The 144,179-nt window shown below is 42.5% G+C and overlaps 3 protein-coding genes across 7 annotated transcripts; 2 read left to right on the forward strand and 1 right to left on the reverse strand.

The window, feature by feature from the left end:
• Positions 1-22,933: 22,933 nt before the first annotated feature.
• On the reverse strand, positions 22,934-79,833 carry PTDSS1 (phosphatidylserine synthase 1). Of its 2 annotated transcripts, none has more exons than XM_045004456.1 (13): positions 79,448-79,833; positions 71,241-71,332; positions 64,401-64,445; positions 57,233-57,357; positions 53,770-53,928; positions 49,582-49,733; positions 47,240-47,381; positions 45,048-45,160; positions 42,892-42,957; positions 29,009-29,108; positions 28,572-28,640; positions 27,939-28,008; positions 22,934-26,362 (listed from the first exon to the last, which is right to left on the reverse strand). In XM_045004456.1, exons 1-13 carry the CDS (start codon positions 79,624-79,626, stop codon positions 26,253-26,255), a joined length of 1,422 nt encoding a protein of 473 aa, XP_044860391.1. In that variant the 5' UTR covers positions 79,627-79,833; the 3' UTR covers positions 22,934-26,252. The 2 variants fall into 2 exon arrangements, with proteins under 2 accessions (XP_044860391.1, XP_044860392.1); XM_045004457.1 differs by having other exon boundaries at positions 79,543-79,610.
• MTERF3 (mitochondrial transcription termination factor 3) lies at positions 79,555-103,475 on the forward strand. 4 transcript variants are annotated; one of them, XM_045004462.1, is made up of 8 exons: positions 79,555-79,575; positions 81,380-81,731; positions 85,681-85,833; positions 87,260-87,449; positions 93,325-93,472; positions 94,472-94,543; positions 97,038-97,199; positions 103,228-103,475. In XM_045004462.1, the coding sequence occupies exons 2-8, from the start codon at positions 81,401-81,403 to the stop codon at positions 103,420-103,422; spliced, it is 1,251 nt and encodes a 416-aa protein (XP_044860397.1). In that variant the 5' UTR covers positions 79,555-79,575; positions 81,380-81,400; the 3' UTR covers positions 103,423-103,475. The 4 variants fall into 4 exon arrangements, with proteins under 4 accessions (XP_044860397.1, XP_044860396.1, XP_044860393.1 ...); XM_045004461.1 differs by having other exon boundaries at positions 79,558-79,575; positions 81,377-81,731; XM_045004458.1 differs by lacking the exon at positions 79,555-79,575 and adding an exon at positions 79,836-79,988.
• Positions 103,476-108,467: 4,992 nt separating this feature from the next.
• On the forward strand, positions 108,468-126,510 carry LOC123365055 (cytochrome b-c1 complex subunit 7). The gene is made up of 4 exons (XM_045007680.1): positions 108,468-108,554; positions 117,278-117,349; positions 119,518-119,684; positions 126,275-126,510. Exons 1-4 carry the CDS (start codon positions 108,536-108,538, stop codon positions 126,350-126,352), a joined length of 336 nt encoding a protein of 111 aa, XP_044863615.1. The 5' UTR covers positions 108,468-108,535; the 3' UTR covers positions 126,353-126,510.
• Positions 126,511-144,179: the final 17,669 nt, after the last annotated feature.

Here is a 144,179-nt window from a genome sequence, read left to right on the forward strand (position 1 = left end):
GCAGATAAGTGTCTGGCCCTCGCTGGTCGTGTCCCTGTCACAAAGTGGCCCCGCTCCCCACAGTCCCTGCAAAGACCATTCTGCTGCCAATACTTCTTCTGATCCATGAGGATTCTTCACATCACATTGGTCTGTGTAGGCTACAGCTCTGGGGATAGCTTGAGGGGATGGCTGGAATGAAACAGGACCAGGCTGGAATTGAGAGTACAACCTCTTCTTTTCTTGTTGTCGTTTAAACAAACGACTGCCAATCTGGAGACATAGTGTGATATACGAGTCCAAACTAGTGGGAGGTTCAACCTGTGCCAATTCATCTTTCATGTTGTTGATCAGACCCAGCTGAAATGGTAAAGCCATGCTGCCTTGTTCCACACTGTGGATGACCAGTCGCTGAAAATGGGCAGCATGGGCTGAGACAGGCTGACAGCCTTGCTGGAGAAACTGCAGGGTGGCTTTGGCGGTACATTTGGATCATCAGATATTACAGAGAAGGCCTGGATGAACTCGTCAAAGTTATTGAGAATTGGGTGACCCATTCCAGGAGCGGTGAGGCCCAGTTCAGGGCTTCACTGGTTAATTTACTGATAATAAGCCCCACTTTGGTCTGACTATTGGGATACATCACAGGACTTATCAGGAGTGAAAGGTGACACTGGCTAAGAAAACAAAAGAACTCCTGGTGATGCCCATCAGATCTTTCCAGCAGTGGAACCTTTGGGCCAGCTTCTAAAGGTACCATGGCTGCTCTACTGGGATTACCAGGGCAAAGGGAGGGATTCTCCAGATGCAACTTGATCCTGAAGGCAGTGGACCAAATCTGTCATCTCAGTGATGGATATTCCAAGGGTCTCCATCTCAGCTCCTGGAGCAAGGCACAAAAGAAGGCAGTCTGCTCAAACTGTCAGAAACTGAGAAGTGGATTGTCAGGACTAATGGTTGAAGCAGCTGTGGTCAGGCCATGGACCACAGCCAAGGGTCAGAGCAGGAATCAAGAACCAAGAGCAGGGTTGGAACAGAGCAGAAGGAAGGCAGGCAAGCAGAGGCTGGGGCTGGGGCTGGAAAGGAGCAGGAGCAGTTGGGCAGAACCATCAAGCGGCAGGAAATACTCCCAGTAAGGTAGCAACCTTGAGCAGACTTCAGTGGCTATGCTCATTGGTGGCCCTGGGATCACCTCAGTGGCTATATTGCTGGCCCTGGGATCACCTCATTCACTTGTGGGTTGGCTGATCCCTGGCAGATTGACATGAAGCCCTCAGGTAATCAGGCTCAGGGATGACTCATCAGGCTCAGGCTGAAGGAATGACTCATTAGACTCAGCAGCACTCATGAGGCTCATAGATCATCCTTCAGGCTCATTGCAGAAGGTGCTTTAAAGTTTGCTACAGCAGTCAAATGATAATTATTATTAGATATTAACCTGTGATGCATTTTGCTTAGATAATCATTGCTCAGAGCATAAAAACAAAGAGGTCATTTTATCCCTGAACTCAGGTATTCCCTAGCCCTTTTCATGTATATTTTCTGGGATATTTGCTCACTTATTTTAATTTCAAAAGAGGAACCCAATGGACCAAACAGCTTCAAAATCAACATTTTTTCTGTGTGAAAGTCTCCTAATTCATCTTGCGGGAAGCTGCTGCTATTGCCAGCTTTTGTGCTTATCTCCATAGGATTCCCTCCGCCCTCCCCCCAACCACCCTCCGGTTGTATTTAGTTAAACACAATCATGGAATTAAGTGCAGTGTTTTCAAGGTGCGTCAGATCATGTCATTTGGTGGCTAGATCTCAAAGGTAGGTGTGCTCAGTTCCACCAATACCTGGAAAATTAAAACCACCAGCTTCCAGTTTATTGGGAGTGATTAACTCCACTGGGTAAAGATTTTTTGGTAGTGAGGGAAATAGGAAAAAGAAAAAATGGCAAGAGCGAAAAAATGGGGAGGTTGTAATTCAAAATTTAGAGAATATAGGATCAGGTGAGGTCTTGTTGTAGTATGCAGTCCAAGGGGTGAATATTGATACCCTCATGAAGTCCCATTGAAGTCAGTAGGATTCGGTGCTGGTGCCTGGGCCCACCCGTTGGGATTTGCAGGATCTCTGCCTGATGTAAGAACAGTTGGAATGAAATGTTTACTAGGATGGAACGGGGAGTGTGATCAAGAAGTGAGAGGCTAGTCTTGGGAGATTTTATCTTTTAATAGCCCAATTTTTTTAGGCTGAGCAATTTCCTGTGGTCTATAATATATTTCCAGACAGGAAACACAAATTCTCTGCTGTACTACCCTCAGTAACTGCCACCAGAAAGGGGGAAAACATCAGCAACTTCTGCTCACTTCAACCTTCCAAAACAATCAAGCTCCATGCAAATCAAATATGCCTCTTAGTCAAAGCTCTCTGTGTGTCTACTGAGCTATAAAATCACTTTCTGTGGTTAGAATAAATATATCTTGTACATTGGTTTCAGTCCAGGATCTGTGGAGAGGTGCCCACATCAAAACAGTATCACCATTTTACACACATTTCATTTAACCCTCTTCTTGATACCTTCCAAGCCATTCTCTAGCCAGGAGAAGGAAGGCATTAGGAAGGCTCTGATTTTGGTAATCAGTATTATGAAGGGCATAGTGAGAAACGACTAATGCCCTCCTCTTAGATCAACTTTAGATTTGTCAGTATAGCTACATCGGTCAGGAGCAAGAAAAGATCCACATCTCTGCCTGGCCCTTCCTATGTACTTCCCATTTTAAAAGTAAAACGAAAAGAAATTTTGAAACAAAAGTTGTTTTGAACTGAAAAATGCTAACCCTGATTAAACGCCTGACTGAAGAAGGCTCAAGGGCCGAGTTAAAACAGAGAAAAGAAAACCACAGAAATAAAGGCATGTAAACCTAGGATAATATGGGTAACGCGGTGCACAGTAAGAAACTTGGCTTCACTTTCAGTTTGCATTAACTGTTATTAAATGTCAATGGAGCCATTATGGAAATATGTGTGAACCACATGAAATACTTATAATGAAAGCTGGTGCAGTAGGTTCAAAATGGGCTCTTAATGAATGGACACCTGTGTGTGACTGAAAATGCTTGTACTGCTCTCCAGGCTTCGTCGGCTTTGTACCCTGTAACATACCAACTGGTTTGGAATGGATCAGATTGGAAAGTAATTTGGAAAACTCTTAGCACACTAAACATACAATTTCCATAGTGATTGCTCAGGCACTTTTTGAGGGCGAGGAATTTTAAAACACAAATCTGTAGTAATGTTTTATTTAAGCACTTAAAAAAAACAACCAGATAGTCCTACTTTCTTGGTGAACAAAATTAAAAGTCCCAGTTTTAACCACATACGAGGCTAGGCAATTGAAGGCATTCGTATTGCAGATGGTGCATGAAATAAATATGAAGCAAATATTAAAACGCCACAAGTGGAGGTAGTTTAGCTTTAGCGGAGCCTTTTTTACAGCCTATGTTACCTTCATGTTATATAACAAACGAGAGGCTCCCCTCACATATGGTAGTGACAGGATCAGGACACATTACCAGATATACACATTTCAGGCTGCTAGCAGACAGGAAGGGTGACTAAGTGGTTAGAGCACTAGACTGCGACTCAGGGGACCTTGGCTCGATTTATTGTTCCACCACACACTTTTCATGGGCCAGTCACTTAGCCCTTCTGTGCCTCAAGTCCCCATCTGTAAAATGGGGATAATAGCACTGCCCTGCCTCATTGAAGTGTTGTGAAGATAAATACATTGAAGACTGTGAAAGGCTCAGTTATTATGGCAATGGGGATCATAACAGTACAGCAGATAAAGTAACTGTCCCTTTAAGTCATGGGTAGGCCAATGTAACTACAAAAGGGCAGAAAGTGGGTTAAAATGTAAAGCTGACTTTGGTTAACCTGTGAAACATTAGAAGAGGAAGAATTCAATTGCATTAATTCATTCTTCCAGCTTCACATTTTGAAGTAGAGGATCTTAAACAAAGTAGCTTCATGAGGCCTAAAAGAATAGAACACAATCACTCCCTATTTCATAACCTCCACTCCTATTTCTTCTATCTCTAGATAGCAAACACTGTCTATCTGCTCTTCTTTGATGATGTAGGCAAGACCATTATTGCCCAGCTACCGTTTGTGATAACAAAGAGTTTGTACTGGCTCTGCCTTCTGACCTGGCGTAGGGCTGGAGATCAGTAAGTACATGAACCTGCTAAAATCCCAAGGGCAACGTTACCGGGGGAAATATTGATAAGCATGTGGCCTTTATCTGGTGACAGTCCACTGTGTTGAGTGCTGTTGTGTACTGTTCCCTTGTTTCCAGGTAACATGAGTTCAATTCTCTGTAAAATGCCTTCTCTTGATTACCCCACTTGTTTGTCATGTGTTCAACAAGAAAAATAGAACCAAGGTTCCTTTTTAACTCTCAGTAACACGGGGCCAAGTGAAAATGTAAAATGTTTCTCAAGGGTAAAATCTGTGTGGGCAGATTCAAAGGGATTAATGGAATTTAGGGATTATGGTACTGAGTTTTGGAATCATTCTTTTATTCACATATGGGTATTTCAATATAATAAATACCCATTTTCTTGTATCCCCCACCCCAACAGTTTGTATCCATGAATGAAAATTACAAAAGTCCTTCCAAGTAATGATATTGAATAGCAGTTAGGAGCATTAACCCATTGGTGTGAGTGGTTCCACCTGTAAAGGATCCCAATGTATAATAATAATATAATATATATTCCTGTACAGTGCTTTACATCAGCAGATCTCAAAGTGCTTTACAAAGGAGGTCAGCATCATTCTGCCCATTTCACAAATGAGAAAACTGAGGCACAGAGGCACTATGACCTGTCTAAGCAGAGCAGTGGAAGAACCAGGAATGGAACCCAGCTCTTTTGAGCTCCACACCAGCGGTCGCTCCACTAGGCACCACCTCCCCAATGCCATTGGGATGTAAAATTAATTAGACACATGAAGATGAAAAAGTATAAACTAAGAAAACCTTGTGCCAGCTCCTCAGCTGGTATAAATTGGTGTCATTCCATTAATCTGTTGTTGAAAATGGTCAGGGGGTTGAGATTTGATGAAAAACCAAACCATTTCAACAAAAATTTTGAGAACAACAAAATCATTTTCCAAATCACTCTAGTCCTGATTCCTTGCACCTGGTGTAGTTATTTACTGCTGTAAAACAAAACCATCCCTGAGAGTCAGGCCCTGGGGGGTTTAATCTGGTACCTTTCATGAGCACTAGATTTAAGGAATTTTAAAGAGAGAAAAATACACTGTCTCCCTGGGTCATAATTTGCTGCCCTGGAATTTTATTGGGTGGCCCTCTGTGTCCATCTTATCCAACAGAGCTAGGAGGGGATCATCAGTTTTTATAATCAATGGCCAGCTCCACACTTACGCTTCTCCTTTCTAGAGAATGGTATGGAATATATTATTTACAAGGAGAGTATTTGAAAGGATAATACAAAACCTTGCCAGTCAGATGCCACTGTGTATTACAGAAGCAGCTGCAGAAGAGAAAAGCTGCGACAACGATTAGGTTTTGCCATTGACAACTGAACAGCTAATCACTGAAACTAAAACCAAATGAAGTGAATGAAGGTCTGTAGAGGAGTTTCAAATGTTCTTGGTAAGTACACCTACTGGAATTGCAGTCTCTCTATACCCACAAGAAACAATAACCATAATCAAATGCCAAGAAGACTAAACATTCCATTCACACTCCCCCCTGCCACACCCTGACATTTTCCCTGCATGAGCACAGATCCTCTGGCCAGACTCCTAAAGTATCTGTTTTCCTACTGTCATGTATTTCTCTGCCCGCTACAAAGCCAAATTGTGATCTCACTTACACTCCCTGCAATCCAACTGACTGCAGTGGGATGAGTGGGGTGTAACTCATGTAGAATTTGGACATTAATATCCATCCTTCATTTATTTTTGATTTTGAAAAAGTTCTAAATTGCCATTGTCTCAAACTTCTTCTCTTCTTGGCTTCTCTTGTTTTTGAAGCTTTTTTCTTCATCATAGTCTCATTTTCCTGAGAATACATTTGATACCTTCTTCAAGCCCTGCTGGATACCTGATCCATAGTCAAAAGCAATCAGAAATAACACTGGCAAACAGTCAAACCAGTGGGCATTGTAACTGCTTTGATAATACTCAACCAAAGTTTGTAAAAGGGCTTAACCAAAAGGTCAATGAAAGAATCTGTGCATATTGCAAATCCAGTAATCAGGATAAACTTAGTTTGTTTAAACTTAGGCAAGAGCCAATGTAAACTCTCTACAGAAATTGGCCGTATTTCTGAGGCGAGCAGCCTGGCAATAAAGAATAGAAATATGTACATGGTACCTGTTGCGGTAAGAAAACGTAACCTCTGGGTATTGATCTGAGGTGATTCTTGCTTCTGCATGAATATATGCCTGCAAGTGAATGTATTTGTTTTAGAAAGTTAACTAAATATATATAGGAACTGGGATGAAAGAGTCATCTGGACTACATTAGGCCAATCTGTGATACAAGCAAGGAGAACATGCACCATTTGAGCCAATCATGCAGAATTGAAATAAAAGAAAATGAGAATAATTGGGAGAAGTTTATAATGTGTGTCACTAAGAATGACCCCAGAATACTGCGTATTGGGAGAGCTTCTCCAGCATATAAACTAGGCATAACGTTAATTGAATCTACTTTCTTTTTTAATCAGTCAGTGGGAGTTATTGGTGCTCAGCACTTTTTATGATCACAACCAGGCCCGCTGATGGGGAGGGGGGGCCAAAGGGGGCAATTGCCCAGGGGTCCGGGCCATTTAAAAGGGCCTTGGAGCCCACAGTCGCTGCCGCGGTAGCAGTGGTGACAGTGACTGGGAGCCCCAGGCCCTTTTAAATCAGCCAGGTGGGCAGCAGGGTTCCTAGGTGTGTGTGACCGCTCCAGGCCCTGCGCTTTGGGGGCCCCACAGGCTGGTGTGACTAGTGATAGGTTGGTCCCAGAATGGACGGATTTGTCACTTCCACCCTGGGTCCTGCACTCCCCTAGGGACGACCCTGGTCCTGGGGCCTGGAATTGCTGTCAGCGGGCCTGATCACAACCTTAAGAAGAGGCATATAAACAAATCTGTTCCCTTTTACATCATAATAATGAGTTCAAAATACCACCATCTCTAGTATGAAACTTGTGCTTCTACGACAATTCAGAATTTATCTAGGTTGATAATATATCTAGGGCCCTGTATATTTTGCAAATCCATGTTTGTAGAATATGTCTTCTACTGCAGAATTGTGCTCCACAATCTATGGTTTTGTTGCAAAGGAATCATGTTTCTAGCCCCCATGGTTGCAAAGTAATCTTGAAAGGGTGTACTGTGGGCTTTCCTATCTGGGAAAATTGACCAGAATAGCTATTCTAGAATAGCTACATGTTGGACACTCTAGTCCAGAATAACAGTGATTTTTTTCCCAAAATAATTACTCCACTATGGAGGTGTACTAATCATTCTGGAATAAAGTGATTTTATTTCAGAACAGAGTCCACACGGGGAGCAATTGTGCAATAGCTTATTTCACAATAACTGTTCTGGTCAATTTCCTCGTGTGGACAAGTCCCATGTGTAAATGGGTGCAGTGATTGCTGAGTCTGCAGCCACTGCTTCAGCGGGGAGAATGGCCCCTTTCATCCCAATGGAATGTTAGCTCTGAAATCTAAAGGTGACAATTTAAATATTAATAAACTCCTACACTGCCGCCCCTGCTTCCCCAGGTGCCAAAGGCTCCAGCTTCCCTGAGCAGCACTAGGAGGCAGTCATGTGTTGTCAATACTGACACATCAGTTACTGAAAATATGGGGACAAGGTAAAATAAACTGGAGTTAACAACCCAATAACCAACAGAGGGGCTGCTTCACTCCATTTCCATTGTTAATTCAGATATCCATTCTTTGAGATTGATAAAGAAGCTGCCAGAGAATTTCCTGAGCACTGTGGAAAAGGGGGATCACTGCAGAGTATGCAAGGCCTTGATTAAAGCTAACCACAAAGGTGGCTAGACAGTCAGGTGAGAAAGGAAAGCAGAGACCATTTTAGCTATTTTTAATCCTTAAAGGAAAAGGAAGAGATTTAATCTTATCACCCTGAATCATATAACTCATTAGGTTACTATGTAAAGCCTTGTCATGGGATTTTCAGAAGCACCTAAGAGAGTTAGGTGTCCAACTCCCTTTGGCTTTCCAGTTGGGTGTCTGGCTCCTTGAAGCACTTTTGAAAATGTCACCCTTGATTCTGAGCACAAGCCACTGTCATTGATTCCATGACCCCCACGATTAGGTCCTAAAGCTCTAAAGCAGTAGATGAGAAAAATCCCTGTAATCACATTGTTCACCCTAGAGATATGGCTATTGTTTGAGCCTGGGGTGTGCTAAGCTGTCTGTGACAATTTAAGAACATACTCCTAGACTGAGGGCAGGTGTACACTACAGAGTTAGGTTGGTTTAACTGCATCACTCAGGGCTGTGAAAAATTTCCCACACTGTGCAATGTAATTAAGCCAACCTGAGCCTCAGCGTAGATACTGTTAGGTCAATGGACCAATTTTTCCATTGACCCAAATACTGCCTCTCAGAGAGGTGGATTTACTACAGCAACAGAAGAACCCCTTCCTTTGCTGTAGTACGTCTACACTACAGTGCTACCATGGCATAGCTGGAGTGCTTGGGCTGTGCCGCTGTAGCGTTTCTAGTGTAGACATATCCTAAGGAGCAGCTGCATATGGAGGAAAGAAAGATCTCTGCTGTATCCAAGCAAATAATGTTTCCACATCCCAGTTGATCACTGCCAACTTCTTGAATAGCTTTTCCATTGGTCTAGCTTGTTTCTTAGCTTAGACTCTGTAGAGTCATTGTGGAGAGTTCTCTGAAAACATCTGCTCAGACTGCAGCTTTGGTCAAAAAGCTAACAGAAAGTTAGGAACCATTAGGAAAGGAATAGACAATAAGACAGGAAATATCATAATGCCACTATATAAATCTATGGTATGTCCACACCTTGAATACCATGTGCAGTTCTGGTCACCCCGTCTCAAAAAACAAAAACAAAAACAAAAACATTGGAAATGGAAAAAGTAGAGTAGGGCTATGAAAATGATTAGGGGCATGGAAAAGCATCCATATGCGGAGTGATTAAAAAGACTGGGACTGTTCAGCTTGGAAAAGGGACGACTCAGAGGGATATGATAGAAGGTTTTGTCTACACTACCACTTTTGTTGGTAAAACTTTTGTCAGTCAGGGATGTGAAAAAACACCCCTTGACCCACATAAGTTTCACTGGCAAAAGTGCTGGTGTGGACAGGGCTATCTCAGTAGAAAAGATTCTCCTGCTTACGTAATGCCTCTTATTGGGGGTGGTTTAATTATGCCAGCAGGAGAGTTCTCTCCTGCTGGCAAAGAGCAGCTACATGGGAGACCATACAGAGGTCTGTAGTGTAGATATAGCCGAAGTCTTTAAAATCATGAATAGTGTGGAGAAAGTGAGTAAGGAAGTTTCACATAACACTACAACTGGGAGTCATCCAATTAAATTAATGGAAGGCAGGGTTAAAATAAAGAAAAGGAAGTACTTCTTCACACAACACACAATCAACCTGTGGAACTCATTGGCAGGGGATGTTGTAAAGGCCACTAATATAACTGGGTTCAAAAAATAATTAGATAAGTTCATGGAGGATAGGTCCATCAGTAGCTATTAGCCAAGCTGGTCAGGGACACAAGTCCATGCTCTGGGTTTCCCTAAGCTTCTGACTACCAGAAGGTGGGACTGGATGACAGGGGATGGATCACTTGCTAATTGCCCTGTTCTATTCATTCCCTCTGAAGCAACTGGAACCAATCACTGTCAGAAGAGAGGCTACTGGACTGGATGGGCCATTGGTCTGACTCAGTACAGCCATTTTACTGTTCTTATGATTAAACCCCTGTATTTAACCCAATCAGATGTGGAATCGGTAGCTTGTAAAATCAGCTGTTTTCTCATGGGGAAGAGCAGGTTGAATAATATTCTTTGCAAATATTATTCATCACAATATTTGTGAATAAATTATTTGCCAGTTTTTAATATTCATGAATATCAACACATTTTATGACATTTCACCATAAAATAATCATCTACAATGTTTTTCCATTAGTTAAAGATGCTGAAATCAGTCTCTATGATCAGTGTTATTCAGGTCACTTGACTGTTCTTACACAATATGGAAGATGATTCCAGAAAATGGGGATGTAGTGTGGAGTCTCCATATTAAAAATAACTAGACCCCTATGAATTTTAAAAAAATAAATGTTTGGGTTTTGTTTTTGTGAATTTCATTGTAGTTTGTTTGATCCCTTCTGGTGGGGGTTGAGTTCTGCCCCCAAGGGCTGGGCGGCCCTGTGCTGCGGGCAGGAGAATGAGCCCACCTTGCCCAATCAGGAGGGGAATTCCCAGTGGCACAGGGCCTGGACAGTGACTCTCTATCCACACTCATACTGCAGCAGGAGCTCTGTCCCATGGGGTTGAGCCCAGATCCCAGCTCAGAATGTTGCAACATAGTGCGTGGGGTCACAAATACTACTTAGGTTTGGCCCAGCCACCCTTCAGTCATGAAAAAGAGGGGTGTTGCTGGGCCCAACCTCAGCAATGTTGTGGTCCTGTGTGCCAGGGTGCAATGGCCATAGAAGGGAGCTGGTCCCAGCCCTGCAGGCAGGTGCTGTGGAGTGATCACATTTTATTTTGTTTTGATCAATGGCTTTCATTTTATTTTGAGTATTCTGGTATTTGTGAGTTTTCATAGATTTTGGCAACAACTGCAGCAAATTCTAGGATTTTTATAACAATTCAGCTGTTATATAGGAAACCCAAACATGTCAGCAACACCACACAACAGAGCAGAGATGGGGTACCCCTTTGGAGTGGCTGCTAGGTGGATAGAAGTGCTTCAAGCCAGCGATGCATAGCTCTAGTCTGACGTATTAGTGAGTAATCAAAACCATGTGTAAGCAGAGACTGAATGAGCTCTCCCCTGACATCTGGTGATGAGCTGTGGAAGAGGACTTCAGGAGCTGATCTCATTTGCATGGACACACCCACCCTGCCTAGGTGCTCAGCATGATGGGATTGCTTGCCCTATGGTCACTTTTGGCTTGTGTTGGATTCCCAGTCTCCTTGTTATTGGGGCAGGAGTAATAAAGTGTTGTTATCCTTGTTGTGTGAATCCAGGGCAGCAGAACTGTACTTGGCAGTTCCCAATTGAGGGACTCACCCTCAACTAAATGGCCCTCACTATGCAGGGGACATGGGTTCCAAAGCCCAGTGAGTTAAGAGAGGGTGGGCATTTTGTAAGGGTCCTGGACAGAAGCTGAGCTGGTCTCTCTCTATGTAATAGAGCTAATTTAGACCCAATTGAGAGTTTTTGTTATATGCTGAAATCACTGATACTCAGGTCTAAGTATTGGACCTGCTGTGGGACAGTGTCTTTGATGCAAGAGACTGCCTGATGTGCACCATTAGTGAGGCTCTCCCACTAACAGCTGAAATCACTGAGAGCTATGTTAAGGGAGCAGCCCCTGAAAACATCTTGGAGCTGGTGGAGAAGTATGGCCAATAGGGTGGCTGGAAGAGAGTGCCAGAGCATAACCCCCCAGAGACGGGTGGTGAGTAATTGCTCGAGCAATGGAGCGAGTCAGGTGCCTCCTTACCCCCCTTCCACCCAGGGTAGGATGACCAGATGTCCTGATTTTATAGGGACAGTCCCAATATTTGGGGCTTTTTCTTATATAGACTCCTACCACCCCCCACCCCCGTCCTGATTTTTCACACTTGCTATCTGGTTACCCTAACCCAGGGTGGGAGGTGAACTCTGCAGCTGCACCTCTGAACTCTGGAGCGGGGTGCAGAGAAGGGACGGGCACGTTAAAGGGACTCTTGGGTTGCTGGACTTAAGAACCTGAAGGGGAAAGCACACTGCCCAACCTACTTGGGGGTGAGTCTTTTGCTCATGGTTTATGTTTATAAATCCTGTTTGGGGTGTTTTCCTGAATTAATGCTGCATTATTTCCATCCTTTTATTAAAGGCTTTTGCTACACTCAGACTCTGTGCGTGTGAGCGGGGAAGCATTGGCTCTTAGAGGTGCCTGGGGGTGGTGTGTAATTGTCCCAGGTCACTGGGTGGGGGCTCGAGCCAGTTTTGTGTTGTATTATTGAAAAGGAACCCCTAGATCGGGGTCCCCAACGTGGTGCCCGTGGGCGCCGTGGTGCCCACCGGGGCATCTAAGTGCATCTGCGTACTGGCTGGCGGACAAGCATCCGCTGAAATGCCGCCAACAAGCTGCGTCATCCAGAGGTGTCGCCGCCGAAATGCCGGCGATTTTCGGCGGCAACACCTCTGGATGACGCTACTTGTTGGCGGCATTTTGGCAGCAATGCTTATTGACGTTGCTGCTTGTCAGAATTTCGGCGGATGCTCGTCCGCTGCCACCGTCCTCCGTGGCTCATCGTCTGGCGCCCACCAGATGAAAAAGGTTGGGGACCACTGCCCTAGATCCTGAAGCCGGCCCTTGTTGCTGCCAACTCTGACTGGCAGAAGGATTACACGTTAGTGCTATGCCAGTATATCACTTACGTATGGCACCATAGGTGATAATCTACTTTTTCTATGCCTACAGAATCTCTGATTATTACATATACGTGAGGATTGTGTATTGAATGGAAGTGGAAAGATGGAGTTATGTTCAGAATGAATTACCTCTCTACTGCTTTTGTATAGTATAGGCCAAATCTGAGGTTATCACTACATATGGTACTATGGGAGGGTTCTGGGTTCTTTTGCAACTACCACATGATAACACAGTCAGTGGAGAAGAGGAAGAGATTTGGGATACAATTTTTTTTAACTGCATAGTGAAGCAATTTATGCTAGTCTTTTTTCAGGGATTTAACGATTGCTAGTGTGTGCTGCTTAGGCTAGAAAAGGGTTAAACCATTGCACTAGAAAGCAGAGGACTTTATCATAGCTAAGTAGGATTAATTCTGGCATAATCCCTGTACAAAAGCTCCAGTGCACACAAATAAAACAAGGATTGGCCCAATGATAGTATTCTCACCTCTAATTCTAGAACAATAACCATATTAACTAATTAAAATGTTCACCTTAAAGGTGTCTAACGAAGACTGGTGGAAGATGTATGATTAGCTACAGTGAGGTGCTAAGTTGTTTTTACTTTAGTTATTTTATTTGCACCCTGGGTGGGATCCTCTAGAATTTTTATATTTGAAAATATTTTGTTGCTGTCAGTCATTGCAGGGGGCTGGGAGTGGGGCAAAGTGGGCAAGGAAGAAAAAATGGGATCCCTTTTTATTGAGTGAACATACAGTATAGTTTATAACAGGATTTCAGGCAAGAACAGGGCCTTCTGAAAACACTGGCAGGTTTTTCCTTTTATGAGGATTTTAATTTTCTCAAGAGGGTGAGTGAACTTTGTAGACCCATTCTCTAAGAATAGCATCGCTTTTATTGGGTAGAGGCTAGAAGCCCATTGTGCTAGGCACTGTATGGCTATGTAACAAAGACAATCCCCGTTCTGGAGTGCTTACACTCAAAGTACAAAAGGAGAGGCAGCAGGTGGATAAAACAGTTGGGGGAGCATTAGGCCACATTGAGGTAATTTACAATCAATGTATCCCTCCCTATAAGCTTCTCTGGGACATACACAAATCTAAGGTTTAGAGTGTGGCAGCTGCAGGGGACTCAACATCCTCAAAAATAAATTCTTTGTTGCTTTGGCTTTCCTGGGGGAACAGCGGTCAGGGCCACTGATGAGTCCTCCACGGTATGGAAAGTACGTGCAGGAACTGATTTTTATTTGCCTTCTCCATTGCTGACTGTTTGCACACCCCAAATTAGGGGCAGGGACAGAGTAATAGCACCCCAGGTAATCCCTTCGGCAGCCCCTACAAAGGGAATGCCACCTTCATTGTAAGACTCTTGTGTATCATTTAATGAAGAATTGATGTCTTCATTGCTCTTAGATTTAGATAAGAATCTACTGAAATCCAGTTCCGCCTGATCACAAAATAATCAAACTTCTTTTTGATTGTCTCTTTGTTAGAAAAAAAAAATACACAGTCCTATTCAGCCCTGGTGTTAGGTCACTGCAGTTAATTGAATTAAACCAAGGATGATGTGACCCATTAAGTTTAAACTTAATTTACTCTAACACCAAGGCTTCTTAGGTTAATCATGATTCATTTATACATTTTATTTTGATTTAAATAACAATCTAAAAAATGCCTCCATGGGAGATCCAGGCACCCTGATGCTTACTTGATATTACAGCATAATATGCCTGGCAGCATTAAAACTAACATTCAAGAGGAATGAAAAAAAAAAAATCAGCTCAGCCAGGCATCTGCTGTAGAAAAAACTCCAACCATTCCCACTTTTTCCCTGCGAAAATGCCTTCACCCCACTACAAAAATCCAATCAATTAGATGGCTTTCAGTGTGTGGCCAGAAAGCCATTTCAGACCAAGGCAGAGCAAGTATCAGAGCCCGGGTGCATTCAAAGAATTTCTGCTATCAGCTCCCCTCTCTTGTAGAATGAGGTGCTTCAGCAGTATGTGGCACAGTATATGGCACATTCAGTAGCACAGTCTTACATGTTTTCCTCTAAAGCAGGAGATCTCAAACTGTGTCTTAATGAAGACAGCTTGTCTTGTGGAACCCACACCTTCCCATTCACCTTCTTCAACCCAGTCATAATTCATATTAAATAGCGCTTAGAGTTGAAGGCCAGAAGGGACCATCACATAATCTAGTCCAGGGGTCGGCAACCTACGGCACACGTGCCGAAGGTGACACACGAGCCGATTTTTCATGGGACGTGGGGTAGGCTGAGCTGCTCAGCCTGCCGCCGCTCTGGGGTTTCTGCTGCTGGCCCCTTGCCAGCCGGGGTCCCGCCTGGTCCCACTCAGCACCCGCTGCCGGCCTGGGGGAAAGAATCCCAGGCTGGCAGCGGGCTGAGACCCCAGCTGGCAAGGATCCAGCAGCCGAAACCCCAGAGCGGGGGCGGGCTGAGCTGCTCAGCCCGCCGCCGCTCTGGGGTTTCCACCACCGGCTCCTGCCAGCCAGGGTCCTGTTTCCGGTCCCACTCAGCGCCAGCTGCTGTCCTGGGGGATGGAACCCGGCTGGCAGCAGGCTGAGACCCCAGCTGGCAAGGAGCTGGTGGTGGAAACCCCAGAGCGGTGGTGGTCAGCCCACCGCTGCTCTGGGGTTCCCGCTGCTGACCCCTTGCCAGCGGGGGTCCCCCCTGCCGCAGCCCCACTCAGCACCCACTGCTGGCCTGGAGGAAGGAACCCCAGGCTGGCAGCGCGCTGAGACGCCAGCTGGCAAGGAGCTGGTGGTGGAAACCCCAGAGCAGTGGTGCTCAGCCCACCGCCGCTCCGGGGTTCTGGCTGCTGGCCCCTTGCCAGCTGGGGTCCCGCCGCAGCCCCACTCACCTTGCTTCCAGTTGGAGTTCCAGCGCAGGCCCCTTGCCAGACAGGGTCCAGGTTTCCAGCCCTGCTCAGCCCTACCAGCCGCCAGCTCCACTCACCTCAGCTGCCGATCTGGGGTTCCAGCCGCTGACCTTCTGCCAGCCGGTTAACAACTTATCACTCAGAAGCCTGTGTACAGCTTAAAGTATCTAAATAGGTGCCACCAGACATTGGAAAACTCAGCAAGGAAAAGCAAGGGCAAGGATCACACTAAACTAATAAGATCTGCATTTTAATTTAATTTTAAATTAAGCTTCTGAAACATTTTGAAAACCTTGTTTACTTTACATATAACAGTAGTTTGGTTATATATTATAGACTTATCGAGAGACCTTCTAAAAAACGTTCAAATGTATTACGGGCACGCGAAGCCTTAAATTAGAGTGTATACATGAAGACTCGGCACACCACTGCTGAAAGGTTACCGACCCCTGATCTAGTCTGATGTCCTATGTATCACAGGCCATTACATATTACTCAGATACCCCTATACTGAGTACAAAGACTTTAGTTAGACCAAAGCATTTCAGTTCTCAGGACACTAAACTGTGCCACAGGTAGAGAACAAGAGGGACCTAAGGTGCCACACCAATGTCTGAGGCCCCTGCAATGGCAGGGAGTTGACAGAGGAGATACACCCAAATGATCCCAGCAGATAAACCACAGCAGTGCTTCAGAGAACATAAGAATGGCCACACTGGTCCAAACCACTGGTCCACCTAGCCTAGCATCCTGTCTTCTGACAGTGGCTGGTACCAGATGCTTCAGAGGGAATGAACATAACAGGGCAATTTATCAAGTGATCCACCCCATCATCCAGTCCCAGCTTCTGACAGTGAAAGGGGGAAAAATTGAAGAATTTTTATGAGGTCATGGAAGGGAAAAAAATAATCTCAAACTTTTTGACCTTGTTGAGAGTCATTTGGTTTTTCTTTCCCTCAATTAACCTAGCTGTACTGTTGGGTAAATGGAAGACACCAGGAAAAATCGTATGTTGCACATGAGGTCAGATCAGCTGATTGATTTTAAAAAAATACAAAGACAAGAAACATGAAGGGTCTTAAATTATTTGTATTTATGATGCGGGCAGGACTGTGGCCAGACTGCAGATAGATGCATAGTTTCCTGTAAACAGATACTAGAAGAAAATGTGTACCCATGCATACAAAGCCAAACATAATTCTGCAAAGATGCGTCTCTGCAACCCTATGGAGTTAGTTGTAAATGGGGAATAATTTATGCCATTTTAAAAACGCAATGGCCAGAATCCAGCATGTCCTCAGCTTTGAGGTCTCAGGTTACAATGGCTGCTAAGGAGTGGCAAAATCAGTTCCAGTGCTCCACATTATTTGTGGGACTGTATTTACCAAGTTAATAGTTGCTTTGGGAGTGCTGTCGTAACATGGGCCAAGGAGTCATGGTACCACAGCCAAAAAACCCAACAACAAAAACAAACCACAACCCCCCAAAAACATGATGGCAGTGACTGTCTTTTTGTTCTGTTTGCACAGAGCCTAGCACAATGAGGTCCTGGTCTGTGACTAAGGCTCCTAGGTGCTATGGTAATATGAAATGGAAAAAAAAACTGGCCGGAAGGGAATATCAGGCTCTGCTGAGATTGGAATCCAAGCTGCAGGAAAGAGACATAGGAGAAGTGTGTTGGGGCTTTGCTGGCTCACCTAAGCAGGGTGTCTTCTCTCAGAAAGGCTCTTTGAAGTTAGGGTGGGGAATGAAGTCAGAGGGTCAAGCAGGTAAAAGTCACAGAGCTAGCAGAGATCACCAGGCAGGTCGAAAGCAAGAGCAAGGTTCCTAGCAGGGAGGAAGCTGCAGTCAGGCAAGAGACAAATGGGAGCAGGGTGATTGTGGCTCTGCCAAACTGGTGACAAATGGAAGTTCCAGATGACAGGAGCCTTGAATTAACTCAGACCCCACGAATTGAGGGTCTGAGCATTTCTGCAGAGGTTGTGCCTGAGAGTGAAGTTCTATTATTGTCTCACTGTTTCCTTTGTCCCCTCCCCCAAAGTGTCTGTATCCAGCTGTCATGTCTTGTCTTATGCTCAGATGGTAAGCTCTTTAGGGCAGGGACAGTTTTTTTGTTCTGGGTTTGTGCAGTGCCTCGCACAATGGGCCCTGACTAAGACGTGTAGGCCCTACAGTAATACAAATAATAATAAATACAAATGAAAAGTTTGCAGGATAGGAAGTCTATTATTGCAGGCATCTAAGTAAGCAGCAAGGATCTCAGGAGACTGAAAAAACAGTGTGTAAAAAAACAGTTCCAAAGTACTATTTTTCCAGGTATTTCGGATTCATAGTGGATATTACACATAAGAAGAGAGAAGATTTCTATATGAAGCAGATTCAGACTCAAAAGCATTGTAAGAATCCTACCACCGCACTCCAGCTGACGTTGATTCTGTAGCACTGATTTACAGTGAGTAGCCTTTAGAAAGATTGAGCTGTGAAAAACTCAAGAATGCGGATACAATCTTCACATCCTTGTGGTCTGATTGCTTAGAATCAAGGGAAGGCCAAGCATCCCAGTTCCATGGTTTCTCTCATTAAAGCAGTTAGAACTCCTACACTTATTCAGAGCCACAAATTCTGATATGCTTTACAAGAATGAAAAAGCACAAATCACTCTGAAAAGGCAAGAAGACAGGACTAACCATGTTCTAGCTAGAAGAAAGGGTGCTTAAAATGGAGTCTGACATTCTCCTTCCCTCCTCACATCTAAGCTGACCAGGTACCTTTATAAAAGTACTAATCATTAAGTGCACATAGAAGCTTATTGACAGAACCCTGCAAAATACAGAGAATATAGTGAGAATTGAGAATATAATGTGGTGAGCACCTCTCCCTCCTTTCTTTGTCATACTGTGAGCTGTTTTTGTTTTAGTATTAAACAGTATTGGACAGTACTCTTTTGTTTACTTTAAAAGGGATACAAAACAAATCCCAAGATGGCCGTGTGATTAAAGCTTGGGACATGGGGGCCTTGGATTCTATTCCGGTCTCTGCTTCCAGCTTCCTTTCCTCCCTTAGTCCTACTTTTTAGTCTAGAACATGAGATTACTCACCAACATTGCAGGGATTCTTGTGAGGCCTAATTCATTTGTTTTGGGGCAAAATGCTTCAAGATCCTCAGATGGAAGGTGGGGAGAGAAGTGCACTTTATTGCATTAGAAAGCAATTTCATTATTCACAATGGCATTGCCTGGAAAAGCAACAGGACTATACATTTAATTGCATAGTGTTTTGTAGGATCACATTTTGATGCATGTACTACGTGAAGTATGGGGTCTTATACACGTTTAAAAAGTGGAATACCAAGACCGATGGGGTATTTGGGGGCAACTGAAACTGGCTGCAGAGCATAATCTCTAAGAGACATACAAAGATGGAGTAAAACAGAGGAAAAGCATTGTGTTGTGGTTGCACACATTCCTCACCCTCCAATCTCCTCCTCACATGCCCCCAAAATAGATCATCTGTGCCAGTCACGCTCAACCTTTCAAGACTACTGTACCCCTTTCAGCAGTCTGATTTGTTTTGCCTACCCCAAAGTTCCATATCACTTAAAAACTACTTGCTTACAAAATCAGACAAAGAGAAAATTATCAGAGCACACTGTTACTGAAAAATTGTTTACTTTCTCATTTTTACCATATGATTATAAAATAAATCAACTGGAATATAAATATTGTACATTTCAGTGTATAGCCTATAGAGCAGTATAAACAAGTAATTGTCTGTATGAAATTTTAGTTTGTACTTCCTTTGCTAGTGCTTTTAATGTAGCCTGTTGTAACACTAGGCAAATATCTAGACAAGTTGATGTACCCTCTAGAAGACCAGTGTAGCCCCAAGGGATGTGTACCCTTGGTTGAGAACCACTGATTTGTTCAACTGCAAAGCTACCAGCATCATTTTTTGGTCACAACTGCAGTATTTCTATTGCGCCTCAGCTTTTTCCAATCCATTTCCCGGCTACTCTTTAAACTTATTCTAAATGTGGTCAAATGGAATGCGCTGATCCTAGGAAACTTGTGATCCAAATGTGGCAAAACAAGCTGACATGCAGAACTAAATATATACATATAAAAACATGTAATGGCAACATTGTGTGCTTTGGGACACCTACTGTTCTTCCAGCACATGTAGAGAAAAGAAACCACATCATCTTGACTAATTTAATAAAAGGTATATCAAGTTTGGCAGAGTACATTTTTGGTTAACAAAAATATCAGTTAGTTCTTTTACTGTACTGTTTCTCCTCCATGCAGGGCTCTGTGAGAATAAGTGCTAAACGTCAGGTTAAACAAAAAAGCAACACTGTACATTACCCTCTGTGATGTCGGGACAGTGAGGTTCTGTGTTTCCTTTTCTCAGAACCATGGGCTGTTGATTCTTCAGTCAACTTATGAAGCACATGACCATCTATCAATCAGAACTGAAATGGATTACTTGCCTCAATACTAACTCCTACAAAGCAGCTGTCATTGATAATGACAACCCATGTTGAGGTCTCCATTATAAATAGCATTTTCAAAATCTTTAACACTTCTTGGCTTTTACCAGAAAAAAAAAATTATGATTTAGTAGCGTGAGAAGATCTAATATTTGCCACGGCGTAGTGACTTCTCACCAACCCCAGAGCACATAATATAGGAAGAAACAATATTTTGTATTTAGTAGTCTCAGGTTCCCCAACAAGACCAGAGATGCGAGAATAAGAGAGTATCAGAGGGGTAGCCGTGTTAGTCTGGATCTGTAAAAAGTGACAGAGTCCTGTGGCACCTTATAGACTAACAGAAGTATTGGAGCATGAGCTTTCGTGGGTGAATACCCACTTCATCAGACAAAGTGGGTATTCACCTATGAAAGCTTATGCTCCAATACTTCTGTTAGTCAAAAAGGTGCCACAGGACACTCTGTTGCTTTTTAGAGAATAAGAGAGTGGGTTTCAAGCAAGCAAGCTTGCAGACTCATTACCACAACCGGAGACACTGGCTCTTGTGAAAGAGCACAAGGCATTGTTGTGGCATGGCACACTACAGACAGCATTTGAGTTTTTCTCAGCAAAATTGAACAGCCTTTTCAAACAGCAGTCATTCTCCTAGCTCCACATCCCACCCAACGAGTGTTGGTATTGGGAGGAAAGCCAGAAGGGACCCGCCCACAGATCCCCTCCCAAAGGACTGTTGGAGAGATCTGTACTCCCTTCCAACAGGAAAGCTATTTGGACAACAAACTGGTAGTTGTGGCTGTGTGCTGGAAACTCAGTAGAAGACTCTCTCCAAAGACTATTTTTAAGCTGTCAAGGTGAAAGCTACCATTTAACGTTTTAATTAAAACGCTTCCAAAACCTATTCATTTGTGTGTGTTTTGCTTTGGTTATTTTTTAGTAAGTATAACATTCTTTGATAACAGTAATAGTTTGTAGGTTTGTGTGTACAGTACATGTAATTGAAGTCAATGGGAGCTGTAGATTCCTCTGAAACATCAGGCTGGAATGAATGAAGTTAGCCTCCCAAAATTATAAAGCAACTTTTGAAAATTCAGGCCTTATTTTGTATTTGTAATAAGGCATCACCTAGAGGTCACACCCAAGACTGGTGCCTTCTTATGCCAGGCACCATACATACCCACAGAAGGGAGACTGTTAATGCCCTGATGAGACAACAATTCAAGCTGCTTTCAAGCATTTTGGTGAAAATATACACTTGGGATATTTAGATGAAATGATGCAGATTTTGTCAATGTGCATTTTAAAAACAAGTCACCAAGCACTTAAAACTTCCCCCCGTCTGATGTAATATCTGTTTATCTAAAGCTCATGCTGTGAAGTCCATAAAAGTACTGTGGGTTTAAAAAACAAACAGAATACCCGTACAAAATAAGTCATCAGGACCTTTCACTTCTATCTGCAACCTTAAAAGTATGAAAAAATACTAAAATTAAATCCATATGTACACTGCAGTATAGTCTGGTGCTTGCATTATTGCTGATTATAGGAACTCAGTGTTTATAATTTGCATTCTTTCCCAGGCTTTTCCTTTATTTTTTTGAAGTGAAAAGCTGAGGTTTATGCTCTTGCCAGGTCATAAATCAGACTCTAGAACAGAGCAGGAGCTTTAAAGACTGCCCCTTTGTATGAAGTGTCATGTTCCTAAGCTTGAGGAGAACAGGCCTGCAGATTGACAATGGAAACACTAGGATAAGATCCACAGTGGAGAGACAACAGAAACCTATGGCAAAGGGATCTTGAAACACTTTATAAGTCCATACAACTAACGCAGAGTTCAACATGGAACCACATTGTACTTAAAGTATGAGGAAATTCAGGATTTATTACACAAATTCTACTGAGGATGAATCCAGTTATCAGTAATGAACCAACATATGAAGAACAGTGAAAATATCAGTGCAACCATGTAAACAAAAAAGAGCTGAGCTCACTACAGCACACTGCTTTCAAGAAGGGAATGGAAGAATCAACTTAAAAATAAAAGTTTCCCCTCCAGTTTCCACTGAATGTGCCTGTAAAATATAGAATCAGTCTTCAGTACAAGCTGTGAAAGTGGAGAGGATAAGCCAAAATGTCCATTGCTCCAGAGGTTATTCAATAAGGACCAAATCCTCAGGCCACGGTTTTGCAGACAATGAGTATCAGCATTATGAGTATGTCTTTCAGAAAGCTTCTCATGATAGAACACAGACCTCAATTTGTGCCTGCAGTGTCTAGACACTGTGCTGCCTGGTGTTTTTAGCATATTTCAATAGCAAATAAAAACCACATTTAACACTCCGTTTTTGTACAGTATAAGAATAGTGCTGCTGTAGCAACTACATCGGCTGTGAAAACTAAGCCTAAATATTCCTATTATCCAAATGTTGCTATTGTACTTCACGGATGGAGGCATGAGCTTAAACCCACCTGCTAGTAACCTGTGTCTTCCTGTTCCTCTATAAGAAACCTTTCTGTTCCCCTTAGACGGTCTGCAATCAAAGTCACTTTGTGACAACTCACTTCCATTTTCTATGTGGTCTGCAATAATAAAGTAACATATCCAAAATGCAAAACGAATAGCTAGGTTTACTAGAACAGAAGTATTCTGCCTGCTAGAAACCTGAGAAGTAGTGTCAGAAACAAGAGAAAGCTGTGATAATACTGATGTATTTTAAAAGTCTGCTCTCCTCTCAAGTAGCAGATTGCAGTGAGACCCCAGAGTGTTATAGCCTCAGTTCTGTGATGGAAGTGGATGAATGCATCAGGCTGCAATTAGTAGTATAAAAATTAACAGCTTCTAACAAATGATCACCTGCTGTGCCCTGTTGTATATAGATGACAAACACATATTGTTGACATGGGTTGTTTTACTGAGTTACTGCAAAATACGATACTTCGCAATCAGTACAGAGCAATTCTATTAAAAACAATGTTAAACACATGGTAATTGGTGTGTCATCTTGTGATAATGTAGTAAATACCAAGGCTTTAATAGATGAAACAGCAAACTATTTTCTTCACAGCCGAGTAACAAAAGAACAACAGAAATCAAGCTCCTCCCTGTATTTTATTAGATACTGTGTTTGATTTACACAGCTCTCCATCCAGCTTTAATACTGGCAGCTGGTAGTGAGGTTCACTTTTGGTGGTTCATTGTATACCCTCCCAGCATTCCCCATCCTGAAAACTGTCTATTGCTATTAAATCCACTCAGTGTTGTAAAGTGTTGCCACTATCCTCTGCTTATGCCATGCTGGACTGAATTAGCCCCCCTTCAATGACTGACATTAAGTAACGTCTCTGGAGGGCAAATTCAGTCCATTCAATGGCAGGGAATAGCTTGTTTTAAAACTGGAGGACAGAATAATAGGAGAGAGAAGAGAATAAAAGGAAGGTAAGATGAGAAGACCTGGAAGGACAAAGAATGGGTAAAAAAGGGACAGTGCATTTGTAACAGTAACAATGACTATTCAAGCAGCAGAATTCTTGATACAAGGAAATTAGTTAATGGAACAGCTCAAGTTATTCATCATTCTCACTGGCCATTGCACATGAACTGTATGTGGAGTACAGCGATAAGGGGGGAAATGATAATTACTTCAGATTTACAGCAGTGATCAAAAGCACCATCCTATTTGTGCCAATGCAAGGCCCATTGCCATGGAAAATGGAGTGGAAATAGCACTTGTCAGCCAGCGGATGAATTGTCAGAACACTTGTCAATCGCAGCCAGGATTGCTGGTGGAGTGAAGAAAGTGCCATTTTTCAAACTGTCTAAAAGATTCTACTTAATTTCCCCTGCCTCCCCCACTCTCCCTTTAATTTTCAAAAAAGTAAAAACAAAAAAACACCAGGGGAAACACATGAAAGATGTTTTTTCTGGACATTCCTTTTCCATAGGCATTATGAGTTGAAGGTCCTGACCTATGTTTTACTGGTCTGACCTGTGCTAGTATAACAGAATTCAGAAGTCAGAACCTTCAACAGATGAACCTTCAACTTTCTTCATATTTCCTTTTTAAAATTGTTAGGGTCCAATTCCCAAATGTGAGTACCAATTCTGCTCTTGCAAAACATTTGCATATACCCACTGTGTGTGGGAAATGGATAACTTTATACATAAGCCCCAGTTTTGAAAAACCGTGCCCTTTAAAATAAAAATTATACATCTGAAATACAAAATGTAAATATGATGTTAAACTTCAACTTCTTGCTTTGGTATTGAATCAATAGGAAAAACAATTCACAATGCCATCCTCAGTCTTGCAGTGACTGAATTATAAACAAGTGAAATATAAAAGTAACAAATTTGAATAGCCAAAGAAACTTGCAAATACATTCAACAATAAGCAGCATACTAAAAACAAATGGAGATGCCACAGACCACAGCACTGGCAATATAAATGAAAACAGAATATTTGTAGAAAAATCCAAAAAAGTCTTCCAGACCTTTTTTCCTGTAAAATTCAACATAGTTGCAGAAAAATGATACAGCAGCTTTCAATACAAGTTAGTTCTTAAGTTGTACATTTGTGTTGGACTGCAGAAAATTCAAAGGGCTTCCAATGAGTTAGGCAGCAGCATAATAAGTGCATTCAAAATTTTGATAATCTGTCGTCATGGAATACACACAGAATGATTTTCCTATTTACAGTGTCATACGCTTGTATGATAAAACCTTTACAGCATTTTACAGTACATAACCTGTGGCAAATCATAGTAGCATTTATCAGAAATGAAATCTTAATTATTACAAGGACTAGTGACTCATGGATGTTATGTATTTGTCTTCACCTGTCTGCTTTGCTGAGCTCTCTAGGTTATAGGCCCCACAACCCAGTTGGCACCAAAAAAAAATCTGATAACTTAGTACAGGAACTGACTGATCTCGCAGGTTTACTTAAAGAATAATCGTTATGCTAGCTGCAGTTTGAGGGAATCACCCACTTTGAGATCATAATTAGTATGGATGTTTCAAATATGTGGTTTTTTGCTGTTTGCTATTTGATAGCATGTTAGGAAATAGGAAAACACTGTATAAACACAACAATATTGTGTGACCCCTTCTACTCGCAGCAACACAGTGAGTCTTTACGAATGATTGTAAACTTACAAAAAGTGAGCTACAGTACTTCGTGAAGAAGCTGCCTTGTCACCAGACTGGGCAGTACCAAAAGCCTTCAAGCTGCCTTTAACGTGAATCTTATTTAAAACTTGAGGCAAAGCAAAAGGCAAGTATTTTACAAAGTATGACACAACTGAAAGAGTAATACCCACTAGTACTGTACACAACACTACGTGCAGCTAATGGCAGCAAATCCACAGCAGTAAATGGGGCGTGGGGGAGTAAAGTGAACAATACTACATCTGCCCTCGCTACTGTGTAACAAGTTTCATATAGGCATTGGAATTAGGCTTTAACAAATGGGATAGGGAACAGAATCAGAAACGAGGAAACATTTGAAATTAACTCTGCAACCTTTATAAGAAACCTGGACACATTCCCCAGTTGGTAAAATCTTGCCACCGAGTGGAGAGAGTGTCATTAAATAAAAATGAGCAATTGGATAGAAATATGGAATTTAAAAAAAAAATACTTAAAATAAAAGGAACCATTAGTATGGAAAAGTTTAGTTATCTGATTGAGAATGAAGGGCAGAGCTGCTTTTAATCAAAGATTGTGTATGTTTCAAAACAAAGAAACTAATCAAAACAAAGACACAAAAACAGCCAACCAATCCCATGGCGTTCCCCTCCCCCAAATCAAACAAAACCCCCCAAAACATCTGGTCATCATCCATTAACCTTTGGGTTAATGTTCTCAACTAACAAAGATATTAAAAAGGCAAATCGTGATACCTGAACATACACCTTCACATACCTGCCAGGAGCAAACTATTTTTCCTTTCAACATACTACTACTTGTTTCTGAATGCCAAGTGCTGAAGAAATTAGATTTAAGTCAGTGAATGGCACATGGCAACAGACAATGATCTGCAATACACTGATGGCTACATTTTAAAAGGTATTAGACCCTTCAGTTGCTGCAAACATTTCCCCCCATCTTCCACCTGTTTTCTTATTAACCTTCTAATAGGGAATTCAGAACCAGGTCCAGTTTTCCTTCTCATGTCTAGGCACACTCTGGAACATCTTTAGAGACTGATCTTATTTCTTGCCAATTCCATTGGTTACTTTTGTTTTGGAATGACGATTCCTTCTTCTAGATGAATGGCTCTCGATGTTGCCTGAATGTTTTGGTGGACTATCTTCAGTACCTACAAAGAAATCAAAATACATTTAAGATTTGGAGCTGACTATTGAAAGCAATTCTTCATCGTTTTATTTTTAAGGTTTTCTAGATATGTAACGTTTAAACTACTGTAATTATTGCAGGCTGAAACTATTTGTTTGATACTAGCACTCCATCTAGTGGCCAAATTAAAACATTTATTCTGTCAGCTTCTGCAAGAAAACTTCTCTCCAAGAAACTTCAAAAATTTAACAAATTAAAATGTGATGCTCAAGTGTCCCTCATTTAAACTGATGTCACTCATTTTAATCCACATTCAAGTTTGCCATCTCCCTCATACTGTTGACAATTATTTACATTAGAAATTAAGAACCATGAAACTGAGGTTGAAGAGAATTATGAATGAATCCCCACATCACCAAGCTTCCTGCATGAATAATTGTTTAGTAGCTCTCATTTTGCATCTTTGCCACACACATTGGGCCTGTGCAGGTGGCGAGGTCTGATGATGATTAATATACACTGGCATTAACCTCTTGCACACTTTAGCAGAAAATTTGCCATTGAGCAGATAACTCTGATGAAGTCAGGGGACACTGTTAATGTTTTTAGACCAGCAATTAGATTATTTTCTTTTTCTATGCTTGAAAAATCTATTTTAATGTATGTATTTTTAAAAGAAATCAATCTAATATGCTTCTTTAAATAACAAACCAAAAAGAAATCAATACAGGCAACCTAGGAAATCTGTGCATGCAACTGAAGAAAAACATGTGTAAGTACTTCAAATGTCAGGACTCTAGAAAGTTACAGTGAAAAGAAAATATTGTTTTAATGATGTAAATACACCTGGAATGTAACCTCTGAATGGTAGTTTCCAGATGCTAATCTTGTCCTTTTTCCATAGGAAGGTCCTCACTAAAGTGTGAGAAGGAGAAAACACGCTGCCTACTTGACTTTCATTGCAATAAAAAGTGGCTGGCTGACTGTCTGTGTGAACCCTGCTGAACTACATTAAGTTTGTTAATTAACTGATATACTTTGATCTAGTTCTCTTTGAAACAAAACGGACATCAGTAGGGTCCACATGGACAGCTAGTCTGTGGCAGGCTAGTGCAGGGTAGATTCGCACCCCAACTTGCCATGAACTAAATGTTCATGTAGTCAAGCCATTAGTAAGCGTCCGTAGGAACATAAGCTCCTGGGCATATTCCTGCCTGCTCACTAACAAGCAGGCATAAAAGCGCATCTTACATTGTTCACTTGAAGCCATACAGGGGATGTTCAGTGAGAAAACCTGCCCAACAAGGTCGTGAAATTTTCCAATCTCAAACATTCACTGTCAGGAAGGAATGGAACAGCAACAGGCGGAGGAGCCATTTGTTCCATTAAAAATTAAATCACATTCTAACGAATGGAAAGAAAATCAGTGGGAAAAAATAAAAGTGGCTTTGCAGCTTATTTCTATATGCACTTGAATTGCAAGGGTCAGAAAGTAGATCAAATAACCTATACTGTAGGTTTCTCAAGATACATTTGTTAGGACTGAGCTGTATTCCCACTGATACGACACTCAAAATGTGCATGCAAAGCAGCAGTACCTTTAGTGAATTTAGAATGAAGCCATGAGGCATCTGGGCTGTATGGGCTGTCCTCGCTTTCCGACAAGGTCTATAAAGACAAGGAAGACACACGTCATTGGAAGGCTGAGTCAATCTCCACTTCTCCTTTCCACTACATTTTCGGTTAGGACTTATAGCATTAAAGCTGCAGTAAGAATTCTGACAAAAATGCTAATGGAAGTAAAGGTCTTTCCCATTCTCATTCTCAAGCACAAATAGCTGATACAAAAACAGGACTGTAAAATGGCAATAAAGCAACAGCTCCGAGGTGGTCTGTCCTTTAACAAAGCTTTTCTCAATATTTTTCATATTCTTCTTGTCTTTTCACGTAGACAGTGGAGACGTTAGTTATTTATTATTCCAGCCTTTGATAAAGGTTTAGCCCTATTTTGTACAGCTAGGATTACAGTGCTCCTTGAAGACTACAACACACTTTGGGCCCACTCCAAAGCCAACTGACTTCAATGGAAGTGTTTCCAACTCACTTCAAAGGACTCTGGATCACACCCTTGATTCCTAGGTCAGAATTCTCTTTACAAGAACGTATAACAATGTGGCTGTGTTGCAGTTTAATTTTGGCTTATAATAAAAATTGAGTCCCCACCAAAGTACCTTTTCTCGGTGGCCAGAGTAATCCGCATACCAAACCATTCCATATAAACACAGGAAAGTCGTAACAGCCTACAAAAGGGTGGAAAAAACAACAAAAATGTTTACAGAATTTTGGGCCAAGATTTCTACTGGTTTAATTGCAGAGAGTCAATGCAGCTACTCCATTTGAGAGAGTTTGGCCCTTTGTTTCTGAGAATATTAGTAAATCCAATTTGTTTATTAAAGAAAGAGTATTTACAAATTCATTGCACCATTAACAATTTTCAGAGTATTAGGGCTCACATCTGCAACTCTTACTGGGTTAAGAAGTCCTTACTTACTGAATTCAGCAGGAGTTCTTGTATATGTACACACTACTCAGGTACATAAGGTTTGCAGGATGGAGGCCTCAAGGCATTGCTGGGCACTGTGTTCCATGAGCGAGAAGTCTCACTTACCACACAAAGAAGCCAAAACACAACATACAATATTTGTGTTTTGGAGAAGAGCTCTTGACCAAACTTTATGCACACAAAAGCTTCAAGGAAACCAATGACTCTGTGGGTAGAGAAAGAAAAAAGGTGAGGTTATAAACACTGATGAGGTAAAGAGTCTGGACTCTGTCCACTCTAAATAAGCAGTAGCTTTAGCCGGATTTCTGATGAGTACGCCATTCTTTTGCAGCAGTGTTAGTGTAGAGAACATGAAGAATGCTAGGCTGACAGCTCTCAGGGCTGAAATTCTCTGATTATCCATGATATGGGCACAAAGGGTTCAATGACAGTGAAAGCTTCCTCACACTCTCTGCTCATGCGCCTCCGTCTTCACCTGGAGGGATAAGATGATCATTCCATTTCTATGTCCACTCAACCCACAGTTTCTCTGTTGAGACAGTCAACAATGAGGCAACCATACTGTGGACACCTGTCTACTTCATGCTGGACTGAACCACCAACTCATTTCATGCAGGTCAAACAGCCATTAGATGGTAGCTAATTTACCACCCTAGAATGGTTTCAGCTGGGGAGCCAGAGGTGAAAAGCCATTCTCAATCCCCTGAGCCACCATTCATTCTGGGTGAGTCCCCAGGCTGCTACTCCAGTAGTCAGGTTTCATAGACATGTGAAGGTTCTGGTGCCTCCCTCAAATTCTCCACCCAGCGGTAAGATGGGAAGAATAGAAGGAGGGTAGCAAGAAGAAGGGGTAGACCTGCCTATTATCAGACAGCCAGTTCCCTCTCCTAGCTAATATGCACTGGGACATGAGTAGTGGCCACACAAAGCTGAGACTATGCCTTCCTGGCAGAAGGAGAGATTCCAGAATTTTGGCCCCAAGTACACATGAAAGACACTAAAAATGAAGGTCCAGATCCTCAGTAAATCAGTGCAGTTCCACTGCCGTCAAGAGAGCTGCACTCATTTACATCACATGATTTGGTCCTACCAGTCTGAAAACACAGAGAAACAACCTTAATTTTATAAACTTGAAGAGACTGGTTCTTACATTTATGGTACAACTGACGTATCTGACAACATCCCAGGAAACAAAGCTTCCATACTTGCTATGTAGCAGGTGACACAATATCACTGACATACATGACTAATTCATGGATCAGGCCATAGGTGAGAGAAGATAGGGCAGCTCAGACAGCAGCAAGCAAAGTAAATTTGCAGACAGAAAACACAGCTTCAAAAAAGGTAGGTTTTTCTGGTTTGTTCTTTACTGGAAGATACCATGTTGGTGAATATGAAAATTGTAGGACAACAATGCAACATTTAATTTTGCACCTTGGAGTGCAATTAGTCTTTTGATGACTCCTATAAAAATTTGCATATATAATTTGCAGCTGATTACACATGTAAAATATTGTTTGATTCAAGTGATACTGAACATTGTACATTTATAAACACAAATCCAATTTAGGCACAGCAATAAACCCAAATACTTTGCTATTAGACAAAGGGTCAAGTACTGATTGCATCAGACATTATTAAACATCCTTTTAAAAGGCTGCAGAAACAAGGGCTTTTTCAGATGCCATTCTTATACCCAAAAATATTCTTCACAAAGGCTGTCAATTTAAAATAGGTCCCCAGTTATCAAAGACATCTATTTTAGTCAGTTTATAATTAAATCTTCAAAAGCTCACGGGAACTTGGTGAGAGACTACCATAAGGAGTATATACAATTTGTAGCTCTTGAGACAGCTGAATAGGCACTGGTACCTTAGAATGTCTTATTAACTTGTTGAAACTGAGGTTCTCTCAGAACAATACAAATAAGTTCTCTCTTCAGAAGTGTGTCCAGAAAGAACTATGAAAAATTAAATGAGACTGATTGGCTTACAATAACTAAGGACTAGAAAGACTACAAAGAGATGTTATCAGAATATCTGTGAGGTGTTGGTTGGGGGTGAGGGGAGATTTTGTATGATGTCACAACAGTACGAGTGTGTGCATGAGGGGAGGAGGGAGGGAGGAGAGTTTATAGATGCCTAAGCAACTACTGATTTACTGGTCTTCCTAAAGAAACCAACAGAGATGAGAAGGAGTCTAAAGGAGTCTCAGGTTCTCATACAGTGGAGATTCCTAAAGCAGAGGATATGAAAAAGAAAGGACTCTCTGTTCTGGTCACCTACCTCAATCTCCATTGGTTGCAGCTGTTTGAGATGCTGTTTGCTCAGCAGAACAAGCACATCTATCCCCTCCTCAAACCTCCTTGAAGAGGATATCAAACACCGTGCTTAATGCAAATCTTTCAGTAATCATGACCTTGAATCACCCTCATTCATCTAAAACTGATGCTTTAGAAAAGAGGGTAGATAATGTTGAAGATTTCACAAGAGATTGGATGCATAACCGGAGCGAAGTATGAAGTCCATTAGTGGAGTCCTTATCAATTCATTGTTAAATAGAATTCTATGAAGAATAATTGTGAGAACATCAGAGTTACCAGAAAAAGTTGAAGGACCTGGTGCACATGAAGCACTTACATTCCATAGCGATAATACTTTTTAGCATTAGAAAGCATTGGGTTAGAAGTTTGAAACGCTCTTCTGTGTTCTCAAGTTTTTCAGAACACATTTTAAATAACGCATGGGACCCTTCATCTGACTCATCCCATCTTTCAAAAACCCGTATTAAGCAAAAATTGGGAAGCAACAAATAAGAAAAGGAGCATGAAGGTAATCTGGAATCATAAAGACACCTAAAATTATGACAAAATATACAATATTCATGATCTTGCAAAGTCTATTCAGATGCACAGTAAATCTTTGACTTGTCAATCAGGATATTTTCTCTTCAGGCAGAAGGGCATTAGTTCTTTTTCTTGTCAAAACTTTCTGCAGTTGATCAGGGAGAGAAACACATTTTTCATTTATTCAATTGAGAAAAATAATTTGATTGGGCTAAGTAGGGCAATGAACGTGGTAAAAACTATACAGAACGAAAAGAGAACTTCTGAAGATTCCCTTTCAGATTCTGTTCTTCCTGAACTTCACTCAGGTTTTGTTTAAATATGTTATCTGCATTATCCCCCTTATTTTAGTGAAATTTCTATATGCTTTCAAATGATAATTTACATTTTTTTTCTCTTTTAAGGATGACTTTTTTCTGACTGCCCAAGGTGATTAGGTTTTTTTTTAAAAATTTATTATGAAGCTTTTTCAAGGAGAGATGAGGCTGTTAAATTCAGTTAGTGGTAAAGAGACCGTTTCTGCTCCTCCTAATTCTGAATTTTCAGATGTATAAGCACAAAAACACAAACTTCCTAAAATGTGTCCCTTTTTGGCAAAACTTTTTTTTTTTTTTTTTATGATTTGTATTATCTGACTACAGTCTAAACACTTCCATAGTAATTTATTTATTTATTAGACAGCTCTCTTCTTACCTAGGAAACTTCAATTTAAATTTTCTTTAAAAAACATTTTCTTGCTGCTTGTCAGTCACCCTATTATCTTTTTACAAACCAGATATCAATGACTGAGACTATTGCATTCCCTTCCATGCACACAGCTTCTTTATACATTTTGATTTATAAAACATACCCAACATGACATTCGAGATGTACACACAGTGCAGTCTTTAAAAACCCCATACAAAACAAAAGTCAAGTTTCACCTAATCTGAATCTACTCACCCTTACTCAGCCCCGAAAAAAGCCTAGAATAAAGAAACAGGGTTTGCAACATGCTGTGAAGGTCAAAACTTGTGTTAGACCAAAAGAGTCTGGGGAATTTCCACTGTGACCTTCATCTTCCCAGCCCCCAGCTGATTATTTCTAGAGCTTGTCATCTTGAGCCTGTCATCACAACCTCTGGGTTAAAAACCAAGAGGAGAGGATCCTTCTGAGATACACAGAATACAAAACAATAAAGAGAGTTTTGTAGATCAATGCCAACACCCTGACTTGCATGAAATGGAAGCCAGTAGAGTCTCTGCAGCACAGGTGTCATGTGCTTCCTGCAGGAAGTACTGGTAAATAGGTGAGGAGCTGCATTCAATACCAGCTGAAATTAGCCAATTTGTCTTCATAATTCTGTCAAGGCAACATTACCCTCTTGTAATTTCATAATCTGCCCTAAAATGGTAATGAAAGAACTAGACTTTCCATGCTGAGCTAGATAACACAACTGCACTGAAGTGTGTTAACATGGGTTTTGAGGCAATAATGAACAGTCTAGCAAACTATGAACTGTAGGGTGCATATTTTGATTCATGTACGAAGACCAGACTATAACAGACACTGTGTCCACTCTTCTCCCAAGAAAGAACAATGAAAGGAATCCACCAATACCACTCCTCAGTTGGCGAGAAGGGCCATTGAGCCACTGAGCATGTTTGGTTTTCTCCCTCTGATAGGGGAATGTCTGCACTGGTCCCATAAAGCTTCAAATCTCCAACAGTCCATGGAGATGGATACGTTTTACATCAAGAATGTAAACAGACATTTACTTAATTAAAATGATACAGTAAAACTACACAGAGAAAGGATAGCAAATAGGATACTGTACTTCTTACTTTTTCATCTTTTGTCAGCAGTACATAAAAACACTAGACATTTTCCTATAAGAAGCATGCAGAAGCTGTTCTAGCAGTGGTTGAAACTAAATTTTAAAGGCAACTCCCCTTCAAAATAATTGTTTTTAAAAAATCAAATGACCACAGAGAACAAAAAACAGACCCCCATCTGCATCAGGTAAATCAATTTTGTGGACAAAAGAAACTATTAGACATTTAAGAAGGACCAGAAGATAAACTGTGGCTCTCTTGAAGTCACTGGTAAACTGTCCTCCACTTCAGTGGGACCAGAATTTCACCCCTGGTCTCTACCTAAAAGCAATTATTCAAGTCTTACTGGTCCAAATACTTTGATTCTTTTAATAAAGTATTGCTCTAATTGACTATATCCTGCTAAATTCTTCTACTTCACTAAATGAAATAGTGATGCCAAGCAGACTACTGTTCACATTCGTTCTCCAAGAGGCACAACATTACCAACTACTCCATAACAGTAAGGAGTTTCTTGGCACCTTTCCCTTGGGTCTGAAATGTACAAGTACACTGATGATCCATTAGTGTGTGCACATTCATGCCACTTCTTGATCCATTCTTTAAGAAGAGAAACCTAATCCATCTTGTGAAAGATTAAACAGCTTTCTCTGCACAGAAGAAAGTCAGTCTATCTTTTAAGACTCAATGACATATAGCTAAAACCTTCCTATCTTGTTTGGCCACATTTGTTCACATGTAGGACCAGGGGCGGCTCTAGGAATTGTGCCGCCCCAAGCAGGGCGGCACGCCGCGGGGGGCACTCTGGCGGTCACCGGTCCCACAGCTCCGGTGGACCTTCCGCAGGCACGCCTTCAGGAGGTCCACCGGAGCCGCGGGACCAGCGGACCCTCCGCAGGCACGCCTGTGGGAGGTCCACCGGAGCCACCTGCCGCCCTCCCGCGGCACGCCGCCCTAAGCATGCGCTTTGCGTGCTGGGGTCTGGAGCCAGCCCTGTGTAGGACCCATTCAAGAAAAAGAAAACTTGAACTTGTACATTTAGCATCAAGAAGCTCTATCCCTCAAACCTGCAGCCAAAAGCTCAGAACCTACATTAAAGCCTGCACTGCTCTTAAGCACCCTTAAGAAGATATATGAATATAATAAAAAGGTTCCTTCACTGAACACATAATAGCTCTTCAGTGAAGACTTTCGCTTAATGTTCTCACCAACTTTCAGGTACTAGAAATTCATTGCTTAAAAGGGATGTTCATTTGTTCAGATTCTTGATTAACATCTTTATTTTACTAGTGCTTGTTATATAAAATATCCTCATATAGTTGAAAGTCTGACCCACCCTCTATGATCTAGCTATATTAGGATTTTATATAATTTACAGGATTGCCAACCACAAGCATACCAATTTTTTATATAAATAAGATTAAAAGAAATCAAACAGCTTTTAGGTTGTTTTTTTTTAATTTACTTTCTTGTGATTGAGCCTCTAGAGTTCACATTTTCCAGCTCTGTTCCACATTCATGAGGGTTATAAACTTCCTTTTAAATGAAAACTAAGATTCTTACTTAGTCACATGATCCTAGGAGCTGAGGCCATCAGAGAAGCACCAAATACCTTATGACTTTGACAAAATCACAAGAGTTGGCACCAATATTAGATGTATATATTTGTGTTACCTAAGCACTGCACAAAATTAAGGAACATAAAAGCCTAGAACAAAATGGTGTTTTAGTAAGCAAAAGTATCCAAGTTCAAAGGAACTGACAGATGAGTGCGTGACTTATTCAGCTCTCTAGAACAGCAGCTCTTGACCAGGGGTCTGGAGCCCCCCTGAGGGGGCCATCAGAGATTTCAGGGGGTCCACCAAAATAAACCAGAGAGGAGCCAGTATTAGACTCGCTGGGGCCAATGGCAGAAAGCCGAAGCCTGAGCCCCACCACCCTTGGCTAAAGCCGAAGCCTGAGGCATGGGGCCCTGGGCAACTGCCCCGTGTGTTACCCCCAAACGTCGGCCCTGGCTTTTAATCTACTGGATATGCAGAAAAACAGTTGTGGCACAGGTGGGCCATGGATTTTTTTTAATAGCATGTTGGGAAGGCCTCAGAAAGAATAAGATTGAGGACCCCGATCTAGAATATCTTAAATTGCAGTGTGAAATATGCTGAATACTGTATTTTGATTTTCTTTTATAATTTCTTCCAGTGTTTTGTACTGTGCTAAACAATGTAGTGCTCAAATAAATAGGAAGTGACACTCATTTGGGGAATCTTCTGAAGTTTCAGAGTTTGATACAGGATTATAAATTACTATCTGGAAATTCCATTCCAAATCAGTACTCTAGAAACTGTAACACTTTCTACTCTGCTGCTTACTATTATGTTGGATCTGTACATCCTGGCACTCATTACATTCCACAGTCAGATCTATATTTGGTCTTCTAGAGATTAAGCTGATGTCATGGTACATAAAAATATTAGGGCTGTCGAGTAATCGCCGTTACTCACGCAATTAACTCAAAAAAATTAACTGCGATTAAAAAAATTAATCGCAATTAATCACACTGTTAATAGAATACCAACTGAAATTTATTAAATATTTTTGGATTTTTTTCTACATTTTTAAATATATTAATTTCTATTACAACACAGAATACAAAGTGTACACTGTTCACTTTATTATTTTTGGTTGCAAATATTTGCACTGTAAAAGTGATAAAAGAAATGGTATTTTTCAATTCACCTCATACAAGTACTGTATTGCAATCTCTTTATCGTGAAAGTGTAACTTACAAATGTAGATTTTTTTTGTTACATAATAGCACTCAATAACAAAACAATGTAAAAATTTAGAGCCTACAAGTCCACTCAGTCCCACTTCTTGTTCAGCCAATTGCTAAGACAAACAAGTTTGTTTACATTTACGGGAGATATTGCTTCTTATTTACGTCACCTGAAAGTGAGCAGGCATTTGCATGGCACTTTTGAAGACAGCATTGCAAGGTATTTACACGCCAGACATGATAAACATTCATATGCCCCTTCATACTTTAGCCACCATTCCAGAGGACATGCTTCCATGCTGATGATGCTCATTAAAAAAAATAATGCATTAATTAAATTTGTGACTGACCTCCTTGGGGGAGAATTGTATGTCTCCTGTTCTATTTTACCTGCATTCTGCCATGTATTTCATATTATAGCAGAACACTTTCACAGCAGATTTGACAAAACGCAAAGAAGGTACCAATGTGAGATTTCTAAGGATAGCTACAGCACTCGACCCAAGGTTTAAGAATCTGAAGTGCCTTCCAAAATCTGAGAGGGATGAGGTGTGGCGAATGCTTTCAGATGTCTTAAACGAGCAATACTCTAATGCAGAACCCGAACCACCAAAAAAGAAAATCAACCTTCTGCCGGTGGCATCTGACTCAGATGATTAAAATGAACATGTGACAGTCCACTCTGTTTTGGATTGTTATCGAGCAGAACCTGTCATCAGCATGGATGCATGTCCTCTGGAATGGTGGCTGAAGCATGAAGGGACATAGGAACCTTTAGCGCATCTGGCACATAAATACCTTGCGATGCCAGCTACAACAGTGCCATACGAATGCCTGTTCTCACTTTCAGGTGACATTGTAAACTAGATGTGGGCAGCATTATTTCCTGCAAATTATAATCAAACTTGTTTGTCTGAGCGATTGGCTGAAGTAGGACTCACTGGACCTGTAGGTTCTACATTTGTAAGTTCAACTTTCATTATAAAGTACTTGTATTAGGTGAATTGAAATATACTATTTCTTTTGTTTTTTACAGTGCAAATATTTGTAATAAAAAATAAAGTGAGCACTGTACACTTTGTATTCTGTGTTGTAATTGAAATCAATATATTTAAAAATGTAGAAAACATCCAAAAATATTTAAATAAATTGTATTCTATTACTGTTTAACAGTGCGATCAATCTAATCGCTTGACAGCCCTAAAAAATACCATTAATCTTGCTAACTGCCAGCTCCATAAATGAAATGGCTACACAGCACATCAGCCTGTATGCCATTCCAAAAGCAGACAACTGAATCTGAATGTTCACTGGTTGTTATAATGGAATCTCTTGAGATTCAGGAAATGGGCATGAAATGGATGTCCCTTAAAACCTCAGTGCCAACTGATTCCCCTAGGTTGGTTAATTTGCCAAAAGCAAGAAGCAGGAGTAAAAGCGTACCTCAGCATGTATCAGCCCTGATGGGACAATATCTACACGAGCAAGCCTTGCTTACATGAACAGCACTGATGTCTGCAACTTCAAGAGGACAGAATGTTCCTTTCAAAAAAAGCACAGATGTTTTAAGACAGATTTGTTCCCTTCACCTTCTATAATGTTTCTATGATCGAGTGAGAAAACAGGAAGCCCTTAAAGGCTTTCTGCAGACTGTAATCCTCTCCCAGCTTTAGAGGACAGGTTTCTATGATTTTTGCCAGCTGTGCTGCTACATTGTCAGGGGCCAGACTCCTACAATATGGATCTTACCCAGGCAGTTACAGACATTTTGCTTTCCAGAATTGTCCATTTTAAAACAATCCTTTCCATAACTCAAAAATTAAAATAAGAAAGGGGAAAAAAAGCAGGATAAGACTCTAAAGAGATACAACTTTAAAAAAAATGTTTTTTCTACTTAACGTCTTTCATTGCCATTACTTGCATTACTTTTAACATGTTAAACTTCAACTACTGTAGAAAAGAACATTTGAGATAACCCCATTGTCTAAAGATGTGGCATATACAAGTGAGGAAACAGTAAATAAAAAAATAAGGAAATGTTAGTATTAAAGGTGTTGCCCTACTACTCCAAGATCGATGGGAAAAAAACAGTTACCTACCTGAACAATAACTGTCGTTTTGCAAAACGTGGGTACAGACATATATTCCACTTGGTGTGCGTGTGCCCACTGCCAGAGCCGGCTCTAGACCCCAGCGCGCCAAGCGCGCACGTGGGGCGGCATTTTGCCGGCAGGGCGGCAGGCGGCTGACCTTCCGCAGTCATGCCTGCGGGAGGTCCACCAGAGCCGCGGGAGCAGCGGAACCTCTGCAGACACGTCTGCAAGAGGACACCAGGAGCCGCGGGACCGGCGCCCGGCAGCGCGCCCCCCGCGGCATGCCGCCCTGCTTGGGGCGGCCAAATTCTTAGAGCCGCCCCTGCCCACTGCACTGAAATTGGAGAATTTTGCTTTACATTGCCCATTGGGGTGGTGCTTGTGCCCTCTGGCCCCATAGCCCCTCCCATAGCTATTTAAAGGCAGCGCTGCCTCAACCCCCCTCCGTTGCACTGAACATCAATAGTTGAGACTTCAGTGCAGAGGGGACAGAGACTGGGTTGTGGAATACACATCTGCACCCACATCTAGAAGAACAATAACTGAAGAACAGATAGGTGACTTTTTTTTCTTCTTCAACTGTTTGAAAAGGTGTATTCTACTCATGTGACTCATAAGCAGTAAAGGATGGAGGTGGGGCTCAGAATCTGCTTAAACAATGACAGCAGAAATGCTCTTCCAAAGTTTGGTTCTGATCTAGATGCCCCACTTTAGACAAGAACTTAGGGTGTGGCCTCAAGGCCACCTTGTTTTTGAAAAACTTAATATAGGGATAGTCCACCATTAAGGCCTACAAGCTCAATAAATCTCACAGAAGTTAGGACAATAAAAAAAAGCTGTCTTTTGGCAAAGAAGAGACAGAGAGCAAGTGGCTAGGACCTCGAATAGAGGACCCTAATGGCAGTGTGCTGAGATCGCACCAGGTAGATCCTCAATGAGCTGAGAGAGACCTGAGGACTTAAGATGCAACAGGTAATCCAAAATGTCTTGAATACATGCTAGCACTGGCTAAATTCCCTGAATCAAAGACCAAATCAAAAAATGCTTCCACCTCACCAAACAGATATACCTAGTAGAAAGTTTTCTACTATTAAACAGAACTCACTGTACTGCTTGCAAACATTCTTCTTCTTTCTAGTCTAACCATGCAGCATCCACACCATTAGATGCAGACTACTGGATGCCATACCTGGCCGTGGCATTGCACTGACAGGTCAGGAATGAGGGGAAGAGAGCTAGGAGGTCAAACAGATGGACTGTGAAGGTCGGAAAACCAATGTTGTCTTGGCCAAGCTGGTGCAATGAGTATCACCTTGGCATGATCCAACTTCAGTTTGAGAAGCACCTGAGGAATGAGTGAGCTTGGGGGGAAAGCATACATCAGGGCCGATCTCCAATTCAAATGGAAGGTGTCAGCTAATGAGCCCAAACTGAGACCCGTGTGCATGCAAAATATCAACTACATTTTTTGTTGTCTTTCGTTGCAAACAAGTCGATCATTGGAATGCCCCAGTCTTTGAAAATGGACCTCAGAATACTGTCCTTCAGAGCCACTCATGACTTTGGAAGAAACTCCAGCTGAGTTGATCAGCCAGCCAATTCTGAGCACCTGGTAACTGTGCAGCTGTGGCTATGTCTTCCTTGATGCAAAAGTGCCAAAACTATTGCTTCCTGACAAAGTTGGTTGGAGTGGGCTCCTCCCTGCTTGTTACATTATTGTAACTATATGAACCACTACCCTGATCTGATACCAAAAGGATCGACACGCACCGTAAATGGCTCGAAACTCCAGGACCTTGATATGAAAGGATGCTTCCTGTTCCGACCACAAACCCTGAATTATCAATATTCCTAGATGTGCTCTCCAACCTATTATGGAGGCATCAGTGAGTACAGTCCTGGTCAGTGGAGAACAAGCAAAGGGTATACCCTAGCATGTTATTGATCTGTTCTGTCCACCACTGTAAAGAGTCCAGGCATTTGGAGAAGTCTGTCCAATGACTGACAACTCGGGTGATAGACCAACTTCAACCATGATTGAAGAGAACAAGATGCAATCTTGCATTCTGGACTAGGTAAATGCATATGGCCTAGTAACTTCAGATACACATGGATTGTGGTTGAAGACTGAGATTGGAAGTCCTGACATAGGCATCAAATGGCCTAGAATTGCTCATGCGAGAGATAGGTCCTTGAACTCAGAGCCTAGGATGGCAATAATTAACTTGATTTTCTGTTTTGCTCTGACTTTTTTTTTTTTTTTGACAGTCTTCTGATTTTGTTCAAAATCAATGCTAGTCAATCAAAGAGATTGAGTGTAATTGAGGACTGATTCTTCAGATCTGCCCCTCATTAACCAATCATCTAGGTATGGGAAGAGATGAGTTCCCCTCCTCCTGAGATAGACTGCTATCACTGACATGCATTTGGTAAATATGGATGGGGCTGATGTCAAGGCAAATCGGAGAACTGTATACTATTAATGATGACCTGCAACTAGGAATCTCAGAAACTTCCTGTGGCTTGGGAAAATCAGCAAATGGGAACAGGCATCTTGGAGACTAAAAGCAGCAAACCACTCATTGTGATTCCAGCCACGGGAAGAAGGAACAGATAGAAATTGGATGGTATAACCCAACTGCACAGTGCTTAGAATCCACTTGTCTGAGGTTACTGAATCCCAAGCTCTATGGAAGTGGGACAGCATGTCCCCAAAGGGAGGGGAAATAGACTTGACTGGTGACTGGTTTGTTGCCCTTGAAGGGGGGTGTCAAATTGGCTGCTTGCCATTAGTTGATGGACTATGGGCTGGCTGGCTGGCTGAAGATGGAAAAAAAGAGGGCCTTCTCCTGTGCAACATGTGTCTCCTCTTGGAGAAGTCCTGTTGTCTTGCAGAATTAGCAGGCTGCCTGAAATACGGCTGGGAGTACTATTGGAACTGTTGTTGTTGTTGTAGATCCCCATAATGATGCCTTAACTGTTGAGGTATAAACCCCAAAGGATCATAAAGTGGCCCTGGAGTCCTTAAGAGAATGTAACGTCTCGTCAGTCTTTTCAGAAAACAAAGACATAGCCACATCTGTAGCCAAGAAGCTCTCCTCATGGTTACAGTTGAGGCCATAATCCTAGATGAGGTGTCCTCCATATTGAGTGCTGATTGCAGTGATGTCTTAGACACTAGTGGGCTCTCTGCCAGAAAAACCTTAAACTCTTCCACAGCATCCTCAGGCAACTCGTCTATAAATCTGGACATTGTGTCCCAATTCACAAAGTCGTATTTAGATAAAAGCACCTGCTGATTAGCAATGTGCATACGTAAGGAAGACATAGAATAAATTTCTCCCGCATTTAATCCAATCTCTTGGCCTCTTTTAGATATTCACTTACTTCTGCCCTTCCACATTCTCTCATTAGTGGCAGTCACTGCAAGCGAATTAGGAAGTGGATGCAAGTAGAAACACTCAAATCCTTGCACAGGGCCTGGACTAATGTGGCCCTTGGTGTTGAAAACAGGATCAGTTCTGTTATTTTTAAGCATCTGTTGAAGCACTTTACTAGAGAGTTCCCTTGTGATCCAAAAGAAGGCTTCCTGCAGTGTCAAAGAACCTTTTTAGTGGAAAGCTCTATAATCCGGCAGGGGGAGTCCACTAGCCCAGACTGGAAGTTCTGGTTAGCAAAAAGGTCTGTACCATCTCTAACTTCTATGATATGAAGAGGATTTTGTAATTTAAAATTTTATTAAGCCACTGTTCCAGAAGCCAAGTAACTAATAAATGAAGACTAATACAAATGAGCTTGACTGGATTTTTATATTGATCTAAAAATAAAATCTGCTATATGCCATCTAGCTGTGGAGAATGGTGAAATAATTTACAAAGTGTGCTTAATAAAAATTTGTATAGTGCCCAGCACCATGGGATCCTGCTCCATGACCTGGGCTCCTAGGTGCTACTACAATGAAAAGTTATTATGTATTAAGAGCCTAAAATTCAACTCTCGTAAAGCCAATAATCACTGAAAACAGAAGGAGTTGCGCCCTCATATCTGAAGGCAGAATTTAGCCCTACTTAATTATGCTTCACAATATCCCTGCTAGGCAAGCACTTTGCACAGTTAAAATGGATGCATCAGAGGTAAGCTATTTGCTAAGCCACCAAACGCACCACCAACTAAGTGGGGAACAGAATGCAGATGCCCTAACTAATATTTCTTTCTTTAACCAGCTGCACCTATAACTCTCCCTTCCCTTCTCCATCCTTTCCACCCCACAAATCTAAGATTTTCTTCCCCGATAGGCTTCTCCCAAGGATCCTTTTCTGTGCATGTCTTTTAGATTGAAAGCAATTTGGGGCAAGGACTGGCTTCATATCATACCTGGCACCACACTGCCAACACTTAAAACAACAAAAACAGAACACAGCCCCGTGTTTGTAAAATTTCCAACAGTCAAGAACACTTACCCGAAAACCCAGCACTGAGTTCCTACCCTTTTGCACTGTGTGTCTGTGAGGTAGGCGTAATATTGCCTGGAAACAGAAACAACAAATGAAAATTCTTTAATGAAGCACAAAGCTTCTGAAATACATTTACACTTTTAAAAAATGATTAACATTAATACTCCCTATATCAAAAGTGGAGCACTTGGGGCTTATATCATGCGTTAAGTTGAATAATGATGAAAGCCTACTGGATGGCTTCAGTTTTAGTAGGACTAATCATCAGATGGGGGAAAAAAATCAACCAGAGGCTAACAAGTCTTGGAAGAGCGAATTTGATTGAAAAAATTATCTATGCTCTAAACTTTGAAGTTATTTTTCATTTTAAGTTATTCTAGTTCCTGAGTGTGCATGTACGGCTTGGGAGGTAAAGTGTGTCAGTAGAGGGTTAGTCTTGGGGAAAAAACATAGTTTAAGGAAACCAAGGATCTGTTTAAAAATTAGATTCATCATTTTAAAATATGCCTCTTTTCTGTTTTGACATTACTCTGAAAGGCCCCCATTCTGACATTGCATCTAAGTGGGAATGGAACATAGTTTACATGACTATACTGACAGTTCTGGTGACTGTTATCCTCCATTCACAGAACACACACAGCACAGGCAGCAGCACAATGCAAGGTTTTTCATAATCTGCCAACCTGCATCAGCATTGACTTGGAGAGATCACTGCTAGGGGTGGGGGATAATTCAGTTTCCAAGCCATTCAATTCATGTTTTTTCTACAGAGACTGCCAATAAAGAATATTACTTGTGACAGTGATTGTATTTTGAGGGTAACAGATTAACGGCTAATTAATGTGAATGGAAGGTAGAGCAATACTTGTGATATGATTATTAGGGACAATGCCATTTGCCAGCATAGTGGGACACATGATAGCTGAATTGTCTTCTTTTTATCCTTTCACAAATACAGAGGAAATTAAATTCAAAAGTCTTATGTTGCTGTAACGTCAGGGTTAAGAATTTAAACAGAGGAAGCATAACGGGGAAGAATGGTCCAGTGGTTCGGGGTGCTAAGCTGCGACTCTGGAGACCTAGATTCAATTCCCTGCTTTGCTACAGGTTTCCTGTGTGACTTTGGGCAAGTCACTTATCATATGCTCCAGCCCAAGCAGGAACGTCTACACTGCTATTTTTAACCCACTTGCAGGAGCCCCACAAGACCAAGTCAGGTGACCCGGGCTCTGAGACTCGATGCCATGGGCTTTTTTTTTTTTTTCTGGGCAGTGTAGACATACCCTTTGTTTCTCTGTGCTTCTGTTCCCCATCAGTAAAAGGAGGATAATAGCACTTCCCTACTCACAAGACTGTTATGAGGATAAATACACTAAAGACCGTTAGGCGCTCAGATACTATGGTAATGGGGTCCATATAAGTACCTAAGAGAGACAGAACACACAATATTGAAAAGTTACAGTTCCTACGCAAACAATTTGCACATACATATTAAAATATATATTTACCAGAACCCCACCCAAAAAACAACCTCAAGTACAATATATGCTTCAATAGGTGGAATCTTGACTTTTCAATTTGGATGTAAACAGAAACTGGTTGCTACATAAAATTACTTCATGAAATAGTTTTGTGAGGTGACTATGGATTGATTAGTTCTCAAATCCCAATCACGGTTCATATTTTGTAGTTTCACTAATTATTCAAAACAAGGAACTATCACCTTTCCTTATAAATACATTGTGGTATATTCCATACTCAAGCATAAATAGGTAGCTGGAGGCAGGTATTATGGAAAGACCCACAGGTGTAAATTCCCTAACCTGCATGCTGTCATGATCATATGGCTCTTGTCAACAAAAGACCCTTACATGAAATTATGGGTGGCTGTATATGGAGTTAATCCACCCAACACAGGCAACAGCTGTGCAATCAGAAGAGAGAATGATGGATACCATTAGTAGCATACACCCAGACTGCTGAATTTTATCCTTAGTCTTATACCTAGTACTGCAAAAATAATGATAATTTTGCCCTTTTTGAAGACTTAAACGCATTATTTCATTTCACACACTATACTTATTTATAAAGCCTGTACACCTTTTCTTGTGTTCCTAAGGGTCAGAACTACTGTACAATTAGAAAAAAATAAAATAAGTTACCTTACAGTGGGTGCTGTGATAATTCCAATGAAGAGAATTCTACCCCAGCTTAAAGGGTGACTTGCTTGGAATACAAAGATATGTTTCAAAAAGAATGTGTTCAACTCAGTCAGCTGGAAATAAAAAAGTCAGTTAATAAGGTTCTATTTTACAGGACAGACACATACACATGTAACCCCTTCTCAGAGACTGATGCAGAAAATGTTAGGATTAATATAATAATTAAAATACACAAGAGGGAATTATTTATGGTTTACTGCAGCTCAGTAACTAGCTCTTCTGCTTGGATTAAGAACTAAAAGCTCTTAAAATATCATCTTCAGAATAGGCAAAGTTGTATACCAAGTCAACAAACCAAAAAATAAAAATTAATAAAAACAACACCACCACTCCCCCCCCAAAAAACAAACGAAACAGTGCGGAACTACTTTGTATACTTCAGATAACCCATCAAGGTTTCAGTTAATAGTTTGCAGAGTTCCATTTTGGAATAACAGTGTAATTCTTGAACTAGTGCTAGGACACAAATTTAGAAAGAAGAGAAAGTGTTCAAGTCTGTAAAATTCAGAGCTCACTGGACTCTTTACAAACCAAATCCAGATGAGTTTCTTTTTAAAAGAGTTCTCCATTTATATCTGTTTAGTTTAAAAAGTTGTTTTTTTTAATTAAATCCCTTAAAAAGATCCAAAGTTAGTATAAATTATGGGCAAGTGGCTGAAATATGCTCACACATGTTCACAATTTAGTGCTAGTATATTTACGCGCTCACCCCAACAAAACCACAAATGATCAAACTAGTTCATCACTTTAAAAAAAAAAAACAGCTAAAATTGAATATGAAAATCTGGAATTGGAGGTGGCAGCTCCAAACAGCTGTAATAAACCACCTGCTCCCTTGAAACAGGTACTCGGGTTTAATTATACTGAAATTTTTAACCCCTTAAGAATTCTCACAGTAGAAAATCAAGTGAGGATGTGACTGCTCAATGTGATCATTTTTTATTTTAGATAGTGGGTCCTACACTGTATTGTACTGAAGTATTTTTGGAGTAAGAACTGTAGGACTGGTGTCCCAGTGGGCCTCATCTCAAAACAAGACATCTCTCACAAAGGAAGTCTATTCCAATTAGAAAAATTGTAAGTAAGTAAATTGCATGCTATCTTGGGGGTGAATTTTCTACGATGCTAGAATGATAATATTCAAACATCTCTGTGGACATTGCAGAAATTAGCCTAATTTTTATGGGGAAAGAATTTCTTCTACCTCCCTCCCCTCCCCTCCCTTTACATTCACTGCATTAGTTCTCTTCTTTTTGCATTAACGTAAAAGCCTTTGGCGGCAGCAATATGACTGAGGCCAGACACCAATGCCTGTAAGTAGTTTGCAGTCGCTCAGTAATGCAGGGCTCTCTTGCTGTATCTCCTTCTGATCAAGAATGGTTTAAATTAAACCAGTGGTTCCTGAGCTTTTAGGGCAAATGTCCCAGTTTAACAGAGTTGTATGAGGTAGTGCCTGCCAACTCAGGCAGATTACAGACCGCACAACTGAATGAGAGGCAGATAGCAGTAGCACATAAGTGCCCAGAAAACAGGGTCATCACTAAAGGCTATGTCATTAAGGGCTATTATGGGCTTCACTTAAGCAAAACTGCCACTTGTATTAAATGTTGCCTGACTGAACACAGATTAAGGGCAATGGGATTAGAGTCCTAAGAAAGAGAGCATATCCCTGAGTACCATCACAAATGCTGTAAAGTATTTCAGCAAGTGCCTAATTTTAGGCACATGAGTAATCCCATTAAAGTCATATGCACTTAAAGTTAGGCATATGTTGAAGAACATTGGTGAACTGGAGACTGATTTCTGAATATCATACTGGTAGATGCACCATCAGCTGGGAAAAACCTACCCATCTGTTTCTTCAGTTCTTATAACTATCCATTGCATACAGTAACCCCCTAGCCAGTATATCAATCTGCAACCATTTGTTTCTTTCACAGATACTGTAATTTCACTCCTAAACTGTAGTCCACATGCACTGGATAGTGTCCAGAATAGTTGGTGGTATCAGTTCATTTAATTATACATTTCAATGATGGACTAAGATAAGAATATAATATCTTCTAACCAAACTCAGCCAGTAAGTAAACTGAGCTGAGACTAGTTTTGATTTCACAAAAGTTATTTCTTACCTGCCAGATGATCATGAAAAGGTATATTCCAGCCACTCTTTGAAATGAAGACTTGGGGTCAAACCAGCGAACATAGGTCCAGCTAGCTGGAGTGAACTGTAATACAGCTCTTTTGATTTTCCCTGTGGTGGTATGAATGTCCCTGAAAGAAAAGAATGGCTGCAGTAAAGACAAGGAAAAGATAAGGCGGGAGGGGGAGGGAGAGTGATACTGTATTTTAGTATTTCTATAACAAATCATGATGCAGCGCTCTTTCCCATACATCTGTACTTAAGGGCAATGTGTTGTGTGTTACATTAAGAGGCAGAATTTATTGAGTATTTTGGTGAAGAGGCAAACAGCTATTATGAGAAATAGCCTTCTTATAGCAGAGCTATATACAGACTTCAGTCAGTAGTAAAAAAGCAAAAACTAGAAAACAATGAAGTCAAACTCCCAGTGCTATCTAAAGTACAGTTATTCAATTTGGGTTTCAAAGCATTTTTTTCTTCCCCTGAAGGAAAAAGGTCCAAAAGGAATGGTGTTCTGCAAATCTCCCACAGAATCCTGAAGAGAGATTCCCTCATTATCTCCCTATTTTACAGCTTCACTGTCCTTACCAATGAGGTGTAGATGGTGATTCCCTTCTATAGATCATCAACACCACTCCTTAAAGGATCCATCAGATTTCATTATTTAGAAATATGGGATTCCTATTCCACTGGTCTGAGTGTGTTGCTATTGCAGGATTCCCAATCCATGCTAGCTTGGTATTGGACCCAACTTGGGTGTCCCACATGGCCATGTACAACACTGTATGTAAGCCATAAGCGTACCTCTGCTTCATAAATCCCTCCCCCCCCATATCTTGGAAGGAAGGGGAGTCTCTGTCAGATGGGCTGCATTTTGTTTTTAACATCTTTGTTACTTGAATGGTTAACAAAACAAATGGAAGGAAAGCTGTTGGTGGAACCTTCCAACTCTCCTCTCCTGCAGCTGAGGGTTGGGAAAGCAACAAATTAGATTTCAGCCTGTTGTGATGTCACTATCCCACTCTAGGTCTGTGCTCCTCCAGGGGAAACAGGGAAATAGAGACTGAAATTTCTGGTATTTGTTTTTTTAAGTGCAAGTTTGGTTTGTTTATTTCTTTTAATCTTCGAACCCACCTTTACATAACAGAAAAGAGCAGTAAGGGACACAAGCAAAACCATTTTTCTCCTTGCAGTTCACCTTTGTAAAATCACCAACAAAGAAATTAAAAATACTAGGAATTCACATGAGCCTTTTAAAAGATTATGACAACGACCACCACCACACCACCCTAAAATAAAAAGCTAGTGGTGAAGACAGTTCCCTCAATGGATATACTATTTGTCTTACTCTTAATCTGCACTGCACTCTCCCACAGACGTGGAACACCAACTCTATGATGCTCCTTGTGTCCCTGCTGGATTGCGAGGCAGGAAATCCTGAATTTAGACCAAAACCCAGGTCTCCCTCAGCTTAGCAAACGGTATGTCCAGTTAAGGAAGGTAATGTGGTTTAGTGTATAGGATATGAGACTGGGAGGCAGGAGATCTGGGCTCTCTTCCTAGCTCTGTCCCTAACTTCCTGTGAGTGACCTTGGACAAGTCACTTATCCTCTTTCAGTTTCAGTTTTGCCATCTGTAAAAGATGGATAATACTGCTTTGCCATCTCAGTAAAACTGTGGATGAAACTAAATCTTTGAGTTGGATGGATGAAACATACCATAGGCCAGATTCTGCCACTCTTATTCACACTGACTACTACCTTATACTACAAGTGCTTTCACTGATATCAATGGAACCACCTGTGGAGTAAGGTACTACACAACATACGTTTATCAGAATGTGGTCTTACATATGTTAGGTACTGATAGTATTATTGCTGGGTTACCACACTAGAGCATAACAGCCTGATCCCAAACCTACTATTAAAAGGATTTAACAAGTCAAACAGTTCAGATGTACGTGTGTATTTGCTTCCTTTCCCTTCAAACAATGCTTTGCTGCCATGAATTAAAAGATTAAAAATGCAAATATCATTTCCTTCTACCATTTTGTATTCTATTTGGCCTCAACTTTCACCTTTAAGACTAAGCAAAATTCTTAAAAATTCAATTATAATCAGGAACACAATTCACACAAAAGGATTAACACAAGATGATGCCCCAACATTATTAATCTCTTATATAGCACTGTAAATATACACTGATCATACTCCATTTCTATAGCATATGCATTTTACATACATAAAGACATTTCATGAGGAGCTAATAATTCAGAATTTTACACTGCAATATTTTAAACATGAAGCTTATTGGCTTTTACTTTAGACCTACTTGAAACTTGCCCAGTGATAGGTCCTCATCTCCAAGAAACGACAAACTATCATGCCCAACCAGATGCCACCCCCGTTACATAGCAGGATGTCCAAAATGACTTGATCCCACCAGCATTCAGCAAAATTAGGCAGAAGATGCATGAAGAACAGCTACAGAATACAGCAAAAAAAAATTCTGGGTGAGGAACAACATAGAATTCCTACGAAGATTTTCAACTTTCTTTTCTTCTCTCTCTCTTTTTTTTTTTTTTTAAAGCAACTGTTGAACAAACAAAAACTGTCATATTTTATGAGCCTGCTTAAAAGTCCGTGGAAGTCAATGGGCATCTTTCCACTGATTCTAGTGGACTTTGGATGAGGGTCCTACAAAGGCTTCAGAGGTTTCCCTCCTCTCACCTTTTCCCTCTAGTGCTGTACTATCTACAGGAATCAAGTGCAGAGTTTTGGCCCCCTCAGATATAATTCAACGTTATAACACAGAACTCTTGCAGAACAACTGCATTTCTTTCAGAGAAAGGAGGGTGGTTTTTTGCTTGTCTAAAATCGGAAAATCTTATTTGTTATTTAGTGTTAAATTGTCTGTTCTCTGAACAGTCAATAACCTGGAATCAGCAGAATGTGTTTACTTTTTAATCATCAGCATCAATATTGAAGCACGTTGGAATGCATGATTTTTAAGACTTTAACTGAACACAATTCAGGGACTTAAGTCTTTTTTGTTAATGATTTTGAGAGGAATTTACTGGCAACCTGCATGATGCAATTTTTCTATTCATAGATAGATACAGCATAGAGAGTGGCAGTACAAGCTTTGCCATGCTGAGCTACCAAACTGTCTCATCCTTGACCTGGAGGGGCCTAGGAACAAACAGCAGGATATTTCATTCTCCATGTGCTTTCAATCCCTTGCATTTCTGCTAACTGCCAATCGAGATAGTGCTGTGATGGTGCTATTAAAAAAAGACTAAGGGTTGGTCTACCTATCGCTTAAGTCAGGGGTGTGAAAACGACAACCCCCTGAGTGATGTAAGTTACACTGACTTAAGGCGCTGTCCACATCATGGTATGACATTACTTCTGCCTCTTGCAGAGGTAGAGTAATTATGCCAATAGGAGAGCGCTCTCCTGACGGCACAGTGTGTCTTCACGAGACACGCTACAGCAGTGCAGCTGCATCGGTGCAGTTGTGCTGATGTAGCGCAGTAGTGTAGACATGTCCCAGGACCAGCTACTTATTTCACATAGGGCAGAACAGACAGTAATGACTTTCAGTCCTCAACAGCTAGATTCAAATGAGCAATATAGGGGTAAAAGAGGTGTTACAATCTCCCAATATTTCCAGTTTCCTACGAACTTCCTTTGGAGAGTGTAACATCATTCATTTCTAAAGCTCACTGTCTTGCTCCTGTATGACTCATGTTCATGTCATGAACAGCATATGGCATTAGTCCAGCAATAAGATATACTCTCTGCCCTTCAAGAAGAAGTAACTTTATAATCTTCATTCATAGAGTGAGTAAGGCAGCATAGTGGGACTGAGACATTTTAAGTAAAACACAAACCTGATTCATTCAGGGCTAGCAATGGACTGCTCAGCTTAAGTGAAAACAAGTTTTGATCTTCATTACAGATTATCTCCCCAAACCCCAAAGGCTCGAAATTGGATAACATTTAGCAATTCATCAGAAAAGGGGATATGTGCATGTTGAGCACTCCCTGTGATATGTTCAAGGAAGTGACAAGCAAAACAGATATTCCTCATAGTATTCCATATTTTCTTTCATTAAACGCTAACAAAAGTAAAAGGAATTGGCTTGCGTAGTCTCTTGCGCGCTACCAGAATTTCACATTAAAACATTTTTCATTGCCAGAAGCATGCAGAAAAAATGTTATGTCAGATATGTGAGGGAGGGGCAAGGATTGTCTCATGCACAGAGCAAGAAAGGATGCTGGTCACTGTAAAGCGAGATACGGTGCTCTATCCTGACAGTGATACCTTTCCTCCAGGGTAACTGCAGAAACAGAACTGTTTAAACATCTTTATTTTCCCTGCACTAAAGCTGTGGGCCAGTTTTAACATGAAAAGGAAGAACTTTAAATTATTCTCCAGAAGCAAAGATGTACATGACTTATATTCTAACAGTGGTTTCAAATCAATCACCTTACTTTGTAAAGTTTTTGTATAAATCTGGTGTGAAATGGGCATGATAGCAATTTCTTATATTATATTTTAACTCTCTTACAGTATTTAATTATCTTATCTAATGCATTATTTTTTCCCAAAGACACTGCAGATTATAGCTGAGGAGGCTGAGTGTAAACAGAGTAACAATATTTGCATAAATACCAATATATGGTGGTGGTGATGCTGAGCATGGAGCATCAAAGGTATGTTTGAATTCCAACTTTAAAAAGATAGTATTCAGCATGTGTGAGTGTCCAGTTTCAGTATGGGGATTTAGCCAGCTGACAGCTGTCAATGTTAACAGGAGATGCACAACAACTAAATCCCTATCCAACTCCCCTGATAACTACTGTAGGTTTCTAATGACTCTTCTGAAATAGTTAAAGCCCTAAAAATCCATTTGAGTGGCAGCATCCTACCTATATGGTAAACTTTCCCCTAAAGATATTGTCTATTCCAATATTCTACCCTTCACTAGCAGGGAATATCAATCATATGGGGTCAAGTTGTGGTGGGGGGTGGCTTTGTGATAATCAATAGGGAATGATACAAGTCATACATTTCCTACTTTGAGCAGGGGGTTGGACTAGATGACCTCCTGAGGTCCCTTCCAACCCTGAGATTCTATGATTCTATTATTTTAATTTGTGACTGAGTCAGGATTTCAACCTGTTCTCTGAAGGTGAAGGCCAGTGCATTAGCTCACTGTGCCACCTAGTGCCTTCATGAATTGGAATTCACTTTTAATTTTAAGCAATACAGTTCTAAGAGGGGCCTGGAAGAGATAGAATCCATGAATACCTAAGAATAACAGCACACATCAGTAGGAGGCCAATATTTTCAAACTGAGGGGGACTCACATTAGGTTTCTAAATCTATATTTAGTTTCTAAAACATAAGTCAGTTGATTTTCTGAAGGCTCAAGCACCATCAAACGCCAATGAAATCAATGAGATCTGCTGCTTTAAAAATTAGGCCTACTAAATTGGGTGCCCTAAAGATGGATTTAATAACCTAAATTTAGATGCCAAAGTCTCAAAATTTTGTCCGAAGTCTTTTTGGCTTGTAAGAACTAGAGCCTTCCTGGTCTGAATTGCTTAATAACTGAAAGCAAGTTTCAGAGAGTCTGTCTCATTGCAGCTTCTAGAACATCAGCTTCCCCATAACTGGCATCCTTCATACCCTGATCATTCAGGTATTACAAAACTAAATTCAACTTTACAGAAATGTGGCCTCAGGAGTTTAGGTAGGTTACATTCTACTGATCAAATTATAGGTTAAATAAGATAAAAGTTGGATAAAATTAAGTTATTTAGGATAACGAGTATTCAACTTAATTATCACAACACATCTAAGAACAGGCTACTGCACAGACTGCAGTCCCTACTGGCCAATTCAACATAGATGTCAGCAATTATCAAGCACAAAGCGGGCTTGAGAATGAGCGTCAGCTGCAGAAGTGAGTAATGTGTGCGGGGGCCCACGTGTAGAGAGAACTGCTTTACCGTCATAGCACAGAAATCAGTCAGTAATCCTTACAGTTCTACGACAGGGTCTTACGATAACAGTTCAAAACACTACTGAAGGCTGGCGTCATGTTATGTAGAATACTGTTACATATGGGGGGAAAGTAGGGCTGAGCACGGCAGGGCTAGTCTAACCTAAGGCTTTGTCTACACTAGGGAATTGCTCCCACTTGGCAACTGGTGCCCAGCAATTCATGCTGATCCCTTAGTGTGGACGGGGCAAGCTAGGGTTTGCGCTGATTGAGTTAGTCAGAGTTTACTACTAACTATTCTCACTTTCTAATTTTATTTAGTGTAACCTATTTGGTCTTCACATTTCTTCCTGAAATGATTATAGCATATGCTTTTTGTAATTTACTTTGTACGTATACTTGTATTTAGCTAGTGCTGAAATAAAATTGCCAGTCCTCTTTCCTGTATGCTATGATTAATATATAGTACCATCAGCCTGCTCATGATTAACATGTTAACCTACCTCAGTGAGCTCCCAGGTGATGCTAATAGTCCAACATAGCCCATAGCTGCGGACCAACAAGGCCTTCATTGCCCAGCCCCAGAAATGCCCAAAAGCAAATATGTCAAAATGGCTGAGGATTCTCTCCCAGGTGATAACATGGCAGTTCACAGCATATTCCTGTTAACAAATCAACAGAAACCTCAGTTAGGATTTACATCTGGAAGCACCAGAACAGAAGGACAATTTTAACTCAGCATAAACTGAAAAGCTGAAATTAAAGATATTTTGGATTTTGAAATCCACGTTACTATTCCCACCAACATTAGAAACGCCCTCTTCCGCCTCCTCCTAGCCCTGGCAATTAGGTTAGAAAGGGTCACTGGGAAACTGAATGGTGAACACTTGAAAACAGAAGGAATTTTGCTCCTTCTGGTGTGCATCTCTATCATTTTTGACTTGTTTAAGCAGGTGCTGATTGTTATCATTGCTGGTAATTGTGGGGCAAATTCTGTCCTCAGTGCATAGCCTCAGGTACGTACACTGTAGGTTGGTTTTTGTGCATGGTGTGGATTGGGGGCAGAATGTCCCTCTTGGGCCTCAGAGCTATACAGAATGGAGTCTGTACCCTGCTCCCTGCCTGGATAGAACTGCACCAATGCTGCTGCGATCAGGACCTCACATACCTGTCTCATATGAAGACAGGACTTAACACTATATACAAGTTTATATTTTGCCACCTCCTTTTTTTTAAAATTAACCAAACAGCTGTAAGCAAAAATCATGTAGCGCTCTTCCATACGCCATAAATCTGAGATGAGGTAGAACAGGGACAGATAGAAGAAATCTAAAGAAATAGCTATGTGAAATAATAGTGCTCCTCATCCCTCAGTGCTCTTCCTCAATTTGTAGCCAGTAAAGCTGCAGTAATGAAGAATAGGATAATACTGATGTCATCATGGTGCAAATGAATCTGAAAGGGGTAGAGATAGTCTCTGCAGTCTTTGGGGTGAATGCTGCACGTGTGACTGAAGGATGAAACAACAGTAAGGAGAAAAAAATATGGAAAATACACATATAAACCCCCAAGCAAACAGGTCATGGGAAAAAAATGTTATATACAAGTGATCAAGGTTCTCTTGCTTTAATGCTGTCCTTGAAGGTCTGGTTTTCAAGAAACTCAACAGTGGTACATCCTCAGTACAATGCTTGGAGCAGTTCCACAGACAAGTTGCAGCTCCAACTCCCACTGACTTCAGTGGAGCCAGGATTTCACCCAAGCTCTCCCCACACAGGGATTGTAAGCGCTGCTCGCTGCAAGTGCCCTCACATGGGCAGCAGGTATAATAGGCCAGGGGAGGCTAAGCCTCTGCTAACCCTGGCTGTTGCATCACGACACTCCGCCCCATGGCCCCACACTCACTCCCCCTCTTCTCTGAAGCTACAGCGGTTCAGCTCCAACCAGCGGCCCAGGAGGTCAGGCTGGGGCTCAGGCTGGCCAGCGGCCCAGTGATCAGGGTGGCCTGCAGCAGCCAGAGCAGCTGGGTTTGGGCCACCCAGAAGCCCGGGACTCTTCCAGCCATGGGGGAGTGGTGTGTGGCTCAGGACTCCAGCAGATGAGGCCTTATGCATAGGGCCTGGGCGGGGTGAGAAGGGGCACGGAAGCCCCGGGCCAGGGCTAGAGCAGTTGTGTGTGAGTGTGTGTGGGGGGGGGGGATGGGGGGGGGATGCTGAAGCCCCGAGCCCAGGTTTAAGTGGCTGGGGGGTGGGGGCAGAAGCAGGGGAGATCAGATTTCATGGACGGTGACATATTTTTCACACCTATGAAATTGGTAGGGCCCTACTTATGCAGAAGGGATGGGGCAGGGGGCTAGCCTCCCCAAAGCTGGGGGTTCATGCGCCAACCATGGTCACAGGTAAAAGCCACTCTAAGAGGGTGGCTGAAAGGCAGGTTATTGCCCTGTCTCCTCTTCTCGCAGGCTAGCGGAGTTGATCGGGCACAGAGAGAAGTGAAAGTATCATCCGCTGTAAGGGTGGCAAAGCTGCAGCTGCAGTGCACGTGCCCAGGGAGATCCCTCCAGAGGAGTTAGGAGCCCTGGAAGGAAGCCTATTGCAATGTAGTCCGCTCTGCACCCTGTCCAGTGCAGAATACGCCTTAAAAGCCACAATCTGGCCCTACATTTTAAAAACCATTACACCAGAATTAAAAAAAAGTCTGTTCCTAGCAAGTCTCCTAGCTGTAAGGTTTATATTTATTACTACTACAGTGTAATACCAAAGATAGGATAGCATGAGAAAGCTCAGGTCAAGAGCCTATGAAATTACAGAATTTTAATCTAATTATTTAGGTTATTGACTACTGCCACATTACAATAATTTAGGGTGCTTTTTTTTTTTTTTGGTAAAATGTAAAAGTCATCTTATTGACAGGCACAGTATTTTGAGCACCAGAGAGAGAGACTCGTTTTGCCACCAATGCAAACAAAAGCATCAGAATATCTACTTAGTTCTTTAATTTTTGACCACAGATGGGCATACATCCTACAGCATGCCCTAGACTCTTCCCAGGCCTGACCACAGAAGACCTGCGCAGTATGAACTTTATGGGTTTTGGGGAGAAGGACAAGGAGGGAGAATACAGTTGCTTTATGCTTTGTTATTTCTTTTCCTGCATACACATATGCAGAAAACAGGGTCCAAATTCAAGCCATAAAGCTATAAAGTTAAATTAAGTTCATCTCCCAATTTGTAGAATGACCCACATGCATATGCAGTTTTTAAACTATGTACTCTGTTTTATTTCTTGAACAAAAACAAAGTGTATTGTTTGCCTGAAGGAGATTGTAAGTTCCTATATAGGGCAGGGTGCTGCAAGTCTGTATATTGTAGACACAATGATAATACTCAAATAAAAAGCATAAGACTTGCAGCAAAGATTCCCCAGAAAGAAATCTAATTATACCTGGAGCTGCAAGTACAGCTCTGACACCCTAGCAGTGGGTGCCACTTGCACTTTCCTTTGTGTCAAGAGGAGACAGGGCCATAACTCTGGAATTAGTTTGTCCACAAATAAGTCATCTATTATTGCTATTTGTAAGTGATATGAGAGAGATTAAGTCTGTGCAAAAGCACAAAAGGAACAAAGTTCCATTGCTTAGTACTGTCAGGAAAAAACCCATATTCCCCATTATATTTGGTCTGATAGCAATGATAGCCCTCCTATTCTGACTTGACTCCAAGCTGCTCAGGTATGATCCAGATACTACAATGATGGATATCCTTCAGATATCTAGCATCACTTCCATGATTAATATAACCCAGAACCTCAACACAAATATTTCTAATATGCCCAGTAGATCAGTTTTTACTAATTTGAATCAGAAAGAATAAAAAAAAAATTTTTTTACTGGTTAATTGAAATGCAGAGATCTGACAGATAATACAAAATAGCTGTAACTTGCATGAGGATGCTAAGTATACATACCATGATGTCTGCTTCTCTGGTGGCATAACGAAGATTAGGATCTAGCCAATACATCACTGCTTTGACCTGCTCCAAGTTAAGGAAGAGCACAAACACCAGAAACAGGAAATAGAGAACGCTGAGACCTGTTGGAGGTAGAATCATATTCACATGGACTGTTTATTGAGGAAATTCCATGGGCCAAATAGTCAAAAGTTGGTTCGGAAGTGGTGCCCCAAAGCCTGCTTACAGTGGTTAACTGCACACAGAAATGCCAATTTGCACAAACGCGGGTTTTGTTCAGACAATAGCTGCATACAAACATTTTGCAAACACACACCATGTGGCAATCTTTGAAAAAACAAACAAACAAAAAAAAAAACCCCCCCGCCATTGCCATTGCCTATTGCATATTCTATTACGTAGACATGACTGAGCAAAAGGAACCAAAACAAGTCACATCCAAAGAGCAATTTAAACACAGAATTTAAGCAGGAGCACAGGGGAAGCTCTGAAAAAAAGAGACATTGGGACTCCGGGACTGGGCTTTTCCTGTCCCGATTTCATTCTCTCCTGGCCTCACTAACATAGCCTTCTAAACCAATAATTACATATTCAGGGACAGACACACCTGCTTTGAGCTGCTCTGGAAATGCAAATTTAGCTCCAATTTTAGCTTTCCTGGTTAGTAGCTGCTTTGATGTGCTGGAGATTGTCATTAAAAGTTTAATTCTAAAAAAAGGAAAACTAAGGAAATTCAAAAACACAAAACTACGTTAAGATGGAGTTAAGACTGAGCATACATATCAGTAATTTAAGGGTAAACACACTTTCATTACAGGGATATTTTAATGCTTGATTTTGGGCATAATTACAATTCCAGGAAATTCAATTAAGGTTACACTTCAGAGAAATCTAAACATGTCAATGCAAGAAATGCACAGTTTAGACACTCAAATAACCTTAATTCTGTCCACTAGCAATACCATGAGGGGAAAAAATACGGAAAAAACCCATATTTGTCTTTAAAATCAGTTTAATTAGGACAAACACTAATAAGTCTTAATAATAATGAGGTTATTGCATGATGTCACTATATATTAAGGGCCAAATCCTGTCCAGAGATATGCAGAGAGAATATGAGGGCTAGAGGACTGTGCAGAGAGCTTCCCTCCCCCAGGGGATCTGTACAACATCGAGGATGGATGGATGGATACCTATCTAGCTACTAGACGAGGTGTGGCCTACTGATTAGGAGTTGTGGTGAAATATGCACTTCCCAACTGTGCGTGAGACACTGTTTTGGAGTTGCAGTTAGGTGCACCCCTCAGAGCCATCCTGCTCTGCATTTACTGAATAGCTGTGGCTGACTAGTCATGCCAAGGGAAGCAGAATCACACTAGAGCAGGATTTTTCTCTAATTACGCAGGCACACTCTCTCTCTAATACTACAATAGAAGTTCTGGGTGTGTCAACCTTGAGACCATCCTTTAAATTTACAATTATTGTAACCCAAGACTGTACAGCAGAAGCCAGGTTATTCAAGCTTCTCAGTTAGCTGAATGCTCAAACTTGTTATAGCTAATCAGCAGTGACTCTTTAATGTCAACAGATGAGTCATCAGCTACTTTAAGAGGCTAGATATTTTTAGCTACATAAAAAATCCCAGCAGAGGCATCTTCAATATCTTTTTGAACAGATCTATTCTTCATATCAGACTCAATTCTATACAAATATTTTCAAAATCTGCTTTATGCCCCATGAACCTCCAAATATTTTGAGGGGAATTTTGCACGTTTTTGCCACGTATTTCAGATAGTTTTAAGAAATAGAATTTCACTGAGTAATTCCTGCAGTGGAGGGAATTTTTCTGCCCTGCAATGTAAGTGAACACTGTGCTGATCAATTTATGTACTCTGGTTAAAAGTTTTGCAATTAGATACCACATTTAGATACCACACTGAGGGTCAAAAATACCTACATAGATAAAATTATGCTGGCACACATGGCTCAATGGGACCCAAGTTGCTCCCCAATAATGTAAGTGTGAAACATGAGTGACTGTAGCATGGATTCAACTGCACTCCCAGAAATGATAAAACCCAGGGTGCAAACCCAGGCAAACATACCCTTCTCTTGGCCTAGTGCACAGGGGAGGGCTGTTGGGTTTGAGAGCAAGCCTGCCCTGCATCTACCTCACAGTGGCAGCTCCTGTCCACGGGTTTCGGCCCGACTGCCTGCTACAGGCATTGCAGCTGGTGTACAGAGTCGCAGCGCCACTCAGTTCTGTCCTGGCTGCAGATGCTGCAACACCCATGCACCACGTCACAACGTCAATCGATCGAATTTGGTCCAGCAGCCTCTCTGTCACAATGGAGGGGCAGCCAGGGCAACCCCAAGTGATGCTGCGACCCCATGCACAGGTTGCAATGACTGGAACAGAGAGCGGGGCCCAGCCCCATGGGACAGGAGCCACCCCTGTGGGTGAGCCCAGGGCAGGCCTGCTCTTTAGCCACTTCCCCGCACCCCCCAGGACAGGATTAGGGTTGTGGTGCCAGGGTGGTCAGTGCTCCCTTGGCAGGTCAGCATAGTGCACCCATTGAATCGGGAAGCTACAACCGCCCCTGATGTGAAAACAGCAGGAAATTCGTAGTCCACCACAATGGACTTGCTTCTTGCTTGCTTATATATACCTGCCCCTGGAAATTTCCACTACTTGCATCCGAAGAAGTGGGTATTCACCCACGAAACCTCATGCTGCAAAACGTCTGTTAGTCTATAAGGTGCCACAGGATTCTTTGCTGCTTTTACAGAACCAGACTAACACGGCTACCCCTCTGATACTTGACACAATGGATTGTGAACTTCACATTCTACATAAGTAATATGTCACATTTATGTAATTAATGGAAAACAGTTTTAAAGATTATGATGAGGCAGCAGTTCACTTCCAACATTGTATTATCCAGTTGTCTTATTTTTGTAATCTTGTAACTAAATGGGCAACTTTCAAAAGACATGTAACACTTTTGCTACATGTATTACAAGGAAGATTCCCTGTTCTGATTTTTTGTGCTTATTTCTCAGCAAATTAAGATACTTTTAGGAGTAAAATGTTTAATAAAATCACATTTGAAAACTGCTTTTCTTGAAACATGAAAACATTTCTCTCTCTCTAAGCCTCCATGCTTCCAGAATGAATGTGCAGTGCCTGGGAGAGATCTTAAATGCATCAGCCCCCTCAACAAATGATTCATAAATCTGCAAAGATTTTAAATTCGGGGCTTCTTTCAGTGTATATTAATAAAAACCTATTCTCAATTTTTCTGCTTCACTGGAGTTGATCATTTTAAGCAAAACTTGAAGCTCTAATTGTAAGACATTTTGGAATACTACAGGTCATCCCTCTATCTGTAGAAACAAAGCAGCGTCCCTCCACAGTCAGGTTAGAGTACAGGAGCAGTGTCTAATTAAAATATTTGTCAATGAATTAATGAAAAAAATATACAAAACATCTTAGGAATAAAACAATTACAGAGACGGCAATTTTCTTAGGGAGGTTATTTAATAACTTGAAAATGTAATCTAACTCGATCTCCCAGGCTCCTGGCTCCACAGCAGTCCCAGAGAGCCTCCATGGATTTCAAGCTCCTGGATCCCCTGACAGGGAGATCTATGAAAAGAGGCAGGGAAGTTTTGGAGTGAGTTGTAAGAAGCAATGTAAGAGGCTTCTAGGTTCAGCACATGTGATATCAAGATGGCCATCAATGGAACAGTGGTGGTGACTTGCAATGGATGTACCATGTTTTCGTTCCTGTTTGAAATCCCTTCTGTCTTCATGTGCATGAAGTGCAGGTTAGTGGCTGTGCTGAAGGAAAAGATTCTTGCATTGGAGGAGCAAGTAGAGACGTTACTGAGAATCAGAAAAGCTGAGAACTTCCTAGAGAGCCAGGTTCAGGAAACAGCAGTACCCCAGATTCAAGGAAGAATGGAGCTGGCCACAAATGAATCAGAGAGAGAGGAAGTCAGAGAGGAGGCTTGGCAGTTTGTAACCACTATAGGCAAGAGGTCACAGTGGCATTCTACATGGCTGGAGACAGATGAGGATGGGCAGGCTGTGGCCACCAAAGAGAAGAGGACTGTCAGGAATTCCATACATCCAGAAATTTCAAATCAATACCAGATGCTCAATGTGGAAACTTTGGAAGACACCTTTCAAGATCCAGGAGATCCAAGGGAAGGGAGACATGTAAGGGACACACGTGTGGATAGCCTAACATGTAAGAAAATCAAGTTTGCAAGCAAAGAATTCTCCTATCATCCAAGGAAGAAAGACGATCCTTGTTGGAGATTTAATCCTCAGAAGAATTGAAAGAACATTCTGCAAGGGACAAACAGACAACAGGATAGTGTGCTGCCTTCCCAGAGCCAAGACTGAATAGGCTTCTGAAGTTGACAGGTGAGGAGACATTGGTGATGGTTCAGATCGGCACTAATGGAACTGCATTGCAGGATATTTCACAGATATTAGATGACTTCAGGGAACTCAGAAATGCGCTGAAGAAGAAGAATGTCCAAGCAATCTTCTCTGAGATTCTTCTTGTTCCACGAGCTACATAATCCTGCGGCACTTCAGTTTGAGTGATATATGTGGGAGATCTCATGCTGCCAATACTAAAACATTTTGGAATTTCTAAACATTATGGATGACAATTTTCTACACAAAAAGTGTTGCAGCCAACATGGGGGAATTCTTTATTAAACCGTGTCCTAACAGATAACGGGAAACTGATGACAGAAGTAGAAATTAACAGTAGCTTAGGTACAAGTGATCATGACTCGATCAAATCTATAGTGTTCAAGCAGAATAAAGTCCAGACCAGTAATATTGGTGCTTTAATAGGGCCAATTTCACAAAACTAAAAACAATTATGAGCCACATCAGATGGGAGGAAGAATTTAATCAGAAAAGAGTGACTCATAATTGGGATTCATTTAAGAACACCTTACTAGATGCCCAAAAAACTGTAGACCCACAGCTGAGGAAGAAGGCCGTACTGGTTAAAAAAAATGACCTGGTTTAGAGGGGAAGTGAAGGCAGCTATAAATATATAACAAATGGAAGAAGGGGAAGCTGATAGTAATTAATATAAATCAGAAGTTAGGAACTGTAGAAAATTGATAAGGGAAGCAAAGGGGCGCAGGGAGAAATATATGGCCAGTACACTTAAGGACAACAATGATTTTTTAAAATGTATCAGGAATAAAAAGAATCTTGACAATAATATTCACACACTACTAGATAGAAGTGGTAGACTTATCAATAGTAATACAAAAAGGCAGAAGTGTTCAATAAATATTTCTGCTGTGTATTTGGGGAAAACAGATGATATACTCTCATCATATGGTGAGAACACTCTTTCCATTCTACTAGTACCTCTGGAGGATGTTAAACAGAAGCAATAAAAGTTAGATATTTTAAAATCAGCAGGTTCAGATAACTTGCATCCAAGAGTTTTAAAAGAGCTGCTGAGTTGTTCGCTGGACCATTAATGTTGATTTTCAGTAAGTCTTGAAGCACTGGAGAAGTTACAAAAGACTGGAAGAAAGCTAAGGTTGTGCCAATTTTTAAAAAGGGTAAATGGGATGATTCACATAATTATAGGCCTGTCAGCCTGCCTTCGATCCTTTCAAGATAATGGAGCGGCTGATATGGGACTCAATTAATAAAGAATTAAAGGAGGGTAATGTAATTAATGTTTATGGAAAACAGATCCTATTAAACAAACTTGGTATTTTTTTGTGAGCTTACAAGTTCGGTTGATAAAAGTAATAGTGTTGACATACTATACTTAAGACTTCTCTAAGGCTTTTGATTTGGTACCATGCAACATTTTGATTAAGAAACTAGAAAGATATAAAATTAACATGGCACACATTACATGGATTAAAAACTTGCTAATGATAGATCTCAAAGCATAACTGTAAATGCGGAATTGTCATTGAGCAGGTCTGTTTCCATCATGGTGCTGCAGGGACTGGTTCTTCGCCCTAAGGTATTTATCATTTTTATAAATCACCTGGAAGAAAACCTAAAATCATCACTGACAAAGATGGCAGATGACACAAAAATAGGGGGGAATGGTAAACAATGAAGAGGATAGGTCACTGATTCAGAATGATCTGGATTGCCTGAATAACTGGACCAAGCAAACAATATGCATTTTAATTCAGCTAAATGTAATTGTGTACATTTGGAACAAAGAATGTAGGCCATACTTACAGGATGGGGGACTCTATCTAGGTAAGCAGTGACTAAAAAAAGATTTGAGGGTCATGGTAGACAATGAACTGAACATGAGCTCCCAGTGTGATGCTGTGGCCAAGACAACTAATGTGATCCTGGGATGCATAAGCAGAGTAATCTTGAATAGGAGCAGAGAGGTTATTTGACCTCCGTATTTTGCATCGGTTCAACCACTGCTGGAATACTGTGTCCAGTTCTGGTGCCCATAATTCCAGAAGGATGTTGATCAATTGGAGAGGGTTCAGAGAAGAGCCATGAGTATGAGTAAAGAATTAGAAAACATGCCTTATAATGAGAGACTCAAGGAGTTCAATCTCTTCAGATTATGGTTAAGGGGTAACTTGATTACAGTGTGTACATACCTATGTGGGGAACAAATATTTAGTAATGGGCCCTTCAATCTAGCAAAGAAAGGCATAACATGATCCAGCGGCTGGAAGCTGAAGTTAGACAAATCCAGACAGGAAACAAGGGGTAAATTTCTAACAATGAGGATAATTAACCATTGCAACAATTTACCAAGGGCCATGGTGGATTTGCCATCACTGACAATTTGGATATTAGATGTTTTTCTAAAAGATATGCTCTAGGAATTATTCTGGGAAAGTTCTATAGCGTGTGTTATACAGGAATCTCAGACTAGATGTTCACAATGTAAGGCCCTGGAATATACGAACCCTGGCAGGGCAGAGCTCTCCGGGAGCTGCAGATCATACAAGCACTGGATCTATGAGCCCATGGCAGACAGCATGGCAGGGCCCATAAATGTGATTTGGTGCAAGGTAATTGAACCCTATTGGTTTTCTTGAAAAATCTCAGGTTCAACCGACCAGCATTTTCTGACGAAACTAGAAAAGATAAAAATAAAAATTTAAAACTTACCAAAAACCATCCGCCATATCGCTGGATGTGGGCGAGTAAAAGGCCCTGTGGAGAGAAAGGTTTGTTGGATGACAGTGAATTTATTACAAAGAGTAAAACTACAGCATGTTATTAAGACTTGGTTCCGGGGGATAGCAGCAAAAGTTAACATGCAAAGATCAGTTTTCCTTCAAGCTTTACAATGTACTTGAAGGTTTTGCCTAGAGAGCCTCTGCTGTATTTAAATAAAACAAGTTCATTAGTAATTGATTCTAGGATTTGAAGGTTTTTTGATCATTACTGGGATATGGAAGAAATATGCAACTACTTTTCATTGGCATTCTTTCCCCGGCAGCAAGAAGATGGCATGTATTTTGGATGCATGTATGCTGAGGTGCCAGCTGTTGGTATTTCTAACAGGCTGATCTTGATCTGTTTTCTAGATTACATCTGTTTTGTGTTTTTTTTACAGTTGCAGGCACGTTTCATTTTGGGAATGAAAAAGTTATCAAGTACAAGTTTCTGCAGGTTAGCAATGAAACTGGGGGCACTGACTCCCAAAAACATTATCAGGCAGGCCACCTAAAACTTCTAACGGACTTAATATCAGATATCACAAAGAATATCAGGCGTCTTACACATAGAGATTGGATTTGTGTGAAAAAATCAGCTCTTCTGTCTACAAAATTGATACCTTTAAAGACACCATTAAGATCAAACACAAATCCTGATTAAACACATAGCTCAAAAGGGCTTAACTTCAAGATATTTTCTCAAGAGCCTGGATTCCTGAGGATGTGTCCCCTCTTATTACGGCTTCTGTTTTAGATTTATTTATTTTGCCAGAGATTAGAATGACTTCCTTTATTAAATTAAAACGCCAAACTAGTGCAAAAAGAGAAGTGGAGGTAAGGGCCATCTTTGTCTGGTAGAGCTGAAAAGTTTCTAAATATAATCCATTCTTCTAGACTGCAGGAAGAGGCTGAAAACATAGATCTTTAATACACATTATGAATCGCTCTTTGAATCCCATATGCAAATAGCTATGCCTATTTCACCCTGCAAGGGTTTTTTTCTAAATTCATTATTAAACGACAGTCACATGCAGATCTGACATGCATCCGACGAAGTGGGTATTCACCCACGAAAGCTCATGCTCCTAAACATCTATTAGTCTATAAGGTGCCACAGGACTCTTTGCTGCTTTTACAGATCCAGACTAACACGGCTTCCCCTCTGATACTTGACACCATGCAGATCTTGTGGTTTGGGTGATTACATTATGCAACCTCCTTCGCATATCCAAATTTGTTCTTCCCTATAGTTAATCGGTTTGGTCTGTGTGATATACATAATTCATTTATGGGGGTAGGGAGATTAGTGATTACCTTGATGAGATTTTATAGAATGTAGCTATGAGACAGGCACACTGAGTTAAACCCTTGCCTTTTTTTGTCAACAGCATGATAGTGGTTGATGTTAATTTGGAGGAAGTTATTTTGAAATTATGATTTGTGTGAGTAATCCCTGAATTTGTAAGGAGTTATTTATTTGCTCCACAAAGATTTTGGAAAAAAATCTACCCAAAACTAATTATGAGCCATGAATCCGAGTTTTCAAAGAGATTTAATAAAGTTAACAGTCATTTAATCTCCACCTTCCTAGCATCCTGATCTTTCTGTTATCTAAGCATACTTAAAAATACTTCGTTCCATCCATAATTTTTCAATAAATACATTAAGACTATAACTCCCATCAGGAAACTCACATCAACAACTTTTTTTTTTTTTAAGTGCTAGTTCAAAAATTATTATTATGGGGAAGTTCTATGGGATGTATTATACAGGAGGTCAGACCAGATGCTCACAGTGGTCTCTTTTCACCTTGGAATTTATGAAGCTGGATTTTGGCTGGCTTTTACATCTGATGAGAGGAGACATGATCTCTAATTTATCCCCTCTGCCCCCTCAGATACTCTTGTGTGATCCTTCAAGATTAAAGAATCATTTGCTGTTGAAGACAGAGCTGATCACCAGGAGTTCACACAAGCTCTCTTTTGTGCCAGAACAGCCTCATCTAGAATGCACTAATTCATATTGTGCCAATGTGCACTCCAAAATAAAACTTTCATGGCAATTTTGATATGGGTATTCAGTAAACCAGGAATTCAGTTTCTTGCACATAAGACTCAATCATAAGACAAAGCTCTAGCGTGTCCTTTTAAAATGTTCTTATTTAAAGTTGCAAATCTGTCCCGATTGAAACTATTGCTGAACAGAGGCAGCATGGGAATATCTGAAATGGGGGGAAGCAAAACTGACCAACAAATGTATGGTTATAGCTAGTCTACAGCAGCAAACAAAGATCACAATATATGTAACTCAAAACAGGATACTTCTCCCGAAGGGTCTCCAGTGTAACCAAAGCGTTATTCTTTTCAACTCCCATCATTAGTAGAACACGGCAATACAAATATTTTGATTTACTTCACAACCACACTCACAATCATTGAAAAATTCTTTCAAGTTTCATTTTCTTAGAGGGTGGAGATGAAGTAGAGCAACTCTACTGTTGTACATCCGTAACAATAAAGGTTAGATTTAGGTTCTAGTCCTGGCTCTGCCACTAGCCTTTTACATGACCTTCAGCAAGTCACTCTCCCTCTCGGAGAGGAGCGTAGCTAGGGGGAGAGCAGGGGGAGTGGCCGCTCCCCCACTGACCATATTCTCCAAAAGTGGCGCCTTAGGCGCCGACTCCCTGGGTGCTCCGGGGCTGGAGCACCCACGGGGAAAAATTGGTGGGTGCTGAGCACCAACCAGCAGCCCAGCTCCCCGGTCCCTGCCCAGTTCACCTCCGCCTCCTCTCCTGAGCACGCTGCCACATTCCGCTTCTCCCCCTGGCTCCCAGCACTTGCTGCACGAAATAGCTGATTCACGGCAAGCCTGGGAGGGAGGGGGGAGGAGGGGGAATGTAGCACGCTGGGGAAGAGGCAGGGCCAGGGCGGGGATTTGGGGAGGGGTCCAATAGGGGCAGGGAGGGGGCAGGGCCAGGGTGGGGCAGGTGGAAACAAAACACAGGGATCTGGTAGGAAAGAACAGAGATTTTTTCCAAACCAAAGCTACAAGAAACTAACAAACAAAAAAACACAATGAAAAATGTGGTCTCCACCCCTGCAAGTGCTTTAGAAGCATCATATCAAGTTGCATACCACATTTCCAAAAATAAAAAGCCTTACACAACTGGGGAAAAACTGGTTCTCTCAGCTGCAACTGACATTTGCAGGACGATGCTTGGTGACAGTGCAGCAGAGAAGTTAAAAATGATCCGGGTGTCAGACAAACCACCAAATCTCTGTTAGCCACCAAATCTCTGACATGTCAGAAAATATCAAGACACAGCTGATCTCTTGATTGCAGTCCGGTTTATTTGCAATCAGGTTAGAAGAAACATACCCCATACCCCAGTCAAAAGCTCATGATTTATATTAGTGTCTTTGGATTTTCAAGGTGTTCAGCAAGGGGATTTGTGTTCACTCCTTCATTTCAGGCCCAATCCAACATTCTCCGTGCACTCAGAACTCCCATACATTTCAACAGGAGTCTTGGTTCCACAAAAAATACAGGATCAGGCCCATGATTTTCTTCTCAAGATGGAAGCCAAGAGAATTTGATTTTCTCATATTATTACAAACTGAGAAAAATTCTTAAAACTAGCAGAGGCAGCTAAAAAGTACAACATAAAAATATCCTGAGACTCCATATAGTCTGGACACTGAAATGCAGAAATATGACTTGACATGCAAAACAACCACAAGTGGCAAATGACTTTTGGATTATATCTCATCTGATCCCTTCTTGTTCCACTCATTCAGGTCACCTTTATGGAAGGGGGCCTATACGGTCTGGAAAAAACCCTTCTGGTATTAGGAAGGTAGCTCCTGGAGGCTCCAGCTATATGAGGGCCCATTATGCTAGTAAGAGACAGTCCCCTCACTCCAAACAGACAGAGGATGGAGTATTATCCCCATTTTATAGACAGGGAACTGAGGCCCAGAGAAATTAAGTGACTCATCCAAGGTTCCCCCAGGGACACTGTGGCAGAGGCAGGAACTGACCCTACATCTCCCAAGACCCAGTCTGTTGCCTTATCTAGAAGCCCATCCCCTAAGCTGAAGATGCCCCCTAAAAAATGGGAAATGCTCCAGAGCTCATGTCTGCACCCCATGCTTTCCAAGATGGCAGCTGAGTTTTCTCTAGCAGCAGCAGGATTGGCTGCTTTAAATGCTATATTTACAATACACCCCCCTCCCCCGCTGCAGAGACTGTACCCTGGACCTGTAGCCCCACAAGTACTAACCCCCTTGAGCCAAGGGAACTACCTCATTGGCTGTGAGTAAGTGGAACCAGCCACTAGGGGGCACTGCACTCCCGCAGCCTACCCAATGGTTACACCCATAGATGAGTGAATCTGATTCCCTCCCCCTTCACTAAAAATACATCGAGGATCAGCCCCCTCCCCCACGCCAGCACAGAAGATGGCCTGGTCCCCACTGAATCCCTCTCACATATCATGCAGTCCCCCTGCATATCTGGGTTCGTGGGGTACTCCCCAGCATCCCTCACCACAAGTTCTTTTATGTACAATGTAGGCTCCAGCAATAAAACCCAAACACCTAATCCGAGCTCTCAGGCATCTCTTTTGCCTCTCTGCACCAAGCCTTCAGCCACTTGGAATTGCTCACTGCCTTCCTGAATCGGTTTGTAGTTGATATTCTGCGCATGTCACTGGTAATACCTTTGTCTGATCTTTTGAAGACATTTTGCTGCAGAAAATGGAACTTGGGGGGTTGTTGGTTTTTTTTGTTTTTTCTTTTTTTGACTGAATGGTGCACTGGAGAGAGGTGATGGATTGATGGCTCCGGTACCTAGAGTCACCTCTGGTTCCTGTAGAACAGGAGAGCAGCAGGGCCAGCCAGCCAGCCCCTACCCATGATTCCCCAGTGATAGGCTTCTGTAGATAAATCTCTGATAATTTTCATCTGACTTTACATTGTGCCTCTTCATATAACCTTGTAGTGGGTCTACCCACGTATGACCTCTACGTATCAAAGCCTCATATAGAAACCTTGTACTGATGAGCCTTGGTATATGAAAACTCTGTATCAAAGCCTCATGTAGAAACTTTGCATTGCGCTTGGTATAATGTTATAACCCTCAAGGATAGAATAAGATAGAAGAAAAATGTCTCTTTGCTAAGAATAGACTAAGATTTCCCCCCACCCCTTAATTGCCCTGTTGAATGAATGAGGAAGGTGTGAAAGGCAAGCACCTCCAGACAACTGCAACAGTTGGAGAGGAGATGGAAGTCAGACCCAAAGACAATAAAACTTGTCAAGTGGGCTCAAGTACTTGTAAAACAATGTCATTCTTGTGTTTTTATTTTAAGTACAAAATTAATATGTATAACGAATTTAAAAGTATGTAATTAGTAATTTGATATGTTGGGTGGTGCCTTTTTTATGTGCTCGCTCCCCCTGATGTTAGAACCTGGCTACGCCACTGTTCTCGGAGCCTCAGTTTTCCCATCTATAAAGTGTGGATAATGATCCTGACCTCCCCTTTGCAAAGCACTTTGAGATTTACTGATGTAAAGCACTGTAGAAGAGCCAGGTATTATTATTTATTATTATTAAGAGATTTAATCCCCAAATATGCTGAAAAAGCTGACATTTCCATTTTCAAGGGACTATGGCTCTCTAGCAAGACCATGCAAAAGATAAATAACCTGTATTTTGTTGGTATTTCAGCTCAATGCTATTACAACTAATTTATACAGTTGCTTAATTTAATGCAATGTAAAGACAGTGAATAAAATCGATCTAAATCTAAAAAAAGAACAGTTGCTAACCTTTTGTAACTGTTGTTCTTCGAGATGTGTTGCTCATGCCCATTCCATGTTAGGTGAGCGTGTTCGCCACATGCATCGGTGCCGGAATTTTTTCCTCAGTGGTATCTGTAGGGGACTACGTCTGGTGCCCTCTGGAGTGACGCACATATGCGCCGATATAAGGAGCCGCCCTCCACCATCCCTCAGTTCCTTCTTGCCGGAACTCCGAAAGTGGGGAAGGAGGGTCCAAATAGAAAGCTATGGTGTGCCTGACATCTAGAGTATGAAGGCGTCTCTCCTCATTGATCTTGTGAAGTTTCAGATAGAACACGGGAAGGAAGATATCCTGGTTGATTAGAGGAGCGTGCAAAGTATAATGTCTCTCTCTCTCTTGGTCCAGAGCTTGAATCCCTTACAAATGCGGCACTTTTTGTGGACATGGGACTCACCCAGATACTTCAAGCAGCTTAGGGGTGGATCACTAATTAGCATGGGCTCCTTAAAGTGATCACATGACTTACAGCCCGGGGAACAAGGCATGCCCCATCCCTGGTCTAACTCCCACAGGGGACTATTCGCTAAGGTCTACTAGCTATTAAGAACTGTAATCTAACTACTAACTAACAACTATTTACACAAAAGTTCAAAGAACCCTGAATAGAAACCACTTGCTAGAACAAGGGGAGCGTTCCAGCACCGACATTGGCAATAAGAAGGAACTGGGCTGGGGTAGGAGGTTTATACTGGAGCATATGCGCGCCACACCAGAGGGCAACAGAACCGGTCCCCAATGGATACCACTGAGGAAAAACTTCCGGCACTGGTGCATGTGGTGAGCACACTCACCTAACATGGAATGGACATGAGCAATCACTTGAAGAAGCAGCAAGCAATCCTTTCCATCTCAGAAAGTAAATGGCAACAAGTGAAAAGAAATATGCATGTGAAATAAAGGTAAAGCATCAATATACTTACCATTTGGAAAAGCTAGAACACTAATGATTAGAAAGAAGAAAACCACAGAGAGGATACCCTTCCAAATATTATCTTCTGGAACAGAATCATTCCTGAAAAGACAGACATCAAGTTAGTAACATGACTTTTTTGAGGACAATGACAAAAGGCATTCTAGATATCAGGTTAATGAAATACATTTGGAAATAAGCATTGAAAATCAGTGGTGGTTCACAACCAATAAGAGTTGCTAACTTAGTAATGGTTTCACTTGACACCCTTGCACATCCATTTATACAAGAACAAAGCTAAACATAAAATCAATATACACATGCCAGGAGCACAGCTTCTAGCCATTGTCAGAACTGACTGCAAAGTTAAAATAATAAGACTTAAATAATTCCTCTTCTTTTGGAGAAAGGTTGTTGTTATATTATAGCCAAATGATAGACGTAAGCATCCAGTGTGAATATCTTGACAGGAAATCCTGGCAAGCCTGATTTAGCTGTTTTTCCTTCGCAGATAGCTAAGATTACCATCTAGTTTACATGGGAGATCCAGCCATTTCAGAATAGATCTGGCTTTTGCAAACAAGTTCTCTCTTCTTCAGTCCGTTCTAGGCAGGGGCGGCTCTATGTATTTTGCCGCCCCAAGCACAACAGTCGGGCAGCCTTTGGTGGCATGCCTGCGGGAGGTCTGCCGGTTCTGCGCCTTCGGCATACCTGACGCCGAATTGCTGCCGAAGTCGCAGGAATGGCGGACCTCCCACAGGCGTGCTGCCAAAGGCTGCCTGATTGCCGCCCTCACAGGGACTGGCAGGCTGCCCCCCTGCGGCTTGCCACCCCAGGCACGCGCTTGGTGCGCTGGTGCCTGGAGCCGCTCCTGGTTCTAGGAGCCTTAAATAACAACATCAGTAAGTGTAACTATTAAATTATTAAAAGCAGCAAAGAGTCCTGTGGCACCTTATAGACTAACAGACGTATTGGAGCATGAGCTTTCGTGGGTGAATACCTACTTCGTCGGATGCATGTCATGTCGGATGTTAGTCTATAAGGATGCCCCAGGACTCTTTGCTGCTTTTACAGATCCAGACTAGCATGACTACCCTGCTGTTACAGTAATTATTAGTAACTCAAATACAAGCATAGTTGATATAGCACATCTTTATTACTATTAAGATTAAAATCTTATTGCTTATAACTAAATATTTTAATATACTCATCATGAGCTTATCTAGATACCAATATACAATGCACACTAATATATTCCATTATTTCTTCCTTCCCTTTTAGCGTCAAATTTTCTTTCCAGTTTTACAATGGACTAAGCTGTGCATGGTGAAGTAAGGGTATCTTATTTCAGGATGGTTCAAAAATGAATCTGCAGCAGCAGAATTTGCCCCACAATAATTGCCAGGATGGGATCATTGAGGAAATAGTGCAAAGTCTAACATACAGTACTAACATTTAGCCTCAGATGCATGATTATAAATGTGGGCTGAGCCGCCCCTGGTGGGGGTGTGGAGCCCAGGGTGGAAGTGACGGATTCGTCTCTTCTGGGACCGACTGTGCCAGCCAATTGCACCAGCTTGATGGGCCCCCCAAAGCACGGGGCCTGAAGCAGTCGCCCCAATTCGCCCTACCCAAGGGGCGGCTCTGAATGTGTAACATATAATTTTCCCCTCTTCCAAAGTGCTGCATAATCTCCTATTTAGATTGTAAGCTCTTTGGGACAGGAACAACTTTTTTTGTTTTGTGTTTCTACAGCCCTTAGCATATTAGAGTCCTGATCTATAACAACAGCTCCTAAGTACTATGGTAATACAAATAAAGAATAATAATATATTACACCACAACAGAGTGCCATGGCAGCCTTTCCTACCCGTGAAACTTCTAAGCCCTGGATAGGTCAGGTCTGCCATGGGAAGGCTGCTGCCATGTGAAGCTCCCATACGGCACATGAATAGGGACCTACCAAATTCATGACTGTGAAAAACACGTCTCAGACTGTGAAATCAGATATCCCCCATGAAATCTAGCTAATGGAGGGGCAGGGCTGGGGGCGCCCCAGCTGGGGGCTCCTACTGCTCACCAGGCTCCAGCTGCTGGGGTGGGGTGGGACAGGACTTCCACTTCCCCTGCATAGCTGCTCAGGGGGAGATCAGACGCATCTCTCGGTACCTCCCCTGACTGCAGGAAGCTCATGGCTGCTACCAGCTCTGACGACTCCCAGCAGCACAGGGGAGATCAGACCCACCTCTACCTCCGGGAATCTCCCCCAGCTGCAGGAAGCTCCACAGCTGCTGCCTTCAGAGCCCAGAACTGAGGGTGGGAATCCCACGACCCTCTACATCAGCTTTGCAACCCCCCCCACACCGCCCTTTTGGCTCAGGAACCATGTGGTAACACCGCCCTGAAATTTCAGATGTAAACAAAAATGTGAAATTGACCAATTTAAAAACCCTCTGGCCCTGAAATTGACCAAAATGGACCATGAATTTGGCAAGGTCCTACATATGAGTAAAGCTCACCAACAGAAGTGGAGAGCTTTACTCATATTTAATAAAAGATATTTCCTCACCCACCTCTAAAGCACCTCATGGCAGTGACCCTTCTCTAATCTTCCCCCTGTTCCATCCAGATTTACTAGTGTCAGTTTCCTGCTTGTAGTGCCACCCATGCATATCTTTAGAGTCATTCCATGACTAGCTAAAAAACAAGAACTCTGCCCTAGCACTGGGCTCCCTGTGCTCCTCCAGGAGTTCTGCTCAGAGCTGCTCCCGTCTTCTCCAGCCGACCCCCAGATTCACAATGGCTCCACATACAGAGGTGGTATTCCTCTGCTACAAATTCACATAGCAGTGAACTTTCATTATTTTCACTTAGTAATGCCTGGTAGAATGTTTTCCATAAAAATGAAAGCCACTGAATGATTTAATAATCAAGTAAAATTGCTGCATAATTCAATGCAACCTAGCCACATACGTTAGAGAAGGGTGGACTAAGTCACTTAAGTTAAGCCTAAGGTGGCAGCAAATATATTTGGCTTTGTACAGATCAAGATTTCTGAGCCTTACAGAGCATTTTTTTTTTTTTGGTCACTACATGAACAGATCAGATTCTCTCCCCCCGTCCCCACCCCAAGACCCTGACGATTGTGTTAATCTTTAACATCTTTCTCTCTGTACATCTTCTTTACTTACTGCCTACTAGATAGTCAAAGCCTTAATTAAGAAAGCCAAAAGTTACTGCTTTAGTTAGTTCATTTGGGGATTAATACAGTGACACTTTTTAAAAGGATGTTTATCCTGTCCTCTTGCCAGAGGCAGGTAAGAAAAAATGTAAGTCATAGCTTAGTTACTGCTTCTAAGCTAGAAGATAGACTACAGTGTTTGTTTGGAAGATGTGTTGCTGGGAATCCCGAGAGGAAGGTGTAGGCCCAGGGAAACAAAATGACTGTCACAACAAACCATAATTAAGAAAATGTACTCGAGGGGCTGAGCCAAAAAAATAAAAATTCTGCACACAATATTTTAAAATTCTGAACATTTTATTTTCAATAAATAAATGTGGAGGTTCCAGCATGGTAGTGAGGAGCACAGGCCACTGGCTGCATGGAGGTGGGAGATCACCCTAAAGCCCCCCCATCCCAGCAGGGACTCGGCAGTTGCACTGTGTCAGGGTTGGGAAGAAGGGCCAGGCCTGCCCAGAAACACCCTGTGACCCTGCCCTTTTGTGCCAGGCACACCAGGTTTGGGCAGGCAGGCTCAGCCCAGCAGGATCCAAGTGTGAAGGGCCTTAGTGTGGGGGGACAGGGTTCTGTGTGGGGCAATGTGGGTGTGGGGGCACCTGGATGAACAGGGGCTCACTGCGGGGGGTTATGGGTGCAGGGGCAATGGGACTCTGCAGGGGGGTCCAGGTGAAGGTGGTTGGGGCTCAGCGGGGAGGGGGGGGGGTGTCCAGGTGTTGAGGGAGTGGGGCTTGGTCGGTGAGGGTCCAGGTCCAGCTGGCTGGGGCTCAGTGGGGTGGGGGTCTGGGTGCAGCTGTAACCCCACACAAAATCAAATCCGAAGCCAAGAGGTAGGATGGCCCAGCCATGTTGGTTTAATCAGCACGGTTCCAGTTTTTTGATGGGATGGGAATGCACAGTCCTGCATTCTATTCCTGCTTTAATAAAACACAGCCTGTCACCTCCATTAAATGCTGCTGTGTGGACTTCACAAAGGAGTGCCCCCCCCCAGCTACCCCTCAGTTGCCATTTGCCCCCTTGTTGATTGCCTCTCAGCTAAAAGAAAGCCAGACCCTCCTCCCCAGAGGAGAAAAGGGAAACCGTGGGGCACAGTCAATAGGAATCCGAGCCATAGCAACAGATTTGGAGGTGGGAAGCCAGAGACCAGCTTATCCAATAGGAAAAACAAGGCAGGTGCAGCAGTTGCCCTGAATATTTAGGTGACAGATACATTAGAAAAGCCTAAAATAGGCACCTTAGGCAATTAAACACACATTCAAATTGACTTTGTTGGCTTCTCCACATGGAAGCAACCCCTCTCTGAAGTCTAGCTCCACACCAGTCTGCCAACTTCAGGACTGTGACCTCTGTCTCCTGAGATCCTAATGAAGAACCACTACCAGGTTCCCAAAACTAAGGATGGATCTGGCTGCTGCATCCAACAGAAGATCTTTTCCCAGGTTCACCTGAGATCCTTACACTTCTGGCATAGAAGGAACTCAGGACGAGACAAGAAAGAGGCTTTCCGGGGCTGAGTTAGCCCATCCTGGTCTGATGTTCCTTAAAAATAAACTTGTACTAATAATTACACTACTAAGTGTATAAGACAACATGCCTGAATTTTGGGTTACCTGCCTGCATTGCACATGTGAATCTGTCACGGGTGGGTAGTAAGTGACTGCAGAAGGAAAGCAGTGCTGAGTCATTTATGTTTAGGTCTAGGAAAACTGGGACTCTCAGAAGGGATATTCCAAAGGGGCGGAGGAGTGATTGGGACTGGATGGCCCAAGCATGGGAAATGAGAACATGGTGGGTAGAGGCTCAAACACCATGATGAGGAGAACAGGGAAGACAGACAGTGGGGAATGTAACTGGAAACACATGACAAAATACTCTTTTCTTCTCTACGCCTATTCAAACAACTAGCCAGGTGTTGGGTATTGCCCCAGCAATGGAAGAAGAGCTGGCGTGTTCGTATTACTCAGATTGAGGAAGTTTTCATGGCAGTTGGTAGTGACAAGTGAGGAGAAAATGAAGGAAAACATAATGAGAGCTGTCATCCCCCACCCTTTGAGAAAAAAGAGAGAGAGAGAAACAAGGAGAGATGAAGAGATGTCAACAGGCAGTTGAAATGAACTGGAAATTAAAGGGAGCAGAAGAAAAAAAAGTGGGGGGGGGAGACAGACAAAAGAGGAAGATACCAGAGCTAGGAAAAAAGTGACAGCAGAGAAAGAAAAAAAAAGAAAAAGAAAACTAACAAGTCTATCCAAAAGCAAGTATCTGAGCACCTAGTTAATGTTCTGTGTCTTGAGGACCGTAGATCTGAACTCCAGCCCAACCCACCTTTATTTGGTAAAACATAAGGACTAGCCAGGGGTTGGCAACCTTCCAGAAGTGCTGTGCCGAGTCTTCATTTATTCACTCTAATTTAAGGTTTCGCGTGCCAGTAATGCTTTTAATGTTTTTAGGTCTCTTTCGATAAGTCTCTAATATATAACTAAACAATTGTTGTATGTAAAGTAAATAAGGTTTTTAAAATGTTTAAGAAGCTTCATTTTAAATTAAATTAAAATGAAGAGCCCCCCGGACCGGTGGCCAGGACCCAGGCAGTGAGAGTGCCACTGAAAATCAGCTCACGTGCCTCCTTTGGCACACGTGCCATAGGTTGCCTACCCTGGACTAGGCATTTCTTTTTTTCCCCCTGGGTGAATCATCAATCCCAAGGACCCAGTCTTCCAAGATACGCTCAGCATCTCACAGCATTGTGCCCTAATAGAATAACCAGTTGGCTTTGTCCAGGGATAAATGGTTTTAGGCACTAATACAGAACTATTTATGCAACAGAATACGGAGATACAGGGTCATAGCTAAGATTTAAAAAAGGGGTCTCTGGGCCATCCTACCCAAGTTACAAATGACAGTAAATGTTGATACTTGATGAGGACAAGGGATGCACTTTATCAGATGTATCTTGTTAAGTGCCACGCAGGTAGTAATAGGAAAGGGATGCATTTTGTTGGGAGTTTCTAATTAGATTTTTGATTTTCCTCTCTCACAAACACACATTTCCTCTCACACACACAAACAAACCCTTCCCAGTTTTACAAGATATATTGTTACCTTTGTAATTTAACGATTAGCTACATTTATATTCTCAAAATCAAAGCTATCAAATTACATTTTTTTTATTTTATCAGCCCTGAGAAAAGTAGTGACTCTCTCCTCTGTAATTCTCTGTTGCTGTTCAATCAGTAATAAAAAAAAGTCTAGTTGTAATCTGTGACCATATACATATAATGTCACTATGATCAACAAGTAAACAGTAAACATGAGTTCAAATCCTGCAAGGCTTACTTTGGCAAACCACCCACTGAAATTAGTTTGTTTTGACTAAGGACTGCAGGGTTGCATCTATAATGAAGAGAATTCACAAACTCCTGCTCAGGAAATACAGGTTTCTAGCAATCACCAAGCCAAAGGAGAATCACGAATACATGAGCAAGAGTGTGACCCTATTCAGGAGAAGACATTGGAGCATAGGTATATGCACATATATACTGGCCCCATTTCTGCATGGACCTCTGCATGAGTGGACCGCTACTGATTACAAATAAGACCCCAATCCTGCAAACATTTATGCATATGCTTAGCTTTACTTCTGTGAACAGGCCCAGTGACTTCAGTGGGACTACTCACAGAAGTAATGTTAGCACCTGAAGAAGTGTTTGCAGGATCAGGGCTTAAGCCATCACATTACCAGCGGTGTCTCTGTAGAAGAAAAAATTTACAAAAAATGACTGCATAAAACAATAGTGTTCAATAAGCAAAAGATGTGATGCTATAAAAGAAATGGTGTAGTTGATAACTTTTTTATTTAATAAAAATAAGTCTCAGATAACTGCTTGAGAACTATGTTCACTTCAACGAAGTGGTTTACAAAAACATGGTAGGAAACTAAACAACACTGAAAAAAATCACAGCATTAGACTTTACGGTACTGAGAGCAAGCTTTGTCATTTATTTGTTTAAAAAAAAAAGATATGAATCATTTCTAGTACCTGATACTCTATATGTTGCTAGAGATATAATACTTTTTAAGACACACTGTAATTTGGATTAAGCTCATTGAAAAATGCCAAAACAAAGTCTAACTTGATACTACCACTAGACCAAATTTTGATGCCACAGCTATGGTTTGATAAGATCTGTTACAGCTCACTCTCACTAATCTTGAAGAAATTTACCAGTGAGTATGGTAATGAAACAAAGAAACCCACCCTCCCTCCACTGTACACTACCTTCTCCATCTAGAAATAGGAAAAAGAAACGTACAACAGACTTCTGTCAGCACTGTCTTCTGTCACGATAAAAGGGACTAGTATCACTAACACAAGAGATGCCTTGTCTTTATCTACAATATCAGCACTTAAAATAATCTGAATTTGAGATGTTGACACAAAATATGTATCCAGTAATGAAGATTTCAGGTACATAACCAAACATACAGCAAACCCAAATGATTGTACTTCAGATTTACCCTGTGCATAAAAAACACCAGGCAAAGTGAATGAATGCCAGTTTGAATAAAGCCATAGTATGACAGTCTAGGATGCATTCTCCTGCTGCAGTCGGGTGCTTTCCAAACACAAAAAAATGCCTTCTCTTTATGGGTATTTTTAGGAGTCCAGGACATAAGTAATACTTGGCAGGGATGCCTTGACAGCATCCAGAGAGAGCGGGGGGCAAATCTAGCAGAGGTGCAGAACCCCAGTCGCACTGTGGCCATGTTCAAAATAATAGCTCGAATTTTTTTTTTTTAAAAGAAAACCTGGCGCATGGTCAAGACCAACCCATCCCGGTGTGACTGTCCCCCAGCTGGGCTGCGCCTCCGCAAGTCACTGAACTACTGGCCTGCCGCCTAGCCTGGCAACCTTCACGCCTAGCTAAGTAACCTTCCCTGGCTCTCCCCCGCCCCCCAGGCCCTCCCGCGCCCCGCGCACCGGGTGAAGGCGAAGGCCATGAGGCTGAGGATGGTGAAGCTCAGCAGGGTGATGGTGTGGGGCCGGTAGAAGAACTCCAGGGTGATGTCCTCCACCTGCTGCTCGTTGATCATGCGGAAGTGCAGCCGGTAGTTCACATCGTCCTTGCTCAGGGTCCGGCTCCCCACGCAGGACGCCATGTCCCCGCGCGGCGCCGCCCGGCCCGGCCCGGCCGCCTACTGCGCTCACGCTGCCGCTGGGGAGGCCGCCCGCGGGAGGGAGGGAGAGAGAAGCGCTCCTCGGCCCGGGGGCCTGGGCGCGCGCGGGACCAAACGGGCGCTGGGACCAGGCCCCGCCGAGGCGGGGGGGTTGGGGCGGAGAATTACTGCGCGGGGGGAGGGAGCGGTCGGACCGTGCGGGGACAGGGAAGAGAGTCTCCACCCCCACCCGCCGGCAGATGGTCTCGCCCGGCAGGAAGCGCCTCTGCAGCACGTGGGGGGAGGGGGCGGCGCGACAGGAGCGGTCAGTGGCGCGGCGTAAGGCCTCGCCGCCGCCGCCTCAGGTGAGACCCTCCCCGCCGTGTTCACCCGCCTGGGCCCCGCGGCCGGAGCTGGGCCGGTTCCCTCAGCCAGGCGCTTTGCGGCCCCAGGGCTTCTCCCAGCGGGGCCGCCTCACAGCCCCGCTTCCGTCCCCGCACCGCAGGGCCTGTGTCTGGGGGGCGAGCCGAGCCGCGGCACGGGCCGCGCCTCCCGCCAGCCCAGCACCTCGGAGGGACAGGCTCAGAGCCGGGCTCCGGGCACGGACGCGGCAGGGAGGGCAGAGGCAGCGCCCCAGGCACGGTCTGAGCCTCCCTGCGCCCCCAGCCAGCCCCACGCACCGAGTGTCCCTGCGCCCCCCAGGCCTAGGATGTCTTGGGTTTTAATTACTTGTATGAGGCCTGTTGTCTCACCTAAAAACAGTGACAAATATTTGTTAGGGGCTTTGTGATCTAACGGGTGCACGTGATTCTGTAATACAAGAAACTGAATTGATTGATTCCTGTGCATGACACCTTACTTTGACGGGGGTTATGTTAGAGTCCGACCCTCCTGCTGTTTTCAGACCACTTTAAGCGCTGCATTATTCATAGGTCTGCTGGGTGCTCCAGCTTCATGTGTCCCGGGGGAGCTGAGTGTCCTTGGCGGGGTCCTAGCTCCGGGATCAGTCTCAGAGCAGGAGCACATAGTAGTGTGTCTGCCCTGCCACTTACCTTGGTATAACTTATGTCACTCAGGCATGTGAATGAGGCACCCCTCTGAGTGACATAAGTCACACCACTTAAGCACTGGTGTGGACTGGCCTACCTTGGCGAGGGAGCTTCTCCCCTTGACATAGCTGCGTTGGGGGTGTACTGCTGTAAGCTCTCTACTGTAGCCATTGCCTAAGAGAGCAATGTACCTGTTGGGCTAGGGGGAGCTGCCTTGTCTTTCAAGATACAGTATTCATTGCATGCTCATAACCAGACTAAATGTGTTATTGTTATAATTAATTTATGTGTATTAGCATAACACCTAGGATATTTAGTTGTGGAACAGGACCTCCCTGTTCTATGTGCTTGTACAAACAGAACCAAAGGACAGTCTAGCAGTGCCTCATCAAGAGACTTGATTCTGTGGTGCCCCGATTCTCTTTTTTTCCATAAAGAGATTATTGAGAATTAACACTTACTGCAAACCATTTCAGTTTGAGATTTTTAAATAATTTTTATTGTGTTCAATTATGCTATAAAATACATATCACATTTGTAAACTTACAAGGCAGCTGAATGACATTAGATAGCACAGACCTACTTCTGCTTTAATTTTGACAAAGCTGCTTCCTAAACTTTTGACCTAATTTGTTTGAACGGTGAGATGCATTGCTTTATTCCTGACAATTTTCCCCCTATAATTAAGTGCTGCTTTTCCTTAGCAGGGAACTGTATTTATGTAGAAGATGGCTTTTTGGGCTCGGCAGATAAGCGTATGGTGCTCATCAGTGAAAATAAGTAATGTTGCTAATTCTATTCAGCAACTCAGAAAAACTCACAGAACGTGGATGCAGTTACATGAGCTTTCAGTTCTATCTTCGCTGTGCACTGATAATCCGTTTCTTCAGCGTGGATTGAAGACCTACCAATCTGTATCTCTGGGGAGCCGTTTACAGTCCACCAACTCAAGTAATCGACAAATTGTTTCTTCAGAAAATAACTTACTTTCTCCAGTAAACCACTGCCAGCAGCAAACAGAAGTAATACCCAGCTCAGATACAGAAACATTATATGAAGGTAAGAAACTTTAAGAACTTTAATTTAACTTAAACTTTAAGTCTACCATGTCCCATCAGTTTGGTGTTGTTGGCTCTTAGTCTCCAAGCATTCTTGTCCAGTATATCTAACAAGCTGCCAACAATTTTCATGTCCTCCTTCAGCATCTCAAACCATCTTTTTCTAGGTATTCCTCATGTCCCATAGCTACTAGTTCATATACTCTCTAGCCAGCATATCCCATGTCTCATCTCACATGACTCATTCATCTCAGTTGATACTTCCTCTGCTTTTCTGTGATGAGGGCTTATGCCATTTTATTGTGTAGCCTATCTTACCTAGCATCTACCTAAGCCAGTGGTTCCCAAACTGGAGTTTGCACAATGTTAGAGGGGGGTTGCCAGAAAAATTTCCTTAATGACAGCCAGAGGATCCGGGGCATGGGAGGCAGCAGGTGGGACCCGGTTGTGGAGCAGACAACCTGAGCCCTATGGAATGCTGAGCGGGCAGCTGAGCCCCAGTCAGCGGAGGTGCCGGCAGCCTGAGCCCCATGCAGCACAGGGCTGACAGCCCGAGCCCCGGCCAGCGGAAGGGCCGGCAGCCTGAATCCACGACAGTTGGGGCCGGCAGCCCAAGCCCCATGGAGCACGGTGCTGGGCAGTTGAGGCTGGCAGCCCGAGCCCCAGCAGTCAGCGTGGGCCAGCAGCCTGAGCCCCATGGTGGGCAGGGCGGCAGCTGGGGCCCCAGGCGTGCAGGTGGCAGCTTGGACCCCTGTCCTTGGCAGATGGGGAAGTTGGGTGTCATGAAGGGCAGAGTCAGCAGGGGCCATGCTGTACATGGGGGGTGGTCCCTCACAGGGCACCCCCCTAGGGATGGCCCTGGTGGCAGAAGAAAAGAGGTTTGCACACCAAACCAGCTGGAACCACGTTGTAGTCAGTGTAACAGGGTTAAGGTGTCTCAGTAATTCGATACTAGGTCATTTTCTCTGGAGTGCTGTTTTGCTTCATTGAGATGTGAGTGAATCTTCTCATTTTCTTGTTTGTTGGTTGTTAGTATCACACTGAGGAGATTTAAACTTAAATTCCTGGAAATATTAATTTTTAGGAGGGGGTTCACGAGATTTCACATTTTAGTGAAAGGGGTTCATGGATTGTTAAAATTTGGGAACCACTGACCTAAGCATTCTCATTTTGGCAGCATGGTATAGGAACTTCTGTTGTTCTGTACTGAAAATCCTGCTTTAAACTTTACTTTTGGCTGTTAACTCATTCAATCCTGCTCATGCTGGCATATTCGGACAGCCTTTACAAGTTTCACTCAGTTTGAACCCCAGTATTAATATAGGGTTTCTGTAATATGAGACAAGTATTTGATCCAGAAACCATATTGATTGCTTTTAAATCTAGTCAGAAGTTTAGTCTGCTTATCAGAATATCAGATTGGTGGTATGGAGATATGAATTATTTTCTCCATTGTGCCACAAACTCATTGTGTGACCTTGGGCAAGCCACTGAACCACTCTGCCCTCACCTGTAAATAAAGATAATAAAAAACAACCTCTGAAAAGGGCTTTTAATATGTATGGAGAAAAATTGCTATGGAAGTACTAAGTATGAGAATTATACTTCATTCTTACAATAGCATTTACCTGCAACTGTGAAATAAGGTATAAAGGGTTAAAACAATCTCTAATATCACTCATAACAATGTATGTTAAATGATTAGTGTGTTAAAACAGTAGTTTAAACACACTAATCATTTAAACTGTTTTAGGTACTGCTTATAGGCCTTTCTTCCACACAGCAGACAGGTGGGCTATGAGCATAGTACCAGGAGCCAGGAAACTGAGTTTTAGTCTGGTTCTGGCAAAGACTCCTTTTTGTGTCCTTTGGCAAATCATTTTCTCCTTTTGCAAATGGGGACTACTAGAAAAAGTGATTTTCCTAAACTGTGTTGACTTGTCTGGCCTAAACTTGCAGCTAACCCCGTGAATAACTGGGAAGGATTGGGTCCTCTGTGACTGTAGTGCAAAGTGGGTGTAAATCTGATTTAAATGAGTCGGCTTTCACCCAGAGTGTATCAGAATAGAGATTCTGCAGTCAGAGGTGCAAATAGGTAGAAGAGTAGCAAGCTGTTTAGTGATATGTATTCTCACACATGTATTCTTGAGCAACATGCACCTTTTCTAGCACAGACCAGGACTGTGTTTTTAGACATTAATTAAGCCCTACAACCCCTCTGTGAGGTACTCCAACTTCCATGGAGTTTTGTCTGTTTATGCCAGGGCTGAATTGGTCCCAGAAATGCAGACAGGTATATTAGGATGAAATGGAGAAAAGAGAAACTTCTGCTGGAAAATCATCTAAAACTCTGTAACAGTGAGAGCTCTGTACAGACTGTGGAATAGAGGCGCTAGAGGCCATGTCTCTATTTTTAGGGCATTTAAAACTAGACTCTACAAAGTATGGTAAAATATGAGGAACAATTCTGCAGTTACAGTGGCAGATGGATGATATAACTTGTAACTCTACCTTTTGTTCTGTCTAGCCACACTGGCTATGCACACTGGCTGGATGTTTATGCTAAAACTATCAGTACTGAAAAATTGAAGTGTTGACATATAGAACCTTGTTAGAGGGACACCATCCACTTCATAGCTACCAAATGGATTTTTTTTTTAAGAGACAGTTTCAGGGACTCCACGGTCTAGAATGTCCATGCCAGTTTTGTAGTTTTTCAGTTTTATTTTCTTTAAAAACTAACAAAAAAGTTGTTTCTCCCTTATTGTTGTGTGGAAGACCCACACAACTGAAGAAACTTTGAAACAGTATGTGAGAAATGCTGACAAGTGTACAAAATGGAAAAAGAGAAAAGTGTTTTTCTAACTCGTTTCAAGACAGACGTCAAACTACTGTAATAATAAAGGTAATAATTGGAGATATACCAATCTCCTAGAACTGGAAGGGACCTTGAAAGGTCATCTAGTCCAGCCCCTGCCTTCACTAGCAGGACCAATTTTTTTCCCCAGATCCCTAAGTGGCCTCCTCAAGGATTGAACTCACAACCCTGGGTTTAACAGGCCAATGCTCAAACCACTGAGCTATCCCTCCCCCCCGAGGGACAAGGTAACAAGAGTAGGTTTAAAAAAAATCAGACAGAAGTGAGAAGAAGGATTGTCTTGTGGTTAAGGCACTAGACTGGGAATCAGGATGTATAGGTTCAGTTCCCAACTCTGCTATAGACTTTGTGTGCAATCTTGGGTAAGTCACTATTTCTGTACCTAAATTCCTAATCTGTTAAACAGAGATAACAGTAGTTCTCTACCTTACAGGGCTGTTGCAAAGAGATGTGCTAATATTCTCCAGGCCTTTATAAATTTAAATGTCTCAACTGATGTGGCTTTTACAACTTCCCTTGTGCGACTACTACATAATTCAATAGATCTCACTATTAGGAAGCTTTTTGGTGATATTGCTACAGCAGCATCAATCCAAGGACCTTAAGATACATTCCAACTATTAATTGTGCTTCACTGGCTAGGGGTCTGATATTATCCATATTTGATGGAGAACTGAAGCAAAGATTGAGTGACTTGCCCATGTTGCACTGTAAAGTCCTGCTAACACTTACACACATGCTTAGTTTTAAGCACATGATATTACCACTTGGATGCTTAAAGTTAAGCATGCGAAAAAACTTTTGCGGGATTAGCAGGAAGTCCTGGCTGAGCTAGGGAAAGAATCGGTCCTTTGAGTTCATCACATTACAGCTAATTGTGTTTCCTGTTGCCTGGTAATCATAGTTGTCTCACAGAAGAAATACCCGAAACAAGTGAAAGCAACAACACTAGTAAAATCATATTTTGAAGATACTTTAATTTCTAGTTCTTGAGACAGACTGGGAAGGTACTGGAAATTCTAACAGTTTGTCAAGAAAATCTATTAATATTTCTCTTATTAATGGCTTCTAGTTTGGGAAGATACACCACCTTCGTCTGCTTTGGAGGAGATCTCTGAAGAAGAAGCTGTGCAGATTGTAGCTGAGCCACCCCTTCCCCTTGGTTCTTTCACACTTAGAGATTATGTTGATCGTTCAGAAACTCTGAGCAAATTAGTGCTTTTGGGTAAGTATAATGACGTTTAGGCAGATTATTTGTGCTTGGTGTGTTGAGTATTCTTTAGTTTATATTTTGATTTTACTGACTTAGCAGTAAACTTGCAAATCATAATTTTATAGGTGTAGGAATGCACAATCCAAGGTAGAGGGAAGAGATGCAGGACAAATGAACGCATAGAGGCTGTTCATGTGGGTTACCAGCAATGTATGTTAGTTTGGGACAGAATTTGATCTAGCACAAACTAGGAGCACTGAGAGGGCATCACCTTCAGCTCCTGGGGGTAGGGAACACCTTGCTGTACTCTAGCAGCCTCCATCCCTCTGGGCTCACTGAAGAAATGTTAACTGGCTGTGGAGAAGCTGCAACTTTTTCCTCCTTGGTAGGAAGGAAAGTTACCATCATGCAGGGCTCTAGAAGTGAGAAAAATTAAGAGGCAGGGCAGGAGAAATGGGGAAAATCCTGGCTCTCAAAAAGACCTCAAATTGAAAAAGATGCCTGAAGTCAAGGTGATCTCATCCCTCCCTTCCCTATCAACCTTCTTTAAGTGCAAGAAATGCATAGAATACAAAAATGACTTGTGGGAGGGGAGATCCAAAGAGATTTGGGACTTGTCTACACTATATCAGACAGTTGTAGATTTTAGTCCTCACTAATGTGCCGTGGGCTAATGGTCTGTGTAGGCCCTGCTGCCATGCACTAAAATTTCTCTAGTGTGTATTAACGTAGTACTGTTTTAAATGGGACTACATCAGAGTGCACTAGGGAACTTTTAGTGTGTGGCAGCAGGGTCCATATAGACCAGTTAGTGCATGACACGGTAGCACAGACATAAAGTTACACCCTTTAGTGTGGAATAAAGCCCAGAGAAAAAAGTGAATTTCTGGATTGTTGGGGCTGAGAGGGTTTTGTATTAGAATTGCCTTTTGCTAACAGTCTAATAATGAGAGCTATTTAGGTTGGTAACCAAAGACACTTTGCAATACATTTTTCCCCTCATTTACTGTGCCCATATAAGAAAGAGTTGGGAGATCCCCACCTGCACATACCTCTGGGCAAACAAAATGAGATCCCTGCACATTGCACAGTTCAGAATATGGTGAGAAATGCATCTTACTGTGCTTAACTTTTCTGATTGCAATACTGAAACCTGCTGTCTTTTTCTTCAAAAAATAAACTATCTCAATTTTGCTACCAAAATTTGCATTAGAAAGAATTTAGAGCTTGTTTTATCTGGGTTCTCTTCTGAATATACAAGCTATTCTGACCATAATCTCTTGAGCAATCAAAATATTTTGTCTATATGCACAAAAGTTGTATTCAAGACTTCATACATGCAGTGCCGCATGTACTTATGTTTCTTATGAATCTCTTCCTCGTAATTCGTTTAACTAAGCATTCAACTAACGTAGTGTCTGTGATTTATTTGCTGTAGGAGTTGATTTGTCCAAAGTAGAAAAACGTCCACATGCAGGCCAACTCCTACTGAGACTGGATTTTGAAAAAGATATAAGAAAAAGACTTTTGTTTCTTAAGGATGTGGGTGTAGAAGATAATCAGCTGGGGCCGTTCCTGACCCAAAATCCATACATTCTTGCTGTAGACATGGAGGCACTAGAGACAAGGTAGGTCTTTCATGAAACAAGACCAAGATCCATTAATCCTATGCCTACTAACTATAATCACATAAATCCAATCCCTTCTACCTTGATTTACCCATCTATAAAATAGGTAAAATATTACAGTGGGATTTTGTTAGGTCTAACATGTAAATGCTTTAAAATCTCAAATGTGGGGCTGGTGCTTGGCGTACAGGGCCCTAAGTAAAAATCCACACAAAATGCCTCCCTCCTCATCTAAAGTCACCCAATTTCTGTGCACCTGTGTTACAAACCTGTTGGTTGTCCCATGCCTTTCTGTGCCCCCACCATTCCCATCTCAAATTTCCTTCTGCCTCCCAACCTGTTTGGGGATCTACACCTACTGATGTCTGCCACCTTTACATGAACCAGGAAATAAGGCAGCAAGGAAGTGCAGCTTTCTAAACAGGGAGCAGAGAGATGCAGTTATAACTGGGGTTGTGCAGCAGGCTGCTGTTGCCAGAGTCAGTCCAGACTATGGAGGGTAATCGGGATTATGGGGGCGAGGTGCGGGGCCCCTGGGAGTTGGAATCCTACAGTCTCATAGATCTAAGTCTGCCACTACTCAGAAAGAAGAACAGGAGTACTTGTGGTACCTTAGAGACTAACAAATTTATTTGAGCATAAGCTTTCGTGGGCTACAGCCCACTTCATCAGATGCATAGAATGGAACATAACAAAAATTCAAAAACATTTATTAGACTGGGAACCCTACAATTATTACATTTAGGTAGGTGGGAACGTGTGTTTGAAATTACTCTGAGAATGAGAAACTGTAGTTGAGTCACAACAAAATTCTTCTACCTGGCTATTTTGTGGGAGTGAGTCTGACTAGCAGAGGACAGAAAACAAATGAAGAAGCTGGAAAGGTTTGGGCTACTCGCATCCTTTTCCAGGAGCCTGATTTCTATGTCCTGCCTACCTGCTAAGATGGCTTACTCAATTCTCTAGACTGATATAGCTAAACCTAGCAGAATTGCAGTTTACAAGCTGCCCCTGGCCAGAGCCGGGTTGGGGAGAGCCATGCTGGCAGCCCTGCGGAGCCTGGGTCCCTCCACCTGCCCTGGCGGAGGGCTCAAGCAGCCCCCAGCCCATGTCTGTGTCCCCCAGGTGCCCTGGCCAGGGCAGGTGGAGGGACCCAGGCTCCCCACAGTGCAATTCTCCCTGACCTGGCTCCAGCTGGGGTGGGGGCGGCTTGGAGCCGCAGCCTGGCCACAGTAGGAGCTGGGCTGGCTGCTGTGGGGAGCCACGGTGGACCCTTCACCTACCTGGGGTTGAGGGGAGGGCTGAGAGCAGCCCCTGGCTGTGTTCCCGCCCGGCTGAGGGGAGGTGGAGGGTCCGTGACTCCGACATGCCTCTCCCCGACCTGGCTCCAGCATGGGGGTGCCTTGGAGCCTCAGCCCAGCCACGGTAAGTAGAGCCCTGCAAATCTGCTGATAACTGCAGATAATTTTTGCAGCTTGTGGCTCGGCTGCGGATACACATCTTTTGTATCCACGCAGGGTTCTATTAATAGTCCTGCACATTTGCATGACAATGGCCCTGGTGGTGGATTTCTCAGCTCCAAACTGATTCCCGAGTGACCAGTAGCAATCTGATGTTTCAAGTTTCACAGTGCGATTGGATCGCCACTCACTTCACTGTCAATGCAGCTCTCATTTTGGTCTTGCTACACTGGAGGGCTTGGGCAAGGTCAGCACACAGATCCAGGAATGTGGCCTTGCACATCTGAAAGTTCTGCAGCCACTGCTTATTATCCTATGCCTTAATTACAATGTGATTCAACCAGACAGCATTTGTTTCTCAGGTCCAGAAGCTGTGTGCCACCTTCTGCAGCTGCTCAGTGAACACCATCAACAACCTTGAATTGGTTCTCGCTTTGTCCCACAGCAATCTGTCCTCCAAGAAATCATCATGTTCCCTGCTGATTCAGCTCTTCTTGCAGCTCTGCAAATACTGGAGTATTATGTGTCCTGTGTTTGCAATGCTCATGACAAGAGTGCAGAACTGTGTAGGCTCCATGCTTCTGTTAGTGATGGTGGACAGTGAGGAGGGCCTCACACGTCTGTGGAATTTTGAAAAAAGGCATGAAAATTATTATATAGATCTCTGGTTCTCAACCAGGGGTCCAGGGCCCAATGGGGGGCCGTGAGCACGTTTCAGGGGGGCCGCCAAGCAGGGCCATTGTTAGACTTTCTGGGGCCCAGGGCAGAAAGCCGAAGCCCCATCACATTGGACTGAAACCCGCATGGGCTCTGAGTCCCACCACCCGGGGCTGAAGCTGAAGCCTGAGCAATGTATTTTTGCTGGGGCCCCTGTGGTGTGGAGCTCCAGGCAATTGCCCTGCTTGCTACCCCCTAATGCTGGCCCTGACTTTTATATGCAGAAAACCAGTTTTTGTGGCACAGGTGGGCCATGGATTTTTTTATAGCATGTTGGTGGGGGCCTCAGAAAGAAAAAGGTTGAGAACGCCTGATATAGCTGACATTGTGGAATGGAGACAGTTTCCCACTGGGAAGTTGACCTCTTGCTCCCATATATTCTTACACAACTCATTTGTGCCTCATTATGTGTTGCCAAACTTTCCCAAAAGACAGTGTGCTGGACAGTGTTGGGTTGCACGCTGGGATACCCACCCATGTGCACCGCACTGCATCAATACAAGTACTCCTGGTGAGCACGCACAGTGCAGATGCAAGGAGCTAAGTATGCACATGCACAAGCGACATACTAAGTGCTTCGGCTTTATGCTGATGTAACTTGCCTCAACCAAAGTTTATAGCGTAAACATGGCCTTACTTTTCTTTACCCAATTTATGCAGTTTGTTTACTGTGGTGAGGCAGTTACAGTTGGATGCTGAAATAACTAGTTAGTTTCACTTTCTGGCCAAGTTCACCACCCCAGTGCTAAGTTTGTGCAAGTACTGCTGTAGAATGGGCTTTTTTTTTTTTAATTTAGAAAATTTCCCAGGTTTTTTTTAATTGGTCTAGGAATCAACTTTTTACAAAACCTAACTTGGTTTTGCCTATGCCTGCCTGGATTCTGCACATAGCATTTCTAGTCTAAATGCTAGAATTCAGGAATTTCTCTATTGGATAGACAGATTTGCTAACAGACCCGTATCTACTGCACTCTTGCTAGCTGTCACAAGATTAATACCCTTTTTCCCATGGAGCAGCAATATGTCTATACAGAAAAGACACCTATATCACATTCAATATGAAACTAGTATTTACAGGTAGAGCTGTGCTGCATTATGTTTACTTTGAAGGGTCTGCAGCTGCTTCTAATTTTCTCAAGATACTCACTTTAGGATGATAAAGTCAACCTAGCTCATCTGTGAAGTCAAACTTTCATTTTGGTGAATGTCCTGTAATGCCATTTGGCTTGCAAAGTTTAAAAAAAAAAAAAGTACACTCCAATTCATTTTGAATATACTTAACATTTGATTTGAGTGAGTTTATCTTTTATTTGGCATTCATAAATGCTTGCATAGCACTTTAAAAATAAGTTTTTAGTGCAGAGGATATAGCAGGCTGTATGTTGAATTAATATGTAATGTATCCTTTGAATTAAAGAAACTATCACCTGTGCCTAAACACTTAAATACAGATGGACACAATATTGGTTACATCACTCTCTGGAATGTTTTATTGTTATGGATCCCATGTTGCCAGGAAACAAAACAAAAGTTTCAATAGATTTGGCATTTATGACTTGAGATAAACACTGTAACAGTAAAAACATTCCATAATTCATAACAATTCTGACAGTTGCAAATCAGTGTCTGTAATGCAGCTGCATCGGATATGTTTATTTTGAAAGACTGTTAATGGCGACTTGAATCTTTAGCATGCTTTATACAACTGCTGATCTGACAGGGTTGCCAACTCTGACAGGATTATCATGAGTCTTGTTCGTGTCTGTCTTAAAAGTCCCAGCTCTTAGTGTCAGGTGACCACATGCAAATGTCAGCTGTACTTTTTAAATTTGTTTTTAAAGTAAGTTTCTGGCTCTCATGGTTTTGAAGAAAAGCTTGAAACCTAATGACTCACCAAAGAGAAAGCAAAGAAAAAGAACTCCACAATCCTTTGACTTACTTTGTGAAATTTTAAAAACCACTGTGTTTTTTAGAATTTTTGGGATTGGCAATTCCGAGTATATGATATATCTAAACCGGTCTTGAACAATCCATTCATTAGGGGTAAATAGGAGCCTTCTTCTGAAAATGGGAGACCTCTGCCATTAGTTTCTGCAGAATTCTAGGTTTTATTGCAAGGAATAGAGTATCTAGCAAATTTGAGTGGAAGAAGTGCAGCAGAGTAAAATTGTGACAGGAAAATCGTTTCTTTTCAGAACCCTATTGGCAACAAACTGACAGGAATTAGGTCAATTTCACTTTGTTGCTTGGGTTGGGACCCCCAAGGTCACAACACTCTGAAATTTCAGATGTAAACATCTGAAACTGTGAAATTGACTAATTTTAAAATTGACCGAAATGGACTGTGAATTTTGTAGGGTCCTACATATAGTATTTTAAATAGAATTCCATTTTCACTAACTTCAGCAGATGTATAGGAAATAAACCTCTCTTAAACATAAAAATGTTACTCATAGACTTTAAGGTCAGAAGGTACCATCACGATAATTTAATCTGACCTCCTGCACATTGCAGGCCACAGAACATTACCCACCCACTCCTATAATAGACCCCCTAACCTCTGAGTTACTGAAGTTTTCAAATAATGATTTAAAGACTTCAAGTTTCAGAGAATCCACCATTTACACTAGTTTAAACCTGCAAGTGACCTGTATCCCATGCTGCAGAGGAAGGTGACACCACTTCCCCTCCCCTCCCCAGTCAGATTGGCAATGCTGCAGAAGAAGGAGAAAGCCCCCTCCCCCATGATCTTTGCCAATCTGACCTGAGGGAAAATTCCTTCCCAACCCCAGATATGGCGATCAGTTAGCCCTTTCAGAGCATGTGGGCAAGACCCCCAGCAAGACAGCTGGCAAAGAATTATCTGTAGTAACTCAGAGCCCTCCCCATCTAGTGTCCCATCACCAGATGATGGAGATATTTGCTGCTAGCAGTTGCAGGTCAGCTGTGTGCCATTGTATGTAGGCAGTCTCATCATACCATCCCCTCCATAAATGTATCAAGCTCAGTCTTGAAGCCAGTTAGGTTATTTGACCCCACTGCTCCCCTTGAAAGGCTGTTGATCAACTGTTTCTGTGTCCTGGCAACCAGATATTTTATAACTAAATCTTGGGGCCAATGACCAAAAGTAGAGATCTATTATAACAAAAATAACTTCTACAGATCTAAAAATGTTTAATCTACTTTTTTGTGGAAGGTTTCTCCATACATGGCATTGTATGGTATTTCTACTTCCATGATATTGGCATAATAGGACTGTGCAAGGGAGGATGGTATTGAGGCCCTTCTTAAGTTTGACCAAAGCAATGAAAATGTATTTCATTAAAATAAGCAGAAGGCAATGTATATTGTCATAGCCACATGCCCTGATGTTTATTAGGGTGCTTTTAATCTGTGAGACAGGCTGGTAGTTAAGCAGATAACTATTTTAACCTGTATTTTAAGTACAGCCGGAAAGAATTAAAATCTGTCTTCAGTATTGACATTTTGCTCTCATATTTTGCTTATAGTTAATTGGAAGGTATGGTATTTTGCTTTTATGATAACAGCAGACTTTTCCCCCCTAATTATTTCTGGCAGGGTTGTATGTTAATATTAAAACATCTGTCTGTTTGCAAGATATCACTGAGGAATTTGAGCAACTAGATGAATAAATGGAAGCAATAAATGTTCATTACTGATTGTTTGCTCTTTCCTAGAGTGGCTTACCTAAAATCAAAAAAATTTGGTAAGGAAGCGGTTGCACGGATGGTCTCGAGAGCTCCGTTTTTACTGTCTTTTTCAGTGGAAAGATTGGATAATAGGTTGGGTTTCTTCCAAAAAGAACTTGGACTAAGTGTGCAAAAGGTAAATAATATACCCCTACATACTTATGTATTTTGTTAGTGAAAGTAGGCTAGACTTGAAATATAGGTGCTCATAGATAACCTCAAAATACTTAGTGTACGTGCAAGGTTATTGATTGTCACTCTCACGCTGTTGCTGAAGACATGACTTTAACTCCCCCAGGCAGGTAGCTTGAATCTTTAACACCAAGAATCCCAAAATACTGCCTCTGAAGGCAGTACATCTGTGAACAGTGTCAAATGTGTATACAGCTTTATCATCTGATGCAGCATCAGAGGATTGATCCTACTGCTAAAACTATAAATAAAACAACTGACTTCATCTTTTTTTAAAATTCTGCAGTATAACGAGGGCCTTAAGTACATCATATAGTATACAAATACCATACCAGCATAATCTCCTAACAATGTGTTTAGCCCAGAAACCTATTGGATGTACTCTGCATGGTTGCACAGGAGACCAGATTAGATGCTTGGTTCCTTGCTTTATGGTCTTCAAGGCATTAGCAGTCTGTTCAGTCTTCTGAAGCATGTAGGAGTTGAGTTAATTACTTCATTCACCAGCTACTCCTTAATTATCAGCCTCCAAAGGGTGTCCTCTGCTCTTTGGCTAGAAAGATAACTGTCAAAGGATATGGAGTTCAAAATGCCTTTGTCTGTAGGCCTGTTTTAATCTCATCTTCCTGCTGTTTCACCATACCTTTCAATCCCATCCTTTTCCGAATGGTAAAATTTGACTCCAGCTATTTATTAGTACCTTTTCCTCTTCCCCCCCCCCCCCCCCTTTCTCTTCAGACTCTCTAATCCTGGTACTAGAGATATAATGAATTTTCAAATGAAAGAATTAATTTCCTCAGACTAGAATTGAAATTCAGGAGCATGTGTGTGTAAAAATCCAACAAAACATTTGTGAATTTAAAATATGTATCTGATTTACATGGATGGATTTCTAATAGTTGTGGTTTCAATAACAATAATCTTTCCCATTTTTAAATTATAGACCCGGGATTTAGTAGTTCGTCTTCCAAGGCTACTGACAGGCAGTCTTGAGCCTATAAAAGAAAATTGGCAGGTAAACTTAAAAACCATCTAATAAGTCAATATATCATATAGCTATGCTAGTTAAAAATACAGACTTAAAATTCCTTCAATGTAAATTCCACGCAGGAGGTAATGTATTTATATGAACATCTAAAATAACTTTAAGGATCTTTCTGGTAAAACTGTTTTGGTCTTTAACATTCAGGTTTCAGAGCACATGTGCAATAGCACTTTGTTTTAGTTTTTTAAAATTTTGGATTTAGAGGATTCTCGGGGCATAATTTACTCAGTTAAAAGTCCTGTTGACATCAACGGATATCATTTTCTGAGTAAACAGTGAAAGATTAGGCCGCTATCTTTTCTTAACCCAAGCTGGCAAAAAATATAGTAATTATGCCTGAGGATTTAGGAACAAGAAATATGCAGCTGATTATCTCCTCTTGGTAGGAAGTTGAGCTGCCAAAAAGTGTATTTGACACCTATTATCTGATAGCAGATGGTCATGATTAACAATTGTTGGATAAATAACTTGCAATTCCGTAAGGACTTCTTTCCCCTTTGAAAATGTAAGTTGTATATTGCTTTAATTATTGTGCTGTCACACCAGCTAGGCCAACAGCATGATGTGTAGTAACTCAATTTGAGAAATCATATTACCATATAATCCATAAATGAATAAAAATCTATTGTTTTCCGATAAAATAGCTGCTCTGAAACTCCTGACTATTGGAAATCTGCCAATCAGGAAGGGGTGTGGTGAGGGAGGAGGTTTGGAAAGGAGCAGATTGTTTCAATTAATAGCACTTTCTTTTTAATGAACTTTGAATCCCCAATCTGTGCAAGTAATGTCACAATGAATGTTTTTGAAAAGCCCAAGTTTGTGTCTGTCTGTCTAATGAAGTACATAGTGTTGCTGTCCTCAGCTTTGTGGATGGGAAGAAACAGTTCTGATTAGTCACTAATTAAATCTAGTAATACTGTGGAGATAAGTCCCCTGAAGGCTAGATAATTCAGGGACTGCAAGTGAGATGGTCTTTAATCTTGCAGACTTGATTACAGTCTATAAGTACCTGTATGTGGAGTAAATATTTAATAATGGGCTTTTCAGTCTAACAGAGAGATGTATAACATAATCCAGTGGCTGGAAGCTGAAGCTAGACAAATTCAGACTGGAATTAAGGTGTACGTTTTTAATGATGATAGTAATTAACCAGTGGAACAATTTAGCAAGAGTTGTGGTGGATTTTCCATCACTGACCATTTTTAAATCAAGATGGAATATTTTTCTGAGAGAAGTATCAGGGGGTAGCCTGTTAATCTGTATCCACAAAAACAACAAGGAGTCCGGTGGCACCTTAAAGACTAACAGATTTGTTTGGGCATAAGCTTTCATGGGTAAAAAACCTCACTTCTTCAGATGCATGGAGAGTCACCGGACTCCTTGTTGTTTTTCTGAGAGAGAGATTCTGGGAATTATTGTGGTCTGTGTTATACACAAGTTCAAATTGGAGGATCATAGAGGTCCCTTCTGGCTTTAGAATCTATTAAACTTTAGATCAGTAGTTCAAATCCAGCCTAGATTGGTAGTGGACAAGAGTTGTTTCCATCAGACTGTTGTTAGATGGTCTGATGGTTCTCAGGGCACCCGGGACTGAGAGTCCTCCTGCCTCTGCCATGAGGGTGTCTTGTCTGTGCCTAGCTGGTTATTAGCTGCTTAACACAACCAGCCTTTCAGCCACTCAAGTACTCTTCTCTGGGCTATACTAGCCCTGTCTTTGCCTTGCAGGATTGGTGCATCTGAGTCCCACAGTCTGAAGCGTTCCCCTGTGGTATCCAGCCCGTGACACTAGTTAATCACAGAAATGCCAGGTCCTCTGCCCCAAAAGGAGTATAGTATCCAGTTTACTAGTTTTACCTTAAATCACCACTCCTGTATAACACACACAACTTGTAGTAAAACAGAAGGTTTATTTAAGAGAGGAGAAAGAGTGTACTAAAGACAAGATGAAGTAATGGAAACAAAAGGTTACAATACAAAACAAAATCAAAGCAACCCTTGGTCTGCACTTATTTGTGTTACTTTTCCTGTCTAATAAAGTAGTTTTTCTCCCAAAAAAGTTCAGTCTGTTGCAGAGCTGGCTGGCTTCACAGGATTGAGAAGCATCCAGTTTTTCATGAGAACACCCCCACTTCTTAAGATGTCTCCTCAGTAAGGGCTTGTCTACAGTGCTACAGCGGCTCAGCTGCACCACTATAGCACTTTAGTGAAGATGCTCCTCTGCTGACAGAGTTTCTCCCATCGGCATAATTAATTCACCTTCCTGAGAGACAGTAGTTTCTCCTGTCGACATAGCACTGTCCACATGTTCGTGGTGGACGCTATAGTTTAGATACCCACAGCTAGATGACCAGTGATTGCAATATCTTAATAGTACAGATAACTTATTTTTTTAAATATAACAAGTTTTAGTGATTTGTTAAGAAAAATCAAATTATCATCGCTGATTTATTATTTCTTTTTTCAGGTGTGCCAGGTTGAACTTGGTTTTCGACGTAATGAAATTCAGCATATTGTATCTAAAATCCCCAAGATTTTAACTGCAAACAAAAGGAAGCTAACAGAGACTTTTGACTACCTGCACAATGTAATGGGCATTCCCCACCACATCCTTACTAACTTCCCTCAAGTAAGAGATTTAAGAATTGTGGGTTAAAGTGCAATTGCCATCAAAACAAGCAGTTTGATTTCCTTCACTGGGCCAGCACTGAGGGCAAAATTCTACAACTGCCAGAATCCACATGGATTCTTCAAGTGATCTCTGGCAGCAAAAAGTAGTTTGGGGCTTTGCTTAAATTAGAACAATTTTTATTAGTAATAATTCACTCATGACTAGCACATCTGCCTGTTGCTCCACTGAACTAAAGATTTCAATTTGGGAGCTCATTTAGCACTTTTTTCTTCCTTGGTCCAGTGAACATAATAATCTTGTTTTCTATGGTTATGGCAGTGGTGACCTCTACTGGCTGATTTACAATATAGATAAGTGCCTGCTACACTGAACACTGTTGTTGGAGCCTTCATCATCTGCACCTCCGATACTCAGACTGAGGCTTGGGAACTGCAAGTGGTTCTTTAATGTCTCCCCAGCGGCTCTTTGCAGCACATGATACAAAAACAGTGTGATTTAATTATTAACCAATCAGGATGCTTTTACTATATTATTATTGTGGAATACTTGGTCATTTTGTTGTGAGAATAATATATACATATAAAAATAGTAAATTAAACAATGAGTTCACACTACTGTGGTTCTTTTGGGTAATGTTAATCGCTAATTTGGCTCCTGAACCACTGAGGTCTGAGTACCACTGGATCTAAGGTTTTCATGTCAGTTGGGGGGAGGGGGAGAAATAGGAAGGACATTGGAGAAAGTGCAACCTAATTTTTGGAAAATCCAATCCAAAAAATCCAAACCCTCTTCATCAGGTATTTAACTAGTTCTAAAAATGCGGTTCTCGCAATGACTTCTTTCAGATTTGCCCTGTTTCTAAGTTATGTATTTTATCTGGCAGAAGATTAATATAATTAAATCGTTTGAATGTAATTTCTTGTATTGCCTTTAGAATGTATATGGCAAGAAACAAAATGTCTTTACTCATCAGTGTACTACTTAAACGTCTTAAAATCTTTACTGAGGTGTATTGCACAAATAGTTGAGTTCCTGATAATTAACTTTTTTTCTACTGCCTTACATTTTCTTTCATCCTAAAAATAAACAGTATATTTAGGGTTTACTTTACCCACTGCTGAAATGCAGTCACCTCTGAGTGGAACATGGCAACTTTTTACAAGTAAAACATGTGCAATTTAAACCTGCCAAGGGCAGTTTAAGAAGGAATTAAACGATTGTAGCCATGACACTGAGTCTAACATTCTAAATCTTGAAGTAAAAGCCTTGGGATGGCTAATCTTAAGAAGTCAAGACCAAACAAAAAGGTAAACTAACAGATTGTTGGGGAGGATTCTTTCTCTCTCTCTTCTTCCCCCCCCCCCCCCATCTAGGATCTTGATGACCATTTTTTCCCTCCAAGGTAAAATGACAAAATCTTGTGTGACCTCCCATCACTGCCCGTATCTCCACTCTTCCCTGTCAACATTCTCTAACACAGGGATTCTCAAACAGGGTCGTGACCCATCAGGGGCTTGTGAGATTATTACATGGGCGGGGAGGGGGGTCGCGAGCTGTCAGCCTCCAGCCCCAAACCGCACTTCACCTCCAGTATTTATAACAGTGTTAAATGTAAAAAAGTGTTTTTAATTTATAAGGGGGGGGGGGTCACACTTGGCTTGCTGTGTGAAAGGAGTCACCAATATAAAAGTTTGAGACCCACTGCTCTAACACTAAGTCCAATGGCCTCAGTGTCTATCTCCATATTCATCTTCCTGCCTTTGGTACTATTCACATCATCCCTTAGGTTCATGACACCATCCCTCTTAGTGGTTCTCCTAACTACATGTTTAGCCATTCTTTCTGCATACATTTTTGAAGGCTTTTTGTCTCTTGTGAATCCCTGAAAGCTCAGTTCTTTGACACATCAACTTTTCCGCCTGAGCTCTTATCTTTGGTAGGGCCCTTGCACTCACTATTAACTATTGCCTTTATGCTGATGATTCACAAATATAAACTGTCTCCAGCAGATGAGCCTCATCTTTGTGTCTCTAACATCTCATTTTAGCTAGTGGATCATCACCATTTCAAGCCTCAAGCAAAACCGAACACACAAACTTTCAAACCAAGCCCTCTGTTACCTCTTTTCCACAACAATTGATGCCACCATCCTCCCTGCCACCTAGGATTATAACTAAAGCTAAGATTTTGTCACAGATATTTTTAGTAAAAGTCACGGACAAATCATAGGCAATAATGAAAAATTCACAGAAGCCTGTGACCTGTCCTTGACTTTTACTAAAAATACCCATGACAAAATAGGTAGCCTAGGGGGGAGGGCCTGGCCTCCTCCCGCTCCCTCCCACAGCAGCCAGGAGCCCTGGGGTTCCCTCTTGCTGCCTGTGGTGCATGGGAGCAGTGTGGATCCCTCTTGCCACCTGGGGTGGCTGTGAGCAGCAGGGATTCCCCCTGCTGCTGGGTCCCCCTTGCCACCTGCAGTAGCCAGTAGTGGCGTATCCCTCCTGCCACCCTGGTGGCTGGGAGCTGCAGTGCTCCCCCATGTCACCTGTGGTAGCCGGGAGCTGCAGGACTCCCCCACAGCTTCCTGCCTCCGCAGGCTTCAGGGGACTCTGCAGCTCCCAGCTGGCGCTAGCTGAAGTCACGGAGGTCTTTGTAAGTCACAGATTCCGTGACCGCTGAGACTAAATCACAGCCTTAATTATAATCGGCTTATCTTTTATGCTTTCCTTTCCCCCCCCCACAACATATAGGCCATGTGCAAAAATCTGCTCCCTCTGTCCTGATGACCAGATTATTTGTCCACACCCTAATTAGCTCCTGGTTGGACTACTACAGTCTCCTTCTCTCAGATCTATTTAGCACCTACTTTTAGTCCATCCAAAATCCCTTTTTTCACTCATTGCTTCCACTGCCTCATCCCCCTCTTGAGATGCTTCACAGCCTCACCATTGTGCTGCACATGATATTTAAGTGTCATGTCTTTGCTTTTAAGGCCTTTCATCATTCATCCATGATACTCTCTAGGGAGGAAGATAGTAACCTTCATGTGGTCCTACCTGTGCTTCAGCATGATCAGAGCCCTCAACATGGCGACTGAATACCATTGTCAGCCTTGTGGTCCGAAAAGCAACTCAAGTGACAATCTTAAGTGAAATGCCCCTTTTCAGGGCAAATACTGAAACATTGGCTTATAGCTCTGTTTTTTTTCAACTCATTGTAGAAGGGGCCTCTCTCTACTGCAAAATCTGATTACCTGACCAAGCTATTATGCAAACAGAAGACTGATGTCTTCACTTATCCGATGATAAAAAAGCATTGCAATGCCAAAAGAAAGAAGATAGATCTCTAACCTGATTTCTCTTTGTGTCTTCTCTGCCCTCTCCATTCTGCCAATATCATCAGCTTTCATGCCTCTTGTTCTCCTCTCCCATCTCCTTTCCTTCTTTCATGCTACCCCTTATGCTGGGAATGACCTCCCCAAATCTTTCACCAAGCCCCCTCCTTTGCCTCATTCAAATTGCTCCTTAAGTTTCTCTATTCTGCCATCTTGTTTGAGAAGTGAGGGGAGAAAAAATGACATTTTTATTAACAACCATTAAAATAGTCTTAATTGTCATACTCTTCCTTCTTCTTGTCTGTTTCTGATGCCCACTTGGTGCCATGTCCTATTTAGATGGTAAGCTTTTGGGGGGCAGGAACATAGGCGCTGCCATACCAGAATAGACTAGTGTCCGTCTACTCCAGTATCATAGAATATCAGGGTTGGAAGGGACCTCAGGAGTCATCTAGTCCAACCCCCTGCTCAAAGCAGGACCAATCCCCAGACAGATTTTTGTCCCAGATCCCTAAATGGCCCCCTCAAGGATTGAACTCTCAACTCTGGCTTTAGTAGGCCAGTGCTCAAACCACTGAGCTATCCCTCCCCCTCCTGTCTCCAAGAGTGGCCAGAGTAAGAATACCATACCAATACCAGCCTCTTCAGAGGAAAGTGGAAGAAGCCCTGCAGTCAGCAGTTCTGGATAATCTGCCCCCAGGTAGTGTCTTCTTAGCTCCCCTTAAAGAAGTTGAGTGATGCTCTGAAGCATGAGGAATTATATTCCTCCCAAAACTCTTGAGTTTGTTTTAATCCGTACTGCTATAACTCTGGATACCTTATCCATATAAATGCCCAATCCCTATTTGAATCCTATCTACTGCTTGACCTCAGTGTTATTTTGTGAAAATAAGTTCCACAAGCTAATTGTGTACTGTATGAAATAAACTTCCTCTTATCAGTTTCATTGTCTAGCCCAGGGGTCCCCAACCCCCGGTCCGCGGCCCGGTACCGGTCCGCGGCCTCTTACAAACCGGGCCGCGAACCGACCCAGTGGACCTCCCACAGGCGTGCCTGCGGGAGGTCTACCCGAGCCGCGGGACGAGCGCTCCCTCCGCAGTCATGCCTGCGGGAGGTCCGCTGCTCCCGGGGCTCCGGTGGACCTCCCGCAGGCATGACTGCGGACGGTTCGCTGGTCGCGCGGCTCAGCTGGACCGCCCGCAGGCACGCCTGCGGGAGGTTCACCGGCTCCGGTTGAGCTGCCGCAGGCATGCCTGCGGGCGGTCCAGCTGAGCCGCGCGACCAGCGAACCGTCCGCAGTCATGCCTGCGGCAGCTCAACCGGAGCTGGTGGACCTCCCGCAGGCACGCCTGCGGGCGGTCCAGCTGAGCCGCGGGACGAGCACTCCCTCTGCCGGTCCCTGGTCCTCAAAAGGTTGGGGACCCCTGGTCTAGCCCGTTGGTTCATTATAAAAGGTGAATAGCTGTACCTAATCTACCACCACTCTACCATTCATCATTTTGTAGTGTATCATGTCCTCATCCTCTCTTATTTGTCTCTTTTCTAAAATACAGTCCTAGTCTGAATCTCTTTTCATATGGAAGTTTCTGCTTGCCTGCAATCATTCTTGTTACTTATCTCTGAACCCCCATTTGTGCTATATTATTTTTTTTGCAATAAGGTGACTGACTAGAACTGAACACAGTATTCCAGGGTAGAGAGTACCATTGATTTATGGGTTAGCATATACAGGGAATGCTGCTTAATAGCAAACCTGATGTTAATAATTTTCAGTTAACGGGAACTGATTCCATCCCATTACCTTTAATATTAATGGGATTTGAATATTGGTAAGAGGCATGCTGCTTACTATTTTTTTATTTAATTAATTGATTGATTGGAATAAAGGCCCCATCCACAGGCAAGTTTGCAGGGCTGCAGCCAGGGAAGGAAATCCTAGGGCTGTGTGGTACCTCTTCCTGCGCTCTCCAGGGTGCATCCTGACCTGGCACTGGAGTTCTAGGCTTAGCACATCAAAGAGCTTCCTTCTCTGGCGGCAGCCCCCTGCCTTCACAGGAGTTAACCATCTGGGGTGCTCGCATCCCTGCCCACTGGGGAAGCTCCTGCAGGAGTCCTGGCGCTGTGGACTGGGAAGGGAGTTTGTGGGTAGGGCAAGGGAGGTTACAGTCCAAATGTCGGGGTTTTCCATGGGCAGTGAAGGCACTTGGGTTCCATGGGGAGGCATGGTACATCTCCATGTGCTCTCTGGGCTTCATCCTGCATGCACCAGCTGCAGACAGGCTTGCAGTGCTGCAGGTAGGGAAGGCACATCCCAATGCTTTCTTCCCTTGCTGTAGCTCTGCAAACCTACCTTCTGCTTATTGGCAACTTCCAGATAATGACAACTTTTTGCTGGGAACCAAGCAGTTGCTAATAAATGGAATCCACTGTGTGAAGTTACTTTCTAGAGATTTATCTTCATGTATTGATTCTTTGTTTAATTCCAACAGTGTTAATTTAAAAAAAAAATCGAGTGTCGTATAGGATCTGGCTCATATACTTAATGAGGAATGGTTTAGAAAAATGGAGGGGGGAAGATGCAAAACTTTCATTTTTATTCAGAACTTTTATTTTAGTTGCAAAACTTTTAGTTTTAGATGTACTTATAGAGCCTGAAGTTTATAAAACTCAACCTTTTCTTTTGTTTCCTAGGTTTTCAATTCAAAGCTATTACGAGTCAAAGAAAGACATATGTTTCTTACATTTTTGGGAAGAGCACAGTATGACCCAGCACAGCCCAGCTACATCTCTCTGGACAAACTAGTATCCATGCCCGATGAGGTGTTTTGTACAGAGGTTGCCAAGGCCTCAGTAAAGGACTTTGAAAAATTCTTAAAAACACTTTAATTAGTAACACATGTAAAAAGAGAATGTTATGAAATAAATGTGTTTTACAAAAACTGCTCTTCTGTCTCTTAACTGCTTATTTACTGGTTTAAACGGTTATTGCTTATGAAATTACTGCCATGTGTAAGGATAAAGACTAATATATATTTTAAATTTATTTAAAATACGGATTTCTTAATAGAAAATGGTTAAGCAAATGTATGTATAATTATTGGTGTAACTCTTGAAATAAAATCCTAATATTCATTCATGATTGGCAATGCAGCCAACTAAGAACACAAACTTATAAAGCATGTTAAAATTTATTTTTTACTTTTCACCCACAATTTGTTTGTGTATTGTAAGATGAAAAACGGATCCTATTTTTAGTTTGCTTGGATGGACACAGTTGCACTTTTTGAATGAGACAGATAATGCTGGAACAAGAAGATTATTATTCTATTCAATTCTATTGCACCGCCTATACATGCTCTGACGTGGCTCTCGCACCAAAGGGACTTCTTAACACCTTCCAGTAAGCATACATCTTTCTTAAGGTGGACACTGAGGTTACTCTAACAGTAGCTAGACAGCTAAGCAAATCTGTTCTTTAAAAATATCAATGTACCAAAGGATAGCAAGTTGGAATTTAGTCCATTTACAAAATAGTTAGAAATACTTTGATACTTCACTTGCCAATTTGTGTAGTTTTACAATCCATTTTCCTGTCTTTTTTGTCTCTTCCTTTTTGCTGTGTGAAAGACACAAAATGCTGTTGTGTGTACAAAGTTAACTGAAAAACAAATATTTTCCCCACAACTTTCAGGTATTGTAATGTTGGAAAATGTAATAATAGATAAATATATTCAGATGGAAGTGATCTAAACTGACTGCATTCATTAATACAGAATTATGAAAAACAAACACCTTCATTGTCCATGCTACTTGCCAAGCTGAATAAAATGCATAAAGTAAATTGAACTAGACAGGACACTTTCTGATCTTGTTTACAATCAGTATGATTCTTCATGCTAGCACAGTGATGTAGTGCTTGGCTTATAAATATTTTAAAAGTTTAAAAACTAGATATTTTAATTCAAATTTATTAAAATGCAATGAAAATATTTCCACTGATATATTTATATTTTTAAAGCTAAAATTTGGAGCCTATGTTCTCTAATAGTTCTCTCCCTTTAAAGCAGTGATACTCAGACTGAAGCTTGGGAGCTTCAAGTGGCTCTTTGCAGCACATGATAATATTTCTAATAATTAGATTCACAAATCCAGCAACAAAACAGCTTCTGCAACACCTCACTGGTTACCTAGAAGCCAAAAACACAATTCCCTTAAAACAATCCAGCCTTAGGCTCCCACCCAGGCAGCCAAATCAAATATGATGAGGATTACTGAAAATCTTATTCATCATATACAAAATTCTGTCAATCCCAAAGGATCGAACACATTACCCACCAGGTCAATGAATATTTCAGTTCTAACCTAAATACATGCTTACAGCCAATTCTTAACTAAACTAAAATGTACTAAAGAAAAGAGAGAGTATAGGTTAAAAGATCATTATACATACAGATATGAATAAAGTTCTTAGTTTAGTTTCATAGCAGAGATGGTGAGCTTTAGAGTTGCAAAAAATTCTTTCAGAATAAGTTCCATAGGTTATAGTCCAATATCAAGATGACCCAGACTGTAGCTGGGGACTAAAGTCTTGCAACTCAACCTTTCCCTAATGAAGCTTAAGCAGATCTGAGATAACAGGATTAGGGACCCAGAATTCTTTTTATAGTTCTCTGGCAGCTTCTTGACAGCAGGTGAATAATAGGTGAAGCATTGTGTCTTTGAAGTAGGCCTATTTCCTAAATATAACTAGTAATTAGCTGCATAGGGCCCATCTGCCATTTACAGGTAGTTTATTACATATTTCAAATACAAATAAAGACAATGATATTGCCATATTCACAGTTCATTTAAATGTTAATATTCTCCTTTGATCTTTGACTCATTAGAACATAGTGACAGACAGGAACCATCTGGTGATACTGTTAATCTCTAACAAGATATAGGTAAACATAGACTACTACAATCACTATCTTCTTCCAATTATTTAACAATACAAGTCTACATTTCAAAGCACCAGTCTATTTAACATGGCTTTGCTAGTTATTTATAAGGAATAGACCTAATTATTTACATCTTTAAAAAGTAGAATTTTGGTAATTTCATCTGCAAGTTCCTTAACCCTTTCTGGCTCAGTGTCACAATCACAATCATGAGAGCAATCACCAATAAAATAAATCAAAATGGATTCTGGAGCACAATTCTGCAGGGTAGAGTGGATTCTGCTGTGGAATTGCAGAATAGACTGAGCCTGGGGTCTAGCAAGTACCCACCCTTTTAAATGGAGTATGCATAAGAGGGTGGGTTCGAATAAAATGGAGGTTATAGTTGCTGGGGTTGCCTTAAGTCTACTTTTCTATAACTTCCATGGGTGCCAATGTGAGGAGGAAGACCCTCAGCCCTGAAACCCTGTCTGCAGTGCCTGAGACCTTGCTGGAACAGGGAAGACTCCAATTCTGATTAATTGTAGGAGATGGGGAGGGAAGAATTAGGGAAGGGAGCTGGAGTCCTGAGCTAGGTGGGCTTCTTCAGACTCCCAGGGCTCTGGAAACAATGTGGTGTCAGTATCCGTGGTAAGGAGGGGAAAGGATCAATCTTTTGCTATGCTGGTAAAGCTAGTATGTATTCCCTAGGGCTTCTCTACACTTAAAAATGCTGCAGGGGCACAGTTGTGCCCCTGCAGCATTTCAGTGTAGACACTGCCTATGCCAACGGGAGGGATTCTCCTACCGGTGTAGGTAATCTACCTCCCCAAGAGGCAGTAGCTAGGTTGACAGAATTCTTCCACTGACCTATTGCTGTCTTCTTGGGGACTTAGGCTTGGTCTACACTACAAACTTAGGTTGACATAAGCCACATTAAGTAGATCTAATAATGTATGTGTCTACACTACTGAGTCCTTTCCACCAACCGAAGTGGCCTATAAAGTCAACATCTGTGCAAGAGGCGTAGCACTTGATTCAACAACCACGAGTCGACATGGAGATAGTGTAGACACTGCACTGTGTAATTCAAATGAATTGGCCTTCAGGTCTCACAGGTCTCTGCGGTGACCACATTGGAGAGCACTTTCAACTCCATTGCACATCAGCCAGGTATGCAGGAAACAGCCGCTCCCCTGTTAAAACTCTGGGCACTTTTGAATTTTCATTTCCTGTTTGATCTGCGTGGAGAACTTGCCAACACAGCTGATCACAGAGACTCACTCAAGGCCACAAAAACACTACAGCATGGAGTACACAAGAAGTGGTGGATCTTATTGCTATGTGGAGAGAAGAGTCTGTGCAAGCAGAGCTCCAATCCAGCAGAAGAAATGTTGACATCTATGCCAAGATTGCATAGGGTATTCGGGAGAAGGGCTACACCAGGGATACACAGTAGTGCCCCATGAAAATAAAGGAGCTTCAGCAAGCATACCTTAAGACAAGGGAGGCAAACAGTTGTTCTGGTTCCGCCCCACAGACATGCCGCTTTTATGAGGAGCTGCATGCCTACGCCTAAATGCTCTGTGGATACCTCCCAGGAGCCCCAGGCAACCTCGAGCAACGAGGACATTGTTGACGAGGAGGAAGAGAACGTGAGGCAGGCGAGCGGAAGATCCATTCTCCCTTACAGCCAAAAACAGTTTTTAACCCTGGAGCCCATCCTTTCACAGGACCTGCTGATAGTGGTGTATGAGGCCAGGGAAGGCACCTCTGGGGAGTGCACATTTCCAATCAAACTGTACGGATTACATGCTATTATTATTTTTAATCTGAACAAAAAAGGAGGTGTAGTGGGAATCGGTGGGTACTCCAGCTACACAGAGGGTACACTCCAAAAAAGACTGTTTATGTGCCTGGGGATGGCCCGGGAATCCTCCATGGAGATCTCTAGGAAGCTGTCATGGATGTATTCTGCAATCCTTTGCAGAAGGTTTCTGGAAAGGGCTGACTTATTCCATTCACCATGGTAGAACACTTTCCCCTGCCACTCCAGTATTAAGAACATCAGCACAGCCATACTGGGTCAGACCAAAGGTCCATCTAGAGCACATTGGCGGAGGTCTCTGGGGGAGGGAGTGCTGGGCATAGGGGTGGGGCGCTAGGCAGGGGGGCAAAGTGGTGGGGGCCCGCCCTTAGGGGAAGGGGCATGATGCCAGAACAAGGCTGGGCAGGCCAGTGTGCATCCGACAGCTACAGGTTTGTAAACAGCACCCGCCCGCTGGGCTGCGCAGGATGGGTCTGCTCCCGCGGTGCCTCATTGCTACCAGGCCGCCCTTCCCTCTGGAGACTGACCATTCCCCTCCCCCCCCCCGCACCTTGCTCCATGGGGGCCCACAAAGTTAAAAGTTAATGGGGCCCTGGCAGTAGATCAAATTCAGTCTCTTTGCCCTACGTAGATTGTAGGCGCCTTGGGGCAGGGACCGGCTCGCGCTCTGTTGGGGTGGTGCCTAATCCTGACCGAGGCTGGTCGGCTAAGTGCTGCTGCAATAGACAGCGCCCTGCCCCGGCGCGCCCGTGGCTGCCGCCTGCCCCCCTTGCGGGAGCGCGGAGCCGGGCCGCAGGAACGAGCCACCGAAGCGGCTCCAGCGCGCGGCTGAGCGACGCGCCCCGGCCTGAGCGCGGCCCGGGTCCCCCTCGCCAGCGCTGCCTCTGCTTCGCCCGGGCCGGCGCCTCCCGGGCCCGGCAGCGGGGAGCGGGAGCTGTTGGGGCCGCGCCCACAGCCGGGGGAAGCGCTAACGGTCGCAGCCCCGCGGTGCGTAGCGGGGAGCCCGTGGGATCGCAGCAGCCCTGGCGAGGCTCACCCGGGCGCTCTGCGCTCTCCCGCAGCCCCACCGCCTCTACCCGCCTCGCCCCACCGCAACTCAGCGAGCCCAGGTTACGTTACACGCCTCCCGGCGCGCATGCGTATTGCGCAAACGGAAAAGAGCCCGCGCGGGTCACGTGAGTGCGGCCGCTCCTCACGTGACGCTGGGACTCGGTAGTTTACCCAGAAGCCCGCGCTTCTCTTTGAGGTCAAGATGGCGGTGAGGGCACCAGGTGAGGAGTCCGCGGCCTCCGCGAGTTGCGTGTCCTTTCCGGCCTTCTGGCCTCGGATGAGCCTGGGGACGTGGCCGTGCCGGGCTCCGTGCGCGGAGCGAGTGATCCGGCCGCTGCTGGGACGTTCCCCCCAGAGGGTGGGGGGAGAGGCCCCATCCGCAGCCCGGCCTCATTAGCCCCCAGCAAACGGCTCTGCGGGGGCAGTTCAGTGTGGGCAGGCGGCGCCAGAGGATGGGTTGGGTGGGTAGACGGGGCCCCACCTGGGAATTCAGTGGGTGCGGGGAGTTAGATTGGGGAATTGGGGCTCAAAGTAAAATCAGTTCTGCTTCTTTGTGAAGTCCGGGGAATTTGCTTTTTCAAAGGTGTTTGTGAGGTGGCTTAATGTTCGCGTTGTCGGGTGGCTGACCTAATGCACCTAGTTCATCCCCTCCTCATATAAGTTTCTGTTTTGCACGGTGTTTTCATATACAGTCAGAAATGTAGGGCTGGAAGGGACCTGGAGAGCTCATCTAGTCCATCTCCTGCACTGAGGCTGGACCTAGAGTCCTAGACCACCCTAGAGAGGTATTTGTCAACTCTAACCTGTTCTTAAAAACCGCCAGTGACAGTGGTTTCACAACTTGTTTTGGAAGCCTATTCCAGGATTAAATTATAGTTAGAAAGATTTTTCTAATATCTAACCTAAATCTCCCTTGCTGTGGATTAAGCCCATTACTACATCTCCTATCTTCAGCGGATATGGAAAAACAATTGATCACTGTCTCTTTATAACAGTCTTTAACATATTTGAAGACTATCAGATCCCCTTCTCCCCCCCCCCCTCCAGTTGTCCTTTTTTCCAAGACTAACCCTGCTCAGCCATGTAAACCTTTCCTTATAGATCAGTTTTTCTAGATCTTTTATTGTTTTTTGGTGCCATCTTCTGGACTGTCTCCAGTTTGTCTACATCATCTTCTTTGACACGTGGTGCCCAGAACTGGATGCAGTACTCCTGCTAAGGTCTCACTAGTATCAAATAAAGCAGGACAATTGCCTCCCTTTTCTTACGTATGACACTCCTGTTAATACATCCCAGAATGTTAGCCTTTTTTGCAGCTGAATCACATTATTGACTTGTATTCAGTATGTGATCCATTATAATCCCTGGTCTTTTTCAGCAGTACTACTGCCAAGCCAGATATTCCCCATTTTATAGTTGTGTATTTGATTCTCCCCTCCTCTCCCCCGAGTTTAGAGTTTTGTGCTTGTCTGGAATTTCCTTTGGTTTATTTCAGACCAGTTCTCCTATTTGTCAAAGTCACTTTGAATTCTAATCCTGTCCCCCCCCCAAGCTTGCTATCATCTACATACTTTATAAGCATACGGTCCACTCCATTATCCGAGTCATTAATGAAAATGTTGAATAGTATCAGACTTTGGAGTGACCCCTGAAAAAGGCCACTAGATATGTTCTTCCAGTTCTTCCAGTTTGACAGTGAAGTATTTTGAGTACCGTCTTTGAATCAGTTGTGCACCCACCTTATGGTAGTATCATCTAATCACATTTCCCTAGTTTGCTAATAAAAAATGTGGCAATATGTCAAAAAAGCCTTACTAAAATCAACATGTATCACAACCATAGCTTCTCCCTCATCATCTAGGCCAGTAATCCTATAAAAGGAGAAAATAACGGTATAGACTCGTACATAAGCCAAATATTTTTGGTAAAAAAGTGACACATCAAAGAGCGGGGGTCAGCTTATATATGGGTCTACACCAAAATTTGATGATTTTAAACTCTATGGAATCATTGAATTGAATATCTAATACATTGTCATTTTGTTTACTTGGAGCATCTGCAGGCATGGAGCCCCTCAGCTCCCTGTGGCCGCGGTTCCCCGTTCCCAGCCCATGGGAGCTGCAGAAAGTGCCACTTTCCACAGCTCCCATGGGCTGGGAACGGGGAACCGTGGCCACAGGGAGCTGAGGGGCTCCATGCTTGCAGATGCTCCAAGTAAACAAAACGTCCCAACCCGCCAGCGGCTTACCCTGATGGCCGGGAGCCAAAGTTTGCCAACCCCTCAAATATAGGGTTGGCTTATGAAAGAGTCATACAGTTTTTGCTCTTTTTACCTAACCATCTTGGGGGGGTCAGCTTATAAACAAATGGGCTAATGAACGAGTATATACGGTAGTTTGGCATGATTTGATCACGATTATTACTAATAACCCTATTATCTTGAAGATGCTACAAATGGATTGTTAACTTTTATCTTCTCAGGTACTGTATCAAAATTCAGCTGACTGGTCTAGAATTCCTTGGGTCCTCTTTGTTCCCCTTTTAAAGATAGGTACTGTTTGCCCTTCTCCAGTCCTCTGGAACTTCATCTGTTCTCCACGGTTCTTAGATTGTTTCAGCTAGTTCCTGAAGTATTTTAGGGTGAATTTTGTCAGGTGCTGCTGACTTGACTATATCTAACTTATTTAAATATTCTTTAACTTGTTCTGTGTTTTTTAATCTGGTCTGTGTTCCTTCCTCCTTGTTAATACTAATTGTGTTAAGCATCTGGTCATGATTTCCTAGTGAGGAGTGAAGCAAAATAGGCATTCAACGCCTCAGCCTTCTGGATGTCATCTGTTATTAGCCCTTCTTCCCTACTAAGTAGTGGACACACACTTTCCTGACTTTCTCTTGTTCTGTAAATATATTAGTAGTCTCTTCTTATTGCCTTTTATGTCCATTACTAGCTGTAACTCATTTTGTGCCTTAGCCTTTCTCATTTTGTTGTGCTATTCTGTTGTGCTCATTCTTAGAAATTTGTCTGTTTCCACTTCTGGTAGGATTCATTTTTGTACCTACCTGTGGGCTTCTGTCATGGGTCCCCTTTGAACCTAGTTTAAACCCCTCCTCATTAGGTTGTCAAGTCAGTGCACACAAATGTTCTTCCCCTTCATGGTCAGGTGAACCTTATCTCTTCCTACCAGTCCTCCTCTCCTGAACAGCATCCCATGGTCCAGGAAGCCAAAGCCCTCCTGTCAACATTACACAGCCATGCATTCATCTCCAACATACACATGTCCCTGATTGTGCCCTTTACCCTCAACCTGCAACTCTGGCTCCTTCACCTTTGCTCCCAGAGCCCAGTAGTCAGTGCTGATCTTTTCAGGGTCATGCCTGTGGTATCATTAGTGTCCATGTGAATGAGAAGCATGAGGTAGTGATCAGAAGGACAAATGAATCTTGGCAACCTTTCTATAACATCTGAGATGTGGGCTACAGACAGGCAGTGCTCCTTCTGGGATGTTGAGTCATGTCAGTAGATGGATGCCTCCATCCCCCTCAAAATGAGTCCCCAATCACCACCACCTTTTGTCTCCTTCTTTTGGGTGTGGTGGCTGTGAGCCTTCCAGCCTTGGGGGCAGGTGGCTCCTTTCCTTCAGCCATTGGTGTCTGCTCCTCTTGTCATGTTGCCAGGACAGCATACTGGTTCTTGACCTTGATGGACAGGGGACCCAAGTGGGGAGTTGAGCACCGTCTACTGCATGATGTGGCCAGCAGCCAGTTCTCCTTCCTCCTCTGGTAGGGCTGTAATCTTCTCCAGTCAGCTAGCATCCTCCATTCTTGATGTTTTCATGAGCATCCTGTTGATGTCCTTGTGCTCCCAGATGCTACACAGACAAACCACATCCTCCTGGGTGTGTCTTATGCTTTGTGAAAAAGTCCACCAACAGACACACTTCATGCTGGATTTCCCTGCCTAGCTTTTGTTAGTGGTGATATGCAGGCTGTATTCTCAGCAAATCAAGACCAGGACCTGGGTAGAAGCCTCCAGGGTCTGGATGCCTGTCTGGCCAGGGCTTTACAAGTACAGGCAGAGAAACAGTTAGCAGTGGAGTTGGTGACACATTGTTTGTTTTCCTTCCATTGTGGGTTCTTCCTTATAGAGTACCTGGAAATTAAACTTGGGAGAGTGTGTGTGAGTGGGGGGAAATCACCTTATTGCTTTGTCTTCCTCTGCTGGTGAACTCACCTGGTTAACTGCTGTAGTACACCCGCTACCTTTCTGTTATTTGTGGTTTCTTCAAAACTGCTCATTTATACTCTCTGCAACATGTTTCATGTATTTTTAAGGTACTCATCACATCAGCATTCTTTCTCTCCTCCTTTGAGTATCCCACACAAAATTAACTTCCTTGGAAACCTCTCTATTGCCATGTTATGTTTAGGGTTCTTCTAGGAATAATGTGCAAGTGTGATTGTAAAATCACAGAAATTTGCACGGAGTGTCAGGGGTGATGTAGTACCTGAAACTTTTTAATTCCTTTTGTGTAACTGACTACATTTTAAGTTGATGGTGTCCATTTAAGCACTAAAATCTTTCCACTGAGCAAGGCCAGGGAGATGGAGTAATGTATGTAAATGACATACAGGTATTGTATGTAAAACTATTCTAGAATATCACTTATTGCTATCCCTGTTCGTGTTCTTTTTAATTACTAGCTCAGGAACAAAAAGGAAAAAAACCAAGCCTATCAAAATAAGACGCTCCACTGTACGCACCTCTCGGAAGAGGATGAGAACAAACATGACAGATGTTAGTAAATGCTTAATGCACTACTGGAAGATGCTCAGTGAAGTGTGGTATAAAAAGCTATAACAAATAGTATAGAAAGAGAGTTCTAAAAAAGCTTGCTGTTGGATCAATACAAGTATTTTTCCACCTGTGCCTCATTTAATCATTTTCTTCTTGTATTGTGCAATGTTAACTTTGTGCAAAAATCCTCCCCTCCCCCAAACTCAGTTAGGCAAAACTTAAGTTAATATTTATCTTCATTGTTGTTCCCTTCCCCAGTGAAATCTAAGGCTGTCAATTTCCATTCTGCAATTTGATATACTTTTGGGCACATGGGGAGTAATGGGTGCCTAATTTTATTAAACACCGAAAATACTTTCTTTTGTTCTCTACTAATAATTTAAACTGGTCTAGGTTCTCTTTAACATACAAATCTTAATTTGTGATCTTAGATTGGCTTGTAAAAACTCAACTAAATTTCTTAATATCAATGCTCTAAAATGATGTCTAATTGTCTGTTTCATAGAATCTCAGGGTTGGAAGGGAACTCAGGAGGTCATCTAGTCCAACCCCCTGCTCAAAGCAGGACCAAACCCAACTAAATCATCCCAGCCAGGGCTTTGTCAAGCCTGACCTTAAAAACCTCTAAGGAAGGAGATTCCACCACCTCCCTAGGTAACCTATTCCAGTTCTTCACCACCCTACTAGTGAAAAAGTTTTTCCTAATGTCCAACCTAAACCTCCCTCTCTGCAACTTGAGACCATTACTCCTTGTTCTGTCATCTTCTACCACTGAGAACAGTCTAGATCCATCCTCTTTGGAACCCCCTTTCAGGTAGTTGAAAGCAGCTATCAAATCCCCCCTCATTCTTCTCTTCTGCAGACTAAACAATCCCAGTTCCCTCAGCCTCTCCTCGTAAGTCATGTGCTCCAGCCCCCTAATCATTTTTGTTGCCCTCCGCTGGACTCTCTCCAATTTATCCACATCCTTCTTGTAGTGTGGGGCCCAAAACTGGACACAGTACTCCAAATGAGGCCTCACCAGTGCTGAATAGAGGGGAATGATCACATCCCTCGATCTGCTGGAAATGCCCCTACTTATACAACCTAAAATGCCATTAGCCTTCTTGGCAACAAGGGCACACTGTTGACTCATATTCAGCTTTTTGTCCACCGTAACCCCTAGGTCCTTTTCTGCAGAACTGCTGCCCAGCCATTCGGTCCCTAGTCTATAGCAGTGCATGGGATTCTTCCGTCCTAAGTGCAGGACTCTGCACTTGTCCTTGTTGAACCTCATCATATTTCTTTTGGCCCAATCCTCTAATTTGGCTAGGTCCCTCTGTATCCTATCCCTACCCTCCAGCGTATCAACCACTCCTCCCAGTTTAGTGTCATCTGCAAACTTGCTAAGGGTGCAGTCCACACCATCCTCCAGATCGTTAATGAAGATATTGAACAAAACCAGCCCCAGCACCGACCCTTGGGGCACTCCACTTGGTACCAGCTGCCAACTTGACATGGAACCATTGATCACTACCCGTTGAGCCCGACCATCTAGCCAGTTTCTATCCACCTTACCGTTCATTCATCCAGCCCAGACTTCTTTAACTTGCTGGCAAGAATACTGTGGGAGACTGTATCAAAAGCTTTGCTAAAGTCCAGAAATAGCACATCCACTGCTTTCCCCTCATCCACAGAGCCGGTTATCTCATCATAGAAGGCAATTAGGTTAGTCAGGCATGACTTGCCCTTGGTGAATCCATGCTGACTGTTCCTGATCACTTTCCCCTCCTTTAAGTGGTTCAGAATTGATTCCTTGAGGACCTGTTCCATGATTTTTCCAGGGACTGAGGTGAGACTGACTGGCCTGTAGTTCCCTGGATCTTCTTTCTTCCCTTTTTTAAAGATGGGCACTACATTAGCTTTTTTCCAGTCATCCGGGACCTCCCCCGATCACCATGATTTTTCAAAGATAATGGCCAATGGCTCTGCAATCTCATTGGCCAACTCCTTTAGCACCCTCGGATGCAGCGCATCCGGCCCCATGGACTTGTGCTCATCCAGCTTTTCTAAATAGTCCCGAACTACTTCTTTCTCCACAGAGAGCTGGTCACCTCCTCCCCATACCGTGCTGCAGAGTGCAGCTGTCTGGGAGCTGACCTTGTCTGTGAAGACAGAGGCAAAAAAAGCATTGAGTACACTAGCTTTCTCCACATCCTCTGTCACTAGGTTCCCTCCCTCATTCAGCAAGGGGCCCACACCTTCCTTGACTTTCTTCTTGTTGCTAACATACCTGAAGAAACCCTTCTTGTTACTCCTAACATCTCCGGCTAGCTGCAACTCCAAGTGTGATTTGGCCTTCCTAATTTCACTCCTGCATGCCTGAGCAATACTTTTATACTCCTCCCTGGTTTTGTCCAATCTTCCACTTCTTGTAAGCTGTTTTTTTGTGTTTAAGATGAGCAAGGATTTCACTGTTAAGCCAAGCTGGTCGCCTGCCATATTTACTTTTCTTCCTACACATCAGGATGGTTTGTTCCTGAAACCTCAATAAGGATTCTTTAAAATACAGCCAGCTTTCCTTGACTCCTTTCCCCGTCATGTTCGACTCCCTCAGGGAACTGACGGGCAAGTTCCCCTGGGAGAATGTCTGCTTTTCTGAAGTCCAGGGTCTCTGTTCTACTGCTCTCCTTTCTTCCTTGTGTCAGGATCCTGAACTCGACCATCTCATGGTCACTGCCTCCCAGGTTCCCATCCACTATTGCTTCCTCTATTATTTCTTCCCTGTTTGTGAGCAGCAGGTCAAGAAGAGCTTTTCCCCTAGTTGGTTCCTCCAGCACTTGCACCAGGAAATTGTCCCCTACACTTTCCAGAAACTTCCTGGGTTGTCTGTGCACTGCTGTATTGCTCTCCCAGCAGATATTGGGGTGATTAAAGTCACCCATGAGAACCAGGGCCTGTGATCTAGCAACTTCTGTTAGTTGCTGGAAGAAAGCCTCGTCCACCTCATCCCCCTGGTCTGGTGGTCTGTAGCAGACTCCCACCACGACATTACCCGTGTTGTTCATACTTCTAAATTTAATCCAGAGACTCTTAAGGTTTTTCTGCAGTTTCATACTGAAGCTCTGAGCAGTCATACTGCTCTCTTACATACAACGCAACTCCCCCACCTTTTCTGCTATGCCTATCCTTCCTGAACAGTTTATATCCATCCATGACAGTACTCCAATCATGTGAGTTATCCCACCAAGTCTCTGTTATTCCAATTACATCATAATTCCTTGACTGTGCCAGGACTTCTAGTTCTCCCTGCTTATTCCCCAGGCTTCTTGCATTTGTGTATAGGCATGTAAGATATCTCACTGATCGTCCTGCTGTCCCAGTATGGGGCAGGAGCCCTCCCGTCTTGCACTCACCTACTTGTGCTTTCTCCCGATATCCCACTTCCCTCGGGGCTTTGTTCTCCTTCCCCCGGTGAACCTAGTTTAAAGCCCTCCTCACTAGGTTAGCCAGCCTGTTTCAGTTATGCTATAATGTTCACCAGCTTGTATGTCTCAGTAGTAACTAGACAAATGGTGTAAGTTGAAAGCTGGCATATAAGTCTTCAGAGATATTTTAACTAGTGCTGCTTGTGGAAGCAGACACTAGAATAATACTGTACTTAAGTGGGGGTGGGGAAAGATAGCAACCAAAGTGGCATGACTTCAGGGTCAAATACCTCATAGCACAAGGGCTAGGGGAAACACACAGATATTACTATTAGAAAACAATGCATCTTTGTTTTTTAGTGGTATGGAGTATAGTTTTATTCCTGGTGTGTTGTGAGCTGATGGACCTTAAAATTGTCATTAGTTCCCAGTATTAGTCTGAGGGTTTTTTGGTACTGGGCCAGGACTAGGACCAATATAACTTTGACTCTGTTTAATAAGGCAGATACCAAAATGAGTGTTGCAGAAGTACTATAATCTTATGTGCACAGTATCACTTTAAAAACACTGAAGAGCAGATGAAAACAAAACTGGATATGGTGTAGCCTAGATTAAATGGCATAATAAGGAACGTATATGCATAGCAAAGTAGATATTAAAATATTTGCATGTTAACCCGCTGCTAGTTATCTACCAGTGTTAAGTTTTGTCTTACTCCTGAACTAATAGAGATCACTTTCAGCTTCAGCAAGCGGTCGACTGTTAGAAGGCCTTCGCAAATGGTATTACAATGCAGCTGGATTCAACAAACTTGGTAGGTGTCTTAATTTTTTAAGAGTTAAAAACGAACATTTGTGTGCATCCATTGCCTGTGTAAAGAACCGTTCTAGATTTTTAAAGTTAATTTCAAAACTAATGTGTTTGTGTTCAATTTAAAGCCCATCTTGCATATCAAAGTTAGTCACACCCTTCTGTTGCAGTTGTGAAAATGTTTGTACTGATACTTGCTAACTACTGATGAACAATCTGTCTCTTCGGCAATGTATTATGGTAGCTGCTATAACTTGCTGCTCTACAACTAAGAGCCCAAGTATGAACTGAAGCAAGAAGTTTCATGAAAATAACTGCAATGATCTGGAACCCTGTCCCAAAGGATATCAGGAGTCCAATCGTCATCATTTTCAGATCTTACTGTAAAGTTCATCTCTTGAAGGCTCTGATCTGAGTCCTATTGATGATTGAGATCACCAAGAGTTTATCCATGAGACCTGGATCTGACCACAATAAGATTCCCCAAAAAACAAAGCAACAGAAGCTGGAAACATGCTCTTAAAAATTAACTACAACTCATTTGGAGGATGTGTAGTTATGGTGTTATGAACTGTAGAAATAGGAAAGGAAGTTGAAAGAAAATGTTATGCGGATGATGATGTGCTTCTCCAGTGCTTATGAGGAAACAGCTTTACAACATTTCTTTCATCCATAAAAACAGGACCTTGCCTTGATAGCATTTCCTTACATTTGTTCAGCTTTAGTCCATATGAACTGTGGACCAACTAATCTAGTTTCTGAATGGCTGGTTATGTTTATTCACTGATATAAAAGGGAATCTGTATAGTCACAAGTTAATAGCCTTCTGTTTGACACTGAGTCAGTTTATCTGTGAAAGAGTTACGGTAAGTTGTCCACTTTTTCCACAGAAAAGACAGTGGCTGTATAAGCTCTCTCATGCACAGTTGCTGTTTTCCCTCTAGGAGTGAGATGTTTTTTTCAGAGTTTTTAGGCCTGTTCATCACTTCTGCTGAAACTGTTAACAGATATTCCTACTAGTTTTGCTGGCTTTTTTTTTTTTTAATGGTGGACGTATGTCCACTAGGAACTGGAGTGGGATATCTCATTTCATATTGATCACCAAACACTGATCAGATGTCAACGATACTTGGGCTCATTTTGAATTGATAATCTATTGAAGAGACCCAATATCTCATTAGCAATCCATTAAACTATGTAGACCCTGTTTAGTAGGCCTTTAATAACTGCTGTTAACACTGCTGTAACATTACTGAAGCAAACAAGAAATACCCAGTCTTCTTGGATGCTCTAGGTAAATGTTATCTTGAGGAACAACGATTAAAACTGTAGTCATTTATAGAGTATAGCTACAATACTTTCTGCCCTGAAGATGAACAACTTTGTCTTGCCTCATTTATTTTCTATGTAGCAGCAAGCTCACTGTATTGAGACTATGTCAAGGATTGATGTTTTTGGAGGAGGAGATATTTCTGCTTGATTCTTTTGGTCAGTCTTCTCCTTATTAAAACTGATCGGCTTGCCATGCTGCTTGCTGAAGCATCCTCTGCTCTGTCTTTCATAATGCATCAACCTAGAAGTATTGGGTACTATGACTCCGTATGGGATGAGACCTTACAAATTCCAAGCTTGCACTCTGAAGGGAATAATTCAATCAACATGAAATGCTGCTTTTTTATGATCTGTGTGTAGTGTCTTTCCCTCTACAGTGACCTTGTGGCTTCTTCTTTAGTAAATGAAGTCCCAGAAAAATCTTTAATACAACATAGCTCAGGAACATTAGGGTCTTTAAAAGACAAGCTAAATTACTAAATAGGAATACCCAAGGTCACTGTAGAGGGAAAGACACTACATACTAATGGACTTCAGTGACTTTCCTCATTGGGCTAATTTTTTCTTCTTCCTATTCATTCTTATGAAAAGAAAACACAAATTGCAGTGTGTGTGTGTATAATATACATATGCAGGTCAGTATTTAATAACCTGCTTTGTAGAAAAATGATTTCCATTTGTATGGAGTGGTAATAGGGAAACCAAACTTACTCTCTAAATATTAATGTTTGTATGGTGTACTCCAAATGCAAATCACTATTAAACTAAAATTAAGATTTTGACAGCTATTAACAATAGGACTGGCAACTCAGTTACGCTGAAAAAATGTTTCTGTTACAGGATTAATGCGAGATGATACCATATATGAAAATGATGATGTAAAATTAGCACTGAAGAGGCTTCCAGAAAATCTTTATAATGAACGACTGTTTCGTATCAAGAGAGCCCTTGATTTGAGTATGAAACATCAAATTCTTCCTGAAGAACAGTGGGTGAAATATGAAGAGGTATGTGTAAATTCATTTTTTTAATATAGGCAATTTATCTGTTCTCATCTTTAAATGTTTTTCTTACATTATGTGAATGCAGTCCTTGTATACAAGTTTTGGCTATGTCCTGGTAAATGAAAACAATGAATTCTTATTGGACAGAAGACAACCTACTAAGCCTTGATCCTGAAAAGACTTCCATGTGCTTAACTTCATACATGTGCACAGTCCCAGTGAAATTTATAGAATACTCCCGTGCGTAAAGTTGAGCAAGTGTATAAGTGTTTGTGAGACTTAAAATTTGCACTTGTATCTTACAGGATGCATTTAATGAACAGTATTTTACTTTGGTCAGTCTACTACAATTTTGTATCTTTTATAAATGGAAGTTCCACTTGCAACACACTACTTAGAAGCTTGAGTATCCTTAGCTGCAATTATAAACATGGAATCTTTACACACACCACTCCCTAGCTGCACAAGTACATCATTTCAGGCACCTGGAGCAGCTGGTGGAGAGGTAAATTACCTCAGGGCTGGGGACACCTCAGCCAGTGGCTCCTACCCTGAGCCGGGATCAGCTGCTAGTCTGGACTGGACTGCCGACTGGGCTGGAGGCAGGAGAGGATGGGACTTCCTCTTCCCCTGCAAGAAGTGTCTGGGGCTGTGTCAGATCCGCCTCCAGAAACCTCACCCAGCTGCAGGAAGCTCAGCATCCTCCCCTGCTTCTTGCCCCCATTGCTCCGCAGCTGCTGGGGGAGGGGTCACTGTATGGGAAGGTGCTTCCCCATCTGCTCAACCCCCATGCATCTGGACCTCCCATACGCAGACCCCCCCCCCCCCCACCAAGCCACACCCTGTATATCCAGAACCCCCCTAACCCTCCATACCAAACCTCAACCCCTATCTCTGGACCCCAACCCCTGCACCCAGACCACCCCCCACTGAGCTTCCAGCACTCAAACCCTTACCCTGATGAGCCCCACCACCCTGAGCCACCACATCCAGAGCACCAAGCCACTGACCCCCCAATTAGCTGTACCCAGACCTCTCTGCTGAGCCCCAACCACTTTCACCTGGAAGCCTCTGCAGAGTCCCATTGCCCCTGGAGCCCCCCCCCCCCAGTAAGCCCCTGTGCATCCAGGTCTCTTCCCCCTCCCCCCCAACTGAATTACCTAGACCAGGGTGGGCAAACTTTTTTTTTGGCCTGAGGGCTACATCGGGGTTGCAAAACTGTATATATGGTCTGCCAGGTAGGGAAGGCTGTGCCTCCCACCCAAACAGCCTGGCCCCCACCCCCTATCTACCCCTGTCTGCCTCCCTCAGAACCCCTGACCCATCCAACCACCCCCTGTTCCCTGACTGCCACCTTGCCCAAAATGCTGGTGGCACAGGAGAGAGGGGATAGAAGGGGAGGGGCCGGGGACTAGTCTCCCTGGCCGGGAGCTCAGGGTCCAAGCAGGACGGTCCCGCGGGCTGGATGTGGCCCGCGGGCCATAGTTTGCCCACCCCTGACCTAGACCCAGATTGTCCCACACAGAATCCTCTCACCCTGCACTTGGATCCTCTGACTCTGACCCCCTCCACGCTTGGATCCTGCCTGGTTGAGCCTGCTTGCCCCATGCTTAGTGCACGGGGCAGGCCCAGGCCTTGTGCTGTGTTGGAGTATCACCACTGAGTTTGTATCCCCAGAGTGGGTGGTGGGAGGCTGTAGGGTGATCTCCCATCTCTGTGTAGCCAGTGGCCTGTGCTCTCCACTGCTATGCTGGAGCCTCTGTATTTATTGACAAATTAAGCTTGCACAATTTTAAAATATCATGCACAGAATTTTAAATTTTTTGGTGCAGTACTCCTTAGGGCATTCTGAGTGTGAATTCAGTAATCTGTCATGTAGCGAACTTCCTTGTTACATGATTAATAGTGATTACAGATATCAGAACTTAACTACAGTGTAACTGCTCGGAAATTGCAATCCAGCTACTCTATCTATATAAAAATATCGGTAATCCATTGCTGATGACGATATTGTCGCAGTGCTCATATGCGGCTACGCATATGACGCAGTCCGAATCCCGATGCAGAGTCGGCCTACGTAATTAATGGTCATCACATACATTAAACAGAAATCATGTGAGTTGCAAAGTCAAGCACTTGAAAGTTTGGAAATGCCATATTTACATTTTTCTGTGCAACCTTAATTCTGCTGTCTTGTGTGCACCTGCATTCTGATAGTATGTGATCTAATGATTGACTGAGTGATTGTTCTTTAATGTGTATTTGGTATATTTTTTAGCCTTTTCTAAAAGGAAAGGTAACACCAAACTCTGGTTGAAACTGTAACATCCGTCACAATCGTGTTTTCAGGATTTGAATCCTGAGCGTTCAGCGCTGCTGCATGCTTGACCTCTAGGACCATCTACATTAGCAGGTAGACAGCAGGAGAAGGCTGTTCTTACAGACTCTAATCTCATAGGTCTGGGGCTCTACCCCACTCCAGACGGGGCACAGGGTCGGCACCGCTCCACGCGGCTCCTGGAAGCAGCCACATGGGCCCCCTCCGGCGCTCCAGTTGGGGAGCAGGGTCAGGGGCTACTCCACCTGGCTCCCAGAAGCCATGGCATGGCCCCCTCCAGTGCTCCAATGGGAGCTGCAGGGGTGGTGCCTGCGGGCGGGGCAGCATGCAGAGCTGCCTGGCCGTGCCTCCGCGTAAGAGCTGGAGAAGGGACATGCCACTGCTTCCAGGAGCTGCTTGAGGTAAGCGCCGCCCAGAGCCTGCACCCCCACCCACTCCCTGCCCCAGCCCCAATTCCCCTCCCATCCTCCAAACTCCTCTATCCCAGCCCAGAGCACCCTCCTGCACCCCAAACTCCTCACCCCCAGCTGGAGCCCCCACTTCCCAGCTCAGAGCCCCCTCCTGCACCCTGAACTCCTCATTTCTGGCCCCACCCCAGAGCCTACACTCCAACCCCAATTTTCTGAGCGTTCATAGCCCGCCGTACAATTTCTATTCCTAGATGTGGCTCCCGGGCCAAAAAGTTTGCCCACCCCAATTTAGTCTGACCTCCTGCAATTTCAGGCCCCAGAACCTTACCCACCTGAAATAGATCCCTAACCTCTGACTGAATTACTGAAGTCTTAGTCCTTATTCAAGCCTAATTTAATCGTGTCCAGTTCGCAAATTAATTCCAGTTCTGCAGTTTCTCGCTGGAGTCTGTTTTTGAAGTTTTTTGTTAAAGAATTGAGACATTTAGGTCTGGAATTAAGTGACCAGGGAGGTTGAAGTGTTCTCCGACTGGTTTTTGAATGTTATAATTCTTGACATCTGATTTGTCTGTTTATTCTTTGCGTAGAGACTATCTGGTTTGGCCAATGTACATGGCAAAGGGGTATTGCTGGCACATGATGGCATATATCACATTGGTAGATGTGCAGGTGAACGAGCCCCTGATGGTGTGGCGGCTGTGGTTATGTCCTATGATGGTTGTCCCTTGAATAGATAAGTGGACAGAGTTGGCAACGGGCTTTGTTGCAAGGATAGGTTCCTGGGTTAGTGTTTTTGGTGTGTGGTTGCTGGTGAGTATTTGCTTCAGGTTGGGGGACTGTCTGTAAGTGAGGACTGGCCTGTCTCCCAAGATCTGTGAGAGTGAGGGATCGTCCTTCAGGATAGGATGATGATGCACTGGAGAAGTTTTAGTTGGGGGCTGAAGGCGACGGCTAGTGGCATTCTGTTACTTTCTTTGTTGGGCCTGTCCTGTAGTAGGTGACTTCTAGGTATTCTTCTGGCTCTGTCAGTCTGTTTTGTTTCTTCACTTCAGCAGGTGGATATTGTAGTTTTAAGAACGCTAGACAGAGATCTTGTAGGTGTTTGTCTCTGTCTGAGGGATTGGAGCAAATTCGGTTGTATCTTAGAGCTTGGCTGTAGACAATGGATCATGTGGTGTGTCCTGGATGGAAGCTAGAGGCATCTAGGTAAGTATAGCAGTCAGTAGGTTTCTGGTATAGGGTGGTGTTTGTGACCTTCGCTTATTACCACTATAGTGTCCAGGAAGTGGATCTCTTGTGTGGACTGGTCCAGGCTGAGGTTGATGGTGGGATGGAAATTGTTGAAATCATGGTGGAATTCCTCAAGGGCTTTTCCATGGGTCCAGATGATGAACATGTCGTCAGTGTAGCGCAAGTAGAGTAGGGGCGTTAGGGGATGAGAGCTGAGGAAACGTTGTTGCAAACTGGACCCCATTAAATTAGGCTTGAATAAGGACTGGGAGTGGATGGGTCATTACACAAAGTAAAAACTATTTCCCCATGCTAATTTTCCCTCTACTGTTACTCTCACCTTCTTGTCAGCTGTTTGAAATGGGCCATCCTGATTATCACTACAAAAGTTTTTTTTTCTCCTGCTAATAGCCCACCTTAATTGATTAGTCTCATTAGGGTTGGTATGGCAACACCCATTTTTTCATGTCTCTCTCTCTCACTGTATTTTCCACTGCATGCATCTGATGAAGTGGGCTTTAGCCTACGAAAGCTTATGCCCAAATTAATGTTAGTCTCTAAGGTGCCACAAGTACTCCTCATTCTTTTTGAAGAAATTAACATGCGCACAGAATTTCCTTTCCCCCACAGAAATGGGCTCCACTAGGGACCGCTGGACCCTGCAGAGCCCAGCTTGCACATAGAAGAGACTGCCTGGGGGAGGGAGCTAGAGAGTTCCTGGCAGCTGCAATTTCCAGTATGCCCTGAGGGAAGGAGGCAGCAGCGCACAGGAAACTCCATGCAAGCCTGGGACCAAGCATCAAGCTGTTTCTCTTTCTGGATCCCTGATCTCAGGGGAGGGAAAGAGGGCAAGTGTCTGGGCTGGGGGAGGTGCCATGGCTGGGCTCTGGGGGGAGGAGTTGTGGGTATCTGCTCCCCTCCTCTCCCCCCCCCCAAGCTGGGCTCTGGACGGGAAGGGGGCAGAGAAATAGGAACTGGGTTGTCATAGGGGTTTCTTTAATTCTGTACTCCTGGGGGAATTTTTGTGTGCATCTGTATTGTTAGTCATATTTGCTGACCTATTTTGAAATAAATTACCAAAATAATTGAAATGGTGTGATTTTTGTAGTATTATTTTGATAAATAACATTTGCAGAATTTTAAAATATTGTGCACAGAATTTTTATTTTTTGGCACAGAATGCCCCCAGGAGTAATAGTTATGTATTATTGCTGTGTTTTAACAGAAGTCTGCACTCCTCTTTAGTGGAGAACAGTGACTTGTCTAATAATTCTTAGCACTTAAATACCTCTGCAACTGCAAACTAAAATGTTTTATGAAGTATCTTGTATGAATTTAGGATGGAAGGTGTTATGTTTTGCATGGTTTTTCTTTAAGAGAAACATTCTTTTATATATAAAACTGTACTGTCTGAGCTATACGGTGGCTAAAAGAGTAAAAACCTTGACTGTTGAAACCAAATCACCTGACATACTTACAAAATACAAAAGGGAGTTGTTCATTTTACAACATTGTGTTGCATGGTCTTGTTAGGTTAATTTGTTTCAAAACAATAAATTGGCCAAGAAGCCAGAGTGGGTTGTTATCCTAAAGCTGGTGTGACTTTAAAAGGTTTAAAACAAAATGCCCCCAAATGTCTGCAGCAGGATATTGATCACAATGGTCCCTTCTGGCTTTGGAATCTAACATTAAGAGTTGAAGAGGCTGGATCTTATCTGAGATGGGCAGGTCTTTCATGACCTGCCTTTAAGTGTTTGGGAGCTTCTTTCAGGAACAGAAGGGATTCAAGTAAACTGTCAGTATTGGAAAGGTGGTGTGCAAGACTGACCACTATTGCACTGGCTGGAGAAGTAGCTATCCAAAGGAAATATAACTTGGGGTATAGGAGAAAGGAAGACTAGAATCACTTATGGACAAGACTAATACATTTTTTAATTGATAGGATCCTACAGATAATGGATTGCTCAAGTGACTAAAAATAGCTGGACAGATTCACAACAGTTGCATGTAGTTGTGAAACTATTTCTTGGACACTACTGCTGCAGCTCAAGGAATGGATTGGAAGAAACTGAAGGGCTTTTAATGCTTAAAACACAAAGAAATTTTATTCTACAGATAAAATAGCAAGAGCTTAGTTACCTTTTTAATTGGCCTTCAAATTGTTGATCATGTGGAACTCAAGTTCACCCTTAAAATAGCTAAAACCATGTGAATAAGAAAGGGGTCTCTAAAATGATAAAGCTTGGCTATGTCACTAGAGCACTTTGGGTATTGAGCAATGAGTTGGAAAAATTCCTGAGCCTTTGCTATGGAAGACTTCCAACGGGGCATAACTTGGAGATGGTGGGGTTGCACATGAAAGCATGATTTGGCCTGTCAATGGTGATGAGGCATGAGAAGATAGAACACAGCTTGACAATCAGATGACAGGCTGAAATTTCAGAAATTGGAGCTAGAAAATTCATCTTTTGCCCCTTTAAAGTAGGCAAGGTTTGATATGAATTTGAGAAACACAGAACCCCTGTCTGCCATTTTCAGTCACACTTGCAGAGTTAGAGCTGCATTTAGTGGGAAATTTCTTGCATGTTTTAAAAATAAAATCTGTTCGTTTTCAGGATAAAAAGTATCTCGAACCATACCTGAAAGAGGTAATCCGTGAACGACTTGAAAGAGAAGAGTGGGACAAGAAGTAACTGCTGGGGAGATGCTTCATGCAAACTGCTGCATTTCTTTCTGACAAATATTTTAGTGTTATGATAAAAATCCGTTGGGAAGAAAATCTGAGGCTGAAGAAACACTTTGTTCACTGAATTTGTCAGTCCAACTAAAATAAACACGTCAAAGTACAAAATCTAGTTGGAAACTTTTTTGTAAATTCAGACCTTGCCTACAATCAGATACATTGCATATCCTCACATGAATATGTAGTCTTCATTCCAGCCTCTTGATTCATACTAGTCACAGTACAGCTGCTTCCTGCAGCTGGGAGGGTAGGTAAGCAAAAGTCTTTGAGTGTTTATGCCAGTTCCTCTATTTAATTTATAAAAGTGATACTTGTACATGGAGTGATAGGCTTATACCCTTCATCGCCTCTCTTCCCTGGAGACAGGAATACTATGATGCATGCTTGAGTACTTAGTCAACAGCACTATGTAACTGTGTGTACCCAAGCTCATGGAATACTACAGGAATGGAATGGAATTTGAGTCATTTGTTAATCACAGAATAAAGATGATTGCCTCAGTTTTATTAATGTCCTAGTCACTCCCTTCATGTACTAAATGCTGAACAACACTTTAGAATAGCCGTCTTCATTGGTAACAATGGGGGTGGTTCTAATTCTAAATTCTTGAAATTTTACAATGTGTTACAGGGTTACAGTGACCTACTCTGATACCCTTTCTAGAAACTAATTTTAAAAATGGCATATGTCCTCCTTCCTCTCTCTGCCCAAAGCAAGTCTTTGTACAAGCTGCTGATCTCAGGTACAAATGTCTGTGTTTAATACATGGACAGTTTAAGCACAGAGAAAGTAACAGCATCTTCAAAAAGGAGGTGGAGCTCCAAATGTGGGTGTGTTAAAATTAAAACCTGACAGTGGACCGTATGCTTTCCTGCATTTTTTTTTCCCCCAAAGGCTGTCTCAAAATTCCATGCACATGCAACCTTGTTGACATGCACAAGTCTTGCCCAGATAGTAGCAAGATATGAAGATTCTAAGAAGTAGCACATGTTTGTGATCTGCAGAAAGATAAAAGGAGGCAGGGCAAAGCTGAGGATTACATATTGCACTGTAAAAACAAATTAACTGAAAACTTGGAGCAAGCCAAGTCTTGTGGTGGTAGGATTAGTTTAGCCTACTTACTGGAGCACTGGTCCGGGACATGGCAGTCCTAGGTTCTTTTCCAAGCTCTGCTGCTGGCCTGTTGTGTGACCTCCAGCAAGTCACGTTACCTATGTGCCTCAGTTTCCCCATCTGTAAAATAGGGATCATGCTCCTTTTGTAAAGTGCTTTGAGCTCCATGGCTGAAAAGCACTATGTAAGAGCTAGGTATTTCAAAAATGGATGTATAAGTGGTCCACACAATTTGCAGATGGGTGGTGGCCATCATCTCAGACTAGGAGTTTGGAAAAAGTTGCTTTCACAATTTCATCTGCCACAGCCCCTTACAAATTCTTTCAACAAAGGATCCAGTTATTTTCTTGCTTCCCTGGCATCATAGTAAAATGTATTGACTAAAACATTCCTGCTGTTACAGACCTGAAAATGAAAGATGGGATATGCCTTTTTATAACCCTCTATAAAAAGACCTGAAAGCTTATCAGATTTTTTTAAACCATTGAAGTATCACCAATGTCTAGTCTGCTTTTCCTGAGAGTTTCAGAAGTGGGATTAGACCTTCAGAGCACCAATCTTTATTTTTAACAAAATTTAAGTGTTTGTAGGTGGATGTTAAATAGGTGTCTAAACAGGTCTAAATAGTCTCAATTAAAACTTTTCAATTAGATGATTAGACTTTGGTAGTGCAATATCTTAATCCTACCTCTGGTCCATAAAGTATTAGAGGCTAAGGTTTTCATAAGTGACTGGTGACTTTGAGTGCTCAAAGGGAGATGCCTTAAAGTGGCCTGACTCTCTTTTTAGAAAGTACTGAGACACCCATGCTCTGAAAACTGGATACTAAAAATAGACCCTTGAAATCACTGACTTTTAAAATAAATAAAAAATGTCTGCAGCATTCACAAAATCTACACTTATATTGTGAAAAACTGAGGAGGCCTTTTGAGCTGCCTTAAAACAATGAAGCAAAGTATAAATTCAATTTTCCCTGCCAAATAGCATTTAAAGTTCTATGCTGGGGGAGTGGCCGGGAGGAAACCATATTAAGCAGAGGTGATAGTACGGTCTATTGCTAAGGTTGACTTTCCATTATAAACCTGTTTTCAGTTGCTTATTACTTTGTTAAACTAATCCATTGGGCTGAAATTTTCCATTGTGTATGTCTGCCTCAGGCTGAAGTATTTTGGAAAGTTTCAGCTAAAATCGTTCAGGTGTCAGTGATGTTAGAGGAAAAAAGACATTCTGCCCTTGTTTAAAAATTCTTCTAGTCATTTAGTTGAGAACCAACCTCTACGATCATCATGCTGTGGAGTAATGATTTGAAATTTGGCAAATGTGTTGCACTGCTAGGAGAGCTGTGCCTTGTGCTGTTTCCATAAAAATGTGTGTAAATTTGGCCAAGTTATGGGCTGCTGGGAGCATGGGGGTGGAGGATAGAAGCAGAGAGGGATGGAGACAGGATACAAAATGGGTGCCAAAGAGAGGTGGGGAACCGGCCGTCTGGGAGCCTAGAAGCAGAAGGGTCTTTAGCCACTAAAGACACTCTTCTCCAAAACCTGGAATTGAATCCAGGATTCTTGAGTGTCTGTGTTCCTCTGCAGTTACAAATAACTGAGAAAACCAGTGGTAATGTGTAGTCCACACAGAGAACAGCCTACTACTGCTACCAGTTACTCTGTTAGCTCAAGTGTAGAGGTCTTTGTTGCTGATGACCCAAGATAGGGATCAGTATGGCTCTACATGAAGACATTTGGGGTTTTTTCAGTTTTTGTGTTAAAATTAGGAAATTACATTTTAAAAAAATTAAAGAATACCAAGGTTGCAAAGTCAAGCATTCAAAAGTTAGAAACTCAGTTTTATGGTTGCCCCTGAAACCTTAGTCCAGCCCCCTTGTGTTTGTTATGCATAACCTTCAATTGCATGATCAAATGCAATTTTTCCTCACGATCCTTCATTCAGTGCCCAGGCTCTGTGCTGTGGAGACTAATCATGGTTGTGTAATGAAGCTGCTGTCTGCAGGACCCTTACCTCATTCATTATCGAAGTTGGAAGATGTGTAGTGAATGAGGCAGGGGATTAGAGGAAGAGAGAGGCTGATCCTGTGGTTGTCAGTTGAATGTTGTCCTGGCAAATTGGATTCTATCCCTGCCTGTACTAGAGTTGCTATGAAATTCTGGGCAAGTCACTTAAACCAAAGTGTTCACAGGTGGTTGGTTTGTTTCTCATTTTCTTGCAATTAAATTATGTCGATTTAAGGTAGTCGAAATTAACGCTGTTCTGCAGTTTAATGCTATTTAACTTGAATTCAGTTTCCACACTCCTCTTAAGTCATCTTGCCCTTCACTTGAAGTCCTTGTATTAATTTCTTTATCTAAACTTTGAAACAGCAAAGCCAGAAACAATGGATTATTTTAAACTACCTTGTAACAGGAAACAAATGTTTGTTTTAAATCCCTCTTCCACCCTAATGAAAACTAAAACAGATATAAACTCCCGAGGAATTTTGATAAAATATCCATGATTGTCATAATGGAGCTGCTGAATGTTGGGATTCCCTGTGGGACCTTTTTCTGTTTATGCAGAACACATTGTCAAGTTCTGGGAAAGCACTTTTGTCTAGTTCTCTGGGATCCAAAAACTGAATTTGATGCCCACTCATTCATGTTACTTTGTTATGTATGTAACAGTTCTGTGCCCACAGCGCCCAGGCCCAGACATGGGGCGGAAGGTACAGGGTAATACCATTACAATTCCAAATCATGTCGCACACTGTACAGTTTATATACAGCTTTCCTAGCTACTTGTATCTAATTGGTTTGGACATCATATGGCTGGGGTAAGGACCAATCACTTGTATCCTCACCATATCTGTACTTCAAGCTTATCAGTTCAGGGTGTTTACTTTTCTCAACTAGCCCAAAAACACCATCTCCAGCACACAGCCTGTCACATCCTTTTATAGTTTAACCTTGTGCTCAAATCAAGCTATTTGGAAGTTTACTCATGCCCAGCAAGATCTAAGCCTGCACTAAATATTAATGTGATAAACATAGTCCTACTTAAAGTATTTTCTCTCTAGAGGTGTATTGGTTTTTGCTGTTCTACAGGTTCCACCGCTCAAGCTTCAGGCACTCTAGAGCGAGATTGTGGGCTGAATCCTTTGCCTTGCAATGACAGCCAAGGATTCCCCTAGGCAATCCTTGGGTAATGCAAAGCCAAAGCAAACTCTGCATCACTGAGTTTTGGGCCCAATATCATAATGTTAGACAGAAACCTTCATCTCCTTTCCTCCCCCACATCCCCAATAGCACACAGCCCTCCTAAGGGCTTCACTTGAGAGGCTTCAATTAACATTTTTTTCACTGAGCGTGGGCCTAGTCCTGGGAGGTAGTAAAAGCCCTCCACTTCTATTGCAAACAACCACCTCAGTGCTTGCAGTCCAAAAACAAGGCAAAAGCCCATTGCTGTTCAGCACCCCAAACTCAGCTCTCTTCAGAGCACTGAGTTCTTCTGTTAGCAGAACCTCCAGTTTTGGTGGCAGCTTTTTTTTTTTTAAAAAAAAATGGAACTCAAACCTCAGACAGACCTGAAGCTGCTATGCTGAATGTGGCCAGGTGGCTGGTTTTCTTCAGTTAATGTAAAGCCTGAAGATCCTGGAAAGTTACTGAACTTGGCCTGGAGTCAGCAGCAAGCGTCACTTTTGGGAGCCAGATGTAGGGGGCAAATTCCGTAGATTTCATTGGTAAAGGACCAGGCCCTAATTCTGTAACTATTACTCTGCCAAGGCCAGGTTCAGAAGCCAGCCTACCTGTCTGAACTACTGAGAATGTGTAGTGGGCCGAGTGCTTGCCTCATCACGTGTCATATTCATCATGGCTAGATAGTCTGATGGCTAGTGCAAAACTGGTCTGGACCCTGAAAAAGCTGAGCAGCTACAGGGGGAGAGGCAGGGAATATATTTTAGAGATTTACTGATGCTGTCATCTCTATCCAGAGATGCTGATTTGTAACAACAGACAAATCAGAGCACAAGGCTGCATCCAGCACGAGAACCATAGGTGCTTGTGTGGTTCCCCCTCCCCACATGCAACTTGCTTTTGTGATTTTAGGGTAAAATATTGTTTAATTCAAAAGATCAATGATCTTATGCAGCAGCTGCTATCCCCTTCATTGTCATTGTTTGTGTCTATAATTAAGGTAAATGTTTAGCACGTAGTTTGGTATTTATACACACAATGGCCCAGATTCACCTCAACTAGCACAAGGTGGTGTCTATTTCCCCCTCCCCCACCCTTTTCCCTGTATTCTGTGGGATTCTGCCCAACAGAAGTCAGGTGCTGCCATTCTTCCTCTGGATTTTTAAGAGTGGAGAGGACTACAGAGAGTTATCATGAAGCCAGCAGAGGGGCTGGTTGACCTGCTGACCTTCCTGAGTCAAAGCCAGAGCTGGGAGACTGCCAAGGGCTGATAGCTAGGGAGCTAGACAGCCAAGACTTGGAGTAGGCTGAAGACTGAGAGCAGCAGAGGGAGATGCCTGCTGGGGAGCTAGACAACTGTCCTTGTACAAGGACAGTGCTGGACTATATGTTGCATGCACTGGACTATGCAGGTAGAAATCTGGACTGTAGCTGTGGGACTTTTGTTATGACTTATGTGCACAGGACTCTTGTAATAAATGAACCCCCACAGGGCTATAATTACCGGTATACTTGGGAAGATACTTTGGACTATTTCTGGGGAGTTTCAAGGAAGGCAAGTGAGGCAGCGGCACCTGTCATGCAGCGGCCTGCAGCAGGAGGGCACTCCAGGTGGAATGGCCCTATCCCATTGCCATCAATCAATTATCCAATGGGTTTTTGTTGAACATTTCATCTAAAGCACTACAAATGCATATAAGAAATATGATGCATAATCCCCCAAACAACAAAAGAAACAAAATTACACACACATAATTGAGATCAGAATCTGCCATAGAATCTCCATACTAGTAGACGTATAACAGCTGTCACTTGGTACCACAATGTAATAATATGCTATTAAATGGGATATGAGAATCACACTTTCAGGGAAATGAATCTATAAAGTCTTTGGGAAAATCAAATAAGGTCCACCAGTTAAACCTACAAAACAATTAATGCCCTGGTGTATAGATTGTATAGATCCAGTCAGAGAAGGACTAAATAGGCTAGCTGATAAGTCTACTCTTGCCATTGGGACACCAGAATCTCACTGGATTTACTGTAATGACTCAGCAGCAATCAATACCTCAGCACTGATTCTCTGATGGAGATTGTTCTTACCCAGTTCCCAATCCCTGAAATGGTGCCCCTGTTTCTGTTCAGTCCTGTACAACAGGTGTCTTCAGCTCCCATGCACGCCCTAGAAGCTTTTCCATTCTCTATGGTGACAACTTGTTAGAGGTTGCTGCAAAGGATTGTTACGTGTATGTTGAACGCGAAGACATCTGTGTATAAATGAGCACTGAAAGAGGGGCCAGGCTGGAAGAAAAAATCAGATGCTTTGGATTGCTGAGTTGGAATGGTTAGTAGGTGAAAGGGAGTAATCAGCCTTGCATAGGGCACCAATAAAGAAACAAATTTCAAAGAATAAATGAAAACATTGAATGAGGTAGCAGCTATGTAGTGAAATATAAATAGTGTGCTACAGCTCTAACGAGCAGACTTCAGAAAGGTGAGGCCAACAAAGCACTGAAGTTCATTACATCCTTAATTAGACATCAGAACTTAAGACTCAGCATTTAACACTATACACGTTCAAAACAACATACCGAGATCAACCAGTTAAGCGGTAGGTGGCTAAGATGCTCATTTCACAGCAGGGGAAACTGAGACAAGAAAGATGAACTGATGTGCTTAAGTCCAAGTAGCAAGTTACTGGCTGAGCTAGGATTGGAACTCAGGACTTGCTGACCCCAGTCTGTGCTTATCCTGGCATTCCAAGGTCTCTTTAAACTTCAGAAATGTACAAGCTGAACAAAAGTTCAATCTGCAGCAGATATTTTAAAATGCAGAGATCACGAAGACTAAATTAATTATCAGGAATACACCAATTAATAATTTATAGCTCTGGATATTTGATGCCATCAGCCTACCATCATCATCTTTAATTTATAGACATATTTAATCCTAACATTAACCATGAACATAAAAAAACAACAACCCATCATACGAACGTGCTGTTATGCCTAATATTGCTGTGTCCTGTTACATACCAGTTCTTCACCCTGACACTAGGTGGGTCTATACCATAACCTTACAAGGCACTACTAGAAATATCCTGGCTTTGTCTTTTTATTATTATTATTATTATTATTTCATTTTTCAGATGACAACACCTGAGAGGTTTATGACCATCAGGAGAATTTACTACTAAGTCATATACTGATGTAATGAAATCTAATATATGCTGTGTAATGAATTATGAGATGTTACTTACTTTCAGGATTTTATTACTTCAATCAGTTATGACCATATTTCCTTTTATATGGTTGCTCACTCTTTAAACATACCAGATGACTGTATAGAGAACACCTAATAAAATCTGGAGATGTTAGAATATAAATGTTTTAATTTTTTTGCTGTAAATTTGTTTTCTTTCTAGCAATGCGAGCTGTCATATTGAAAACAGTACATACCTTGTTGGTATTATTTCATATCTTTGATAGAAAATAATTGGATGGCACTACTTAATTATGTCTACTGAGAAACATTATTACTTGGTAGTGATGGTGCTTGGGGATAGAAGGGAGAAGAGGAAAATAGTATTCATTTTTAATGGAAAAGTGGAAAGACTATAAACATTGCCATTCATGATAGAAGCTATTGTCCTGATTCTCCTCTCATTTATACCCATGCACCTCCAGCGACTCACTGAACTCACTCCAGATTGATACCACTGTCAATTAAAGGAGAATCAGGCTTTATGTTCTATAAGCTACAGCAAAATCAGAGGTATGAAAACTGTTACCATAGTCTCCTGGAATTTCCTCCTAAGTTTTGCCCCAAACCAATTCTTGCATTACATGTACAAGGCTATCATCATTTGAAATGTAGGGCTGATGTGATCTCACACGAATGCACTCCATGGAAGCAAGTGGAGATACACAGCTATAAAACAGACATAAGATCAGAAGCAATGTCTTCACAATTTAATTATAAAACTGTCATTAACTGTCAAACTATATTATAATAAATAGTAGCTGAAATTTCCCTATTGACATTGTTGGGATGTTTATAACCAGTGTTGAATTTTCATGGTAAATATTTTAAAATTGGTTTAATGAGAGTTAGTATAATATACTCCATGGAATAAAAATATCAAAGGGTAAGACCTTTGTGCATCTTAATATAGGTACTGCCCTGATATATGAGCATAGATACCTTGTATTTTATAAGGACTGCAGCTAATGATATGGCTATATTGTGCTACTGCTATACAAAAATAGGCCCCCATTGAAATAAAAGGGGAGTTCTAGTTGTATACCAATGGAACAACAGGACACAAAGAAGCTCTAATTAAAAGATTCTAATAATATCTACAGCCCTACATCTAAGGGTATATCTACCCAGCCGCTGGGACGGGAGATGTGATTCCCAGCTTAGGCAGATATACGTGTGCAAACTCTGGCCGAGCTAGCTCCCTAAAATAGCAGTGTGACTACAGCAGCACAGGTGGCAGCATGGGCTAATCACCCGAGTACATACGTAGCAGGTCAGCCTCCTGCTGGAGAGCACATCAGTCAGGGTTGCCCTATGGGATCATCCCTGCAGCTCCATTGTTTGGCTTAGAAAAATACCAATAGACTAAAGTGGCAAAAAGCCCTTTCACTGTGGCCCTCCAAAGCCTTTGAGCTTTGCCCAGTTTCCATTATCCCATGACCTGATGACCCCATTTTTCATGTTATATTTGTTCAGTTAGCACTATTGCTGCCTATAAACAAGACCAGCATTCTGTGTGTGGGGATTGGATTGTCTGCCTTAAAATAGTGCCAATACAAAATTACTTAATCATCTAACCAGTATTATTAAGGGGAAGTTCTACGGCTTATGGTATACAAGAGGTCATGCTAGATGATCACAGTGGTTCCCTTCTGGCCTTGGAATCTAGGAATAAAAAATTATCTCAATAAGAGTGTATCCCAAGATGTTTTTCAAAAGGCCCATCTTGTTTCTCACTCCCATTAACGTCTCTACCAGTAATTTTATCAAATGTTAAAGACCTTCAAAGGGGTATGGAATAAAGAGCTTTATATTACCTTTGAAGACAGATCCTGGGAACAAATCTGGGCTTATTCACCTAGAGGGAAATGGCACTTGAAATGCCTGGCCAGCATACTTGAAATATGTCTTTTGTACAGTTATAAGGCACAGTTTAAGTCCATTAAGAGCATTTTGGCAGTTTATCAATATTTGGGAACATGCCATTGGACTGGCCTGCCATAACCCTGCATGTAGGAAAAGTTGAGCCAAAGCAGTTCAACTAAAATTGACATCCCTTTACCCTTTAGGTCCTTAATAAATGACTAATACACTTAGTATTACATAGCTCTTAAAACTGTTCCGCTGTGTATTGTTAACAGATGCCATCCAAAAACATGTTTTGGCAAATACGTTGTATATTTATTTTGTGTATTTATTTTACATTCTCCATAACATTGTAGACTTCCAGACATCTCCTAGAATAAGTCCAAGCATTACTTGTAATTTGCAAAGAGCAGGAGGAAACAAACTGTGCTTTCCGTAAGTTCTATAGAGGATGTAAGACTCCATATTTGCTGGTTTATTTTTTTTAAAAACTTTGGAGTCAAAGATCCTCTTTCTCCCAGGCTTTATTCTCCTCCTCAAATCACATCTGATATAAGTTTGCTGTTGTTTCTCACCTAACCTCCTCAGTTGGAGCCCAGAATAGCTTTGCCCAGGAGGGTCACTTGATAAGATATCCTAGTATGCGCTGCTGTTGTTGCTGTGTCCGTTCCAGGATATTAGAGAGACAAGGTGTGTGAGGTAATATCTTTTCTGGACCAACTTCTGGTGGTGAGAGAGAGAGAGAGAGAGAAAAGCTTTCAAGCTACACAGAGCTCTGAGCTGAAGAAGAGTTCTCTGTGAGCTTGAAAGCTTGCCTCTCTCACCAACAGAAGTTGGTCCAAAAAAGATATTACCTCATCCAGCTTGTCTCTCTAAGATATCCTACTGGCACTCAGTTGCTGAAAAACTTGATTTCTCTTGCTCCATTTCCTAACTCAGTAATATATACCATAGAAATCAAATACTATGACTGGCTGCCTGTGTCATGGCCAGCCAATAAATCAACTGTTGGTCCTAGTAACAATACTGTGTGGCATGTTTAAAGTGTTAATTTTCCAAGTGAAATAATGATTACTTGGATATATAATTTAAGAAAATGTTTGTTGGCCTATCACATTATCGTAGATTGACTGGGAGTTGTACCCATTCTTATGTAAATGACGACTGCAATTTAACCAGTTGCTTAAAGAATTTTGGTCCTGATTCTCATCTCACATATGCCACCTTCCTTACTGCAGACTTTTATGAAGCTACTTCTGATTTACCCCAGAATACGGCCTTTCATTCCTTTGATTGGCAAGGTTAACAGTCAAAGGTGACCCCAGAAACTGTGAATGTGATGCATGGAGGGTGGAGTGGAATTGTCCTGCAAGTATTAGATCTTGTATTCTGGATTTGCTCCACTACCATTAGCAATATTACTTTGTTCTGCTGAGTGAATCCGTTGGAGGAATCTGATGTCTCTTTCTGTTGGCTGAACCAACCTCTCTATTCAGCATCACAATGACAGTTCCAGTGGAAAGGCACACAAATTTAGAAAAGGCTGTTTCTTGGCCCCCTTGTGATTGCAGTGAGTCTTCTCTGCACTGTTGAAGATTGGAATATTGGCATAAAAATCACTATAGCCCACAGTGCTGTGATGGATGAAAATTTGAGTCACTGAGTCAAGGAGTTGGCATAGATGTGTTCATTTGGGATGATGAGCCCATGTTCCTTGGCAGTAACTATCAGAGTGGTTTATTGCCCCTATGCCCCACTTCCTGTGGGGTTCTGTCCAGGAGCAGACACTCAAGATGGTTCTGGGAAATATATAGAAAAAGTGACTCCATAGATAACTAAATGTGTATATGATTCAAAACTATCCTCCTTATTCTTGACTCTGTCTGGACTGGTCCTCCATATCACCCAGGCTTTCTCTCTCTTCTCCTCTCTTCTAACACCAGTCTGCTCATTGTCCTGTTTCACAACTCTTGGTATAGGAGCCTTTTCTTCTGCAGCTCCTGCCATCTGCAACAGCCTGGCAGTATCCCTCTAGGAAATTTACAGCTCAAATCCCTTTCCTATTGCTCTCATTTATTGATGAATGCTGAGACTTGATTATTTAACTCTGTAAAGCATTTGAGAATATGGTTTGTAGATGAGATACTATGCAAACAAAGATATTTCATTCCCATTGAAATCAAAAGGGAGGGGTGGGTTGCCATTGACTTTATTGGGAGCGGAAGCAGAGCCTAAAGTTGTCCTGTACAACTGTATGGCGAACATACATTAAACAGTCTGAAATCAGAACCCATGTTCTGATAGTGATCTACAAACAGTCAGTGTAGACAACCTTGCTCTGATGTTATGGGAGCAGCATGTTGACAGCAGAAGCAATATGACAAAATCACACACCAGTTGCATAGGCAAGAGGGAGTAAAATGAATGTGCAAGTATATAAAACTTGTTCAAGTCAATTACATAAGTTAGTAACCCCTGCAGTGTTTGAAGTTTAAATTGCTTGGAAATTATTCCAATTCTTATATCAGGGGAGAGCTCCTTCCTGGAAATAGGCTGAGCAGGCAAAGACAAATCTACCATATGTAGTACAAGGGACTCAAGGGAGCCGAAGAGAAAATACTTTGTTACTGCCTTGTGTTGCTAAAAATATTTAGTCCTAGGTGGTGATAACAAGTGGGCTTAATAAGGAGCAATTATTTCTCACTGGGTAGACAATTTTTACAGTTTCCTTTTCTGTCTATATAATGCAATCCTAGCTGCTTAAATAACCTAGGATTGTTCATAATAAATTGCCATAGAAAACCCTCAGCTCAGTCCAGATTGTGTAATACTAAAGAAATTGCACTATTTAGGTATCCACATTTTTTACCAGTTTTTTAACCCAAAATCTATCCTATTGAAAAAAGGAGTAATGAGAAAGAAATTGCTTGCCAGTGTGCAACTGTTTTAAATTATAATGTGGTTGGTTAGCTTTAAAATTGCTGTTTTGATGGTTTATTTTTTAATGCTTTAATTTGGCGCTGTTCTGTGGGGATTGACTGAATTTATAACCTCAATCCCATGGTTAAATTGTTCCTATGAGAAAAGGCTCCTTGGATTGAACTTGCTTAAACTTCAGTTGAGGGGGGAGGGGTGGGTGAACCTCATGTCAGTGTTTAAATATCCTAGGGGATCACTCAAGGATTAATGCCAAGGTCTCCTCAGGCTCCCGGGAGCTGGCTTTACAACTAGGAGTGGACCTGAATGGAAACAGGAGGAGAGGTTAGGCTACAAATCAAGACAGGCTTTTTCTTTCAGATGCTCAGTAGAATTTGGGATTAGCTATTAAAAGAAATAGTAGAAATAGGCAGGGGAAATGTGTTGATAAAAAAGAGGGGTCTTTACTTAGGAGTGCTGGGTGGCTGAAGTGCAGCATGAGGCTAAATGGTGCTGTCTCCACTAGAGAATGGAAGCACTGGTAACTGAGTTGTGGGATGACACCTGGGTAAGTGCCAACCGTGCAGTGTGCCTGCACTAGCCATGCTGTTTTGGTTGCAGTTTTTCCCTCTGAATACATTTGCCCTCTACTTCTCAGTTGCAGGTGCCCTGCCCCCGCAGAACCCACTCCACAGTTCCTGACACAGATCCCCTAAGCAGTGGCTTCTGGGAAATATTAAAAGGCCCTCTGGGAACCTCCAGGAAATTACTTCAGAAAGAGGAAAGAAACTTTTCTGTACCTCTGTGATGAGTGCACCTTGCCAATGCAGCAGCCCACCGTGAGGATGAGAGCTCTTCTGGCTGTGAAGAGAGCAGCGATTGCCCTGTGAATAATAGCTGCCTAAATAGTTAAAGGGCACAAGTCTGGGGTAGGCAGGCCATTGGTGACTGCTGCAGTGGTGAAGATTTACATGGCAGTACACATGTGTTACAGGGTCCTCTGATCAAGGTGACCTGTGTACCAGAGCCTGCTGAGGAATTTAAACACCTGGGATTCCTAACTGTGTAGTGAACTTGCTCTCACCCCTGACCACACCAGGATCTGGGCTTATCCATAGCACTAGTACAAAATCATTCATAACCAGAGCACTAGCCCACCCATACCTTGAAATACCAAGAAATGAGAGAAAAGTAACAGCCACAGTTCAGATTCAAGGCAAAAGGCTTCTTCTTGGATCAGCGATGGTACAGAGATACTAACATTTACACACAGCACTTAAAAGGAGGAAGGTAGGTAGGGATGCTAGATTAATTTGACACTGGAGAGGCATGTCTTTATCACGCTAACTGGACTAACAGAGGTTGTGTAATACAGGCAAACAGGACCTTCAAAAACATCTCTTGGCGGAAAATCCCCAGGAGAGAAAGAATTCAGAGAGCAAGTGGAAGCAGATACCGTGCAGTCAAGTTGTTCACACAGCTGATACGAAAGGACCAGTTCTGTGAATGGTGAGGTTGTGCGAGTTTCGGTGGGGAACAGAAACATGCAGTGACCCAAAAACTGATTGCAAGCCTGGAGCACTTGCCTTAAGAGAACTTTTTTATATGACTCCTGAGCCTGGGGAAAATGAAGGGCTAAGTTTAGTGTCTGCTAGATTTCTAGGAATGTGTTTGATGTCCCATGGCAGCTAGCCGACACAGTGCAACTCTCCCCCCAACTCTCACAATGCAGCCCTATTGTTATTGTCCAGGTTTGTTATATAGGGTTGCCAGTTTCTCTGCCTTCTTGCAGCTCTGCTTGCAGCACTGAGTGATGGCCAGCTCAGCCAGTCACTCACAACCATACACCAAAGTATTGCGGTAAAAGTAGTGTGCTATGGGGCACCACAGTATGTGCAGTGTTACTTGGACAGGGAGGTGACTTTCGGCAAACTTGATCCCTGGACAGTGGTGTGCAGAAAGTAAACCAGACAGGCCACTTACCTAGTGACTATAGTGGTGAATTACAGGACAATAGAAGGAGGGCGTTTCACCATTATTATGCCAGCAGTTCACATGCATGCTGGCACTACATGACTGGAAATTGGCTTGGGGAAGACCACATAGTGGTTAGCCTTGTTCAAAGCAAGTCTAATCCAAATTTGGTTAGAACCCCATGCACTGTTGGGAACGCTTTTGTGTGTGTGGATATGAGGGGTGTAACAATTAGTCTAGCGAGATCAAATGGTTAAACTCACAGCATACAATGTACCAGCTTGAGCTGAGTAGCCGCTCAATCGAGATGGAACATTTCATGCTGGTAGTTCTGACCTATCTATGCTGCACCTTTGTATTTAATTTGATACTGCCCTTGGATTCCTGGCAAATTGCAATGTAGTTGGGGAAAGTTTACCATAATCTAGCTGACTATTCCTGTGGAAAGCAAATTTAACCTACTATAGAGAGAGGGTGACCATATGTCCTGTTTTGGTGGGACAGTCCCTTTTTTAAGCCCTGTCCCAGCCATTCCGACTTTTTTGGCAAAATTGGGCATTTGTCCTGTTTGCTCTTGCCAACTTGACATGAGCAAATGGGACAAATGCCCACTTTTGTCAAAAAAATGGGGTGCAGAGGAACGTGCAGGGAGGGGAGGAAGGGGTGTGAGAGGATATGCATGTGGGGGAGGGGGAAGGTAGGGTTGGGGGGAAGGCAACAGCCTCGTGCAGAGGAGCCGGCAGGATTCCAGTGACTGAGCAACAGCCTTGGGCAGGGGCCAGGGGCAACTTGGGCGAGTGGTTGGGGTGTCCTGTTTTCCTTTTGGGAAATATGGTCTTCCTGTATAAAGAAGGAAGATACATTTAATGGATCTATGATTATTTCCATCCTCTGGTGCCCATCTATTTGTTTAAAATCAAAAGTGTGATAGTATTTAAAGTTTAAAAAAAATCATATTTGCAAAATACAGTATATGCAACTCTACTGAATATGCTCATCTGGGAAACATACCGTAGTTATATCCGGTGTAACCCTTCTGACAGGTGGAATCAGCAGCAGAAAGGGCCGGGTTCAATATCTTTTAACAAGACAAAACAGAACCAGTTTGAGCCCACACACAGTAATCTGAGAAAACTAAGCCCTACCGCTGAGCACCTCGAAGAGGCAATACTTCCCCACGCGCAAGCACCGAGTCTGCATGTAACAAAAGCCAACTTCCATTAACAAGGGACAGAGAACCTGGCATTAATTTGGGAAAACACCACAATCCCCACAGTACTGGCAGGATCCTTTGCCTCAGGTTCCCACCTTGTGGTGTGAAAGTCCAAACAAATGTCCCCTTTACATGCCACTCCCATTTCCCTCTGCTGCACCCAATTCACCATTGATTGTCCTTACTCAGTGAAGACTCAGAGTTGAGAGGTGCATTCATATGGGTCCACCTGCCAGCCCTGGAAGGTGGGGAAGGGGCATTGGTTAATGCCTGGACTGCTGCTGTCATTGTTATCTCTGCTGCCATTCATCTCTGCCACTGTTTTCACTGCTGCTTAGCTTGCCGCTCGCTCCCACTTCTGTAATGCTGCATTTTGGGCTTCCCCGCTCAGCTCAGCTCTTGGTGATTTCACTGGATAGTGAGGAACCTCTGTGCTGCTGCCTCTTTGTTGTCTTGCACTGCAGTACTGTTCCCATATCAGGTCTAAAACTTAGCCCCCAGATCTGCTCATCACTGAACAGAAACAAGGACTCTGAGTTGAGTCTAATCAGTGCTAGCATTAAGCATATGGGGGAGGAACAGCTGGTATTGAGAATCCTTTAGGCACTCATATCATCAAGTAGAAACACCTGCCCCCATATTCCTTTTACCTGTAGTAGAATTTGGCATCCCTACCCCTGGCTTAGCACGTGAGGTTCAGTTTAGGGTGACCCCCTCAATCAGAGCAGGCTAAGTGCAGTTCTGCTGCCCTTTACTCAGACGAGAAGGACAACAATATTCCATTACACCTGCATTCAACACTAAAATGATTTGTAACCCCAAACCAGCCCAAACTGATCACTTTGGCAAAGTAGGTCTGTCTGCTGAACACTTAGGCAGAGTAGGTGTGTCTATGCAAACACAGTCTGCTTCTGAAGCCTCCCCCACACCCTCCGTGCATCACTGGATGTCAGAGGAGAACTCACCCAGACCCAGCTTACACCAGTATGAAATGGTGTATTATAAAACCACATTACAAGGTTTGCAATTGTATAGGAAGGGGGTCAGGTGGAGGAGTAAATCTCTTAACTCTAGAAATCTACGTTGCAATCCAAACTCGATTACAAACAACAGTCAGTCTGATGATTTCAGCCTAGTTTCCAGTGGACATTTGTCCACTTCTGAAGAACGCAGCACAGCCTGGCCTAGCCGGCAGTCTGTTCTATGGACCGAGCCAGGACCGAAGTACCAAGGCTGATGCTGCTCAGGACCGATAGGCACTGACAGAAGGTTGTGAGGCAGTTTGCATAGCGTTGCCTGCACTCTGCATGGTGGTAAGCATGGTTTCCAGATGTGAAATATTAGTACAAAAATTGACTGTGTCACTGAGCACCCCACATTGTTATATTATTGAACAGCAAGAGACTTTTCAAGCACAGAGGAAAAATGACTGCTAAGGCATAAACAATTAAAGCAAGAGACACCCTGAACTTTATCTGGTCAATACTGTAAAAGTTAAACGATGTTTTACATTTCTAAGAACATCCTATTTCAGCATTCTGCAGCAGCAGGGTGGTCACTGGATTTTGGACTGTATCCCATCCAAGCAGAATTGAACTTTCCATGCATTTAAATCCAAGAAGAAGGGAATAATGATCTCAGGATTTTGCATTTATCCTTGGATTTGACCTATTGGCCTGCCTAAAGAAATGCAACAATCTGAAACAGTCTTTGCAAAGCCAAGACTTACATGGCTAAAGTGAAATTCAATTTTATCTTAATCTGTTCCTTAGACTTGTCTTCCCCCTTATTCCTTTACAGCTCAGATAAAAGCTAAATTCTGCTCTGAGCTCCTCCAATCAGTGTAATCCTAATGAAGTTGCATCGCTTTAATGGAGAGCAGAATGTGACCCAAAGATTTCATTATCCTGGACATGACTTGTACAGAGAATTGTGGGAGAGGCTGTATGATTCAGCAGCCAAGGCAGGACCAGTGAGAGGGTTGATATTTCTGGCCGTCACAGTACTAATTGTTCTCTATATTGGTTTAAAAGAAAAAGAGCCTTCCTGAATATACCAGTTAGCATATGTAGTCCTATAGTATTTCTATAGTTCTTCTTATCTTTATTTTGTCCTGGAAGCAGGTTTTCAAATGTGCTAACCATACAAAAGAGTCCTTCCCTACCCTCTTAGAACCAGAATATGCCAGCTGCTGAAGTGATACCTTAGGGGAACCTTTCCTAAGACATAAAGAGGAGTTAGGTGCCCACTGA

This window comes from Mauremys mutica, chromosome 2, assembly GCF_020497125.1.
Source record: "Mauremys mutica isolate MM-2020 ecotype Southern chromosome 2, ASM2049712v1, whole genome shotgun sequence".
Lineage (NCBI taxonomy): Eukaryota > Metazoa > Chordata > Testudines > Geoemydidae > Mauremys > Mauremys mutica.

Bases quoted from the DNA above. Each gene is read 5' to 3' on its own strand.
- PTDSS1 (XM_045004456.1), bottom strand. From the start codon at position 79,626: ATGGCGTCCTGCGTGGGGAGCCGGACCCTGAGCAAGGACGATGTGAAC. The intron at 57,358-64,400 runs GTAAGTTTTAAA...TACCTCCAACAG, and splicing joins GATATGGCGGATGGTTTTTG to GTCTCAGCGTTCTCTATTTC. The intron at 49,734-53,769 runs GTAGGTTAACAT...TGTATTCTGTAG, and splicing joins TCACCTGGGAGCTCACTGAG to CTGTTCTTCATGCATCTTCT.
- MTERF3 (XM_045004462.1), top strand. From the start codon at position 81,401: ATGGCTTTTTGGGCTCGGCAGATAAGCGTATGGTGCTCATCAGTGAAA. The intron at 85,834-87,259 runs GTAAGTATAATG...TATTTGCTGTAG, and splicing joins GAGCAAATTAGTGCTTTTGG to GAGTTGATTTGTCCAAAGTA. The intron at 87,450-93,324 runs GTAGGTCTTTCA...GCTCTTTCCTAG, and splicing joins ATGGAGGCACTAGAGACAAG to AGTGGCTTACCTAAAATCAA.
- LOC123365055 (XM_045007680.1), top strand. The intron at 117,350-119,517 runs GTAGGTGTCTTA...TTTCTGTTACAG, and splicing joins AGCTGGATTCAACAAACTTG to GATTAATGCGAGATGATACC. The intron at 119,685-126,274 runs GTATGTGTAAAT...GTTCGTTTTCAG, and splicing joins AGTGGGTGAAATATGAAGAG to GATAAAAAGTATCTCGAACC.